The 123,529-nt window shown below is 38.9% G+C and overlaps 15 protein-coding genes and 1 pseudogene across 25 annotated transcripts; 11 read left to right on the top strand and 5 right to left on the bottom strand.

Annotated features, from left to right (window-relative positions):
- The first annotated feature begins 16,577 nt into the window (after positions 1 to 16,577).
- LOC133740273 (ABC transporter I family member 19-like) lies at positions 16,578 to 19,081 on the top strand. Its single transcript, XM_062168199.1, has 6 exons — positions 16,578 to 16,786; positions 16,873 to 17,033; positions 17,221 to 17,272; positions 17,478 to 17,614; positions 17,939 to 18,025; positions 18,245 to 19,081. The coding sequence occupies exons 1-6, from the start codon at positions 16,639 to 16,641 to the stop codon at positions 18,509 to 18,511; spliced, it is 852 nt and encodes a 283-aa protein (XP_062024183.1). The 5' UTR covers positions 16,578 to 16,638; the 3' UTR covers positions 18,512 to 19,081.
- A 1,959-nt stretch (positions 19,082 to 21,040) lies between these two features.
- Positions 21,041 to 26,552, top strand: LOC133738222 (uncharacterized). Its single transcript, XM_062165686.1, has 13 exons — positions 21,041 to 21,672; positions 21,765 to 21,939; positions 22,023 to 22,106; positions 22,198 to 22,439; positions 22,547 to 22,760; positions 22,900 to 22,979; positions 23,267 to 23,351; positions 23,814 to 23,945; positions 24,041 to 24,154; positions 24,252 to 24,299; positions 25,222 to 25,306; positions 25,757 to 25,813; positions 25,983 to 26,552. Exons 1-13 carry the CDS (start codon positions 21,458 to 21,460, stop codon positions 26,105 to 26,107), a joined length of 1,656 nt encoding a protein of 551 aa, XP_062021670.1. The 5' UTR covers positions 21,041 to 21,457; the 3' UTR covers positions 26,108 to 26,552.
- A 4,288-nt stretch (positions 26,553 to 30,840) lies between these two features.
- On the top strand, positions 30,841 to 33,985 carry LOC133735570 (protein SCARECROW-like). Its single transcript, XM_062162967.1, has 2 exons — positions 30,841 to 31,740; positions 32,102 to 33,985. The coding sequence occupies exons 1-2, from the start codon at positions 30,988 to 30,990 to the stop codon at positions 32,855 to 32,857; spliced, it is 1,509 nt and encodes a 502-aa protein (XP_062018951.1). The 5' UTR covers positions 30,841 to 30,987; the 3' UTR covers positions 32,858 to 33,985.
- On the bottom strand, positions 33,600 to 36,325 carry LOC133737746 (F-box protein At5g07670-like; annotated as a pseudogene).
- A 2,840-nt stretch (positions 36,326 to 39,165) lies between these two features.
- Positions 39,166 to 44,594, top strand: LOC133736431 (casein kinase 1-like protein 7). The gene is made up of 14 exons (XM_062163916.1): positions 39,166 to 39,972; positions 40,094 to 40,134; positions 40,760 to 40,829; positions 40,920 to 41,068; positions 41,156 to 41,251; positions 41,454 to 41,524; positions 41,743 to 41,804; positions 41,911 to 41,974; positions 42,096 to 42,180; positions 42,309 to 42,435; positions 42,556 to 42,629; positions 42,707 to 42,770; positions 43,118 to 43,254; positions 43,955 to 44,594. Exons 1-14 carry the CDS (start codon positions 39,897 to 39,899, stop codon positions 44,207 to 44,209), a joined length of 1,371 nt encoding a protein of 456 aa, XP_062019900.1. The 5' UTR covers positions 39,166 to 39,896; the 3' UTR covers positions 44,210 to 44,594.
- Positions 44,595 to 45,065: 471 nt separating this feature from the next.
- LOC133738077 (vacuolar protein sorting-associated protein 2 homolog 3) lies at positions 45,066 to 48,195 on the bottom strand. The gene is made up of 11 exons (XM_062165518.1): positions 48,036 to 48,195; positions 47,887 to 47,931; positions 47,274 to 47,308; positions 47,130 to 47,180; positions 46,903 to 47,007; positions 46,730 to 46,801; positions 46,376 to 46,447; positions 46,215 to 46,295; positions 45,788 to 45,823; positions 45,639 to 45,694; positions 45,066 to 45,333 (listed from the first exon to the last, which is right to left on the bottom strand). The coding sequence occupies exons 1-11, from the start codon at positions 48,067 to 48,069 to the stop codon at positions 45,282 to 45,284; spliced, it is 639 nt and encodes a 212-aa protein (XP_062021502.1). The 5' UTR covers positions 48,070 to 48,195; the 3' UTR covers positions 45,066 to 45,281.
- A 988-nt stretch (positions 48,196 to 49,183) lies between these two features.
- Positions 49,184 to 55,504, top strand: LOC133740432 (probable serine/threonine protein phosphatase 2A regulatory subunit B''epsilon). Of its 2 annotated transcripts, none has more exons than XM_062168387.1 (13): positions 49,184 to 49,919; positions 50,183 to 50,392; positions 50,552 to 50,657; positions 50,796 to 50,895; positions 51,401 to 51,506; positions 51,666 to 51,756; positions 52,257 to 52,398; positions 52,710 to 52,857; positions 52,970 to 53,079; positions 53,780 to 53,936; positions 54,045 to 54,170; positions 54,264 to 54,414; positions 54,967 to 55,504. In XM_062168387.1, exons 1-12 carry the CDS (start codon positions 49,764 to 49,766, stop codon positions 54,402 to 54,404), a joined length of 1,593 nt encoding a protein of 530 aa, XP_062024371.1. In that variant the 5' UTR covers positions 49,184 to 49,763; the 3' UTR covers positions 54,405 to 54,414; positions 54,967 to 55,504. The 2 variants fall into 2 exon arrangements, with proteins under 2 accessions (XP_062024371.1, XP_062024370.1); XM_062168386.1 differs by having other exon boundaries at positions 49,185 to 49,919; positions 50,183 to 50,425.
- Positions 55,505 to 55,786: 282 nt separating this feature from the next.
- LOC133740435 (large ribosomal subunit protein eL14y-like) lies at positions 55,787 to 57,291 on the bottom strand. The gene is made up of 4 exons (XM_062168396.1): positions 57,095 to 57,291; positions 56,651 to 56,780; positions 56,446 to 56,558; positions 55,787 to 56,076 (listed from the first exon to the last, which is right to left on the bottom strand). Exons 1-4 carry the CDS (start codon positions 57,197 to 57,199, stop codon positions 56,020 to 56,022), a joined length of 405 nt encoding a protein of 134 aa, XP_062024380.1. The 5' UTR covers positions 57,200 to 57,291; the 3' UTR covers positions 55,787 to 56,019.
- A 137-nt stretch (positions 57,292 to 57,428) lies between these two features.
- On the top strand, positions 57,429 to 63,115 carry LOC133740434 (uncharacterized). 7 transcript variants are annotated; one of them, XM_062168391.1, is made up of 12 exons: positions 57,429 to 57,582; positions 57,929 to 58,091; positions 58,366 to 58,461; positions 58,727 to 58,830; positions 59,693 to 59,877; positions 60,394 to 60,516; positions 60,599 to 60,687; positions 61,799 to 61,904; positions 61,976 to 62,073; positions 62,207 to 62,452; positions 62,574 to 62,654; positions 62,822 to 63,115. In XM_062168391.1, exons 2-12 carry the CDS (start codon positions 57,987 to 57,989, stop codon positions 62,846 to 62,848), a joined length of 1,260 nt encoding a protein of 419 aa, XP_062024375.1. In that variant the 5' UTR covers positions 57,429 to 57,582; positions 57,929 to 57,986; the 3' UTR covers positions 62,849 to 63,115. The 7 variants fall into 7 exon arrangements, with proteins under 7 accessions (XP_062024375.1, XP_062024374.1, XP_062024372.1 ...); XM_062168390.1 differs by having other exon boundaries at positions 61,976 to 62,107; positions 62,196 to 62,452; positions 62,834 to 63,115; XM_062168388.1 differs by having other exon boundaries at positions 61,976 to 62,107; positions 62,196 to 62,452.
- Positions 63,116 to 64,646: 1,531 nt separating this feature from the next.
- On the bottom strand, positions 64,647 to 66,247 carry LOC133739778 (disease resistance protein RPP2B-like). The gene is made up of 2 exons (XM_062167583.1): positions 65,986 to 66,247; positions 64,647 to 65,887 (listed from the first exon to the last, which is right to left on the bottom strand). Exons 1-2 carry the CDS (start codon positions 66,070 to 66,072, stop codon positions 65,510 to 65,512), a joined length of 465 nt encoding a protein of 154 aa, XP_062023567.1. The 5' UTR covers positions 66,073 to 66,247; the 3' UTR covers positions 64,647 to 65,509.
- A 1,827-nt stretch (positions 66,248 to 68,074) lies between these two features.
- Positions 68,075 to 70,149, top strand: LOC133740612 (glycolipid transfer protein 1-like). The gene is made up of 7 exons (XM_062168557.1): positions 68,075 to 68,196; positions 68,478 to 68,609; positions 68,735 to 68,790; positions 68,904 to 69,034; positions 69,130 to 69,265; positions 69,709 to 69,840; positions 69,938 to 70,149. The coding sequence occupies exons 2-7, from the start codon at positions 68,492 to 68,494 to the stop codon at positions 69,968 to 69,970; spliced, it is 606 nt and encodes a 201-aa protein (XP_062024541.1). The 5' UTR covers positions 68,075 to 68,196; positions 68,478 to 68,491; the 3' UTR covers positions 69,971 to 70,149.
- A 1,261-nt stretch (positions 70,150 to 71,410) lies between these two features.
- On the top strand, positions 71,411 to 73,111 carry LOC133739777 (CRIB domain-containing protein RIC6-like). Of its 2 annotated transcripts, none has more exons than XM_062167582.1 (5): positions 71,411 to 71,672; positions 71,891 to 72,040; positions 72,138 to 72,223; positions 72,318 to 72,414; positions 72,567 to 73,111. In XM_062167582.1, exons 2-5 carry the CDS (start codon positions 71,968 to 71,970, stop codon positions 72,962 to 72,964), a joined length of 654 nt encoding a protein of 217 aa, XP_062023566.1. In that variant the 5' UTR covers positions 71,411 to 71,672; positions 71,891 to 71,967; the 3' UTR covers positions 72,965 to 73,111. The 2 variants fall into 2 exon arrangements, with proteins under 2 accessions (XP_062023566.1, XP_062023565.1); XM_062167581.1 differs by having other exon boundaries at positions 71,413 to 71,672; positions 72,138 to 72,244.
- Positions 73,112 to 73,680: 569 nt separating this feature from the next.
- On the bottom strand, positions 73,681 to 75,584 carry LOC133739175 (piriformospora indica-insensitive protein 2). Its single transcript, XM_062166908.1, has one exon. It carries the CDS (start codon positions 75,369 to 75,371, stop codon positions 73,899 to 73,901), a length of 1,473 nt encoding a protein of 490 aa, XP_062022892.1. The 5' UTR covers positions 75,372 to 75,584; the 3' UTR covers positions 73,681 to 73,898.
- Positions 75,585 to 90,266: 14,682 nt separating this feature from the next.
- On the top strand, positions 90,267 to 95,006 carry LOC133738220 (glutathione gamma-glutamylcysteinyltransferase 1-like). The gene is made up of 8 exons (XM_062165684.1): positions 90,267 to 90,519; positions 91,308 to 91,464; positions 91,904 to 92,142; positions 92,318 to 92,481; positions 92,876 to 92,927; positions 93,469 to 93,696; positions 93,815 to 94,324; positions 94,654 to 95,006. The coding sequence occupies exons 1-8, from the start codon at positions 90,445 to 90,447 to the stop codon at positions 94,738 to 94,740; spliced, it is 1,512 nt and encodes a 503-aa protein (XP_062021668.1). The 5' UTR covers positions 90,267 to 90,444; the 3' UTR covers positions 94,741 to 95,006.
- A 643-nt stretch (positions 95,007 to 95,649) lies between these two features.
- Positions 95,650 to 98,572, top strand: LOC133736638 (glutathione gamma-glutamylcysteinyltransferase 3-like). Of its 2 annotated transcripts, none has more exons than XM_062164209.1 (8): positions 95,650 to 95,807; positions 95,914 to 96,070; positions 96,159 to 96,397; positions 96,544 to 96,707; positions 96,859 to 96,910; positions 97,331 to 97,558; positions 97,680 to 98,192; positions 98,406 to 98,572. In XM_062164209.1, the coding sequence occupies exons 1-8, from the start codon at positions 95,733 to 95,735 to the stop codon at positions 98,448 to 98,450; spliced, it is 1,473 nt and encodes a 490-aa protein (XP_062020193.1). In that variant the 5' UTR covers positions 95,650 to 95,732; the 3' UTR covers positions 98,451 to 98,572. The 2 variants fall into 2 exon arrangements, with proteins under 2 accessions (XP_062020193.1, XP_062020192.1); XM_062164208.1 differs by having other exon boundaries at positions 97,680 to 98,236.
- Positions 98,573 to 101,882: 3,310 nt separating this feature from the next.
- Positions 101,883 to 108,705, top strand: LOC133736637 (TMV resistance protein N-like). Of its 2 annotated transcripts, none has more exons than XM_062164205.1 (6): positions 101,883 to 102,388; positions 103,379 to 103,885; positions 103,990 to 105,079; positions 105,199 to 105,507; positions 105,591 to 107,387; positions 107,661 to 108,705. In XM_062164205.1, the coding sequence occupies exons 2-6, from the start codon at positions 103,395 to 103,397 to the stop codon at positions 108,177 to 108,179; spliced, it is 4,206 nt and encodes a 1,401-aa protein (XP_062020189.1). In that variant the 5' UTR covers positions 101,883 to 102,388; positions 103,379 to 103,394; the 3' UTR covers positions 108,180 to 108,705. The 2 variants fall into 2 exon arrangements, with proteins under 2 accessions (XP_062020189.1, XP_062020190.1); XM_062164206.1 differs by having other exon boundaries at positions 103,374 to 103,885.
- Positions 108,706 to 123,529: the final 14,824 nt, after the last annotated feature.

The raw sequence follows: 123,529 nt of genomic DNA, 5'->3' as shown, positions 1-123,529 counted from the left end.
ATTACTTCCCCCCAATAAACACAAATTGTACGCCATAATTTAGACTAATACACAATGTTGCTTTCCAAAAAACAACATAATTCAATGTATTTGGTTTAGGCTACTTACCCCTGCGTCGACTGTGAGGAATCCCACTTGCGCATTTAGCTTTTCTGCATCAGACTTCAACAAGTCCATATAAACGCTGATCACCTGCAATTGGGTCATTGGATCTTTCATCAGAACATTAAAAGTGAACAAGAGTAAGGAAAATTGAGTGAAATACGCATTTTTCTGGGGGGCAGAAATCATTGTCCTGGGGGGCAGTAAATCATTAAATGGAATCTTTCATTGAAAGACTTACATCAGTTTCGATGTCCCCCTCTTGGATGATTACTCTTAAGTCGTGCTTGGTGATCCGGCGTAGAAGATCACTGCTGGTCCAGTACTCGGTCCTATTCAAACAAAAACATTTGATTCCAATGCAGATTTTATCAATATGATAAACAGAAATTGAATTGTTGTACCCATTTTAAACCAGGCTGTGTACTTACGTGTCTTTCACAGCAACGTTGAAGAAGTCTCTATAGTGCCTTGCCACTGCTGGGTCCAGTGTCCTCCATGTTGGCTTATCGCATTTCACACCCTTGATCTTGATATTGTTCAACATTTTTCTCTGGGCTTGCAGCATGATTCCTGCTTTCTTAGGTGCAGCTCTCTTCGTAATTTTTGCTTCTTCCGGAGTGTCGTACTCCCACTCCTCCTCTCTAGCCTTCTTGGCAGCCCTCCGGTATGTCTTCACGTTCTTCACTATAGAATGTATCTCCGGAGTTTTCTTCTGTGGTTCCTGTTTGGCTGGGGTCCCTTCCCTCTGTTTTTCCTTTCCCATTACTCCCATCACTTCCTTCTCAGCAATAATCCTTATGATGTTATCGAGCTGTTCATCTTCCTCTTCATTCCCATGTACTTGTTGCCCCGGTTGTAAACGGCTTTCATCTTGTTGTCCAAGTACTTCCTCTGCAATAGGAAACGTTGACGTCACCGTGTCCGTTGACTTTCCCACACTGGCTGCATAATGGGTCTCCTCTCCTACGCTTTGTCCAAAGTTTGGATTTTCATCCTCAACTTCATCTTGGGGGACCACTTTAGGCATGAAAGGAACTATCTCAAGTTGTTTTTGTGGTGGGGGGACCTCTCCTTTCTCCTTTTCAAGCCGGATGTACAACGCCCTGATGAGGTTATTTTTTGCCCTCTTTTCAATTTCCAGCTCTTTAATCCTCTCATCGGCAACCTTTAGTTTGACCCATAGATCCTTGTTCTGTGCATTCAGTTCCTCGTTTGCTTTGGCAAGCCTTCCTAGCTTTGCCTCCATTTCTTTGGTGGGCTTTGTCTCACCAATTGCTGCCTCCATCTCCCTGATTAGTTCCTTGATATTCCCCGTCAGCCTTTCATTTTGTTCCTCTTCTGTTTGGCTTGCCTGGGGCACCTGCCAAAATTTGAACCAAAACCTGTAAGTTATTGGTCCCCAATAATGTGTTTACTGGGGGCCAGTAATAATATTATTGCCCCCCAGTAGACTACCATAGAAGCTCATATTTCATTTTAAACAAGCCAATGTTTAAAAATTAACAAACAAACATCAGTTATTCACTTCATAGCATTAGTTTAAGGTATAACTGAACATGTGTCAACAGATTACTGGGTCCCAATAATGTGTCTATTCCAACCCAATTGCAAGCACAAGACAAGCTCAGTTGACCCACTCACCCAGTTGTCAAAGCTTGGTGTGTCCTGCACCTCATCACCCATCTCGAGGTCTTCCAGTCCAATTTTCGAATACCACGATCCAGCTTTTATCAGATCCTGTTACATTTAACAAGTCAGTACTGTGTAGTTTCTTTGAAAAGAACATAGATGTAATGTTTTTGTAATTTGCTTACCACGGCTAAGTTCTCGTTCCTGTACAGCTGCTCCAGGCTAAATATTTCCTTTATCGACCATCGGATGAATCGTGGAGTTTCATTCTGCTTTCCAGGTATCCAGGTCTTTGCCCTGGTCTTCTCAAGGAACCAATAATATATAAGAAGAAGGCATCCATTCAAAACAGATGGACTGTTCCTCCTATACTTTTGTAGCCCTTCCATCAAGAAGTTCAGAATTAATCTTGGCCAGTTGTACATGTTTATGTTCTCAATCCGTTCACATACGGCGACCATATCCCATGTGATCTGAGCACCGGTTCGGGTGAAAAAGAATGTGCTGAATAGATATGTGATTATTAGCACGACTATCTTCCTGGCATCTTTCTCTTTTGCCGGCTTTGTCAACTCAGTTACCAAATTCGATTCCACCTTTGTTCTGAGGACAGCATGCGTCTTTAAAGGGCTGCCAAAAATTGGAGAGTCTTCCATCTCTTCTCTCACCACCCTCCTGTTCACATTGAACACTTCTCCTTCAGCCGGGAGGTGAAATAAAGTCGTGATATCCTCCTCCGTTATTTCCATAACAACATCCCCAAACTTCCACTTGTTGTCTGTGCGGTCGAAGTGCCTCATGAGTATCTCCAGGTCCGCTTCATGCTTGTGGAGCTGGATCTCGGTTATCTTGTCCTGCCAGAACGGTTCCATCATTTCTCCAAAGTCTGTACCCTTCAAAATCTCCTTTGTCTTGTCTGGTATTCCATCCTTGTGTGCATTGACCATTCTCCAGAATGCACTGAGCGTGCACTTCTGTTGCTTCCACTCAATCTTTGCTTTTTGGGTCTCACTTTTCTGCTCTTCCTTCTTGATTTCCGCTTTCTTTTTCTTCTTGGCTTTCTTCCTCTTTGTTTTTTCTTCTTCTGAATCCTCTTCCTCTTGAACAGGTTTCCTTTTTGGTTGTTGTCTTGTTTTGATTACGAACCTCTTCGTTGTCTGTTCACCTTCTGATTCAGATTCTTCTTCTGATTGTCGTCCTGAATCTTCATTCACTTCTTCTTCAGCAGATTCTTGATCAGAATGATGTTCTGCCTGTTGTCGCTTCCTCTTTCTGATTTCGTCAAAATTTTTTTGCAGGGTTTGGTTAAACGTTGTATCAGTGCAGTTATCTGAACTCTCTGAACTCCTGTCATCTTCTTCTGAGTCACTCATTATGGTGAATCTTGGTCTACCCATTCTACACCAAAACAAAACCAACATGATCATTCTAAAATAGTAAAGAAAAGGGTTCTGACCCCGTATGAAGACATTATTGGGGAGTAGTAATGTGTCTACTGCCCCCCACTAAACCATCAGAAATTGCACCAGATTCAAGGATTCACAGTGTATTGCACATTATCACAAAGAAAAACACAATGATCATTCTATAATCAACAAGAGATGATGACTGTCTTCTGAGGAAGACATTATTGGAGGGAAGTAATGTGTCTACTGCCCCCCACTAAACCATCAGAAATTGCACCAGATTCAAGTATTCACAGTGTATTGCACATTATCACAAAGAAACACAATATTTGTTTTAGAATCAACAAGAGATGATGACTGTCTTCTGAGGAAGACAGAATTGGGGGGAAGTAATGTGTCTACTGCCCCCCACTAAACCATCAGAAATTGCACCAGATTCAAGTATTCACATACTGCCCCCCAATATCTGTCTACTGCCCCCCACTAGACTGACACAAACCTCACACTTTGCATCAAACATTACACCGGTTCCTATATTTCGCTGTTTATAGAATTTATTCACACTCAAAGCAACAGTTAATGTCTAAAAACCCACATTATGATGGTCAATAATATCTCTACTGCCCCCCAGTAGACTGACACAAACCACACAATTTGTTTCATTTATCGACTACTGCAGTTTAACACTACATTTACTTTGGAATATCAGTTTCGATCAGTCCGTCAATAAATAAAGCAGTCATCGTTGGCCCCCAATACAAAGTCTACTGGGGGGCACTAATGTTACGACTTTTATGGTTATGACCCCAGAATAGGCGTTCAATAACACCTCATTTTCTCTAAATTAACTGTTTAGAATCGACAAGCAACATTCGTATCAGATTTTCTCAGTGAGGATACCAGACACCCTATATTTTCACCGATTTTGGAACTTGCAAAGTCGTTCGAGAAATTTCACAGAAATGTAACCAAAATGAAACTTCAAATTACTTTAAACGTAAGATTTTGTAATAGGTTCTTCAGAAAACATGAAAAAACTGGAAAACGGAGTCGGAAATTGAGTTTTTACCTGTTTTGATATCTTCGAAGCCGAAAAAGGGAAAAAAATTGCCGGACCTTGAAGCGTCGTCGCCGTAGAACGGTCAGAATCCAGGTGAGAGAGAGAGAGAGAGGGAGAGAGAGAGAGGGAGAGATAGTGAAAGAGGGAGTGAGGCAGAGAGAGAAAACGAATCGGTTACGGAGGGAGGAAGAGATTTGACCCAGATTGACGCTTGATAGAGATGGGTAACTGACGAGTCGTGCGGTTTTAGTGTAGTGGCACTACCGTAATAACAATTTTATCCGGAGCCTAGATGAGTCATGACACTGTAGAATTGGGTAAGTGGGCACAAACAGTTAAAGGTGGAGTGATTGGGCAAATATTGGGTTAAAAATGGGTAACTGGTCACAGCCCCTAATTTGTTTATTAATATTTATATAATGTGAGGGCATATATGGTACTTCAACAATTTAATCATTCCTTCAAAAATTGGCTTAATTATATAAGATGTGTTGTAGAGAAACTGAAATTGAGAGAAATTCGCTGTGTGTTCTCATTGATAATAGGGGCCTCTTTATATAGAGGATTACAATGCATAGAGTCTGAATCATACAAGGAAAGATAATCTCTAGATTCTTCTAATTAAATCCTATTACCACTAGGTCAAGTAACCTAGAGTTTGGGCCAAACACAAATTAGGGTTTACTTGAACACTCCCCCTTGTGTTGCCCAAACGCGGTGCTTCTCTCGTTGCCTCGTTAAAAACCTTGTCGAGTAACAAAAACCCAGTGGGACAAAAATAACCTCGGTCGAAGGGGAAAAAGAGCACAACACACCATTCACGTTTCGAGACGAACATGTAAACATCTCCCCCTGATGTCTGCGCCTCCCCCTGATGACTACGTTCATGGGAGTTCAGATAATTTCCGCAAGCCAATCCTTGCCACATGTTTCTCGAACGTGGATTTGGCAATGACTTAGTAAACAAGTCTGCCACATTGTCCTCAGATCGAACCTGGTTCACTTTGATCTTGAGGAGCTTCTGTTGTTGCTGATTGTAGAAGAATTTAGGCGATATATGCTTGGTATTGTCGCCTTTGATGTAGCCTTGCTTCATTTGTTCAATGCAAGCAGCATTATCCTCATAAATGCTTGTTGGCTCATCTGTGGTAGACTTTAAACCACAATTGCTTCGAACATGCGTGACTATGGATCGAAGCCATATACATTCACGAACTGCTTCGTGAAGAGCAATAATCTCTGCATGATTCGAAGAGGTAGTGACTAAGGTCTGCTTTGTAGACCTCCAAGATATCGCGGTCTTTCCCATGGTGAAAACGTAACCAGTTTGGGAGCGACCTTTGTGTGGGTCAGAGAGGTACCCAGCATCAGCAAAACCTTCCAAAACACTTATATCGTTTTGGGATGGGGAGAGGGAACGCAATCCACCATGTGTGGCGTCCCTGGCACTAGATGGGTCCGAACCCATCTTCTCTCTGTAGGGATAGAACAAGCCCATATCGATCGTACCACTTAGGTATCGAAAGATATCTTTAACACCAGTCCAATGGCGTCGTGTTGGCGCAGAGCTATATCTAGCTAACAAGTTCACAGCGAATGAGATGTCCGGTCTTGTGCATTGTGCTAAGTACAATAATGCGCCTATTGCACTTAGGTAGGGCACTTCTGCCTCTAGCACTTCTTCATCGTCATCTTTTGGACGAAATTGATCCTTCCTTGGATCAAGACTACGGACGACCATTGGGGTGCTTGAAGGCTTAATCTTGTCAGTGTTGAAACGCCTAAGCATCTTTTGGGTATAAGCTGATTGATGAATCAGGATACCATCTCTACGGTGCTCAAGTTCTAAACCGAGGCAAAACCGTGTTTTCCCAAGATCTTTCATCTCAAACTCGGATTTCAAGTGTTCAACGGTTTCCCTTAACTCTTTAAGGGTGCCAATTATGTTCATGTCATCGACATAAACCGCTACTATTGCAAATCCGGAACTTGTCCTTTTTATGAACACACATGGGCATAGTTCATTGTTGACATATCCCTTTCCAATCAAGTAGTCACTTAGACGGTTATACCACATCCGTCCGGATTGTTTCAATCCATATAGTGAGCGTTTCAATCTAATCGCAAACGCGCTCCGTGGTTTAGAGCCACTTGATTTGGGTAACTGAATTCCGTCTAGAATCTTCATGTATATCTCTGTATCTAGATCCCCATATAGATACGCAGTAACCACATCCATAAGCTGCATGTTCAGTTTTTCGGAAACTACCAAACTGACAAGGTAGCGGAACGTTATGACTTCCATTACGGGAGAATAGGTTTCCTCGTAATCGATTCCAGGGCGTTGTGAGAAACCTAGCGCCACAAGGCGAGCTTTGTACCTTACAATCTCGTTTTTCTCATTACGCTTTCTAAAGAATACCCATTTGTGACCAACTGGTTTGGTGTTGGGCGGTATTGGCACAACTGGTCCGAATACCTTTCTTTTCGCTAGAGAATCAAGTTCTGCCTGGATCGCATCTTTCCACTTTGGCCAATCAGCTCTACGTTGGCATTCATCAACGGAGCGTGGTTCGATGTCATCGGTCTCAATAATCTCACGCGCCACTAAATACGCGAATACATCATCAATGATGATGGAGTTTCTTTCCCACGTCCCACGTACACTAGTGTAATTAACAGAGATCTCTACGTTCTCAGGGATAGGTTCTGACATTGAGGCGTCCCCCAATGATGTCTCTTGGACATAACCATAATCCGGAACATTCTCATGGGACGGATTTTGAGTATCGATGATCAAAGGATTTGTTTGTGCCTCATTCGCTCTCTTTCTAGGGCGAGTATCCTTCGAACCAATCGGTCTACCGCGCTTTCTTGCGGGACCTGCGGCCATAGATGCCACATCATTGCCATGTTGGGCAATGGCGCCATCTCCTGGTGTCACAGGAGTGGCGTGATGTCCAGTATTTGGGACATCGATCCTTGCAGGCACGTTTGCAGCAGGTATGTGTGATCTCGTCACTTTGGCAACATCAGAAAATGCATCAGGCAGAGTGTCTACTATGTTCTGGAGCTCGATTATTCTTCTCACTTCAAGTTCGGACTGTGCGGTACGGGGATTGAGATGAGACATAGTGGGGACAGACCACGACAATTCTTGTCGTTCCTGTTGAACATATGTGTTCTTATCTCCCCCTAACGATGGGAAGACTGTCTCATCAAAGTGACAATCCGCAAATCTAGCGGTAAAGAGATCGTCTGTCAAGGGTTCAAGGTAGCGGACGATCGTTGGAGATTCATATCCAACATAAATGCCCATTCGTCGCTATGGACCCATCTTAGTACGCTGTGGTGGCGTAATAGGCACATAAATGGCACACCCAAAAATGCGTAAGTGCGAGATATCAGGCTCGTACCCAGTCACTAGCTGTAACGCAGAGTAAGATTGGGTTGCAGTGGGTCGTAGACGAATTAGCGTCGCTGCATGCAATATTGCATATCCCCAAGAAGAAACAGGGAGATTGGTGCGCATAACCAATGTCCGGGCTATCATCTGTAGTCGTTTGATAGCGGCTTCTGCGAGACCATTTTGGGTATGAACATGGGGAACTGGATGCTCTACATCAATCACCAGTGACATGCAATAGTCATCGAATGTTTTCGATGTAAACTCCCCAGCATTATCAAGTCGAATTGACTTAATAGGATGGTCAGGGTAGTGAGCCCGTAGACGGATAATCTGGGCGAGGAGTTTAGCATAAGCAGCATTTCGAGTGGACAATAGTGCGACATGTGACCAGCGTGTCGACGCATCAACCAATACCATAAAGTATTTAAAAGGTCCGCATGATGGTTGAATTGGTCCACAGATATCCCCTTGGATTCTCTGTAAGAACGGAATGAGTATTTTGGGATCCTTTGCGTAGGACGGTCTTGGTCCTAGTTTCCCGAATGAACAGGCTTTGCAGAAAGAGCGAGGGGCCTTAGAAGCAACCAAGGAGGATTTTGGTTGGGCCTGAGCATCTGTAGCGCTATTAGAAGCAAAATGTGTGACTACATCTCCCATCATGGCATTCGAGCCATGGGAATTTCTGTTTATGGCGTCATGGCCATTGGGAGGAACAACCATGGCGTCATGCTCATGGTTGGCGCCATTGATGGCGTCATCACATGGGACTTGGGCGGCCCTATGGCGCCCCAAGACGGCTGCAGCGCCAGATGCTGCAATTGTTGCGGTCTTGCTAAGTCCTGGAATCAATTTTCGATTCTTGCTTCTTCTCACTCTGAAGAATGGATGTCAGTGTGAAGTCTTTAGTATACGGAGCATCATATCACGACCAGGATGTCCTAGTTGGTCATGCCAAAGCCAATATGTGTCTGAATCCAAGAGATCTTCTCTTATGACATTATTGGATTCAATAGGTCGAATTGTAGTGACATAAAGTCCACTAGATTGACACATAAGCTTCTCTATGATGCGCTTTCTTCCGCAATCATTAGAGGTAATGCAAAGGAATTCTATTCCGTTCTCACTATGCGTTTCCGCATGGAATCCGTTGGCTCTAATATCTTTAAAGCTCAATAAGGTTCGATTTGCCTTAGAAGCGTAGAGAGCTTCAGTGACTTTAATCAAGGTGCCATTAGGCAAAAGGAATTGGGCCATTCCATGTCCTTGAACTAAACCTGATGGCCCAGCCATCGTAGTCACAGATGAATATGTAGGCAACATCTCCAAGAATAATTGCCTATGTCGTAGAATAGTGTGCATAGTCGCACTATCCGCAAGACATTGAAGTTCATCCATTCCTAAAAGAAAAGCTCGTAATTAAAAAAAAGGAGTCATAAAGAAAAGAACTCAACTTTTATTAATAAGCCAAACGGAATTACATCATCGTTTCTTTAACCAAAGGAAATCTAATCCAATAAACTAGTTAATGCAAAACAATGGTAGTCGTCTAACTCCTTTCGGTACTTCCAATGTAAATGTGACTAGGTGAGTAGAGAGATGTCGGTGGAGCGAGGCTCACTTAAGTACCACTTATCTCAAAACCTTCCTAGACATCACACTCACATTGAGTACGCCTACTTTGAAGAAAGACTAATAGCATTGGCATCTACTACAAAAATAATATGGCAATTGCCTACATCTCTTGGAAATAAAAAGACTTAATCAAAATCGCCAGTTTCTGGGTCTTGATCCTTGTAGTCTTCCACCCTTAGATCGAGATCTCCATCTTGATCTTCTTGTTCCATGTAATTTGCCTCCCTTTCTTCACGATACATCTTGTATGCGTTTGCAACGTTCTGGGATGCAGTACACTTCTTTGCCCAATGTCCACTTGATCCACATCTGAGACAAGCATCATTATGGTCAGGTTCCCTTGATCGAGGCGTTCTGGGAGCATTTTGAAGACGGTTATTGCCTTTGGTGGCGTTACCACCATAACCGGAGGCTTGGCCTCTCTCTATCTTCACACGTTTACCTCCAGGGTTCCGTGCACGCCTATCTTGGCGATTTCCTTTCTCTTTAGGGCGAGAATATGGACCAGAACGTCCAAAATTATCCCTACTCTTAGGGTTTCGCTCCTTGCGTCCTCCCTTGGAGGCGCGACTATAATTAGACTCCGGATTTGACTTGGTTCCCACGGGTCTGGAGTTATAGTTCTTCACAAGTATGTTGTCGTGCTTTTCAGCTACGTTCAAGGCACCAATTAGCTCATGAAATCTTGTGATGCGTCTAGCATTGACATCAATCCGATAGTTTTTTGCTATCATCAATGCAGAGACGGGGAAGGTGGAGAGAGTCTTCTCGATCAACATCGTATCAGTGATGTTCTGTCCACAGAATTCCATCATAGACTTGATACGAAGTGCTTCTGAATTGTAGTCAAATACAGACTTGAAATCACAGAAGCGGAGGCTATGCCATCTCACTTCTAAGTCTGGAAGCATGGAATCACGGACGGTTCCAAAACGCTGCTCGAGTTCTACCCATAGTCTTCTTGGGTCTTCCTCATTGAGGTACTCATTTTGGAGCGCGTCATTCATGTGCCTTGTCATGAGAATGATGGCTTTAGCTTCATTCGCCTCTCTCGTAGCTCTATTTGCTTCAAAAGCAGCAGCTTGTTGAGGAGTACGCACGTCCTGACTTGGCTCTTGGATCGTACTCAGGATCCCATCAGCCTTAAGATGCTGGCGCACATCACGGACCCACTTGTAGTATCCTGCGCCTGTTGTCTCTAGTGGAGCGAAGCTCAACTTGTTCAGGTTACTCATCCTGAAAAAACAACAAGAAAATAGGGTTAGTTTCAGAGCGAAGAAGGCTACCACGAAAAACTATAAAATTTCTGAGCGTAGTCGCTTCCAAGAAATTAGAGATTTTCTGAGCGTAGTCGCTTCCAAGAAAATCTGATTCCAAGAGGGGTTTTGGATTAGATCGAAACGACGATGTATGTGGTCGATCGTTTTCTTCTCAACAAACTCTAAGTTTAGAGGACTCTACAAACTCCAAGCTTGGAGTGAGCACGAACCCCCACAGTTCGGCTATTGGTCTCCCCTATGAAGAAGAAAGGGGGGTAGAAGAATGGATGTTGGAAGTCCCCGAGAAAAGAAGAAGAAATTGAAAAACTTCAAAAACGGGAACTTTTAGAAAAGTTTACCTTGAAAAATAGCCGGAATCTTGACCGGAAAAGTCGTTGAAGATTGCCAGAAAAAGGTCGCCGGAGGTCACCGGAAAAGTGGCTGGAAGTTGATGGCCGGAGGTGGTGGCCGGAGCTAGGCAGGGTGGTGCAGGGCTGCTGCAGGGCTTGTGCGGGGCTGCTGTAGGGGGCTTGCAGGGGCTGTGCAGAAGCTATGCGGAGGCTGTCGGCAGGTCTCGGCAGGGGCAGGCACACGGGTGCGCAGGGCTCAACAGATGCGCGCGGGGCTTCTCGGCAGATGTCGGCAGCACTCGGCAGAGGCAGGCACACAGGTGCGCAGGGCTCGGCAGATGCGCGCGGGGCTCGACAGATCTCGGCAGGAGGCATGCAGGGCTGTCAGCAGGTGCAGGCACAGGGGTGCGCAGGGCTCGGCAGCGACTCGGCAGGCTCAGGGTAGGCACAGGGCAGGCACAAGGGAGGGGCCGGTCCGATTTTTTCGATGGCCGGTTCAGGGGTTTTCCGGCCGGTTCCGGTGGTTCCGCCGCCGGTTCTGGACTCCTTGGGATTAGGGCTTCAATATGTGGGGCGGTGGTTGCAGGATTTTGAAGGTTACGAAATTAGGTTTCAGGGTTAGGGTTTCGTGCTGATAACGTGTTGTAGAGAAACTGAAATTGAGAGAAATTCGCCGTGTGTTCTCATTGATAATAGGGGCCTCTTTATATAGAGGATTACAATGCATAGAGTCTGAATCATACAAGGAAAGATAATCTCTAGATTCTTCTAATTAAATCCTATTACCACTAGGTCAAGTAACCTAGAGTTTGGGCCAAACACAAATTAGGGTTTACTTGAACAAGATGTAAATTTAAGAGTAGAAAAAAATATTTTTAATTTGAATTATTTTGTTTTTCACCGTTAAATTTACATTCAATAATTTTTTTTGAGTAAAATGAGGTCAGCCCTTTATTGAAATTGAGATATTACAACGATACCATGCCAAAAGGCATAAAAAAGAAAATAAACAATGCGAAAGGAAAAGATGCAAAAATTGCATCTGAAAAACAAATAATTAAAAACGCAAGAGCAGCAGCGTCGAAACGTAGCGCTGATTTTACACTACGGATTGCAGCCGTGTAGTGAATTGAGTAGTCGGTGGTTTGACTACCCATCAAACTCCAACGCACAATTTGACAAAAATCAACTTGCCGCCGGAATGAAGGCACTCTCCCACCTAAAGATCGAAGCCGGCCAAGGGTGTCAGAACATGGCCATGTTGGCAGACGACATTTCACGAACAAATACCATAGAATTGGGTCCTGGATCCAATACCAGTAAAGCACAGGTGTGATGCCCCGGAAATTAGTGTTTATTTTCCGAGGATTTTCCGGAATCTAATTTATGGTTATTGGACGGTTTCGTGGCTCGTGGATGGAGCGGAAGTGTTTCGGATGAATTTTTATTCGAAAAGTATGACTTTAGGGGGGTTGCTAAGGTTGACTTTTGATACGTTGAGATTCTCCGAAAACTTCCTTCACGAAAGTCGTAGAGCGCGTCGATACGAGTTCGTGGACATGTGGAACGCGAGAATCGGAGTTTGTATGAGAAAGTTATGAGCGTTTGAATTTTTGGGAAAGTTCTATAAATAGGAGTTTCCATTTTCGGAAACTTACTATTTCCATTTTCACATTTCCATTTCTGGAAACTTTCTTTCTCTCTCTCTTCTCTCTCGGCTGCACCTTCAGAATCGAAGTAATCCGACTGACCCGACCCGGACCCGGCCGACCAGACCCGGCTTTTCCGGTGAACTGCGGCGGTCTCCGGAGACGAAACTTTCCAGATGGGATCGTCTCCTCCGTCTGGTCGTCCCTCTGGTGTCCTCTAGGGCCGATTCTCCTCCACAGCGGCGCTGCAAGGCGGTGCAGTTTGAGGATTTCGGACCCGGTCGGAAATCCTTGTTCTGACGTCGGCGGGGCTTCTAGCTGGGCTTGGGGAACTCAGAGCAGCCTCCTTGATCGATCCTTGGTGGTTGTTTGGATCAATTCACGTAAAACTTGGTTCAACTCAGCTTGGATTACTGTTCACGTCTTGTGAGGTAGTTTTCGACCTTTTATGCTTGTTTTCTGACTTCGAGCTGTTCTTGAAGATTCACAAGCATGCTTAGATGAAACTTTTTCATGTTGGGAGTTTTGTGAAATAATGAGTTTTGGCCGGCGGCGGTGCGCCACCTCCTGTGGCGGCGTTCCGGCGGTGTTCCGGCCATGTAGGGAGCTATTTCTGGTATTATATATGTTCTACTCGTTGATACGAGCGTTTCGATATATAATACGCAAATTTTGGAGTTCGTATGGAATTGTTATGATTTTCACCATTTCATTTCGGTGAATTTATTCAATCCGTGAGGATTTGAGCAATCGGATCGATTTCTGGTTTGGACACATCGATCATAGAAGTGTTCCGGAGACTTTGGGAGATCTCGGAAGTGGTTTCACCTCAAATTGGCATTACTTTGAGATTTTGGTTCAATTTGGGGATTCGAACTTTATTAAATTGTGATTCGTTGGCTGAATCAGAGCTGTTATTCCTTAGGTACGTGACGAGGTATTCTTTGGACGGATATTTTGGGTGGTTTGGCTGCTTTGTTCTATATTGAAGACGCAGCGGGAGTTTCGAGGTAAGTAATCTCACAAGGTTAAATTACGAACGGAATACCTTTATTTTGAGAGTTATTTAGTAACTGCAAACTATAGTTGGTATTAGTAGGCATTCCTGAGCGGATGACTACGTATATATATATTTACGTGAAATATATATGTTTTGGTGGTTTGTGGATTGTGGAAAACAATAGGCATGTATGATGCGTTTTATTGTTTTGGATTGTGGCTTTTGGAAAACAAATGATTTAGAATTGTTGATTTGATTTGTTTTGAAAAGCGTTGAGATTTGTGTATGAAAACAATATGCATGAAATGATGCTTTTTATTGTTTTGTGGCTTTTCGGAAAACAATGATTATGGAAATGTTGATTTCGATTGTTTTCAAAAGCGTTGAGATTTGTATAATGATTTGCTCCAAGGGACTGTGCGGCCTGAGGAACGAAGGTCTATGACCTTGGGCAGAATATCAGGTAATCACGTCTTTGGCCGGACGAGTGGTTATGTTTCAGTTAGAGCTCTAGTCTGTCTGCCATATAGGTAATTCATGGGGTAACGGGAATTGGTGATTAATAACTCATGACATTACGTGTTTTTAGGGAACAAAGTGTGAGTTGCTTCCTTATTAACGGTTTTTAAGGGGACAATGTGCAAGTTGTTTTCCTTATTAACGACTTGGTACGATTTGGTACGTTATGGTACGTTTTGGTACGATTGATAGAATTCAAGTATGAGTTGTTTTTCTATGGTACGTTTTGGTACGATTGATAGAAATCAAGGTGTGAGTTGCTTTCTATGTTATTTTGATAGAATTCAAGTGTGAGTTGTTTTCTATGGTACGATTTGGTACGATTGATAGAAATCAAGGTGTGAGTTGCTTTCTATGTTATTTTGATAGAATTCAAGTGTGAGTTGTTTTCTATGGTACGATTTGGTACGATTGATAGAAATCAAGGTGTGAGTTGCTTTCTATGTTATTTTGATAGAATTCAAGTGTGAGTTGTTTTCTATGGTACGATTTGGTACGATTGATAGAAATCAAGGTGTGAGTTGCTTTCTATGTTTCGTTTTAAAAGAAACCAAGGTGTAAGTTGTTTTCTTTTATTTCGATTTGAATGGATGACTATGTGTGTACATATATATATTATGGGATATATATATATACATATGTATTCATGTATTAGTGGTACTTCTGAAGGGATGACTATGTGGGTACATATATATATTATGGGATATATATATATATACATATGTATTCATGTATTAGTGGCTTCGTGGTAAATCTTTGTTTATTGATTTAAACGTGATTTGTGTGAGTTGTTTCCTCGATCGAAACGTGCGGGCTTTTATCCCGTAGTTTTGTGCGAGTTGTTTTGAGTTACTCATACGGGCTTGCAAAAGCTTACCGGGTTTGTTGTGTGACAACCCGGTGCACCATTCCAACGGTGTAGGGGTTAATCCTGCATGGTAGGATAATCGGGGCTGAAGCCGAGGTAGCTTGTTGGCAGCAGAACATGTAGGAAGCAAATTTGATTGGCTTTGCCATTGTTATGACTTCCGCTATGTAGTAAACTCTGAGAAGCTTTTGCATTTTATCTTGTTGTTGACAATTTAATTCGTAAGCTTATGTAATATATGACTCTGTGGGCGGGTCAATATTGACATAATGGGTTCAGGGCATCAATATGTATGTTGTATAAAGGGAAAAAGTTTTCCAGGTATTTAGTATTGATGGCTGAACGTTCACGCATGTATAATTATGGGGTTATATATCGATTTTTAAATGTGTTAAAAATCAGGGGCGTGACAACAGGAGCCCCAATCCATTCTAGCAAATCATAAAAAGCCCAACAAAGATTGTGGGTCGCAGGCCAAAACCAAACTCCACCCGGATCCCAGATCCGGCTCCATTTGCCAAGCCCACCTGGATCCCAGATCCGGATCCTAGTGTCAGCGATCTGGACAGCAACACCGTTGGACGCGGCCCTATGACCTGCAATGGAGGAGATTGCCAAACTGCGATAGCCATCGCCGACGAACAAAAGGCCGCCATCGAAGTCCCAACAAGCCGACACCACCGCTCGGCCATCACCATTAGAACCCAATCCCCTCGTCTCGCACCAGAATCCGACGTTCTTCAGCCCCGTCTCGGTAGCGTCGTAATCCCACGCAGATGAAGATCCAAACCCACCGGCAGAAGAAGAAACCGAGTTCCCACCGCCCTTATCCTTCAACCATCGATCCGACCAAGCACCCATCACCACCGTATCTGCAGCGAGACCTCGCCCCAAAACCCTGAGATCACCGGTACTGCTTCTCGGATCCCACTCCTCCCAGTAATCACAGCATCCCTCCGATGGTGTACCAACAACAAATTGGCCCACTGACACAGCCCCAGCAGCGCCCAAACTCCGCACAACAGACGCACTGCCTCCGAAGACAAGGAAGACGAAGATGAAGAGGCAAAAGCCTGAAATTTCCTCCATGAATGGAGTAGGTATAGGTCACGATAGCCAAGAAGGGCCGCCGCACCACAAACCCTAGCAGAGCGTTCTGCTAGGTCACACGAAGCTATGAAACTATCAATTTACATTCAATAATGATTGAGCATAATTTATTTGATTAGTTACTGACCAAGTGAACACCACTGAACATAATTGTGGACAAAATATGTTATGCATTTTTCTTTTTAATTCTTCCTTTAAAATATATTATTCATTCACGAGCCGAGTTTCAACGAATCAAAATCGAGTCGAATTTACAAACTCAAACTATATCGAGTCTATTTATCACCCTAAAAATAAGATTAAAATTTTTAATCGAAAAGAAGAAGAAAAAGATTTTCGATTACCTACTCACTACTTCCATGTTCTCTGAACTCTGATGACCTGATATACGGCCACGTCTGAAAAAGTTGGTGAGGTAGACTTTCCAACAACTTATTGACCAACATCGGTTGGCCCATTACTCCAAGACTCGTGGCCGCTTCTACACCAGATCTCCACCCCAGGGAACAATCTTACGTGGCCTCCTAGTTATCCACCACGTCACCATCCGCACCCTATATATCCTTATCCAACTCGGACTCATAAATTGACCGACGAAATCACCATCGTATCCGTACTACCGGACACTTTTGCAGAGCAACCATGGCGGAACAAGAAGCAGAGACCTCGAGCGGTATCAGAGTCAGTGGCATGCAATTCGCATACGACGCGCAACCGCCGCTCTTCTACGACTTCAGCCTCAACATTGCTCCCGGATCGCGGTGCCTTCTCGTCGGCGCCAACGGATCCGGTAACCGAAAACCCTAACCTAATTCATCGACCTAACATTCCTTTTATTTCCGAAGCTAATTGAAAGAGTATTGAGTGATTTTGCAGGGAAGACTACTCTGCTGAAGATTTTGGCGGGGAAGCAAATGGTGGGAGGGAGGGATGTGGTGCGGGTGTTGAATGGTTCGGCTTTTCATGACACTCATTTGGTTTGTAGCGGCGACTTGGCCTATTTGGGAGGCTCCTGGAGCAAAACTGTTGGCTGTGCTGTGAGTATTCTGCTCCTAATATTATGAAAATCATCTAATTTGTAATTTTTATGGTTTAGGCTCATGGATTTAGCATTTTAGGCCTTGTGGCTAGTTGATTGCACAATGCAAACTAAGATAGTCGTAATGCAATCCAGGTGCTATGAACCAAATGAATTTGAATAGGCTTGTGTTTGAAAACTTTCAGGGAGAGCTACCGCTCCAAGGAGACTTCTCTGCTGAACACATGATATTTGGAGGTTGGTTATTTTATCTAGCATGCTACATTATCCCAGTTTTATCAGGAAGAAAAGTAAAGTCAGAGCATACTGTATTTAATAATATTTACTATGCGATTTTTGGAGTGTTTATTCGTCTTGCTACCTTTTTGTCATGTTTGTTTCATTGAATAGGATATATTAGATCTTTCTCATCACAAATATTGTTGAAATTAAATTGTGGCAGTGGAAGGAACTGATCCGGTTAGGAGAGAAAAGTTGATTGAGCTGCTTGATATAGATCTGAAGTGGAGAATGCATAAAGTATCTGATGGGCAGCGACGCCGAGTGCAAATCTGCATGGGACTTCTTCATCCTTTCAAGGTATCATAGGATCTCATATATGGGTTCGTAAAAAAAAAACAAGAAAAAAAAAGAAAGAAAGAAAGAAACGGCTGTGTACTCTTAAGAAGATCCTAAGATGATTTTAAATTTTAACTTCATTTTACATCTTTCTAATGATAATTGTGTATGATATTCAGTTATATGAGTGCTCCATGTTTCATCCCATGCGTGGATTACATCCTGTACATTATAGAGTCTCCACCTAATGATGCTATAATTTTGTATTTGGACTCTGGTAGGCTAAAATGTGGTAGATTTTCTTTTGCCATTTTAAAAAGTGGAAGCATTCTCATTATCTTTCAGGTTCTCTTGCTTGATGAGGTAACAGTCGACTTGGATGTTGTTGCTAGGATGGACTTATTGGATTTCTTCAAGGAAGAATGTGAGCAGGTATGGCGCTGTATCATTTATCTCTTTTTGTTGAAGTTATAATATTCACATGCTTATACACACTCCAGATCTGAGGTCTGGAAGAGCTTTGAATGGGGGAAATGACACATATGTCATTTGATAACAGAAACTTTTGTTTTCTTTTTAAATAGCTTGACCCATATCTATCTCGCTTAATTGAACTCGTCTTAATTATGATTCATCCTGTGTTTCATATAGAGAGGAGCTACAATTGTATACGCAACTCATATCTTTGATGGCTTGGAAACATGGGCAACCCATTTAGCTTACATCCAAGATGGCGAGCTAAAGAGGGCTCAGAAGTTATTGGAGGTTGAAGAGTTGAAGAGTTCAGTCAATCTGCTTTCTGTTGTGGAGTCCTGGCTTCGTGCTGAAACCAAGCAGGTGAAAAAGAAACCCAAAAATCCTGCCCAAACGTCATCTCCTTTTGGTATGTCGTCAAGACACATGGCGTATTACCGCTGATCTCTTGATGACGTTAAGATAAAATCCAAATTCAAGGCAAATTCTTAAATTCATTTTTCACCAATCCTTGGTTTACCCACACATGGAGTGTTTCCCTTCTTAGACTGTAGAAATAAGGATGGCATTAAAATGGGATCCCCTAGGTCGAGCATTTGTGTTGTTGGCTATACGGTGAAGCAGCTCCGATGGCCTTTTGTAGGCCAATATGTTTTACTGACATTGGTCATATAAGAAAACTTGCAACTAGGTAGTGTGCAATTCCCTTTCCTGGTGGGGGTTATACCATGAAGCACGCCTATGGCTTTTTATAGGATGATAGACTTGGTTATCTAAGAAGTCTTGAAACAAGAGTAGTCTGCAATCTCTTTCCCACTGTGGCTTTGTTTGATTATATAGAAAAGAAGATTCTTGTGATGAGGGGACCATATGATAGGAGCATCAAACATGTGAATAGCACATGATTTTACATGGCTTGGTCGAGTACATTGAATGAAACAGATTGGAAAAACTTGTAACAGCGAATGTGATGTACAATCCTATATTTTACAGTAACAGAGATAAATTTTCATATGAGCTAGTCTCAGTTCGACTCTGTTTTGGTGCTTGTTTCTGCCTTATGTCTGGAACATCATGATCTTGTGCTTTCAAATGGCCTGGAATTATGTACTCTTTTAGGTTTTCCAGATTGCAAAAATAGTCTGCAGAAAATGTTGCCTGTTGCTTCAGTAGTTTCATCTTCTTTTTACGAAAAGATAATGTTGGAGTGTTGGACCATCTCACGCATTTGTTGCCATTTGAATCAAGACTCTTATAGGCTAGGTTTTCATTATGGTTGATATGTTGTTACTTGCAGCATAGAGTTACTGTCTTAAGTTGGTAGAGATGTCTCCTTTTCATTTGAATTTAGTAGGATTAAGGCACACAATTTTCTTTCTTCCTCTTCACTCCAAGGAAACAGTGCAAGGTTGCAATCACTTTCTGATGGCAATGCTTCTCCAAACTGTCTTCCTCGGACCAAAGCAACAGTTTCACTTTAACCAAGTCTGGTTTTGGCTTCATCCGCGGAGAGGCTGTAGGATAAAGGAACATTGTCTTAGCTTTTGGAATCTGCTCTTCTTTCTGGTTGATGTATTCTCAAAGGGACTGGGGAGTGGGGATCCATGGTCCCATGATTGCCCTAGACGCAAGAAATCTTCCCTTGTTGAACCTCAAGAGTTTATTGCTTTGTGCAAAAGAAATGATCCTAGGCGCAGAAAGATGCGCCCGCTATTCCCATTGATAAATAGCTTCTAGATTTATACAATTATACAACACTTACGATTACTCTTACACTAGGAACAAGAGTTTACCACTAAAAATAATTCACGAAGTCATGCAATTATTTAGTTTGCGCCCCTAAGAGCAAGTCCACCGGAGGTCATAGTCATAGTCATAGTCATAGTCAAGAAAAACCTGACTACATGACCTTGAGATGGATTTTGCATCTTCCACCGGTTGTTTTTTGACTGGGCAAAAGCCACTCTTTCTTGACTACAGCCAAGAAATAAGTCAATTCCATGACTTATTCCATGACCGATCAAAGCCCATATAGAGACAAGAAAACCAACTGAACGTGGCTGACATCATGAGCTTATCAGAAGTGGTCGACGCGCCTACACGGGGAGTGGAGCACCTTACATCGACGCGTGGCGCAGGCATGGACAGAAAGCTCAGCGCGCCAGAGGTGGGGACGGCATGCCACTTGGTCAAGCAATCCCTGCCCTTCATTTCAATCAAACTTTCAATCCTACGGCTGCCAACAGTGAAAGAGTGAACAGTAGTGTGAACAGTGAAAGAGTGAACAGTGTTGACCGGGCAAGAAAAACAACGGGTGCAAACCCATGTCTAGTGGCAGTGAATAGTAGCTTGACTGGTCGAATTCTTGACTTCTCGACTTTGACATTTCTTGACTACGGGTGCACTTGCTCTAAGTTTCATACAATCCAAGTTTATCACTAGACAGTGTCGCTGACGTGGATTCTATTTCTAGAGTCGACAAGTAAGAACAATAACCAAAAACATTAACAGTATCAACAATAAAGTCATTGTTAGTCTCACCAAAAATATGTCAAAAGAAACTGTCTTCAAAACTTGAAAGCAAAAATCTTTACTAATCCACCGATACAGTCTTGAAATCACAATCTTACTCCTCCATTGTAATGTGGAAGACTAGAAGATACATTGAACGAGAGAATCTTGCGTGGGGCAACCCTAAAGTCACGTGGTGGGGCGGACCAATCACTGCCCAATAAGGGGTGTTTTGGGTATTGCACTTTAGGGAACATGAGCAGTTTCTGAAAAGAGATAAAATAAAACACTTGCGGGCCAAGATCAGAACGTGGAGACCACCGCCCACCCGAATCTTCTCGGATCAATTTCTCGCGAGATCCAACGTACCAAGAAATAACAAATCTAACGGTCCTATTTTCTTATTTATTTTTTTCTTAGGAAAATTCGAAATATATAAAATATAAAAAAAATGGAGGGAGGGGGGTGGTGGGTGTGTGTCTCTCCGAGCTGCATAGAAGGATAGCGAACAAAGCGGATAACACAAAGAAAAGAGGAGTCGTGAGTCGTCGGAGTTTGTAACGGAGCTCCGGACCCGAAGCCCAGGCCCAATTCCCCACCGATAATGGCGGACTTTGGTTAAGGGGTATTTTCACGGATCAAATTTTGCGCGGTAATCCGAAATCCTAGGCCCCCCGCTCTCATCTTCCTAAACTTGTTTCCCCCACCAATGTTGTTTCTGTCTTCTTCTTCCGACTGTCCTTTTGATTCCGCAATTGCTTGATTTGCACGCAACCCGATCGATTGTGATTCTGTATATTTTGATATAACAATTGCTGTTGAATACGGTGCGTTTTGGGGGGCATGGTTTGGGGTGCCACACTGGGGGGGTAGGAGGAAATGGATTCGGCAAGGCAATGGTTCCAGAAGCTTCAGCCGCGCGATAAAGTGAGGAGCTACGGCAGGAAGAAGGACACCGCCGGCGGCGACGACGGCTCCAATACCGACGATGAAGCGCTTTCTAGTGTCACCAAGCAGAAGGCCGCCGCGGCCAAGCAGTACATTGAGAACCATTACAAGGAGCAGATGAAGAATCTCCATGAGAGGAGAGAAAGGTAAGAATAAGATATATCAACTTTGGTGGGTTCCTTAATGAAAAATTTGAATTGGGGTCTAATTTAGTATTGCATTGCTCCTGTGGCGGCAGACGAAATATGTTGGAGAAGAAGCTGGCTGATGCTGATGTGTCTGAGGAGGATCAGAACAACCTTCTTAAGTTCTTGGAGAAGAAAGAAACCGAATACATGCGGCTTCAGAGGCATAAAATGGGTGTCGATGATTTTGAGTTGCTGACTATGATTGGCAAGGGTGCATTTGGTGAGGTACGTATTTTTATACAACATTGTGTATGGAATCATGAAGATAATTATGAATTTCAGTTCAGTAAAATGGCTTCATGGTGCAGGTTCGTGTCTGCAGGGAAAAGACAACAGGTTCTGTATATGCCATGAAAAAGCTTAAGAAATCAGAAATGCTTCGTAGAGGCCAGGTATTTCAGTGAACTGGCCTGCTAGTTCGTATTACTGAGGTAGATGAAACTTGAAATGTATTTACTGTCAGTTGCCCTATATTCCTTTCAGGTTGAGCATGTAAAAGCTGAAAGGAATCTGCTTGCTGAGGTGGACAGCAATTGCATTGTCAAGCTCTATTGTTCTTTTCAAGACGATGACTATCTTTATCTTATAATGGAATACTTACCCGGAGGAGATATGATGACTTTACTTATGAGAAAGGATATTTTGACCGAAGATGAGGCTAGATTTTATGTCGCTGAAACAGTTTTGGCTATTGAGTCTATCCATAAACACAATTATATTCATAGGTTAGTGTTACAATTTCATCATTATCAAAGTTCTTTAAACCATATATTAAGTATGCACCTTTGTACTACAAAATAAGGGTTTAACTTGTTTGTTTTGCATAAGACAGGGATATTAAGCCTGATAATTTACTACTCGATAGATATGGACACTTGAGACTGTCAGATTTTGGATTATGCAAACCTTTAGACTGCAGTACAATTCATGAAGACTTTTCAATAAATAATGCCAATGATTCTGGACACAATGATGAACGTCCTGCAGCTCCAAAACGCACACAACAAGAGCAACTGCAACATTGGCAGAAGAATAGGAGAATGCTTGTGAGTTATATAATCTATTGTTAATAATCTCTCTATCTCTCTCATGCCATAACTTTGAAGGTAGATAAAAGAGGGACTGTTAGTTTGGTAGGATGGTGTCGTGTAGTGTTTCTCTAACTATTGATATATGGTATTGCAGGCTTATTCAACTGTTGGTACACCTGATTATATTGCTCCAGAAGTTCTAGTGAAAAAAGGCTATGGAATGGAATGTGATTGGTGAGTACTTATGCCTTTTAGTGATAGGTACTTGGGTCTGCAATTCAAATGAATAATTCCGCTGCTCTTTGGACATCAATTAAGATCCCTTTACCATAGACTCGGAGTTGAAACGAAAAATATGATCTTAAGTAATCATTATTTTTTGCACCTTTCATGTTGTAATGGAACCTTGTTTCAAGTACTAGGGGAATCTATGTGCCATAAACTGAAAAACTACCTTGTTTTGGCGAAGTTATGCTTTTATTTTTGGTCTAAGCAAAGTTATGATTTTGATTAATGCACAGGTGGTCACTTGGGGCAATTATGTATGAAATGCTAGTCGGTTACCCGCCCTTCTATTCTGATGATCCAATGTCAACATGCAGGAAGGTAAATTCTAGAACTACTTTAAATTTATTTAAGCATCTTTCTTGGAGGAAGTCTCGGGCGGTGCTGGGTCTCTCGTGGCATCTCATTTCAACATATAAAAGTACATATTTCTGAAAGCAAACCTATCTGCATCCTCCACTTGTAGATTCCACTGCATCAGTCTTTTTCTATTTTAACACTAAACTGGTTCCTGGATTGTTTCTACAGTTGATAATTTGTGATTAATTACTCTGACATAACAATTTAATCATTGTGATCAATATTACATGCATCCCACGTTGATGTCCAGTATGTTGATACATGATAATGTACAATCTATGCTCTCAGTTTAAGCTGAAACTTTGATCCTACCACTTGTTTAACTGCACCCAATCATAACTATCCCCAAACCCTCATTAGGGATGACAAGTTGTACTTATTGCTTGATAACATCGTTAATATGGCTTGTCTTGCTTGTTGCAGATAGTAAACTGGAAAACTCATTTGAAATTTCCAGAAGAAGCAAAGCTATCTCCAGAGGCAAAAGATCTTATTAGTAAACTCTTGTGTCATGTCAACCAAAGGTTGGGAACAAATGGCGCAAGTGAAATAAAGGTGTTGTATGGTGTGTCCTGTTCTAAATTGCTTGGATCTGTTAATGAACCCGTTGCATATAATGATAATTACCTTACTGATGATTCCTTTTTCAGGTTCATCCTTGGTTTGAAGGTACTGAATGGGAAAAGCTTTATCAAATGGATGCTGCATTTATTCCTGAGGTCAATGATGATCTGGATACTCAAAATTTTGAAAAGTTTGAAGAGGTATAGATGTTTCTCCATTTTTGTGGATTGCTTGAAGAAAATTTTGTTCAGGATAATGTTGTTCCTGAGTTTGTTTATGCTAATTTTTGGTCTGCAGGCTGACAACCAAGCTCAGTCTTCAGCCAAAACCGGTCCCTGGAGAAAGGTAAGCTTTGGAATTTAATTGCTACCAAACTATTTTCACTTATAAAGAAAATTGCTGTCTCCACTTCCAGATTTAAAATCAAAATGAATTGCTGTCTCTGCCATATGGTATAATAGCATTACAAGATATAGTCTGTTTCATTAACTCTATTCTTCTTAATAATATACAATCTTTTCTATGGATAAGCATCTAAGCATTCTTTCTTTGTACTATAAGAGTCTGTTTAATGTGTATTGAGCTGGTTTGGTATTTCAAAGAGTTACTAAGAATCCTCATTCTATATCAAAGAGTTTTTGAGAGCAAGTTTTCAGTTTCTTTCTCTTTGTATATCAAACGAGTGCTTGGCTGGGACGTTATTTTTGGCTTATATGTAGTCCTGGATTTTTTGGTTTTTGTTCTAGTACAAACTAGGGGAAACCTTGTTGATGGGCATTTAATTTTAATAAACTTTGTTGCATTAGTGTTCAAGGAACTTTTGAATTCTCAGACCTAATAGATCTTATTTTCTTTTGTGCATCTTTGGCATTGAGAGAAATTGGGGGCAACTTTGTAGCAATTACATACATGGCTTTTGAATGCAATAGAGCTCTTTCCAAGGCTTAATAATAAATTGTATACATTCAGGTTTAAAGCTCAAAATTCTGAAATTGAGGTATCTGTTGGTCATAGAAAAGTCTAAGTTCCAGGGTTTAGAACTGAGATTACGTTCCTAAACTTCCTGGAAGCTTAAGTTCATTTATTTTTTAGTAATTGGTTTAGTCAGAGAGTTTCTTTTCTTTTTCAATGCTTTTTAGGAATTAGTTTGAACTTGAAGTTTTACAAAATTAGAAAGAGAGATATCTAGTAGCTACCCTGCTCTACCCAGCAAATCTTTCCCAGTTTTCACTTATTTTTTCCTCATATTTTCCCTGTTCTTTTGCAGATGCTCTCCTCCAAGGACATCAATTTTGTGGGCTACACATATAAAAACTTTGAAATCGTTAATGATTATCAAGTACCTGGGATGGGTATCTCTCTCTCTCTCTCTCTCTCTCCCCCCCCCCCCCCCCCCTTCATGAACTTGCAGAGTTTTATCTTTTATTACGTATTGGTATTGGTTGAAAGTAGGTTTTATCTGCTCTCACACACACCATATGTACATATATAACTAATTTACGGTGAAATCTGAAAACTGTTGATGGTTGTCAGAATAGCGGGTACCATCCAAAGTTGTAGTTTTTCTTGTAGTTACCAGTACTGGTCAACTGGCCAAAGTATCTGGAATACAGAGCAAGTATCTACCAACTAGCTGATTTTGAATTGTTTGGGGGTTATATTATCCTGTTTAGTTTGTATGGATAGATCACCCATCCATTTTGATGTGTTGTTTGGAAGAATAATTGCTATCTTCTAGTGTCCTTTTTTTTTTTTTCCTATTGTTTTCTCTCTAACTGAGTTGGTATCTTCTCTCTGTGTAGCCTCGTTGAAGAAGAAGACTAACACATCAAAACGGCCATCCGTAAAAACTCTTTTTGGTAGGTTTTTATCTTTCTCTTAATCAATCTATTATGTGTCTTCAAACGTTTTTTGTTTTCTTATAATAGTACATATTGAATCTTTGTACACATATTGGTAATGTTTCACTATGGATATATAGAGGAGATGTCTTTTACTTCCTAACCTGTTTCTGTTTGCTCGAGACAGATGCTGAGTCAGAGTCATCGGAGTCATCTGACACACCTGGAAGTGAACAACCTGTGAAAGGCAGCTTTTTGAACATGTTGCCTCCCGAATTAGAAGTATCTGAACGCCGGAGTGACTCTACCTAACTTGGCCAATCCATCAGATGGACTTGGAACTTGTCCACCAACTGTATTTCGATTTTCAAGTAATTAGATGCAGGTCTTGATGCTGCCTTCTGTGCCTGTATTTTTTTTCATGGTTCTGTCAGCTGGAGAGCTTCGAGGTTTGATGAAAATCCAAGTCTCCAAGGTCTGAAGGAGGGTGGCGGATCTTGACGTACGAAGCAACCAATATTGTTGAGCCTTCTCGGATAAGCTAGCGGCCTGTAAGTTTCTCTGCTATCAACATGTTGAAGAGTAATACCAGTTCCTTTACAACCACTAATTTGTAATCTTCTTTCCTTCCTTTCTTGTTGTCCATTGTTGTCAAATACCAAATACTGTACAAAGACACACTCAAACTCATACATTGTATCCATGTTAATTCACTGTATTATTCAAAGCAATACAATTTGTTCACTCACCTTCTCAATCTCTTTCCAGTTTTTAGTTTTTTCTGTTCTTATTTCTTTGGCTACAAGCCAATCGATCAAATTCGTTTTAGTAAGTGATGATAGCTAAACATCATGCTTACGTGATTTTATATATATAATGCATTGATAATTCTAGATAATACATCATCAAGCACACTCAAATCACTAAAATACAAAATGTGTGACTGTGTCATGCATGTATTTTCTTTCTTTTATTTTCTCAGTTGAAAACAGAAGCGAACAAAGATTTTATAGGAATCTGATTGAAGCCAAAGAGACATACCGAATGATCCCAAAGATCGATATTCTCCGATCGATGTGGGTCTGTGTTTACCATAGAAGTGCCATATGGCATGAAATTTGGACAATATAGTCTCCATCGATCATTGAGAAACCATTTTCTGTGTGGAAATTTTCATGTTAGTTTAATATAAATTTGGTGATTACATTCTAAATTGACTGGAAAAAATGGCACATATGTTGAAGTATTCAGACAAACGAAGCCTTCTGAAGACGGCAAATAAAACTAAAGCTACTACAGTTATTCTTGTCTCCAATACTTCAGCAATTGGACATAAACACTCAACTGTGGACCAGTTAGTTCAAATTCTTTCAGACGTGTAATTTGTTGTGTAGTCAACATCGGACACGATAAGTGAAAAGCAAATCGTAAAACGAAAGTTCAGTTATTAATTGGTTCTTTCTCAACTAAAGTTTACCGGTGGTTTCTGAGCTTTGATTAGATTCTTAGTGCCGTAACTGCTTAACTAAGCATTCCTTGGACGTCTCCTCAAGTTTTTAATTTTTATCGTTATTGTGAGATATCAACTTCGTTGGTACTCTTTATAGAGATATATAGGAGCTTTTATGGATGAAACTTTGGTGGGATAACGGGAAAGATCGAGGGAAAGGTTCGGGGAGGGAAACTGCGGGTTGAAGTGGCTAGTTAGTAGCAAAATGAAATTATGAAAATGCTCATCAATTAAGAAGTTGACAAACTTGAAAACAAAGGAGGCATAGGCTAGGGGAGATATGAAAACTTCAAACTAAACATATAGTTCTACGGAACAATAGCAAGCTAGTCAAAGTTAAGCTGATTGTTAAACTTCAAGATAGTCTATGGTGCTTCATTGCACCAGTGCTTCTCACCCTATGTGCGGTCACAGTACGGTATAACAGCCAAAACTAAAATAATGCCAGTACTTCAGAGCACTAAAGAACTTTCGGATGAACTTTGAGTATGTTTTTTTTTTTTTTAACCCGGACTTGGACCCTGTTGACAAGTTTGTTTGATTTTGGGTCTTTCATCGTCCATTGTTAACGTTGTGTGTGGGGAAAGCAAGGTTGACTATTTGACATCAGAAACGAGGTTCTCCAAAACCTGTGGGTTGGCTGATCAGTTCTAATTCCAAATCTATGCCGCAAAAGCTGGCACCTGGAGGATTAAGTGATTAACTATGCTGGCCAAATTGCTCAAATTATTAAGGCCAGCAATTAATATTATGTTATCGTGACCTAATGGATTTGCTAGATCTTAACAAATCACAGGTATGCCTTCCAAAGCTGAGTCAAGTTATTAGAAATCGTCCAATTAAGCCACTCGGATTAATTAATTAGCATAGAGATGAATTGATTAGATCAGAAGCAAAGAGTTTGAACCATTCACATTTGGGGGAAGTATTTTATTTTGGTTTGTCGCCAAAAATGTCTTTTCTGATGGGTCAATGATAACAACAACAAACAAAATCTATCAAGCATAACTCCAAATTTCACAAACCTACATTATACATCATCATTATAATTTTTGTATACATAAGCATTTTTAGAAAATGAAATGAAAGCAGTTGATATTAATCTCAACTAATTTTTATTCAAAGCAGCCATGCATCACTATGATGTATTTAGTGGATTAGTTGTTCTTTTTCTCGTCTTCATGAATTGTATTTTCATCGATCCACTTCTTATCAATATATACATGGACGTACGTTCTAAGTTCAAAGGATGTGATTATATGTTGATTTCCAATTAATGAAGTTATTACAATACTTTGCCGATTTATTAGGCCACCCTAGGCTCAAAATCTTGAGGCAAATTATCGAAAATCTCAGTACGTAGAAATAAGAAAATAATTGATAAGAAATTTGAAAATCAAACTTAAAACGGTGTTGTTACCTGAAGAAAGAAACGACAGACCCTCTACTCTGATTGAAATGACTAGTTTAGGGTAAGTACTTCGAAAATGATCATAGAGCAAGCTGTTCCTCTTGGGATTTAGGGTTCTTGAGTCTGTTACGTACCTCATTAGGTACTTCTTAATTTTGTCCAGCCTTAGCTCACTTGCATTTTCCTTAAAGCATTGTAATTTCGTCTATGTTTGGATCATTCGGCCGGAGATCTTCCTTCTGATAATTTGATACGGGAAAATGATCATTTACCCAATTTTTGGGTTAATTAACCCCACTTACCCAAACACTCTAAAAGATTGCCCACTTGCCCAAACACTCTAAGAGATCATTTCCCTAATACCCAATTAAGTAATTTTTTAATTCATTTTTATTTATTGTTGGGACAATTTTGCCCTCTCCTTCTTTGTCACTTAGAGAGAGAAGTCATCGGAGATCTTGCCGGACTCCGGTGACCAATGGCCGGCCGCGGACTCCGTCACCGGTCACCGGAATCCGGAATCCGGCTACCGGACTGGTGACCGGATTCCGGCGTCTGAATTTATTGCCCCCTAATAATACCCAGTAACCATATTATTGCCCTCCAATAATCATAGTATTGCCTCCCAATAATCATATTATTGTCTCCCAATACTCTTTTTATTGCCTCCCAATAAACATATTATTGCCCCCCAATACTCTTTTTATTGCCTCCCAATAATCATATTATTGCCCACAAATAATCTAATTATTGCCCCAATAAACATTTTATTGCCCCTCAATAATCTTATTATTGCTCCCAATAAAATACCAACAAGACGATTAAAACAGTTAAACACTTAAAACATTAGTATAGGCAGTCACCAATCTACAAAATCTACTAAACAGATGCTATTCTAGTACATAACTGGAATGAAAACATATTTTCACATACTAGACAACCTGTGGCCTGTGTTCTGGCCCAAAAAAAAAAAAAAAAAGACAGCCTGTGTTGGGCTCGACGTCGTGGTCCTCCATACTAGCCACCAGATCCAGCATCTCAGCCGGAGAGGCTCCACTCATGAGATTGACCCTAAGGTAGTGATTATAAGAGCTCACATCGTACTTATTGGGCTTGCCGCTCTTGTCCAGCGACCTTATCCACAGCTCAAACAACTGCTTCATCTCCGTCCACCTCTGCGACGTCATCCAATTTGGCGAAGAGGTTGAGCAGTCCCGGCGAGTCTAGGTCTTGTGAGAGTGACTAGATTTGGAAGCTTGGGGATTGCTCGAGGAACTCTAGGAGGAGCAGAGACTGAGCCGCCGAGGCGGAGGCCGGCGAAGTGCGCCAGTTTTAGGGGTACGAGGTGGGGTTGGGATGGAGTAGGACCGAGGGGGCCAGGTGCTGAGTCGACTCGGCAGCGAGCTGGGGCTCCTGAGACAGAAATAAGAAGGTGGTGATGGTTTTGAAGAAGATAGGGTTTTCGTTTAGGTTTTAGCCCGAGATCAGGTCTCGAGAACGGAGGGGTTTATCTCGATCTCAAATAGCTCGTCGGATTGGGTCAATTGGGCTCGGTGGGCGGAGTTGGAGACGCTGAGTGAAGAATCGGGCCCGGTGCAGCCATAGGATAAGAAGCTCTTCCATACCTAGGGCGGAGCTGTTGTGTGTGGTTATGGTGGTTTTAGATCTGGATGTGAGAGAGAGAGAGAGAGAGAGAGAGAGAGAGAGAGAGAGAGAGAGAGAGAGAGAGAGAGAGAGAGAGTGTGTCTCTAAGAGGAGTCGAGATAGAGAGAGAGTTTGAGGGGTTTGTTAATTAAAATGAGGGTAACATTGTCATTCATGTTTAAATTGGGTAAAAGGGATTTTTATTAGTGGAGTAAGTGAGCAATTTTTAGGCTAAAATTGGGTAAGTAGTCACGGCCCCAATTTGATACTAGTTGTTGGTGTATGTTGATGAATTACAACTAAAAATGATTATATAGAGATGCATCCAAAAAAATCTCAAAAATTTGAATATATATTAACAATCGCAAAATATCCCTACCTTTCCGACGTGGTATCTTTGGCTTGTAGCATGTTAACTTCTTGTATATGTCCTGGATATGCCGGCCATCCTTCTCTTTAATATCTAAAAAATGCCAAAATTCTATGTCATTCCCTCACCTTTTCCTTAGACATCACTTACCTTTAAAAATGACCTCCACCAACAACTACCTCCCCTCTCCTCTCTCTCTCAACACCATCTGGTTCTATTCGATCTCTGTCTTAATTCATCTGTGATAATTTCAAATAATGAAAGCGGAATTTGAAATGGTTCATGGGACTGTGAATATGATCCAACCCCATGAAACTAATTGGATTAACAATTCGACCTCCGTTAATCCATTCCCAAAACCTGTAAGCGATCTCTCTCAGTGGGTAGAGCACATAACGAAGCAACTCATCGATGACTTGCCGGAAACAGCCACCACCACGGCAGACACTTTGCACACTGCAGCAACATCCGGGGATCAGTACTTCATCCCCTCGTCACATTCCGGAGAGTTTAGTCCGAGAAAAGCCCCCAGGAAAAACTACGGCGACGACACAAGTGCTGATCGTGCAGATTACGACTTGCAGTGGGGAAATGAGCTGCAACTCCATGCAGAAAACAACAGGAGAGCTAGAGGGTTGAGTAAGCTTGACCAGCATGGCTTAACACTAATTACTCTTCTGTTCGAATGTGCGGTTGCAATCTCCGTGGAGAACCCCGGCGAGGCACATCAGATGCTACTTGAGCTCACCCAGATGGCCTCGCCGTATGGGCCATCCTGCGCGGAGCGCGTGGTGGCATATTTTGCCAAGGCCATGTCGAGTAGGGTTTTGAACTCGTGGCTAGGCATTTGCTCTCCTTTGGTCAACTACAAAAGCATTCATGGTGCTTTTCAAGTCTTTAACACTATCTCGCCTTTCATCAAGTTCGCTCACTTCACTTCCAACCAGGCCATCCTCGAAGCCTTTCACCGCCGTGACAGAGTGCACATTATCGACCTCGATATCATGCAGGTATAGCCTAAAATTTCGATAGTATCGCAATATTCTCTGTCATTATTTTGAACTAGAGTTTCAAATTTCTAGATGTTAATTACAAGTATTTAATAGTATTGGATCGTTTTTGGCTCGTTGATATACACTTTCTCTGGCAATACATTGTTGTCACTTTCAATTTGCCATTTTGCATTTCAAATTTCATCTTTGTACTCACATGTGTACGTGTAAGATGATGATAAACTATTCTTTCAGTAATTTTGATATTCGCGTACGTATTTTTACTCTTGATAGTAATAATCGATCATTATTTTTGGTACCATTTTTAAATACCTGAAAATATTTCTGTTAACATCGATATTGAATTCCTTGCATGCAGGGTTTGCAATGGCCAGCTCTTTTTCACATCCTCGCCACACGCATGGAAGGGCCTCCACACGTACGAATGACCGGTTTCGGCGCCTCATCTGAGGTATTGCTTGAGACCGGAAAGCAACTTTCAAATTTTGCCAGGCGACTGGGCTTGTCATTTGAGTTTCATCCAATCACGAGGAAATTCGGTGACCACCTAGACACTTCAATGGTGCAAGTGCGGAGGGGAGAGACTGTAGCAGTGCATTGGCTACAGCACTCACTCTACGATGCAACAGGACCCGACTGGAGAACAATGAAACTCATCGAAGAACTATCCCCGAGAATCGTCACATTGGTGGAGCAAGACATGTCGCACAATGGGGGCTCGTTTTTGGACCGTTTTGTCGGGTCTTTGCACTACTATTCAACTATGTTTGATTCTCTTGAAGCCTATTTGCCCAGTGATAACCCTAACAGGCATTTAGTTGAACACAGCTTGATGTATAGGGAAATCAACAACATATTGGCAGTAGGCGGGCCAGCAAGGAGCGGAGAAGACAAGTTTAAGCATTGGAGGAGTGAGCTCGGGGCTAGCAATAGCTTCATGCAAGTAGGTATGAGTGGAAATTCGATGGCTCAAGCGCAGTTGATATTGAACATGTTTCCTCCTAGTAATGGTTATAACCTTGTGCAAGGAGATGGGACGATTAGGCTTGGGTGGAAGGAAACTAGTTTGTATGTTGCCTCAGCATGGACTTGTTCTCATGCTTCATCAAGATAAGGATCTGTTAATCCGTACACTAATTGTGTGCTTTCTTTTTGGGAGTGAATTGGTCATAGCTAATTGTATTAGTTAGGGCTTGAATGTTCTATATATAATCCAACCTTAATTTAGCTGTATATTAACGACGGTGATTAATAAGCAAGATAAAATATATAATTGTTGAGCCACATCTTTAGAGTCACTATATATATGTTCTATAATCAAGGTTCCAAGCTATTATGAGGGACAGTATTATGATGTGGTGGATCTTTCTTGCCGTGTTTCACTTGTTTGTGATATTGAAGACCCTAATCGAGCACAACTGAGGGTTATTGCTCCACAGATTAATCCAAGTGAACTTCTTGGTCCTATGATGCACATCAAAGAACCATAGCTTAGTGGATTGCGCAGGAGTTCCACCACTGGCTGTAGGGTTTTCAAGGTCTTATTTAATAAGGGCAAATCATGGATCGACTCCGAGTTACATAACTTGGGGAATAGAGCCATCTTCTTGAGTCGAAGTAGTATTTCGGATCTAAGGCCAATTGCATAAACTTCATGAAAAATAAGAGTCTCTCTACTACTGAACATTGATGCGGGTATTTTTGATACGGAGGATGAGGGAAAATTATAAAATAGTCCCGGATCTTAGTATAGGTAGTGGTCTATGGTGATATTATTGGTCTATGGTGATATTATTGGTTCATGTGACTCGTAGTAATTTCTAATTGGTCTCTTAAATTAATTTTTCTTTTATTTTTTAACACCTGCATGGTTCCCACCACATTCAAGTGCTATTATTGGTTGGGACCACCACATGGTGCGCAATGTCACGTGATACTTCAGGACCACATAATAATTCCTCGGAGGATGAGTCCGTACTCGATCGACAGAGACTTTGGCAAATCGTTCAATTATGATTTAAAATATAACAGCGGATCACATTTATGGATTCAGCCGAGTTTTTGAACACGCTCTGATGTTTCCTCCCTTTATCTTTGAACCACCATTTTCATTCTGTACAAGTATGTACAGGCCATAGTTACTGGCCTTGTGCTCTAACGCCGTAAGTTTATTCATCGATGGGCGCTATTATACATTTCTTTCTTGGTCTCCTATTATAATATATAGTCTTTGCTTGGTTTTTACATCTGTGTGTAAACTGGTATATATATACAAATTCGGGAAGAGAAAATTATTGGTCACTCCCTGTACTTTTAGGGAGTCAACAGTTAAGTCCCTACTATCTTAATTTCCACAAATTACTCCTCAGACATTCAAATCTCACACAATATGGTCTAAAATGACTATTTTACCTCTCAATTTTTTTTTCTCTCTCTTTTTATTATGTTTTCTGCTTCTTTCTCACTCTCTCTCTCCTCCCCCCACCCCCCATCATAGCTCCCTTCACACCCACAAAGCTCAAGCTTCACCAACCTCCTTCACCTCTGGGCCAAAATCGTCAACCCAATATCCGAAATCTGCGCACTGTAAAACCCATCCACTCACCCAATCAACTTCACAATCTGCAAGTTCCTAAACCCACTAATCCTCTTCAGCGCCAAGTCCCCACAGCAATGCAACTCCAACTCCTGCAGTGTCTGACACTCCTTTGCAACACTCAACAGCCCATCAACCCCGACATCTATCACCGCAATCCGCCGCAGATTCGGGTTTGCAATCAATCTTAGCCTATCATCCACCACACTCTGCTTCAACACATTTCTTCAATAAACCCACCCGAAGTGAACAGCGAGTCCACATGCACCGGCAAACCCCTCCTTGTCACAATAATCCTTGAACTCCTCGGCGCCCTAATGCAAGCATGAACAATGTCCACCTCAGCCAGATTTGGGAGCCGAGAGAAAAAAACTACCCGAGTCCAGAAACCCCCAATCCAACACCTTCAGCGACAGCACCAGCCTGCAGTGCAGGTACAGTCAGTGCCAACAAACGAGGGAGTTGAGAAGGTACTGCGATTCCGAGAGCTTGGCGAAGATCAACAGTAGGAGCTCGTCCGAGAGCAGTGAGGTGGAATCGGGTCTAGGGTGAGGGCCCGAAAAGCGGAGAGGTTCGGCTCGGAGAGAGGAGTAGTGGGTGCAGTGAAAGACGGAGAACGAGAGTCATTGTGAAGATGCATCTTGAAGATAACATGCTTGAGAACTTGGTCTAGGAGGCTCTGAGTTCTTGGCCTCTTCTTCTTCTTCTTCAAAGATGGCAACTTTGGGGAATAGGAGGACAGTCCCTCCGGGGTCAGTGCGGACAAGGAGAGAATGAGGAGATTGGGGGGGGGGGGGGAGAGAGAGAAGGAAGTGAGGGGAAAAATAGTTATTTTGGACCATATTATGTGAGATTTGAATGTCTGAGGAGTAATATGTTAAAATTATGTTAGTAGGGACTGAACTGTTGTCGCCCTAAAAGTATAGGAAGTGACTAGTAATTTTCCCTTCGAATAACAAGTTACGTATGAAAGCAAAAGTGTAAACTGGTGGCTGGCTCCTTGATTAATTAATAAAATTGGGCACATTGTTAGCTAGATGAGTTATTGTATATTCATCCTTTCACTTGAATTTGGTGTTTGTCAAGTATTGAAGGTTAAAGTCAGCCACTTTTGCTTCCTTTCCTCAAGACATTAACCATTTAACAATGTTTATTTTATTTTTGCTTCCTTTGCTTAAGACATTAACCATTTAACCAAGGACCCGCGGTGGCTCTGGATGTCCAGATTAGTCTGGGTGGCTGTGCAGGTGGGTTATCTTTGGACCCAAGATCGAACCCGGTTCTGGGTGGTGTCGATGGCAGGAGTTCTCTCCTCGTGGTGGATGTCTGATCGGCCAAAGTTGATGGCGGCGCCGTCGTCATGGTGGTCTCCAGCAGAGAAGTTACTTTTGGGCCTTAAGCCTGTTGGGCCTCCATCTGGGTTGGGTGCCCTAGTCAGTTTTGGACTTTTGTTGGGGTCTAGAATGTCTAGTGGGGCTTTTAGCCATGAGGGGTTGTTGTTTCAGCCTGGAGCATGGAAGATAGATTCTGGGCCTGACATTTTTAGGTCTAGAATGAATGGTGGGTTTTTATACCCACACTCTAGTTAGTTTTTCTTTTAAACTGGCCTATTACTATGCGTACTGTTTCATAGTTAATAGGCTCGCTTTGAATAAGTGAGCATGAAATGTCGAATGAATGGTCTTACCCAATGTATCAACGTGGTGTCTACTGCATCACAACTTCTTGTCTATTTTTATATGGTAGCAGAAGGATATGTAATGGTCATTCTGGCCTTACCCTATTAATGAAATCTATATGATTATTTGTCAAAAAAAAAAATAACCATTTAATAATGTTTATTTTATTATGTAGTAATTTTTTTCTTTAATAAATCATCACATGAATTTTCATTGATAAAAAGGTCATGTCAGAATAATCATTACATACCCTTTTGCAGCCATTTATAGACAGACAAGAAGTTGGTGTGATACCACTGTGGTACATAGGATAGGTATGATATGTCCATTCATTAGACCTGTCTTGCTTACTTATTTAAAGTAAGCCTATTTAACTATGAGCTAGACAATGCATAGTAATAGGATAAGTTGAAACAGAGACTAGCTAAAAATTCAGTGTAAAAAATCCAATAGTCCTTCTGAATGCAAGACAACAAGGCCCAAAAGGCAAAAGCTATCTTCAAGGCTCCATGGTCAGCTATCAGCCCATGTAAATATTAATACTTATAATTTTTTATTTTTAAGAAAGTTATAATGCTTGATCAGCGTATTTGCCTAGAGATAACCCTAACATGCATTTAATCGAACACTACTTGATGTATATAGGGAGATCAACAACTTATTGGCAATAGGCCGGCCGACGAGGAGTGGTCGGAGAAGACAAATTCAGGCATTGGAGCAGTGACTTTGGGACTTTGGTGTCAGAAGAGCTTCATGCAGGGTGAGTAATGAGTGGGAATTCAATGGTTCAGGGCTTCAAACCAGCGCAGTTGAGATAACCTTGTGTAACTATTTTGCATGGACTTGTTTCATCGAGATAACGAATTGATACACTGTGTTTTCTTTTTGGCGGTGAAGTAGCCGGGCGGTCGGCCGGCCATAATAAATTCCAATCGATCAGTGCTATATATATTATCTCTCATCAAATGAATGACTAGATATGGTAATGATGACCAAAATATCGATAGTTAAAAAAAAAAAATTGAAGGAAATATCAAATATCGATGGAAATTTTACCAAATTTTGAATAAAAGTTTTATCATCAGCTAAAAATATACTAAAAATAACATCAAAAAAATGTTAAAATTAATATCAATGCTTATAAAAAAGACAGAAATTTCGAGAAAATATCAAGAATATCTTAGATACTATATTTTAGTCCTGGGTAATGATCGATGGGGTCTCCGAAGTCATGGCTCGTGAGTCACGCGGTCTATTCTACTGTTGCTTGTCTGCTTAAGCACGGGGGACACAGTACGCACTGCTTAATTAAATAGATCTATAATATTTGACGTACTGCACAGGAAATAATCAACAAAAAGTTTTAGAATTCTAATCGTCTAATTGTAATGATTGAAAATATGAATTCTGTCTTGGATTTTGCGATGGGGATTGATATCAACAGTCCATCACTCCATCTAATGTTTTCCAGCATGCATGATCATGTCTTCTAAGGTTCTTTTCATTTTACTGTTCTTTTTAATCAGTGTAAGAATTCAGTATTTTTTGGATCACTTTGATCGTTAGTGTGGATGCCAAATTAAGGCACAAGTATGATTTTAAAGCAAGCCCTAGATCATATGCACTTTGTAAATCGAAATTGAAAAACTAACTATAAATGCACTGAGCTGTTGAAACTTAATAAAAACTCGAACTGATTTGTTAGTTAGTACTAGAAATTGAATTGAAATGATTCTTCAGTACAAGTTCTTGGTTAATTATTTCATATGATAAATCTGCAATCTAACCAAACCGTTTGACTTAAGTTTTACAATTTTTGTTTTTCAATTGGCCATCTTTTGTCGATCTTTTATTTTCTACCTTAAGTTCACACAAACTGATGATATCAATTAATTCTAAAATACCTTGTGTAAAACTTTTGAAAAAGTTCATTCTCAAAAAAAAAAAAAAAAAAAAAAAACTTTTGAAAAAGTTATATATATCTTGAATACATGACACACACAAATGCACAATATAATCAATTTCAACATTTTTCGTGCTTTATAAGCTAGGCAAGTCACTAATTTGGTGCATTGATCGATTCATTCATCTTAGCTTTGTATGTTGTTGAATGCTTCTGTTTATATACGCATATCATGGTGGTTACAAAGTTGGTTTACTAGTTAATGGGTTAGTTGCTATTACATATTTGTTGCTCTAGTATTTTGGAATTTTTATTTCATTATGGTACGTAGTATGTATCCGCAGAAAATGGTGATGATTTCTTCTCTTGGCCCTGTCATAAAGTTTTGGTAACTGGCATTCATGACAAGGATGAATATATAATTCTCTTAAATTCTTAATCTCTCGAACAAAGAACTAATCAAAATTTCATTGAATCAAAGCTAAGATGTCGATTTTTTTTAATTTATAGCCATTTGGAACTTTGAATAGAAAAGACTAAATCATTGATGCAGTTTATATTGAAAATCGAACAGATAACATTCAGACTGCTCTAATGACAAGACCACCATTAGAAAATACTCCTATCTAACATTTATAATTAGAAAATTCGGATCCTCTCTTAAGCTAAGTTATATGCTGAGCTACCTAAGCTTCGAATAAGATGGTGACACGTGTCATCAATGAGATTCATGCAAAAAAAAAAAAAAAAAAATTGAATTGATTGTCACCAACCCCTAACCATTTCCGTTTTAAGTTACTTAACAAACCCTCAAGGGCAGCCAGCCGACCTAAATCAAAAAATTCGTTGCACATGGACCATATGGGTAATTTGGGTCATTTTGCCAAGAACGTAGAAAAAGGAGCATCCAACATCCAACATCCAACATCCGAAATCGGGCCAAGTTTTCCTGACAATGATCAGTCCCTTTCTCGACAAGAACAACAATTGTACTACTAACTCTGACCAACAGTCTGTCCCACACCCTTCCCTAAACAATCGAGAACAAATAAGAGAGAATATCCATTACCAAGTAAAAGGTAATAACCCCCCATAATTAGCAAACAATTCCAATTTGAGAAAAGACAGCCAGAGAAGAGAATGGCATGCACGTTTTTTTTGTATGGAAATCTTTGCTTCCTTCCTTCCTTCTTTTCGTTACACACGTTTTTGTTAAATTAAAAATTTCTCTCTTTCTCTCACTCACAGCGAAGACAGCCCAAACGTGTTAGGCTGCAGCTCACAATTAGAGAAGGTATCGCTTCACCCCTCATAATAGTTTTTTCCCAAATCCTTATCTTAATTTTTCGATAAAGATTCAATCTTTTTTGGTTTATTTAGTTTTTATTACCAAACCAAACCATTTAAAAAAAAAAAAAAAAAAAACCATAATCCAACCTCCTTTTCCCTTCTTCTTTATCTCTCTCTTTCTCCACCATCATTTTTCCTCCGCCCAATTTCCCCTATTTTCTGAAGAAACGTTTCGTCGCTTTGTTTCTCTCCGATCCCAATACTGATCTTGGCCAAAGCTTCAATCTTTATCGGTTTCGGGGCTTGATTCGATGATGGTCAATGCGGGTCAATGATCTTCTGATTAGGGTTCCAGTTCGACGTCTGCGATCGCCGATTTGGGGTTCGTGGCATTGTTGAATATCTAGTCGGAGGAGGCGGGTCATTGATTTGGAGAATTGTGGGGTTATTATTGAGGAAAAAGTCGGATTCTTTTTCCAATTGGGGATTGATTTAATGCGTTGATTGTGACCTTTTGGGGGTGATTAGGCCGAGTTGTTGGGAGTAAACGTAAGATTTTTGGAGATTTGGGGGTTATTTGTTTGGTGGGTGTGAGGTTATGCACACAATAAAGGCTTGCATTGGGCAGAAATCTTGGCCATTTTGAGCTTCTGGGTTGAGCTGTGTGTTGGAAGATTGTTGAATCATGGAGCATGTGATTGCTGGAAAGTTTAAGCTGGGGAGGAAGATTGGGAGTGGCTCTTTCGGAGAACTCTATCTAGGTATGATAAACAGCCCTTGATTCTTTTTTTTTTTTTTTTCCTTTTTGATTACTAATGCATTGTGTTATTGTATTTTGTTTTTTTTTGGCTTTTAATGAAAATTCGTGTGCTGTGGTTGTAGGTGTCAATGTACAAACCGGAGAGGAGGTTGCTGTGAAACTGGTATGTGATTGGTCCTGAAAATGCTTGAATCAGTTTTGATGCGTGGTCTGTGGTCAAATGTTTTTAAGCTTTCTCTAGTTTTGTACCTAAACTGTAATTGGGTAGCTTCTTCTTTTGGTAATTATTTTTGGTTTGTTGGTCATAAGATTTTGGTGATTGGGTAGTTTTGGCTCTTGAAACCAAGTTTGAGAATATTATTGCGTGTCTGATGTTTTTGTATTCTATTCCAAGAGCTTCAGCTCAGGAGGTGTGGCAATCATAGGGATGATGATAAAGGTGTAGGTCTAGGTTCTAGGTACCATAAAAAGAGATGTAGAAGTTGGATCCTACGGTGATCAAGTCATTTTCGTACAAAATGTGTCAGAAGACACTGCTATCACTAGCGTAAATCAAAGGGAAAAATGAACACTAAGGCTCTTCTAAAATCCTTGTTAAAAGAGTAGGTTGAAGTCACAATTGATACTTCATCTTTTCCTTTTTGAGTTTGATTATGGATTGCATTCTGATCTCATAAAAACTTCTAGCCTGGTGCAACTTTTTTATTCCCTAGTTATAACAATTACATGCAACTCTTTAGCTTACAACCTGTATGAGTTATTGGCTAAATTGATTTCTAATATTCCAGGAACCTGTGAAGACCAAGCATCCCCAGCTTCACTATGAGTCCAAATTGTACATGCTTCTTCAGGGAGGAAGTAAGTCTCTTTATCCTTATCTGCATGCGAGTGTATGTGTCTCACCTTCTACCTCAATGAAAATGATTTTTTTCTTTTCTTTTAATGAAGCGGGAATCCCCCACCTGAAGTGGTTTGGAGTTGAGGGTGACTACAACGTCATGGTTATTGATCTTCTGGGACCAAGTTTGGAAGATTTGTTCAACTATTGTAATAGGAAGTTTACATTGAAAACAGTTTTGATGCTTGCAGATCAATTAGTAAGTACTTTTGGCTATCCTTTACCATATGTTGAAAATGGCCAGGATTATAATTGTTTTTCCTTCTTCCACATTTCATCTTTTCAGATTAACAGAGTCGAGTACATGCACTCAAGAGGTTTCCTTCATCGTGATATAAAACCTGACAACTTTTTAATGGGCCTAGGGCGTAAAGCCAATCAGGTATATTATTATTGTTTTGTTGTAGTTAGTGTTGGGAAAACACAGTATTTGTAGACATATGTTATTAGGGTTGTTGAAAATTCATCTCTCTATTTGAGATCTCAAATAATATTAGGGTTGTTGGTTTAGATATTACTTAATAAACCTACTGCTTTCTCTTTTATTTTGTTACTGTAATGTAGCTTTCAATTACTTGTCACAGGTATATGCTATTGATTATGGCCTTGCAAAGAAGTATAGGGATCTCCAGACTCACAAGCACATACCATACAGGTGAGTTGTTATGTAATGTATTATATATCTTTTGTGTTGTGGGCTAAATTTCTTCCATGCATGACATGTGTTATACAGTATGGACTTAAATCTTCTCTCTTCCTATTTCCTGCATACCAGTTTTTTTTTCTCTAGTTTTTGTGCTTTCAAATTCTGCTGGTAACAAGGTTGTTGTCAAAGCTCATCCTTTTCCCTTTTTTATTCTTTTCATTTATTAGGGAGAACAAGAACCTCACAGGCACCGCCCGCTATGCAAGTGTTAACACTCATCTTGGAATTGGTGAGAAATATTATCTATCATGATATGTTACTATCTAATGCTAGGTGCGCTTACATACCTGACATATCTGACTTTCTATATTCATTGCGTTTAATTGCACTTACAGAACAAAGCAGAAGGGATGATCTGGAATCACTTGGTTATGTGCTTATGTATTTCTTAAGAGGAAGGTAAAACATATTTTTCTTGCACTTGTGTTCATGTTTTTAGCTGTATTTTATGCCTGATATTAGGTATTTGATGCAGCCTTATCTCTTATGTTTAATATCTTTTTCTTTCTTTCTCAATCAGCCTTCCCTGGCAAGGATTGAAGGCTGGCACAAAAAAGCAAAAATATGACAAAATCAGTGAAAAGAAAATGTCAACTCCTATAGAGGTATCAACTTCTCTCATGCATTCTTATTACACTCACAACTTATGCAGCTGATATTGGCTTTCTTTTGGTGCTCTGAATTCTTTTTCTTGTTGCTACATGGATAACATAGCCACAGATATGTTTAACAGGTGCTTTGCAGATCACATCCATCTGAGTTTGTATCCTACTTTCACTACTGCCGATCATTGCGGTTTGAAGACAAGCCGGATTATTCATACCTGAAGAGGCTTTTTCGAGACTTATTTATTCGAGAAGGTAAGCCCAACTCTGGCCGTTTTTCATATAATTGTTTTCTTGTATTCAATTTTAATAGGTTCTGGCACTTACTTTTTACTTATTGGGGACTTGGGGTATTGACATTGTGATTACATATAGGTTATCAATTTGACTATGTATTTGACTGGACCGTACTGAAGTACCCTCAGATTGGTGGAAGCTCTAGAGGATGGGTAAGTCTTTGGAAAATCTTAGGTTCAAATTTCTTATTTTGCAAGATCATAATTTATTTTGTTCTTTTCTATTTCAGCATTCCAGTGGAAAAGCAGGTGCAAATGCGGGACCATCTGGGGAAAGACCTGAAAGAGTCTCAGGTACTGTTCTCTCTTGAAAAGACTTTTGAACTAAGGCGCCAGTGATTATTTGCCCTTGATAATTCAATTAAGTTTTGGATTTAGTGTATGCTTTTGACATCAAGGTCCTGTTAGATTCTTAAATCGTAAACTTAAAGCTTGATGGTTCTTAGCGTTGAGTTCTCGGCTAGGCGATTCCTTAATCCTTTATGTTTACGATCTATTTAGGATCGGATACCAGATTTTTGTTTCTTTAGTATGACTTCCCTTCATAAGCCTTTATTGAACTTTCCACTACCATTTTACAGTCAACATTTTTCTCTTTGGTTACACAATGCTTAATTCCTGCTATGCAATTTTTTATTCAGTTGGAAAAGAGATTCGAGAAAGATTCTCAGGTGCAGTTGAAGCATTTTCGAGGAGAAATACCACAGCTTCTAGTCCACGTCAAGATCACTACAAGCACAGGTCTTTTGAGGATGCAACTCCACCATCCCGAGACACGGTAAAGTTTAAATGATTGCAGTGTGTCTAGTATTTTGTTAAGTAGCCCCTTGTTTCTTTGGACCTGGACAGCTCTGTGTACTTCATGAACTTATTCTCTCTAAGATGCCTAGTAAAAGTCAGCTTTAGGCCTACCCATCTGAAATTTTATCATTATTCAATCTGAAGTCAACCAAGTGATTGCCCCCTGGGTTAATTTCCATATATAACTTAAAGTAGTTTTTGTTTGTTTTGGTAATTACAATGGCAGTACAGTTCTTTTGGTTCATTGTCATTGGGTGTAATTATTGCTTTTTCCTTTTGGTACGGTATTACTTATTTCTCTTCTTTGTTTTATCTTCTTCTCTATTTTTCCTGCAAACTCTTTGTTTTAAAATTTGCCTTGCCAGAGATCAACTTTGATAGGGCCTCAACTCAACAGACTCAAAATTGGAAATCAGGGGAAAATTCGAAAAATATTCAAAGAATAGAAGATTTGCAAACTAAGGATTTTAATACTCTATATTGATTCATAGTTAAATACTATTTGGGATCCTTGTTACTGCAAGTCCCTCTAAATATGTGTCTTCTTTTATCATCTCCTCACTGGCATTATATGCTTTTCACCTTTAATATTCCATCTTATTTACCACCATAGTCAAGTTTAAGTTGTGCATTGATTTCGTATAAACTCTTATGGAGTACTCTTGCTGCATTTTCAGCCCCATGATTCTGAAAGGGGACGCAATTCCTCCCGATATATTAGCACTTCAAGGAAGGCTGTGGCCAGCAGTAAGCCAAGTTCCTCAGGTGAGCCCAGTGAAGGTCGCACAAGCCGACTACTCTCAAACAGTAGCCGCCCATCTACTGGGCACCACCGAGTTCATTCTGGGCATGAATCCAAGCGCCCTGTTGCTACAAGAGGGACCCGTGATGATCCTCTCCGTAGCTTCGAGCTCCTCTCAATCAGGAAGTAATGGAGTTCAATATCTGCCTGGTCATGTAATGGATAATCACTCATCTATTTGATGAGCACCTGAGAAGAAACCACAAAACTCGCCTTTGTACATGGGATATTCCCGATGCTCCATCATTACGGATCTTCTTGCATGTCTTATGACAGCAATTCCCGACGCCTCCCACTTCTTGTCAAGAGTTTAAGGGCCGCTGTAACTGTGTATTAGAAGAAACATACATTCTTTGTCTCCTTAGCTGTAATAATTACTATTTCCTCACTATACACCTACTTTAAGTTTGAAACCGTTTCTTTGTTATTTGTATGCACCTCTCTATTTAAGAGTTTAATCAAGAGTGCTATAGCTTGAGCAGTTGAGCTTGGTCCGCTGGAAATTTCTATGTTCACCCCCTTGCAGTTGCTATATTTTTTATCAATAGCATGTTTCCATTCACATGAGCTTTAGGCTGACTAGCTCGACCATCTGTACTTGGAGATTTATAGGGACTGGTCTGAAGAATACTAGAAGTCTAGAACACGAGATTGGGCTCAGTAGTAGTTGGCTAGTTGCATTCAATTGATGAAATAGTGGATCTAGGTTTCAACTCTCATTTGTCGACTGAAGAGAAGCCTTCATTTATGATTGAACAAGATTACTTAGCACGGGTACTTGTTATGGCCTCGAAACCTTCAATCAAAAGAAAAACAGTACCTCCCACAACCTAGAAGCATTAAAACTTTCTTTGATTGGATGTTGAACTGAAATTAACCTACTTAGCTAAGCTGCTTTGCCGAGAAGAAAAAAAAAGGTTTGGCCAGAGTTGCTTTCTTTGTAGCCACTTGGGAATTAGCATTGGCAACTATGATCAGAAGGAGGATAGAAGGAAGAAGCAATTCATATGCATATTGAATTAGCTCACATATGTCCCCTCCTAAGTTAAGGAGGGTATATAAAAGCTTAGCTTCTCCGTATGTAGAGGCGCTAAGGAGAACAAGGGTAACAAAATATTTACAATGAACAATATTGCAAAAATCCGATATCAAATTCTGGGGAGAACAATAAAATAAAAAATCTTCTGCCCTTGAATCTTAACTCATGGATTTCTGAGAGCTGCCAATCTTTTCTCCAGCTCGTCAGTGCTAGAACTGTAAGAAGTTGAAACTCCATAGTTAAAAAAAAAATTAAGAAAAGGACAGGGAAACAACAAAAACTATTAGAAGTTCAAAAAGAGAAATTGCAATGAAGAAAGATATTGCAAATAGGATGCATTGATTCGTGTGAGGTGCTGCTAACTGCTAAGTGGACCATACAGTCACCACTGTAAACTGGCTATTATGTGGGTAGGTAATCACGAATTTCAATTTTACTATGAAATCTTCAGGCAGTTTAGTCCCATATGGTGAAGATGACATTTACTAGGAATCTATGTACAATGGATTGGAGGCCATACCTGCCAACACCCTGAGAGTTCTTTGCTGCAATTCTTCCTTTTGGAGCTGCTGACAACTGTCAATACATTAACACACAACACATCAGCTTAAAAACAAGGATTCCAGTTCATCCTAACAAATTAAGAAAGAAATGACTGTCGGTACCAACCTGTGAGGCAACATCGACACCAATTTCATCTAGCACCTGTTAAAAAGAAATTCAATCAAAGTTAATCTCGCCAATTCCTGGTTTCAAAGAACAATAGTCAACAACATCTATGAAGAATCAAAATCCTAATCTGCTTGTCGATCAATGCTATACAAGAAAGATCTGCAGCATCTAACTTAACCCCTTCTCAATCTTTCAGGTCCATTACCAGAAAACAACACAATTGCAGATAAGAACCAAACTTCAACTGATAACTTGTTCAGAAAGGTTTATGGATCCTTGGAAATTTAAAGAATTAATCTAATCACAGAGGAGTATCAGGCCTCGCTCAAACATAACATCTTTTCTTTGTTTTTTGGGTTATCTAAGTAAAAAGGTATTCATCTTAATATGAATGTAAGAAAAGATGCAAATAGTGGGGACGTACCTGGTTTGTCAGCTCCTCAGTTTCCTCTTCTGCCTCATCACTATCTATGGCATCATCTATAGTGTCAGACATCATTTCAGTCTGCATGAACGCGCTTTAAACTGTTATAATTCGCATAAAAACCAAAAGTAGATGAACATTATTTTGTGCAAAAATCTTACAGTCATATCCATCTGTGCAGACTGCTTCTGAAAGTCACGTATCACCTTTGCTTGCTTTGCAGGATCCATTTGCTGCAACAAGATATGAGCTTGTTACTCAATGAACTTAAATTTACTCCTTAGGACTATGGGAAGCAATATAGAAAAGAATATTCTCTTGGATTTTATTTACAAGGGAAAAGTAATTGTTTAACAAAAAGAAAAGAAAAAAAGATAACTGATGGCTTGGCTCAACATGAGTGATGAATGATGATGGGGCTTCTTTTAGACTAATGCTTCTAACTGGAGCCAGTTTTAACATCTTGCAACATATTGTTATGTAAAAGTTATAACAGCAAACTATACCAGTCTAACCTTATTCATAGCTGCCATTGCCTTACTAGCACCTTTCATGCCAACAGCAACTGATGACTGTGCGTGCATTGCCTGCAGGAGGATATAAATTTTACTAAGAGCACAACAACAGACCAGGATAAAAAGTTGAATCAGGATAAATCTCATATACAGATACAGAGTTGACAGTCGACCTGTGTATGAGTTGCTATTCCTCTCATTTGAGCCCTACTTCCTTGTAAGTTAGCTACCTGTTGCCTAAGCCTGATTAGCTGCCTGGCCAGTATTTTAGTTGCTGCCTGCAGAATTCAACGAAAAGGGCTTAACCATATACAAATCAACTACGTATGGCAAAATGCAATTTGCGGTCATTGAGTATTCCTGGACTGATGATAATAGTCAAACACAACACAGAACATACCTCATTTCCTGTTTTAGCAGTTCTCTTTATCTCAGCAACGAGCTTTTTTTCCTGAAAGAACAGGAAAATATATTCAATCTAAAGGCAATTAAACTAAAAAACTGTTAACTAAGTAAGAGTGTCAACTGCAAGTTCTTGACTTACTTCTAATTGCAATGCTCCAATTTCCTTCTCTATCCCTGTAGCAAAATGGGGAAAGGAAAAGTAAATAAGAGGATCAAAACGATGCCACTAAAAGCAGAATCATGGAAAAGCATCATAACAAGCTGATGCTATTCAATCCAGAATATCCATGTGTACACACACACACACACACACAAAAACTGGTGTAAACTACTAGTCAGCCGGACAAATTAATATGCTTTAAGTAACAGACCTAACCGCAAATCTAATCCATTCTATTCTAGCAAAATCATGGAAATGAGTCATAACAAGCCGACAACATTGAATCCAGACTAGCCATATGCATCTGTACGCACACCGGTCTAGCCGGAAAAAGTAAACTACTTCAAGAAATAAGAGTACTTTCATAGCTCAACCCACCTAGTCACAAAATCCAATCCAGTCTATTCAAGCATTGCAATCCCAAAACCAAACCCCAATTCCGCAATCACTCCAAAACCAACATAAATAAGTTCCCTTTACAATCCACTAATATAATTAACAAAAACACAATAAAGACATTACAATTTCCATGCTCTGAATTTAACCTTAAGGATCATGATCAACGATCACCGAAATCAACAAACTTTATTACCTCTAGTAGCATTAGTCATTTCTCTCTTGCTTTCCCGAAGCGCCTCTGCATCAAAAATCGAGAACCACACGCACAATTCAGATCCAATCAGCAAACAAAAAGCTTGAAATTCAGCTCAAATTCGAGAGAATTAGAACTAGGGCACTGACCTTTGGCGTTTGGCTTCTTGGAGAAGATGTTCATGGCGATCGTACCAGTTGGGATTGGACGCGGACTCAAGAGAGACTTGTTCAATAAAGCTTCAAACTTTGAAGAATGAGGAGACACAGAGGTTCAATCAAGGTTTGAGCTTTTCTCTGTTTTTTCCTTTTCCTATTTATTGTAATGGGTATAGGGACTTTTAGGTAAATATCATAATTGGTCCTCTGTGATTTCTCAAATTTCAATCGTGGCCCCTGATGAGAGAAGTGTGGGACTTTTCTTTCTTTAATCATTGGGAAACATTCTCACTCAATAATAAATGCTTTTTTCGATTTTTTCCCAGAGCCCTCATTTGCATTATCCTTTCTTTGCACTTGTGCTGTTGTGCATTAGAAATTTCCAAGTAAACGGCTAGTAGTAGAAGAATCTTGACATGATGATACCAAAGTAAGAATGATAATTAGTTAACGACTCCATCCCATTTGCTGGATTTTATAGTCATGACCCATGAAAAATCTAAATAAATATGTCAATTCTCCTCATCATCTTCACTACTCGTCTTATATTTGAAATAAGTTGACCTTCTTCTTATTTAATTCATGCTACAAGTCTTGGTTTCTCTCTGATTCATTATGAAAGACACAAGTCATTGCACTAACTAGTTTCTCCTCACTCATTCGTTCGTGTGTGTGTACAATACTAATAGTTCTTTTTTGCTATTCAAATTACATACCAATTCTATCTCATACATAGAGTAATGTTTTCTTAATTCAACCAAAGTCCAACCATCCGAAATTGTTCGATCGGTAAATATCATTTTTTGAATAAGTCTCATATTATATCTCGGATGAATTGCGCATCGCAGATGTTTGTTCTTAAATTGTTTATGACAAACACGTAGGGTCACGACACAAAGCGCACTGATTGCGAAGGAGGGCAACCGGGCAAATCTGAAGGCAAGTAAGGATAGAAGAGTCTCCAGTTTTCATCGCGCTAAACGCCAAACGAAATGAACAGTGAAATCGACCGCTCGTTTTATATTATAGTAGAATTTTCAACTTACCTATTGAAAAAAAAACAGAAAAAAAAGATACTCTCATTCACGTGACAGAGTAGACTTGAGTCACTTGACAGTGTGAATATTTCACAGGCGGTTTTAGATTTGATGACCCCAAAATTTAGTCTTCTCTTCTCCACTCTCGGCTCTTGGCCACCAAGTCTCCGTCTCCGGGCGGCAGTTTCCGTTACTCAATCCTACGTGGCTCTTTCTCTCCCCTCCTCCTTTTCTCTCTCTTCTATTTAACAAATCCCCCACACCACTTCTTCTCACCACCACCACCACCATCACCATCGTCATCATCATCCAATCTTTCTCTCTCTGCCCCAAAAACACCCTTCTCGCTCTTCTCTCTCTCTCTTCAGTCCAGGCACCGATTCTCGGCGCGTGGCTTCCACCCGCTCAGAACCGCAGGCCTACACCGACCTCCGACTTCAAAGATTTCAGCTTGCCGTTGATGCTGGATTGAAGCAGACTATTGGCGGATTGAAGAGAGCGGTATCGGAAAGTTAGAGACTTTTCTTTCTTTCTTCTTCTTCTTCTTCTTCTTCTTCGGTGTTTGTTTGGAGCCTAGGGTTTTCAGACGAGGAGGCGTTGAAAGCAAAGCTCAGTGGTTGCCAGGAGTTGAGAGATTAGCGATTGTGATGATTTTAGGGATTGACGGATTGAAGTTGCGACGATGGATATAGACGCAGTAGTAGGCGGCGATTTTGCTTCACTGGATCCTGAGCTTTTACAGCTCCCGGAATTGTCACCCTTTGCTCTCAAAGCCAGTCCCCAAATCGCCGACGACTTGTTTTCTCAGTGGCTCTCGCTTCCTCAGACTGGCCGCCTGGTAAAACTTCTACTTACTCTTTTCTTTCTGTGTAACTTTTTTGTTACCATGGTCGATCAAGCTTAGCTTAGCTCTGTATTTATTGTTTGGAAAAAGTACATGGCTTTTATTGTTGGTTCATTACTTCAATTACCGTAGAGCTGTCATTTCATTTTGCTAATAGTAGTTTTCGACTTTAAACGATGCTGGATGTGATTGCTGGAAGCAAGTGTATTGGAATAAGTTTGTTTTAGCTGATGGTCGATCACTGTTTGATTTGACAGGTGAAATCTTTGATAGATGATGCATCGTCAGGCATTTCTATCGGTGCCCAAGGGAACTCTCTTAGTGCAAATGCCGCTGGGATCAACTCACTGCCTTCCATGTTTCAGGCTGGTAGTACACCCCCACTTTCACCGCGAAGTTCCTCTGGCTCTCCACGCTCTTCAAAGCCGAAAACCAGCCCCTCTTCGCTGGGCTCTCCGCTAAAATTGGTTAGTGAACCAGTGAGAGAAGCCATTCCCCAGGTTGAACTCAATACTCCTGCAAAAACCTGAGATTTACTTGTGTAGCTTGAAAAATGGGGTATTGTTATGTTGTCACTTGTCAAGGTCCTTTGATAAATTCTCAAATTGTTGTACGTATGCTTGCAGTTCTATTTTCAAAATGGTCGCCCACCACCTAACGGACTTAAGGAACAATGTCTTTCCAGAATTGATGACCTTTTCAGCAGTCATATGGATGGATTGCAAGTGCAGGGTAAGATGTGTCTCTGATTTGCAGATAAAAGAAACAAACTCTCTCTTTCTATTCTTTGCCAATACACTTTCCAGATATTAAGGAATATAAGTTCATTTTTAGCAAGGGGTTTATTTTACTTTTTTTTTGCTTGTGCAGAGTTTAAGACGGTTACAAAGGAAGTGTGCAAGCTACCGACATTTTTATCTTCTGCTCTCTTTAGAAAGATAGATACCGGCTGCAGTGGGATAGTGACCAGGTATGCAGTTGATGTAATTTAGCATAGTAGATACAGGACCTAGTTATTGTGGTATCTGAACTCGTAAATCGAGAAAAAATAAATATCTATGAAATGATTGTTTTCATTTGTTTCATATGTGGCCATTACATACTGCAATCTCTCTCTCTCTTAATAATTGAACAAGGAAAATGATGTAAAGTGAAGTAATAGAGCCTCCTAAGAGACGAGAATAGAGAAACATTAGGTTCTGATATTTGCAGCTTACTTCCATTGTAAATATTTGGCGAATGAAAAGATGTTTACTCCGACCCCAGCTGCATATGTGCAATATTTATATCATTTGCAGTCCTTCTGCCTCTTGTTGTATTCCCTTTGTTCAATAACAGATGTAGCTTTGCTACTTACAGAGTCAGGACTCTCATAACACTCCTATATGTTTACAGTTAATCTATGTTTTTTATTCATGTCATCATACAATTTTGAACTAGTAACATGGTGCTGATTCACATTTTTTTTTTTTTAGGGATGCATTCATCAGATATTGGGTTGATGGCAATATGATGACAATGGATACGGCAACTCAAGTATTTAAAATTTTAAAGCAGTCTGATTGCAATTACCTTACTCAGGTTTGATTTGAACTACTTTATTTGTTCTGCCTCAGCTTGCGACTTAATTGATTCCCTTTGTGCTCTGAAGATAATCATATATCACTTATGTGTACATGGTTTTACCTTTCTTGGTCTACATGCCAATTTGCAATTGTTGATTTGCATTATGCAATGCAGGTAGACTTCAAACCTGTACTTCTAGAGCTTGTGGCAACCCATCCAGGACTGGAATTTTTACATGGAACTCCTGAATTTCAAGAAAGATATGGTATGCGTTTTTATACTGCCAAGTAAAAAAAAACAATGTTTATTGTTTTCTAATGTTTTTATCTTATGGAAGTTTATAATGCCATAGCCTAGCTATTTAGGCTAGTTAAAATGGTTTCATATCTAGGGAAGAATGCGAGTAATCGATTTTACCATATTCTTTATAGCTGGGTACAATCTGGATTTTGGATGATACACAGTTTTGATTGAATTCATTGTAGAAATGGCTGAACTTTATTCTTTGGTCATAATGGAAAGAAGTTATACTGAGTTTTTGAATGAATTAACAAACAATATTGTTACATGTTTAAATATTAGGTTTGGTACATAATGAACCAGTGAGGGAAGATAATGCTGCTATAGAAAATAATATATTGTTACACTATGCTCACTCTGTTTAATGATATTGAATATGATGTTTTCTTTTTCTTTCCTAACGCTAAACACCTTTTATTTGCCATAATTAAATTTGCTCACATAAACTTATTTTCAATGGACCAGCTGAAACTGTCATTTACAGAATATTTTACTACATCAGTAGATCGGGAACTGGCCGTCTTACCCTCAGGGAGCTGAAACGAGGAAATCTTATTGCTGCTATGCAACATGCAGATGAGGAAGAGGATATTAATAAAGTTCTGAGGTTTGCTTATGATTTTCAATGGCTCTTTGAGTACAATTAGAGTTGTTGCCTTATGCTTTCGTTGTATAAGCAGTCCAACCTTTACATATTTGTTTGTGTGTCTCTAGTGATTATACTGAAAACTCTGACTTTTAATTAAGGGTTCTAATAGTTCGACTATTAATTTACATGAAACAATATATTGAGATCATGGCATATTCACTTTGCTTAGAATGCTAATGAAGACAAGGAAGAAATCTGATTTTTCTTCCTTAAAGTATTTTGTTGAAGTCTGAAGTTCTGTTATTTATATTCTCTATGCCAAATTTCAGGTACTTCTCTTATGAACATTTTTATGTAATATACTGCAAGTTTTGGGAGCTGGATACAGACCATGACTTCTTCATTGACAAAGAGAACCTCATTAGATATGGTAACCATGCCCTTACCTACAGGATCGTTGATAGAATATTTTCACAGGTTGGTTTTTGTTTCATTAAAGGTTCTTCTAACTTCTGAAACAAATGAAGTTGACAAATTATTACCTAAATAGGGTTCCCACGTTGATTGTATCTGTTCGATTCCTTTTCAGGTTCCGAGGAAGTTTACTAGCAAGATCGAAGGGAAGATGGGTTATGAAGATTTTGTGTACTTCATGCTGTCAGAGGAGGATAAGTCATGTGAACCTAGCCTTGAGTATTGGTATATATATCTCTTTGTTTCTTTGTTCTTTCTACACTTTGACATTTGGTATTTTCATATGGTGTGGAATTTGTAGTATTTAAGAAGACGGATCAATCTTTTTATTTTTAAGCAGTAGTAGTCATGGTTATACATATCACCTAGCATAGAGTAAAACCTATAGTAACCCAAAACTTGGCAGTTGGTGTAATATTCTATCTAGAATTTCCTTTCATGCAACATAGGTAGTTAAAACTAATCAATGTCTAAAATAGGTACAAAAAATTGACTTCCCCACTGTCTGAACCTCCTTAAAAGTTATCAGATGTGTCTGAATTATAGGTTATGATTCCCTTTTTATAAGCAACTGTAAGACTCAATATGTGAGGAGCATTCTATTTCAATCTCACCCAAAGTGCCTGTTGGCATGCCAGTATTTAGAAATGAGATGTTTAGCTGAGATAAATCATGGCGTCTTCATTAATATCATGTATTGGCTACCCCGATTTGTGATTCATTTATGGGATGTATTTCTATTAGACAGAGACATTCATTAATAATCTATTTAATGCTAGAGATGTTTTTTCATATACTAGTGAGTAGTCACCATAAACGATGTTGCGATGACAAACCCGATTTTGATGCTATGCTACCCATGTGTAGTCATGTTTTACTGTTGGGGTTGTTTTCTAGTGTTACTTATTCAATATTATTTTGGTAGGTTCAAATGTATAGATTTGGATGGAAATGGAGTCCTTACACGGAATGAGTTGCAGTTCTTTTATGAGGAGCAGTTGCATCGTATGGAATGCATGGCCCAAGAACCTGTTCTATTTGAGGATATTTTATGCCAAATAGTAGACATGATTGGACCTGAGGTAAAACATCATCGTCTTTGTTATTCTTATTGTTATTGTTGTCTTACTGACGTGAGATCGTACTCGTGTACTCTTTTGAAATGACGAATTTTGATATCCTACTTGCAGAAGGAAGATTATTTCACACTAAAGGACTTGAAAGGTTGCAAACTTTCTGGAAATTTCTTTAACATCCTTTTCAACCTCAATAAGTTCATAGCGTTTGAAAGTCGTGATCCATTTCTTATTCGTCAGGTATTTTCCTATAAGCTGGTGTTTTAAGGTGTTGTGCATATTTTCAAATTGAAAAATGCATAATAACAGATGCGGAATATTTGGTGTAAGCAGGAACGCGAGGATCCAAGTTTGACAGAGTGGGATCGCTTTGCACACAGAGAGTATATAAGGCTTTCAATGGAAGAAGATGGTGAGAATGCCTCTAATGGAAGTGTAGAAGTTTGGGATGAATCACTGGAGGCTCCTTTTTAAGTAAAATGAGGTGAGTTTTACATTGAGCTCCACTGGAAAGTGAAAAGTTTTGGGAATACAGGTGTAAATTTCACTTCTATAATGATGTAATGAAATGTGTTTTCTTTCTAAAGCAAAACAAGGTTTTTAGCATTTCAATTGGAGTCCTTGCTCTATTATAAAGTGGAAAATCCAATACATGATGGTCCTCATTAGGGGGCTTAACTGACCCTTTTATATTGGTACTTCTAGTTTTTATTTCTAAGGAAAAAAAAAAAAAAACATGTTGTGAAGAGCCAAAGGAGAGGGAAGGTTAGACCTCAGCTTTGGATGTGGTGATAATGCTCACTGCCATCGGAGCTGCCGTATAATTTCTTTAATATCAGAGTGGAATGTGTACTGGTAGCAACGCTTGCTAAACCAAAACATGAAGTGACTGGTGTCTGTATAATCAACATTCTTTTTTTTTCTTTTCAAAAGGCTGCAATGATTACTTATTAAACTTACATAGATTTAGATTTTTCACAGCAGCAAAATCAAGTGTGCCTTAACTACATTATTTCATCTTTTTCTGTTTCTGCAGCTGCCTATGAAATAGCTTGAGATGTTTTGTTGAGGTTTTCTCATTCAATGAAGAAACATCTGCTAAATCAAGGAGCTTCATGGTTCATCAGTGACTATAGTCCTCTTTTAACATTGAATCTGAAGCTTGGTCATGCAGCCTTCATCAATGATACATTTCAAGCTTTATCATCTACCTTGGCACTCAAAGTTTACGCGATAGGCAATGTAGGTGTGCCTTTGATCAAATTCAAGGTCCACCCTGGAAAACTACTGTGAATCTCTCCTTTGCAATGGAAGATATATCACTCCACAGTCCCACATCTCGCTTCGCAGTCCGCATTGTTATCATGGGAGTTTGATAAGCTGCTTACTTCTTGTCTTGTGCTCCTTTGTGGTTAAGGTGACCACTGGCAAGTTATGTCTTATAAGTTGTGAACTTCAAATGGCTTGTAATATTGCAGAGTTGTCTTCTCTATCATTGTATCTTGTTTATAGGTTCGTTTATTGGATTTGTGATTAAAAGGTAATACGTATGTGGATGTCTATTTATTGTTTCACACACTAGCTAAATGGCATCCTCCCTCACTGTTCCATTCAATTGAACAAGATTGGACAAGGTCTCCTCTAACAATATTTATTCAAAACATTGTGCACTGTTTAAATCTGTAGACGTGGTAGTTTAACTACATCTATAGCCCTGACTCCTAAGCATTGACCAAGCTAACCAAATAAACCATATTTTAATACGCTCAATGTTCTATTATAGATCATTTAGTCGCCCATTGTTATGGCAAGACACATTTTAGATTGAAAATGTAACTAAAGTAAAGCATTCCAAATTAGCTCATAAAATGTAACAATAATATTATAAAAATAACTATCAACTCCTTAAAGAAAGTTCCTGGCTTCCATTTCAATTCAAACAAATTCATAAAATAGTGATAACCTGCCCATCATTTCAAAGAACTCTCACAGCTATGACCTAACCAAAATAACAAGATGGGCTACCACTATGAATCAAAACAGCAGCAACCCAATATCTTGTAACAAGATTGCAATACTTAAAACAGTTTCAGACTGCACTTGATTTCTTCAGCTTTGTTAGCTCCTGCCTGACAATTCCAGCTTTCTGCACAAACACAAATATAAAGCACATTAGCACTCAATTACATCAGCGAAAAGTAGAAACATGGATGCATACAAGTATACAACTGATCAGATTCTCAAAACTTTTATTCATCTCTACAAAAGCATCGGTCAGGAGGCTCTTTATTTTTGAATAAAGTATAACGAAATGCAAATCTAGTGTAAACCATGCTCAACTAACAGAGGTCAGCTGTCTTGTTTACTTGCAGTTGAAATTGAAGAAACAAATCTCCTGTAAAACAAATCGGAAGGCCAATCCCTACCTAGACTAGGGTCTAACACTCATGATATAGCATAGCTCTACCACCCAAAATAGTGTAGGAAATATAAGTACAAAAATCTAACAGCATACCTTGATCTTGGCCAACATGAGCTTGAACCTATCGAAATCATTAAGCGACGCTCTTCTCTTCTGCACTATCAGCTTCCTTCCCCATGAACTCTGTTCCCATTTGTTCTTAACATCTGCCACCATCAAACACAAAAAACCAAATCAGGTAACCATCAAATAAAGTTAAACAACAAAAGACAACTCAAATCAATAGCTTTACACTCACCACCAGCCTCCATGGCAGCAATCAGAGTCTTCTTCTTCGGAACCCTGGGGATCTCAATCTTGATATCAGTAAGCGATAGCCTCTTGAAGTTCATCTGGGTCCTCACCATATCAGGTGCATCAACCAGAGCCTGCCCCAACAGTAAAAAAACAAAACTCAGCCCCAAAATTTCAAACCATGATCTCACACAAAATGCAAAAACCCAGTATCACACAACACATTTAATCCATAATTACATACATACATGTATTAACTTAATAAAAAATTTCGCTTCCACCAACTACTTATTGCAAATTAGTCCACTTTTGCATCCCACAAATTCCATCAAATCATGAAACCCTAAAAATCTAATCTTTCAACCCACTTCAATTGTAAAGCATAAAAATTTGATAGCTAAATCGACTGGGAAGAGAGGCATTTACGTAAATAAACACAAAACAGTACCCGATTCTGGTCGATGACATCGACAATCACGACGAGCCTACCGTAGTCCGGCCCGTAGTTGACCAGAGCCACCCGTCCGATCTCCACGTACCTCTTGAACGGCATTTTTCCGGGATCTGAGAGCAGTCGGTCGTCAGAGACAAATGACTAGTGTGTGTGAGGCAGAAGAGGCAGCAGAGCAGAGCTAGGGTTTCAGAAAGTGAGGAAGATATAAGGGTTTTGTTAAACCTGAGGTCGGATCACCTGTAGTCGAGACTACCGTGAAGCTTCTATATTTTTGCTTCTATGCCCTTGAATATTATAGTTTTCACAATAAAAGGATTTTACTTTTACTTATTTCAATAAATGCCCCAACTGTTTTCGTTTTTACTGTCCTACAAACCGTTAAAGCAAAGAAGGCACGACCACTCGGTATGCGGTTTTTATGAAGAAAGCTGAAATGGGTTATAGCAATTACAATTCTTAGTTTGGATTTGCGGTAAATGAAGGTACATGTTTTTAATGTTTTGGATTGGATATGTTGTGTTAGAAACAATAGGGTGGGAGATTGGGATGATAGAAGAATCTGGACTTTGTTTGTTTTCTGGGTGTTGTGTCATTGTTATAATGCTTGTGCAATCTTGGGAATGTGAAATTTTTAATATTGTTTGATTCATGTAAGATTGATGTTGGTAATGAAATGTGAAGATTTGGATTTGGATACAGAGAGAAAGATTGAGATTTTGGGTGTGTGATGGGTTCCTTTTATGCCATTATTAAAGTAGATGTTGGATTCGTTTCTGGTTTGTTTTTGGTTAAGGGGTTCTGACTCTTTATTTTGTTGTGTGTCCCCAGCCAATGAAGGACCGAAAGTGGGTGAATTGATTGTTGGGGGCTTTGATTGCGAGGGAAAATGGAGTTTTTTATGAAGAAAGCTTCCACAGCTGAGTTGGATGCTTTCTATCCAGTTAGAGAGGAATGCCGAGTTGAAGTCCCCAAGACCCGATTTAGGCTGAGGGTGAGTGTAGCTCGCTTCTCACTTCATTTTTGTTACTTTATAGTTTTGTTTTATATAATTCATCACCACTTTATGGAAGACTTAGCTTACACAATAGTCTACTGTTGGTTGCTTATCCTTTTTCTGGAAGTACTTTGCAAGTTGAAAGTAAGAGACGTTTTGTCCATTGAATAGTTTTCAGTTATCCAGTACCGATGTTTTTCTGCAGCATTATTATTAGATATTGAATTCATGATACAAGCACATGATCTATGTTTATTATCAACTTTCACAGGCTGGGAAAACTCTTAGTGCAAGAAGATGGCATGCTGCCTTCTCTGAAGATGGTCATTTGGATATAGCATCAGTGCTTAGACGAATCCAACGAGGGGTAAGCTCTTCTTTTTGTAACTTCTTTTATTGGGATTTTGGGAGGTGCTGGTTGGCGTTTCTTTATGTGTGCTCGTGTGTGTAAAAGTATGTCATTTCCCTCCGCCCAAAGACAAAAGAACGCACTGCACTTTTTCTTACAAATGCATCGCCCTCTCCTTGGTGGTGTTGAGTACACCATAGATGTTGCTCCTTTGGTTTACTAAAGTTAGAACCATATGTGTACGATTTTAAACTTACATCTTTCACTTCATTTATTATGCTAGGGCATCCATCCTGCAATTAAAGGTGTAGTCTGGGAATTCTTGTTAGGTTGTTTTGATCCAAGTAGCACCTTTGATGAACGGAATGATCTCAGGCAGCAGCGAAGGTAATACATTTTGTTTAGTTGTGATTTAATCTGTAGAGTATGGCTTTAAATTTAAGCACCATGGAGAAGCAACAGGGTATCCATGAAAGTTTTCTCTTACTTCCTCCTCCTAATGCTATTATGAACCTAATTATAATTTTATGCTGCTGGAAACATGAAAAGAACCTGGCTCTTCAAGTTTTGAATTGCTCTGGAATAACATAATTTGGGGTCATAGATAAATATGAAAAGGGGTTTTGAATTCTTATTCTCTTTAGTGTTGTACCCGTAGTCTGTGCTGTAGTTGTGTTCGGAAGTTAAATAGGGGTGCGTCATGCATGTGAATCGTGGGGGTGGTGAGGCTCTGGAGGGCAAGTGCTTTATTTTATGTGGTATGACTGGGAAGGATAGATCCTTTCTAGTTAAGATGGTGCCTCATGGCTTTTATGATTATCCAGATATGTCTTGTGACTCTTGCCTTCATCTATCTCGAATCAGAAGCTAACTTTTCCTTGGATTATTGGGGCATTTTAGGTTCCTGTGTACTTGGGTTCGTGCTTTTTTCTTTCTTCAACTATATTTTATATAACAGAACTCGTCATGCCATCAAGGTGCATAAGATTAATTTAAGATTTTTTACTCTGTGACAACTGTGTTTGCTTAACTTATACATCTTATATCTTTTCTGTCTTGTTCCAGCCTAACCGTGTTTTCTGAACCATCTAATATCTGAGATGACATATTAACGCGTCATCATTTGTGCTATGTCTTTTCTTTTCAAATTCTAGTGGCATTTCTTTCATTTTGGCACGTTGTCCTTCATGCATTCCTTTATCTTTTAATTAAATATAGTGACTTCATGTAAAACATTTGACTATTATAGGGAGATGTATGTCAGATTGAAAGCTGAATGCAATAAGATGGTTCCAGTTATTGGTAGTGGAAAATTTATTACAACACCGCTGGTCACGGATGATGGCGATCCAATAGATGGAGCACCAAATGGAGCAAGGCATGATGTTTCAGACAAGAAAGTGATTCAGTGGAAGCTTTTCTTGCATCAAATTGGTATATTTCTGTTCCCCATGTGTTACAAAACTTATATTTTTTGGTTGAGTTGTGAAACTATGACACGAGACCATCTGCGGTTAATATAATTGCAATGGGTAGGCTTGTGGAAAAGGGAAGAAAGCCAAGGTTCTCTGGGGATGCAGTGTTCTCGCTGTCTTTTGGGTGCTGTGGTTGGAAAGAAACAGAAGAATTTTTAAAGACTACTCGGGACTGGTTTCTTTTTATGTAAACGATCAACATATGCCCTTTATCTCATAAAAGCAAGAAAAAACAAAAGACAAACAGTACCATTAATCGACACTTTTCTTTCTTTCTTTTCTGTAGGAACATAATCACACTTTTTTATTCATTGCATGAATATCCAACACAATTACTAAAATTGTTGTAACTTTTCTCTTAATAATCGTCGTAGTATGTATTTTAAACCATGTCTATTGAATATTTTATGGTAACTGTAACTGTAACTTGTATTAAATATTAGCAGTGGTTAACTCAGCTGGATTTGGCTTGTAGGTTTGGACGTTGTTCGCACTGATCGGACACTTGTATTTTATGAGAGTGAAACTAATCAGGCAAAACTTTGGGAAATTCTTTCAGTTTATGCTTGGATGGACAACGATATTGGTTATGTTCAAGGTGAATTGCTGTGAATTTGGTTAATGTTCTGAAAAAGTTAAACAGTGTTAAGTGACATTTATAATGGGCATTTTTTGAGCAGGAATGAATGATATATGCTCGCCAATTGTCATTCTCATTGAAAATCACGCAGATGCATTTTGGTGTTTCGAACGTGCGATGCGAAAGCTGGTATATATTATATCTTAGCTTTGTGATACTATTGTTGGATACTTGGATTGCTACTTCAATGGAGCTGTGTTGACTACCTGCTTTTTGTATTCTTGTGTATGAACCTTTTATGAGCCACATGTAGGGCCATACCTAATTGTTAGTTTATAATGATTAGTCTATACTGGAATAGTTATTTCCTAGTAGTACCATTATGAGCAATTGTGGCTGTCTTAATCCTTGGGTAATTTGTCAATACATGTTTTCCAATGTACAATGAATTCTTTATTTCACAAAGATGCAAAGTGACTACTCAAACTAGCCATGTAAACTAGAATGAACTCCTAACCACCAAAATGGAGAAGTGGATTAGTATTAGAAGGATTTAGGACTATAGAAAGGCCTGTAAGGAAAGACACAGTTACAGAGTCTTGCAAGGATTTAATAGAAAAAATTGCTGGAGATTGAAATGCAGAAATATTCATAATTTCAACCTTGCACCGTGGGAATTTTATCTCGGTGGGGGTCCTCTGAATCATACTTCAGATAGTGATAGTACACAATTTGGGCAGTTTAGAGAATGTATGCAGATGTTAAAAGGGAATGATCAGCAGTGTAGGAAGTATCTTTGAGAAGGATTCCTTAGTGATTTTAATAGTGCAGGTAGTCACTTGATAGATGCTAGAATGTGGGCGGAGATGAATCTGTCATGCTCTGTATTAGTAAGGCAATGACTCAAATTGGGGAACTAGATGAGGCTGAAAAGAAGCAAGGGTCTATGGTTATAGAGACTTGTAAGCCTATAGTCTAGTTATTTCTTTCAACATGTGGGATGACCTAAGACTGTAGATACTGAAAAAGGAGTTGATCAGAGTATGGTCTCCAGAATAGTTGGGTTGGAGTCCTACATTTATCAAGCAGCAACTCGATTGGCTTTATCAGTTTGGTGTTTTTAGTTGCAATCTGATGGAGAAGCTGTTAAGTCATTCTTCCTTTGGTGTTTTGAGTTCGTCTGGTTCAGTTTTTTCATTGCTTTTGCAAAACTTCTTAAAATAATTTGTTGCATGATTGGTGCTTGTGATATGCTTTTGTTAGGGTATAATTCAGATTCCTGCTTTTGTTTCAAAAACAGAGAGAAAATTTTAGGTGCACTTCTACTTCGATGGGGGTGCAATCTCAGCTGGCTACGCTCTCCCAAGTAATCAGAACTATTGATCCTAAACTTCATCAACACCTTGGTAGGATTCCTCTATGCATTCCAATAATGCAGCTCCTTATTACTCAGCTAACTCCATTTCCTAATTGACAGAGGAACTAGATGGTGGGGAGTATTTATTTGCATTCCGCATGCTGATGGTGCTGTTCCGAAGAGAGTTTTCCTTTGTGGATTCACTGTATCTTTGGGAGGTGAGGATGAAACTGGACTTATATTTCCATCCAGGTTCTTTTTGTTATTAATAGCTACTTAATCTATTGAACTTCCATTCTTTTCTTTTTTTTCGTAAGCTTGATTTAAGACAGTAATATAGATTGGTTTCAGCTGATGTGGGCCATGGAATACAACCCAAACATTTTCTCATCGTACGAAACATCAAGCGCTGGTACTACACCACCTAATGCAAGTGACAAAGAACTAAAGGCATTTGGCAAGTTTGAGAGAAATAATGTCAAAACTGGATACACAGAACAACATGGTGCACTTTCCGTATTTCTTGTTGCCAGTGTTCTTGAGACCAAAAACAAGCAACTTTTAAAAAATGCCAAGGGTCTGGACGATGTTGTCAATGTTGGTCTCTCTCTCTCTCTCTCTCTCTCTCTCTCTCTCTCTCTCTCTCTCTCTCTCTCTCTCTCTGCATGTTATTTATATATATGTCTCCATTTATCTCATAGTTCGACCTCGTCTCCAGATCTTAGGCGACATAACAGGGAATCTGGATGCTAGAAAGGCATGTAATGAGGCATTGAAGATTCACAAAAAGTACCTGAAGGTATCTATGCGCTTTGTCCTGTATTGCATTATGTCATACTTGTTTCTCAGCATATTCATTATGCATTGTCTCCAAAAGTATAATCTGCAGCATGGTTAGCATTTGTCTTATATGTTTTGAGCAATCTGTTATGGACATGGTTAGAAACTTAATGATTTATTGGTTAGTTGCACTTGCAGAATGTGAAGTCGTAAACTTTTCCTTGGACAGCAGCTCTGTTTACCCAAATTTTGCAGCCAGGGCCAGGTGATGAAGACTTCGGCAACATTCTGCTACATACTGTGTACTGCCATATTTTCTTTGTAGTTAGTTCTCTGACTTCTCTCTACCTCTCCTAAAAAAAAGAAAGAACAAAAGAACAGTAAAACAGTGTAATTTTTGGGCTACGGCCCCCATACTTGACGAAAACCACAGATGAAGCATGCGCCATTTTCTATGAAGTGATCAAGATTTTGAACAAATTGCTTCTGCAGCGTGATGAGCCATCATTTTATTCTTTTGCATTACACATTGCATACATAAAAACGAGCTTTTAGGCTTAATGTCTCCCCCCTGTATTTGATAGTTTCATTAATCAAGGTTTAAGAGTAGCCGCACCAGACTTTTTTTCAGAAAAAAAAAAAAAGAGCTTTTATTTCCCCAATTACTTGAAGCCATCAATTTTATTCAAATTAAGCTAGCATGACTTGCGAAACAAAATCCTTTCATTACTTCAGACATCAAGTTTGATGGGAGCAGCCTTGGGAGAGAACGGTAATCCTCCTGGTTGTGTCTCATCATCTGCTGGACAGCATTTTCCACAGACTGGCCTTGACCGAACCACAGTGCACAGGCAACATTTGGTTTGGCATGGACCAGGGTCGCATCCTGTACCCCAAATAATACCACCAGTTTCATGAACTAATAGGGATATCTTAATACATGCTGAACAAAAATTACTGTTATACTAACTTTACCCCAAGGTCCGTCGTCAACACTCGGTGAAGACTCAAAGGTTGCTTCTGTGTGCTGGAGACTGGTAGTGAGCAACACCAAGAACAAGCAAACAAGGATTCTTGAAGATGATGACATTTTGAAGTAGTAGGGGAGTCGTGACTGAGGTTTTTGTTTCCTCTGCCTTTTGGCTTTTGTCTGTGTGTGTTTTGACTTAGATTATGATCTTTATATAGGGAGGAGCCAGGAGGATTCAGGAAAATGGGCGTCATGGTTCTTCGACTGATATAATTAGTGGTAAATAGGATTAAATGTTTACATCACATAGCAGTAATTATCGGCAATGAATATGACTATTTTGAGGAATTTGGTATACAAATGAAGGGACTACATCCTGGTTTATAAGGAAGTATCATAACGGCTAGTTTTGTACTTTGACTTGTGTTTAGAAAAACAGAACTTTGAAATTGGCATAAGTTGCATGTTGTTTCTTATCATTTGATTGATTTTGAGTAGCATACTCTAATTTGGTATGACATCCAAAGGTTATCCTTTCTCTACATCAAACATAAATGTCGTTCACATCTTCTGCTCCAAACAGTGTTTTTACATTATTAAGCTTGTAATCAACCATTCCTTGACTCCTGGATTCTGGAGGTCATGTACCTTCATTGAAAGCCAATATATATTTTTTTCCTCCCTAAGGAACAAACCGGCAACTACTACGAAATAAATCCCTCGCAACACTGACAACAGCCGCTCCCATCAAAGTTAAACGCTAATCAAGTTGCTTTGCAATTATGCATAGGGAAAGTTCTCTCGCATGGTATTCTGTACATAATGAAAATCTCTTGCTAGCTAGCTTATAAGTTTCCTTCTTAAGATGCATAAGCTTGAGGTACTGCGGCATTCATTTATGCAAAAATTACTACAACAGTGGCAAAATCATCTTAAAAGAATGGTGTCATGGAGAAAACAATCTTTTTTAAAAGAACTGTCCAATGGTTCGTTACTAGTATTATGTTATCGGTCGATCAGATTCCAAGGAGATGACTCAAATTGAATTGGCAATTTCTAGTACGTCTTATTATTCTCTACATCTTCAAAATGACTGATACTTTGTATCCACAAATTAAAAGCTCTATTTAGAATATACAAACAGATTTGCTGACAGAATTTACCAATGGAACTTCTATATTTATAACTGCTTAGGTAAGGTCTTCAGCACAAAGTAATTTCCAAGAAGAGCAGAACATATTGCTCATGTTTGGGTACCAATTAATTGAGGTATCTTGAGCCGTGACAGCTCTTCGCATCTGATTCTTACCTGCTATTCCAATTTGTAGCTGTTGCAGCTTCACTGGATAATCTTTTCTTACCTTCCTAAAATTCATTTTTAGAGATTCGTTAGGCAGCTTGAACAACAATGAGCGTCCGACTGACTTGAATGAAAACATTGGAAACATTATAATAATCTCAATATCGGATCCATTAAGCAGACCATAATCTCATCAGGACCAATGATATGAAGAGATTACTACAGTAGCATCATTATAAGCTAACCCACACTCAAAATCTACATGACATTACCTTGTGCAGTCCAGGATGAATATTTCAAATGAGCTTTCCGAGATATTAAATAAAGGCATTTGACTATGAGCATCTCTTTTCACTACACTTTGCGAGAGACTTGGATGGCATGATCTTCCTTAAGAGCTAACAATTCCCACTGACTAGGTTTAGACGTCTCCTCACTGCATCTCAGTTTCAATGACATCTTCTTGCTTGTGATATCCCTAGCAACTTCATCAATGAAATCAAAGTCTGGGGAAGACAGCAGGCCAATCCCACACTTCTTCACAGTGGGTTGTTCCAACCAACCTAGAGGGTAGAACTCAAAGAAAGCCTCCGTGACATTGTAATTAAAAACTAGAGGACCATTTTGCTCCATCTCCTTTTAGGGGATTAAGATACCACATAATCACATGATGCGCATCGTCACTTCCAGATCTATGCTCACCGCAATCCCAATTATTCAAACAGCAATTAAACTCGATGGTTTCACCATTGTTAGTTTTGAAATAGGATTTACATCCAAACCCCAAGTCTGAGTAACCAGGATAACCATTATTTCTGTCGAATGCAACAACGGATAGAGTAAAACCCAAGAAGTTTGTATCAAACCAATCTGGAGGAAGCTTGATATTTATTGAAGATCCTTCAGTTTGATAGCAAAACCACTTTCGAATGTCATTTCCCGGAGATAAAATTGTAATTGAAGCTTTTGCATCACAACGTTCCTGTACCATGAATGCTTGTCGTGATTATTTAACTCATCAAGAAAAAATAGCAGTTGCTCTTAAAGCGTAATTTGTCAGAGAGAGAGAGAGAGACTTACATGACCGCAGTTATGACCAGTTTCTTGTTTAACCTTTGATGACGCGATTGCCATTAGAAAAATTCTGAGCTGTGCATCCAATCTCATCTCGTTCCATGCATTCTGATCCAGATTTAAGCTATTAGAGAACACATGATATTGATCCCAACCTTGTCTGAATGTAGTCGTCGAACTTGACACTGTTTCCCGTGCCACGCACCCATGGTCATCAAAATGTTGTAGAAGCAATGGGAGCTCGATCCGATAAAGATTGAAGACTCTTGCAATCTCTTAAGTTTAGATACTCCAGCCCCGAAATTTGCATGATGCTTGCAGGTAATCTCTCAACCATGTTTCCACTTAGATTTAGCATCCGCAATGATGATAAGCTAATGAGACCATCAGGGATTTCTAAAGCACCGCAATAACTGAGCTCTAGTCGATCTTTTCAAAGAGGGCAAACCGACTGAGAAGACAAGAAAGTTTTTAATTTTCGAACTGTTGAGAATATATATATCCCACATGGGAAAAATGAGACATTGCCTATAGTTTATAAGGGTTTGGGTCACTCCATCTATTGTCAATTGGTTTTGGATGTGAACTTCAGATTACTTTATCATGGTATCAGGGCTACACGGGCTCCACGTCACCCAATCTCATCACTGGTAGAGATTTCAACTTCTGGACGCTCCATAGTCTCCAAGACCAGAGACCACCAGAGAGAAGAAACTCCAGACCCATAGGCCTGAAACGCTCCAACTTAAAAAAACTGAATTTCCAACAACCATCGAGGACCACAGTTTTTAATTTGTAGATACTGCCAGGGACAAACCGGAGGTTTTTGCAGTTAAACAGCTCCAACTTTTTTAGCCCGACTAGATTTTCAGTTGACATGGGTAGCTCTTCAATCGCTGTTTTACTTAGAATTAAAAACTCCAGACGCTCCATAGGCTCCAAGATTTCTGGGAAGTCCTTGAATTTACAGCAACCAAAGAGAGAAAGTCTCTCGAGAGATTTCAACTTACAAATGCTGGTAGGCAGCGTCACAAACTTTTTGCAATATTCCAGTTGAATTGAAACGAGCCCAGAGACACACCCGATTGATGAGGGTACTTCTTCAATTGCTGTCCCAGTCAAACATAAATGTCTTATATTCCTGGGAAGTTCTGAAAATCTGCCAAGAGTTGAGCAGCCAAGTAGTCCAAGAATTTGGAGAGAATCCAGGTTGCAAGTGCTGCTCGGAAGATTCTTAAGGTCTTGACAGTACATCAGGTCTAGTGATACAAGCTTCTTGTGGGACCAAATTGATGCAGGCAACTCTTCTATTGCAGTTCCATGTAAATATAAGGTAGTTATATGTAGGGACTTGAGCAACGTGAAGATGACTGAGAAACACGTCGTGCTTTTCTCTATGGGGGATAACAGCAGTGGAAGAGGAAGAAGCCGCCATATATACACCCTGCAATCTGGACTGTCCATATTCAAAATCAGTAAGTTGCAGAGATATTAAAATATTACAAATGAGAGAAAAACGCACCTCAGAATCGATGCAAGAGATCTTTAGAGAAGCTGCAGTGGAGCCTTGATCTGCTGGCTTGGTAGCAAGAGAGAGGGTATGGCAGGGAAGTCAATCTGAGAGGTTCGGATATTCCAGATGATCAACCACTCCCGACCGACATGAGTTTGTTTCTTTTCCAATAACAAAATGATGCAGAAACGCGCTGAAGGGAAATCATTAGATATGACAAGGAAGTCACTCGAGCACTTTCGGCGAGCTAGTGGAGGGACTTGCAGAGAAGCAAACTAGAGAGTAGAGAAGACTTGGAAAGATGAATAGAAGTCTGAATCTGAACCCCAGGATAAAATGAGGGGCGCGCATGAGTCATGAGCATTGTCACATTATAAAATGAGTCGAATTGATGACGTCTCACTTAAAAAATAAAATATAAAATAAAAAACTAATGCACTAGACATACCAAATTATAGTGGGCTTACGTCACAAATTTGAGTACTTTTTCCATTTTAATTTTTCACAAGGTATGAGATCTTTATCGGTGAATTTAAGAAGTGAAAATGAGAGGACGTAAAAATCTTGAAACTTACGCTTAACTGTTTCAAGCCACACCGGAAAATAACTGCCTTTTCATCTTCCTCTTCTATTGTAACACAATTCGAATTACCAGATCCAAATTCGAACCTTCACGTCTGTTTTTGTGCATGTGGTTTTCCCCGGTTTGTGTCTTAACTTTGCGTGCTTCTCTTTCTGTGTCTTTTTCCTTATCATTTTTTCCATCATATATGTTTCGGATATCCCCATCATATTCACATTGATTCCATTTCTTCAGACTTCTAGTTCTACTTTCGTGTATCTTTCAATGTAATCCTATCTGATTTTTTCAACTTTTTCAATTAAGCTTGTTTTTTTCTTGCACGCAATATTGAATAGTGCAACTATTAATGTTATTGTGATTGGCAACTCTGGCTCTTGTGTGATATTCTATTTAATCATGCAGAGTATATCACAAGAATGGCGGGATCTGTTTTCACTTCTGCTTTGGAAGGAATGAAGCATGTTAAATCTGAAAATGGAGAGATGCTCACCAAGCATTTCTTGGATGTATGCAAACAGTTACTACCCGTTTTAGGTAATCATATCTCGATTTTTAAGTTACCCTATAAATCTTTTGAATTCGCTGCATTTCGATGAATCATGGATGCTCTTTCGGTTTTCACCTGGCTAATTAGCTCTAGCTTGTTTATATTATGCCAGATAAGTTTGGAGCAGCACTTTCACCCGTCAAATCTGATGTTGCTAACAATATATCGGTATGGCACTTTTTCTTAATGCAACTTTTTTCAGAAGTAACTTCGATCTTTTGCTTCCTTCTGTTTGTAAAGTTTGCAAGATTAAGTTTTCATGTTGTTGATCAAAATTGCAGAGGCTAGAAACCAAGTACTCTTCCAACCCATCAGAATTCAATCTATTGTACAGTCTAGTTCGGCCTGAGATTGAAGCCAAAACCGCTAAATCCTCATCCAGTTGCACAAATGCGCTACTCTGGCTAACTAGGCATGTTTGTGTCATTTTTTTTTTCCTTTGCAACGGATTAATTAATCCTTGTGTTTTTTCTGAGAATCCATGAATGTTTTTATGTGGTTGTTTAGGGGTATGGACTACTTGGTGGAGCTGTTTCGAAATCTACATGATAATCCAGACTGGCCACTGTCAAAAGCTTGCACAGAAGCCTACAACAAGACATTGAAAAAATGGCATAATTGGATAGCTAGCTCTGGTTTTAGTGTAAGGAATCACAATCTCTTTTAAACTATCATTTGATACTATTTAATTATAAGTAAAATAGCCAGTTTTTTTTAATTCCAAAGATTTCTCAAGCCAGAGTATAGGCATTGAATTTGAGGCAGATCAAAATAGAATTGAGTGGTTTCAGAGAAAGTTCTTAACTTGAGATGCAAGCTATCATGCCCTTAAACACAAACCCCAGAAAAGATTACTGATGGAAAAAGAAATGTGTTCATACTTCATATCACTACCCATATGTTCAATTGGGAAGACCATCGCTAATATCCAATTTTGAAAGACGAATAAGTGATCTTATGTGATCAGTAAATTTGATACATAGATCAGTAACTATGACACATGCATACTTGTTACCACATTTTTGGTTTCTCTGATGTACTAGGAAAAAGAAAATCACATTGTTCTAATCTTTGATTGACATGCAGGTTGGAATTAAGCTTGCTCCTGAGAGGAAGAAATTCATGGAGATAATAGGCGAAACGGCTGATTTGACTTCTGACATTCAGAAGTTCTGCACAAATTTCTCTCCACTTCTCGAAGAGAATCATAAGTTCCTTGTAAGTTTCTTCATCTATTCATGGTTTATGGTTTCGGTTCAATTTGTCACATGGTTCTGTTTCTAATCAAATTTTGTGTTTTATATTCCTGTTTCAGGACTCTGTGGGAATGGGCAATCTCAAAGCTTGATACCACTAAACCAGATTGTGGATATATAATTAGTTTGATCACTTTATGTTTCCAGTTTCCTTCCATATGTATTCTTTTGGGGGGAAAAGTGTAATTACATTGGTGATGTTGTAAGCATTGTATGATAATTTGCTACTACATATAGTGTCGTTAACTGATTTACTCATCCAATTCTTTCTTTTTCCTGCTTCCAATATAGTTTGTTATTAACTAATTCTGGCCTCCAGCTGCCTATTTTCATAAAGAGGCCAACAAAAAATGAATACAAGTTGTCTTAAAAGTTAATTAATTGGTTCTTTCATAAGAGCACTTATCACACACATTACAGTTAAGAGCCTTCCTAGTTCTACGATCACCAAATTTACATACCAAATAATGTAACACTACGTATGATTTATTGTATACGTCAAGTCTTGAGCGTCATATATAATTACCAAAAAAAGAGTTAGATCTTCCCGTTACTGATTAATCTAAGAAACCTATGCGAGTTGCATCTTTACTAATATGTCCATTTTTGTTTAGAATCATGCTTTATGACAACCTATTTTCATATCAACCTACTCTGTGTGCCTTGTCTGGCCTAGCGAGGCGGCGAGCTGTTTGTTTGGTCAAATGGACGCAACCTCCTAGTGGCAGGATGAAATTGAGTGCCGCCGGATTTATTTCCGTGCGGCAACATAGTGGAAAAGCTGTGCTATTTGTAATGATACTTCTTCGTTATAGAGTTATCTTTCCGGTATGTCACCGCTATGTCAAAGCAAATGGAGTTGCCATTCGTGCACTCTTTGCTAATTGGTGCTTGTTAGAATACATAGACTTTGTGGAGAATCTTGGTATTATTTCAGGATATTCTCTTTATGCTTCTTGTAATCTGGGGTTCAGGCTCTACGTCCCCCCCATGTATTCTGCAATTTCGTTAATCAAGGCTTGAAGGCAGCCGCACCAGCCCCATTTCAAAAAAAAAAAAAAAAAACTATAGTTTGAGGTGAATTTCACTTTGAACCCTGTTCTTTAATAATAATAAAAAATTTAAAAAAAAACGTAATAAAGACAGTAAAACCAAATTAAAATTGAGTTTAACACTTAACTTTGACTCAATAGACTCGCAAGGTGGACACATATTTTCTGTCAACAAGAGAATAGCCAACAAACCATTGAAACTCATATATATGCATCGACCAGTCATTACGGCCTGTAAAATGACCGTTACAGAACTTGCCATCTAAATTTAGCAAAGCCAAAGATCTTCACTGCCATTTCTTCCTATATTTTCACACCGGAAAGTTCGATCCACGTCTGGTGATCAACAATGTGGTTAGGGAAAAAACACAATGCATTACCATCGGATTGACGAGATAAACGATAGCTTTACTTTAATTAAGCATGATTTGTTTTATCAGTTCATCCCTTTTCTCATCACTCCCCCCCTCTCATACACATTTGTCAAAAGCTGTTAATAGTTTTTGAACACCTTTTTTTTTTTTTTTCTTTCCTTTTCTTCAAAAGTCTTCTTCCTCATCTTGCCAAAATTTATAGAAAAAAGAAAAAAGAAAAAAAAAGGGCTCATTGTATGTATTGTTTGCATGCCCTGTTGAATTTTCTGGGAATTTTTAATTAGTTTCTCAGAAGATATAGCTTGAATGCTGCGGCCTCTCATATGGGGTTGTAAATTATGGCCTAGCAGCAAGGTCTTCCTTCAAAGGTTAGCCAGAGTTCTTTCCATCTTAATTTGACAATCGTTATTCAAGAAAATTCTACCATGTTCATCACATATGTATTTATTTTCAATCTTTAGATCCACGAATTCTTCTTTTCTTTTAGGGTAATGGTCGTTTTTCACCATCAAATTTCATACTATTCGTTACAATAGAAGGGTTCGACCATTCATCACTAACTTTCTTCTTGTTATCATTGTGACAGAATTGGAGGGCAAATTTTGGTTTCCATATCTACTAGCTAGGGACTTCACAGGAATAGATTGTCATTAAGAATTACTAATGTCGAATAAAGAAAATAGCAGTAAGATGAAGGGCCTCTTAAAAGGCCTGAGATACATTTCTCAAATATTTGGTATGTTACATATTGAAAGCCAATGCTCTAATTGATGATATTTATTTACACACACACATATTAAGGCCTGAGGGAAATTGTCACACTCATTTGTCAGATGATGACAAAGAACAAGAAATTCAGATTGGGTTTCCTACAGATGTAAAGCATGTGGCTCATATAGGCTGGGATGGTCCATCAACGGCAAGTAGTTCTCCAAGCTGGGTACTTAATTAACTATAATTTTTTTTTTTTTTTTTTTTCAGTTTCTACTTGCTGAAGTTGTTGATCATTGCAGATGAATGAGTTTCAATCTCCACCAGGATTTGCATCAGCACCTTTAAGTCAGAATGGAGAGATGACCGACAAAAATATGGTCAAATGCGTCTCTGAAGGTAATGCCTCATTTTCATTTATATATAGCAACATGGAGTTGTTTTTTGCACTCTCAAAAAGTTATTAAGTAATAAGCGTCTCTTTCTCAAGTATTAGCAACATTTTGTTCGGAAATAGCTGATGATCAATGTTATATGTTATCTCAATGTAGATTCAAGCCGGAGAAGTTCAAGGAGTTCAATGTCTCCGACACATGACCCTGAATTGCCCAAGTCATCGAGAAGGCAATCATTACGGGGGCATGAAGGAGGTGGTGGTGGAACTGAATCCCCAAGGGAAAAATCAGATAAACCAAGGCAAACAAGAAGGCCTTCCAGGAGGGACTCATCGGAGGGTAATAGAGGCGGCCGTCAGGAAGCCACAGATACAAGTAGCGAATCCTCCCTACCGGATATCCCCAAGAAATCACGGCGGAAGAAATCAAAAGAATCGGCGATTGGGGGGTCCAAAAAAAAAAAAGATCCTGGCACCCCATCTACAGCAAAGTCCAATAGCATTGAGCTATCTCAGAATTCTTTTCAAGAGGGGGAAGACAAGGGGTTTACATGAAATTGTTCAAACAATTGATTACTATCAATGTTGTAGCAGCTAGAAGCATCTTCAATCAGGCTAGCTATATAAAATGTATCATCAGGGAAGTGATGCCAAACAACTGTAATATCAGTTTAATTATAAGGTTATTTCATTTTTGGAACACTTTCTCCTTTCCTATCCTTGTATAATTGCAAATACATTTCTGCTTTTTAGGTTTGCATAAAAGGGCTGGAGAAGCAGGTGCTTCTTCAAAAAGCACTTTTTACTGGGTATCATCCAGCTTTAAAAAAGCCTATCCCTGTCTAACTGTGCAAGGGTGATTTGCTTTTGTCTCTGTCTTCATGATTTGAGATCAATTTTGCTTCATATCACACAAGAAGCCAGAACATCCAAAGTTGCAAAGAGCTACCTTTCTGGGCAACTTTTTCAGATTCTATCCCCATAGTCCTAGACTATGCTAGTTACCATAAAAATGCTAAATTGCCAAGCTGGTTTCATCAAAAACCCCACTTCAGATACATTTCCCATTCTTTCACTATCAGACAGAATCTCTGTAAATTTTGGGTAAATGTGAAAAAGCTAAACCAAAGTACCAAACACAGAATCAGTAATGAACACAAGGCCCCTTAGAGACCGAAAGCACTGAAACACTGCAAATAACACAGCGCCAAAGAAATCAATTTCTTGTTTGAGACTCAATCCCCATAAGCAGGATAGTAAAAAATAAACTATTACCATAACCAAAAGATAATGCTATCATTTATATCCACTTTCCATTGACAAAAGTGCATAATTACATAGTTAATTTCCTTGTATCCACATCCACTTTCACTACACATCCCCAAATTCCCAAAACTCATTTCTAGTCAAGACTATAAACCTCTGTTCCTTTCTCTGTTTGAAGGCCTCCTAATCTTCCTAAACCTCAACCTCTAATGGCTCTCTAATCCTAATTAAGCATAAGCACAATCATACCCAAAAACCCACAAACCATAACCATGGATGGAACAACAACCTGCACTGCTGAAGAAGAAGAAGAATCCATTGTGAAATGGGCAGAATTGGGTTTCTGCTGTTTGCTGCACACCTTCAACTCCTCAAACCCTAAACCCTTTGCAAACCTTAAACCCTTATCATCAACACAGAGCTGTGGGTTCCCATACAACTTCATCTTGTGCCCAAATTTAGCTGAAGAAAATGAGACCCTTCCACTTAAGCTATTGTTCTCCAAATTAATCTCATTCACAGATTCCAAAAGACCAAACTCCTGAGGCACTGTCCCTTCCAGTTTGTTATTGTCAAGCCCAAGGTAGCTCACATTTCTCAAATACACCCCCATTGAAGCTGGGATTTTCCCAACCAGTCCCATCCCAGAAAGCCCAATTCCCAAAATGCCCCCGAGCTTGCTCCATATCTCCGGAATCTGCCCTCCCAGCATATTCCCACTCAGAGACACCGTTCTCAGCTGTGTCATCTCCGACAAGAACAGAGGCACGCCGGAGTTGTTGAACCGGTTGTAGCTCAGGTCTAACAGCTCCAGCCTCCGCAAGTTTTTGAGGCTCTCCCGGATTTCGCCGGAAAACCCATTGGAGCTCAGGTCAAGCTTCAACAGCTCCGACAGGCTCCCCACCGATTCCGGCACTTTTCCGGCGAAGGAGTTCCCGCCCAGGTCGAGAACCTTCAGCTTCTTCAGTTTTTCAAAACTCACCGGAATCTCTCCACCGAGTTGGTTTCCGGAGAGAGTCAGCTCTTCCAGGTTGACCATGTCGGCAACGGAATCCGGTACGTTGCCGTAAAACCCGTTCCCGGTCAGAACTGCCCTTCTTAAGCTGGTGAAATTACGGAGAATGCCACTGAGCGGGGAAACAAGAGAGGGGTTGTCTATAAAGACGAGCTCCTCCAGACCCGACCCGAAACTCGCCGGAATGCCAGGGACCGAAACGACTGTCGTTTCGTTGAAGCAGCGGTAGAAGAAGAGCTTGCGGAGGTAAGGGAAGGCGGAGAAGAGGAGCGGGCTGAGAACGGCGGTGGAGGAGCACGGCGGGTTGGGGGTGTAGTCGGAGACGTAGCCGAAGCTGAGCTCGGAGACGTGGACGGTTACGACGCTGGGATCAGTGTCGTTGGCGAAGAAGTCGCAGACGACGCCGTGGGGGCCGTAGGAGCAGAGGTCGTCGGGGAAGAGGGTGCGCCAGGGGACGTCGGGGTTGAGGGAGTCGAGGACGCGGTAGACGGAGGCCTGCTCGACGGGGCTGAGGAGGGGCTGGGAGTGGGAAATGACGAAAGAGGACAGGAGGGTGGTGAGGAAGAGGAGGGTGAATGTGGAAATTTGGTGGAGCTGAGCCATTGAGGTCTGTTTCTCTCTGTTCTGAAAGAGCAAGAGCAAGTGTACGTGGAGGTGAGAACTGTGGAGTGGTTGGGTCATGGGGTTTAAGTGGGAGGGAAGCACAGAGGTTGATGAATTACGAAAATGACCTTGATTTTTGGACTGGAGTTTTTACAGTGTGATCAGGAGTCTAAAGGGTGGGAGTGACAACTGGCCAAGACCAAGCAAGGGACCAAGTTGGATTATTATTGAGCTTAGGTCTATTTTTTTCTTTTCTTTGTACGTGCATTTAAATTATGTACATCCAATAATCTAAAGTCTAAAACATAATTGAGCTCGATCATTGCGATGTGGTCCGTTCGGGCTATCGAAACTGCGACGACCAGATGTGGTTTTGGTCCCCCCAATTTGTTTTGGTTCATGTGTTTACATTGTTAGATGTGTTTCTTATCTTGATGTTAATAAAGAACGTGAGTGTTTATATCTGACAATCATAGTTACAAAACTAGAATGACAATAATAGATCGTTGCGTGATAAATGTGCTAAACTCAAAACTTAATTGGCCGGAGAAAAGTTCAAAGTATTATTAGGCTGAAGTTTCTTTAGGGGTGGGCTCGGGCTGGTTTGAGCTTGATACCGCATCCGGACAGGAAAATTCGGTAAGCCCAAAATTCAAACCACAACCGATGTAAAATTCTTTTGACCGGATTTCTGGTGTCACCATAAGTGCGGGCAGGTGCGGTTTCGGCCCAAACCGCAATGGAAAACATGCAGTTGTTAAACAATAAACACAGACCTTTCCCAAAGTCTAAATTCACCAAATGCAGAAAAGAAAATAGTAGTTCATCTAACTGCAAATTAACCAAATCTAAAATAAATAAACAAACCAAATGCCAAACTGATCCATCTTCATTCTTTCGCCAAGCAAATGCTGGTCTGCTCACTCTGCTGCAAGCCATCACTTCATTCCTTAGAGTCACTAACAACAGTAGACCCTCCATCTATCAATCAAAGTCCCAACAAGTACAAAACATAAAAGGAGAAAAAAAAGTAAGCCAACAAAAATAAACAAGTTCAAAACCCTTACCAATTTCCAGGTTTTCCAACTCCTCATACAGCTGCAACTCATCTTTGGTTAGTTCCTTATATGCATCAAATCCCACTCCCCTTAGCCAATTACTCAAGCAAACCAATCCCTCAACCATCATAGGGGTTAGGGAAGCACTGAAAGGGTCCACCACCCTTTTTCCAAGACTGAATGCAGATTCGAATGCCATAATTAAGGCAGGTACAGCAAACATGTCTTTGGCGATTTGGGACATAATGGGGTATTTTGGAGCATTCTCCTTCCACCAAGCCAAAATTTCAAATTTGGGGTTCGAAGGGTATTTTGAAGCTTCCAATAGGTACTTGTCCTGCTCATTCTTGATCACCATGCCACAACATCTTTCTCCTGCCGCAAAAGCTTGAACTGATCCAGGTTTGCTACATGACTATCCTCCTCAACTCGATGATCATCTCTAGACTCGATCCTAGGCATTGTCACACTCCTAGAAACTGCTGCTGGAGCAGGATCTTCGTCTGCAACTCAAATAAAAACATAAAGTAGTGAAAAACGAAAACAAACGGATTCTGCGAAAAAGAAAAAAAATGAAAGTTGTGAAACTGATTACCTGCATAACAATCAAATAGTGAGCTCAAAGTTTTCTTTACTTCATCGGTCATCACTTGCACGCCTCCTTCTCCTTGGTCGGCTTGCACCTTTGGGAAGAAGAATTCAAGGTACAACAGCTTGTATCTTGGATCTAAAACGACATCAATAAGCAAAATTTGATTTAAATCTTCAAACTGCAGTCAATACTTGTCAAACTTCTTTTTCATCTAGGTGTCAATGCTAACAAGAAGAGGATCATCACTAGCCATGCACTTATCAAGCTCACCAATAATTGTGCACATCCAAAGTAGAGGCTCATTAGTAGTTACATGCTTAGTAACGCTAAACTTCAAGGTTGCTTCATAGAAAATCTTGAGAAATTTGACGAGTCTTGCTTGTTCCATCTTCATCTTCAAGAAGTGGTGGAAGTGGTGGTATTGGAGCAGAACTTTGAATAACTGCAGCTGTAGGACTTGGTGTGGGGGTCGTCCCCATGCTAAAATCTACAGTTCCAATTGGGGTAGAGGTCGGAGTTGAAGATATCCCTTCCATAATCTGCAAATAGCCAATTACAATTACAATTTCAAAACAATTAAACAAAATTCCCAACTGTGAGATCAGAAAGCTAATAAGTTGAGATCAAAAAGCCCTAAAGCTAAACTATGAAATCAGAAAGCCCCAAGTGGTTTTTGAAAACCCTAACTCAATTTTGAAAGAGAGAAGCCCCAAACCAACAAACTACCAGACATCTTCTTTAAACCAGAGTATTTCACAACCAGAACACCAATCAAAGATCAAACTATCACACCAATTTGGACTCCCATTAAATGATAATCTAAAATTCTAAATGATTTGAACACCCATCAAACGATAATCTAAAATTCTAAATGACTTGAACATCCATCAAAGATCAAAATACTAGATGTTTGCCTTCATAAACGATTCATCTTGATTTAAACTGGGAAAAAAAAAAGATAGAGCAGAGAGAACAAATTAATCGTACCGGTGATGAGAGTCTGGCCGACAACAGAAGAAGAGAGAAGCGAGAGAGAACGACGGCCGGCGGTGAGAGTTGTTATGGTAAATAGGAGAGAATGAGAGATCAGAGAGAGTGACGGTCTGAGACTGAGAGAGAGCGTGAAATGAGAAATGAGAGTTATGTGGCTGAGTTAGAACCCTCGAGCATTAGGGTTAGGTTTTTCTCCAATCAGAACTCGAGGAATAATATAAAAAATTAAGAAAATATTAAAAATAAATTATATATATATATATAAACAATGAATAGGGTCGGACGGTTTACTATAGGCGGTTCGTGACCCGAAACCGAGCCCACACCGGAGTGAACCGGGTTCGTGCTATGTGAACGCAAAACGACACCGTTTTTCTCTCAGTGCGGTTTCCGACCCATTTTATTCAGGTCGGTTCGGGCGGTACCCGATTTCTCCCTACATTATGCCCACTTCTAAATTTCTCAATGAATAGCTCGTTTTGAATTCTTAATAATGAATTTTGCACATTGAGTAAGAACAATTCCCATGCACAGCAACAATGGCAGACCCGGATTTTAATCTTGTGGGGCAAGGGTGTTTTTATTATTTTTTATTTTTTATTAAGGGATGTGAAAAACACCAAGCCAAAAAAAAACGTGTATGAAATTATGAATGCATATACAATATAAGCAGAGCTAGGACAAAAAGGACGGGATTGTAGTTAATATCTACAATGCATATAGAACATGATTGATGGATTGATTTTTCTTTTTGAACTTTTCCATATCATTCCCTAAACAAAAAACCATGAAAGGGACTGATTGATGGTTTGATGGTATCCAGTTCACAAGTAACAGGAGAAAACATGGTTTGGTCCAAAAGGTGAACAACTGACAGGGGTATTATCGACCTTTACAACGTGGCCCGTATTATCTTCACCAAAACTATGTAAACCGCAGGATGTCGGACTCGGAGATGTCAGAACACCTCTGTTACTTCTGGCTTTAGATTCCACTATATTTTCAAAGCCGTATAATCCGGTGATACCACATCTCTCTCCAAATATTTGTCCATGGTTGGATCTCAATTTTCCATAAATGCATTATTCTTTTTTTTCTTGCGGGGTTGTTTATAGTATTTCGAGATATTAAAATTTTTAAAGTTAAAACTGTTAGATTAGAACGTTGTAAATAATTTGCAGTCAGTTTTTAAATGTGGAGTTTTAGTACTCTGGGATACTGTAGAATTTGTAATTTTTTCTTTCTTTCTTTTCATTGATAAAACTCACCTCGTGTGTTATTACTTGAAAACATTAGTTGCAACCATTGAAAATGATATCGAGGGGTATTTAGAAGATTTTCAAAAAATAAATCATGTAATATCATGAATCGGTCAAAATGGTACCTCCGTCCATACTCCATATTTCGTGACAAGTGTATAAACTTTTCTCAAATAGAAACCTCAAATCGTAACCATGTGCAGCAGAATGTCTATGCTACCTCCGTCCATACTCCATATTTCGTGACAAGTGCATAAACTTTTCTCAAATCGTAACCGTGTGCATCAGAATGTCTATGCTTAACAAAACATGATCGAAAGTTCCAATGTGGGCCGCAGACGAAATCTTAAAGATGCAGATTTATCTCTAAATTTTGTTTAGGTACCGAATGGATCTATGGATTAACATAAGTAACCGTTCTAAAACAATGTGTACATAATTACTGTGTAAAGTTGATTCATAAGGCCAAATAATTCACCAAAAGCATCAAAATCCGTTGGAACTTTATGCGGCAAAAGCACTTCTACGCTCGGCTCGGGTAAGCAGAAAAAGAACGGTAGGCCAGGAACAGCGACGCGCCGTTTCCGCCGACTTGCTGTCTGTCGTCTCTTGACCCCATTGTGTCAGCCCATGTCGTACCACCCTAATCCCGAAATCGACGCCAAACTGATTCCCAGCGACGACCACCATCCACCGCCACGTGGAGACGCACAGAGCGAGCGAGCACGCGAGGACCATTCTCCGGCCCCGGTCCCGGAGGGCCCCATCCGGGGGTTCTGATTTTAACGTGCGCACCGAAAAAAGGAATCGTTCTGGTTTTTACATTTCACTCTTTGACGCTTTGTATGGTTCTTGGAGGAGGAGAAGCAAACAGAGAGAGAGAGGAGCCATTGGTACGTACTGTGTGTCCAGGGCCAGGCATTAAAAATTTGCAGAGGGAGAAGAGAGGAGGTGGGGATAACAAGTAAGATATATACTGGACCTGGTAAAGACAAGATATGGAGATGGTGACTGGCCATGATCTATTGATCTGGTACTACTGGTCATGAGGTCTTTTTATTTTTACATTTACTGCAGTACGTACTCTCCCCCTCATATGGGGCTTAAGCTAGAAATGGCACTACAATGGACGTCCAAGATTCAAAGCAACAGTCTGTAACCTCCATTTCCATACTACAATAGTACTCTCAGCTCCAATAATGAAAACAAAATCCAAAGCTTGTATATGAATTAATGTGGTAGATATGATGTGATACAACTCATGCAAGTCAACAAATTATACATATGAGGTTATGAAGAAGTCAGCCCAATTTTTTCACCTATTAATTCAAGATCTTACTGTCGTTCGGGACTAGAAACCATATAAACTCTATGAAAGATTTATGCATATAATTTTCGTAAGGGTAGATCGACTATCTTTTACTTTTGTTTGGAAATAGAAAAGCAAACCGAGGCGAAAAGAAAGACAAACCTAAGAGAATGAGCTAAAAGTGTTGCTTTTTGGAGTTGGTAGACTCTCATATATATAACAAGTATTTTTTTTTTTTTTTTCCAAAGTTACACTCACTAAGCTTCAAAATATTAGTGAGTGTAACTTTGGAAAAAAAAAAAAAAAAATACTTGTTATATATATGAGAGTCTACCAACTCCAAAAAGCAACACTTTGATCTTTGATTTTTTTTAGGACTGCAATAGCTTATGACATGTGGTGATCGCTAAGATTTTGATTATGAGATTACAAGCGGGTTTGAGATAGAAAAGAGAGACGATAAAAAATGTTGAACGAAGAAAGTTTTTAGCGTTCCTCTTCTACATTAACGCAACAATATCAACTAGGGGAAGATAGGTAAACTGTCTGGTGAGCTCCACATACATTATCTAGAGATGGCACTAAAATGGACATGATCAGATTTGACCATTTGAGGTTAAGAATCAGTAACCATAATTTCAACTGTTGATTAAAGAAGGGAAAACAAACATTATGAAATCGAGGCATCGTAAGAAATCTTATTCATATTCAATTGTGCAAGTTACTCGCCTAACTGAACTCAAATTTAATGGTTGTTAGGTGTGATAGTTAATTAATTGTATCTGCTTTTGTTGTTGTTTTTTTTTTTTTTCGATTGAATTAAGCAGATACTGGACAGATACTTGTTTCCTTTCTGCCTTTTTTGGAAACGCTCAAAGAGCTAGCAAACCGAGGTGGAAGGAAGTACCCAAAGCGAATGAGACCCAAAAGTGGGCGTTCGTGATTTATTTCCTTACTCGACGTGTATCATTTTCTTAAATAACCTTATCACATCTCAAATACGCAACATTTTCTTAAAATTATACTTATCACGTCTCAAATGCTAATGCTCAAAGAAAAGAGAAATTCACTAAACCGCAACTAATTAGTCTCATAATTCTTCGATCGACTAATATAAGTTTTACATCAATTCTTAATCATTTCTCACATTATTCAAAGAGCATATGTTAGTAGATTTAATCAAATATTAAATTTATTTGAATGAAAATTCAAAATTGAAAGTAACTGACCATCTTATCCAAAGGGTATGACCTTTGAAACTAAAAGCAACGTGGAAGTTGTTGTGCAGAAAGGTATGTCCTTTCAAATAGATGCAATAGACTCCTATATATAAAGAAGCAATCCCACCACTTTGGATTCAACTTTTGCATCAGAAAATTTATCTAGTGTTCAAATAGTTTCTGCATTCCATATTAGAGTTTAATAGATTGAGAGAGAAAAACACAATCTGTGTTCGTTAGCCCCCAAGATTGCAAGGAACACGGCAAAGCTAGAGTTTGTTCTCGACCTGCAAATCCACCGAAGAGCGAGGTTAGTATCAATTAAGATGAGTTGCGAGGCAGCGAAACTTGATGTTATGTGACTGATGATGAATTGTATGAGCTTATTGAGACTCAGTACCATTAAAACGCTTGCAATATGTGCAATCTATGATTATGTGGCTGATTCATTCTATTTTTTTTGTGATCTTCATAATTGACATGCTCTGTTGGAGGGGTAAAGCTATGGTATGTTAACATTTCTCATACATCAACTATTTTTACTCCTCTAAGGACTCATGTTATCACTTTGAGGACTAATATTACTATTTTCAGGACTCATATGGTAAACTAAGAAAATTTACCACTTTAAGGACTCATGTTACCACTTTGAGGACTAATATTACTATTTTGAGGACTCATGTGGTAACTAAGAAAATTTACCACTTTAAGGACTCATGTTACTACTTTGAGGACTAATATTACTATTTTGAGGACTCATTTTACCACTTTTAAGACAATTGTATGCATGTCATACGTTAACACATTGTAGAATTTTCCCCCTGTTGGAGAATGTTGTTGTAAGTCAGTATAGAATTGCTTAGATAGGTCTTAAAATGTTTGGATACATAATGGTGCCGAATTTTATCGAGTTTATGTTCCATAATGATTACTTTATTAACATGTCAAGATCATTCTTTGAGTGACATCTTTAAGTTTCTAATATGCAATGATGACATATGTGCCTTTCTGTATGTGATAGTTGATTTAAGAGGTTTGAGATTGTGAATGGTGTAACTAAAGTTAGAGAACCATGTGTATCGCTATTGAGGGTCAGTATGCTATTAAGTGTCAGTAACCCTATGTGTATTGCAACCTCATTTGATGTTTATTTACGAGGATCAATAGCTTTTAGCTTCATGAGTGCATTCACTTAATTGCATGAGGTATTCAACTCAAATTATCTATTATCGGTTTAGTAGAGCTTGCATTTTTAGAAAGATTTCTTAGCTTTACTTTTTGGGAAGGTCATTGCAGTTATGTCTACCTATAGGCTATGTGGATATTTGATCTTATCATTGCTGTTAGTATTGCTATGTGGATATTTTCTTAATCAAATTGAGGGTAAGTAAACTATTGAGAGTCAGTACACTACTGAGGGTCAGTAAACTACTGAGGATCAGTAAACTACTGAGGATCAGTAAACTACTGAGGATCAGTAAATTACTGAGGATCAGTACTCATATATTTGCATTTCTCATAATACACAGATTAATCGCAATGACAAAGAGGATGACTGCCGCAATAAACCAAGAAGATGTACTGATTGGAATAAAGAAGATATAGGGAAAGCTAAAGAAAATGCCATTTTGGGAATATTGAGCTTGTATAGGTTGACTATTGCTGATCATGATCAAATTTTGAGCTTGTATATCCCATTTTTCTATTTAATTCTAACATCAGTTTTCTCAGCTCAAGCTGGAAACACTTAATTACTTATGATCAATCTCTATTTCATGTCATAATGGGTGGGAAGAGATCGATTTATGGGATAGAGAAAATTGGGCTTATTGACACATTCAACAAATTGAATATATGTAGATGCAGAATGACTTATTAGCCAACAAATTGAACTCTAGAGAGAGATAATATAATCAAAGAAAAGAACAATAATATGAATGAAGTATCCTTCATAATGATATTGAAGGTCAGTAACGTTAAATCACGTTGACTGTCCAAAGCTCTTTGAATTTATTTAAAACTCTGAAAAGGTCAGTTCGGTAATTTACTCGTGAATAGAAATCAATTCAAAGATGAAAGGAGAAAGGCAGTAGTTTAGTTTTTGTATTTTTGGTTTTGGAAGTGGTGGAAGGAGAAAGGCAGAAGAATGGTATTACTGAATTTGAAAGGGAGTGAAGATGACATTTTGTGCAGATTCTTTTAGCGTCGGAACTTGCCGTTCATGAATGACTTTATGTTCCTGCGCTGGGAATTGCAGCAACTAAGTGTGTTGAGACTCCGGCCGTTCATGAACGACCATATATGTCTCAACGCAGGAGTAGATCACCATGAAGGTTGGCCGTTTATGAACGACCATGTATTTTTTGATAGCTTGAGAGAATCTCAACAAAAGAAAGAAGGTTGTTCATGAACAGCCTATCATTTGTTGACAGCAAGCATTTTGGACGGTTTATATCCCTATTAGAGAAGACGGGTATAGCAAGGATGTGTTGTATACCTGAGTTTCGTCTTTGAAGCTTGTTGTTGACGGATCTGCTTTTATCTCACCCTCTGTTTTGGTAGAGCCTTAGCTTTTGCTTGCTGAATATTTCGTTCTTCTCTCTTTGTGTATTTCTCTTCATCGTGGCCACCTTTATATAATAGTGGTTGGATAGCTGATGCCTTGTATTTGAATTTGAATAACAGCACTATCTTTATCACTTGTTATCTTCATGTATGTTTGAATTGGTCGAGATATTAATCAACACTTGAATAGTCAAAGGCTCAAAGCTAGCAGAACTTATCCTTGACTTCATTCAAAGCCAAAAGACTTTGAAAAAATATTTGAATAGCCCCCTTGCTTGCTGTTTGAACTTGGTCAAAGATATAACAAGCTTATCTCATGTGTGAAATTGAATGAATGTGTTTCTTTTTTTCCTTTTGTACGGCAGCCATAAATATGTAATTTTTTTTTTTTTTATATCTCAACAGACGGCCCAATTTTGCTGATGCAAATAAGGAGCTATTGGCGACGGCAACTTCCTGCTGACGCAAAGTAGTGAAAGCCATTGCAATTCTATTTTGTAGTGAAGGGACAACTAAATTGTGTGTGGCTTATAACACTGAGGAAATACTTCTCCTACTCACTCCTAAATCCGATGAGATAGTGTTGCTTGCATCATGGTAGGACATTTGTTTTAATGACTTCCACAACTCGGAAGCTTAGTAGAGTATAGCAAGATACTCTTCAAAAGGAAGTCACCTATATTAGTTTGAAATGGGACCGTTTCTATGAGAATTGTAAGGCTTGATTCTCTAAAGAACTAATGAATAACGGGAATTGTCCATGGCTGGAAGGACACAACCGTAGAACCAGATGTGTCTGGAAAGATATATTATGTGATTACTATTGTCTTGGTTTACATGAACGGCTGAATAGTTCAAGACAACACGTCACTATTTAGCTAGTAAACCCGATGGTACATCAATAGGGAAGGTTCAAAGCCAAAAGCTATCTATCCTGATGTAATACCTTACCAACCTTTCTCTCTCAAGTGTCTGCATTATCAATTTTCATTCATGTGGGGGATTGTTAGTAGATTTAATAGCTGACCATCTTATTCAAAAGTTCTGACCTTTCAAACTAAAAGCAACGTGGAAATTGTTGTGCAGAAAGGTATGTCATTTCGAATAGATGCATCAGATTCCTATATATACAGAAGCAATCCCACCACTTCGGATTCAACTTTTGCATCAGAAAATTTATCTAGTGTTCAAATAGTTTCTGCATTCCATATTAGAGTTTAATAGATTGAGAGAGAAAAACACAATCTGTGTTCATTAGTCCTCGAGATTGTAGTGCTTCTTCTAGAGGAAAGTTTGATCGTTGTACTCTTGGGAGACGTTTGCCGATAACCCTTCAAGCACCGACCACTACTAAAATAAGCCTCACAAGATACATATTTTTTTCCGTATCTTTTGCTTTAAAGGATATGAATAACCGTATCAAAAACTCATTAGATACGGTGTAGCCACGGAATGAAAAAGAGTATTCTCTATTGAGGGTTCTAGTAATCAAAGGATACAGATTTCATTTCCGTATCTCTCTAATAATATGGGTCCCATCATATTTATTTTTTATTCTTATTAATTCTTTTTTATAGGAATAATAATTCTGTTTTTTCTTGAAAATTAATATTAATTATTTTCTATTTTCAGAATATTTATTAATTAATTATTGTTATTTCTTTTGTTTTTTTCTTTTTTCTGTTTGTCATCTTATTATTTGTTCACCACCGTAATTATTTGTATTTGTAGTCTGAACCGTATTTTTTTAGAACTATACGTAGAATAGCAAATGGGAGATCCCAGATCTTGTTACCAATCTCGCTGCTGGTTCCGGCAACCAAATACTCCCCAAATCCCCACCACACATACCTTCTCTCTCTGTTTTCTCTTCATCTCTGTGCAAATCCAGATCGAGCAACCGAGTCGTGGAGGTGCCCTACCCTAAACCTAAAAGTGCCCTACCCATCGCTACTACGTAGAGAAATGTATAGATCAACTCAAAAATTACGAACCCTCCACCGCTTCACCGCCTTAAGAAAATGGTCAAATCCCAAAACATGCCGACCCACCGAGATGACGTTGACTGCCGGTTTGATATCCCTATAGACATAAATACCACCTGAAGTGAATAAGAATAAACATGTCAGAGATATATGATAGGAAGTGTGTCAAACATGTAAAACTAGGCCTCCTAACATAGATTGATTCTCTCTCCTTGTGAGAGCTCTCTACTGTTCATAGTAGATCCATGAGCTTCGTCTCAGTTCCCTGAGCTTTGTCTCAGTTTTCTAGCTTTTACTTCTCCATGTCTTCCTAGTTCTCACCTTGAGAGTCGGTGGCGCAAAACCCTGCCCACCATGGGCGCTTTTTCCCGGAGTTCGTCTCCGATCTGAGGCTCTTTGCCTTTTCTTTCCTTTTCTCGGCTTTTCCCTTCTGTTGCTTGTTTTCTTTTTTCTTCTCGGTCTGTTCCTCATGACCCAAAACCTCTTCTTTCCAGATCTGTTCTTCTCCCTCTCAAACCAGATGATGTCATCGTGGGTCGCTCTCTGTGGTGGCTCTTATCCCTTTCCTTCTGCCAAAACCTGTAAATATGCTCCTAGGAGCCTGGTTCAAAACGGGGTTGTCCCGTTAGTGCATCGGGGGATGCTACAAGGAACTGAGTACCCTTTGGGTGCCTGTCCCTTTGATCCATGTTTGGATCTCACCTCCCTCTCTCTTCAACTGGCTTTTCTGGTTGATTATTCGGCAGAAGAAGTTCTCCGTTTCGGAGATGGTTTGAGGCCTGGGTTTCATGCCTTTGAATCTGGATTGCAGTTGTTTGGGTGCTTGTTTGGAGCTTTTCTGGTGTCGGATCATCCAGGTGCAGCAAGCTTCACTCTTCCTCCTCTCCGGTTTAGGCCAGATTGCGAGTCTGGCTTTGTTCTCGACGGCGCCGCCGCTGTGAAGAATAGTCTTCAGCCTTCTGTTGGGCCTCTTGTTTGCTACTCTGTTGATGTATCCCTGGGCTTGCCTGGTTTAGGCCCTTTTGTTTTTGGCTTTAATTCTTGTTTCTTGGCCCAGCGTGTTGGGTCTGTTTGTTAGAATAGTCGTGTTGTACTTTGTTTTGTTGGTTTAATATATCTATCTCCTTGCCAAAAAAAAAAAAAAAACATGTAAAACTGAAATTTGAGTGCAATCGGTTTTAATACTAGTTTTTGAGGAGATTGCAGCCCAGATGTCACCTTGCCAAATCAGGTTAAAGAATGAAGCCATATCTTCATCATTTTTGTTTAGAGAGAACGAAGCCAGATCTGAAAGTGGTAGACGAAAAACAATTTTGATATTGGATGAAATCTATCCCAGCAAATGCAAGCCATCCTTATACGGTTATACAGCACTAGATGGCCACTATGATTTCCTGATTTTGTTTGTTTGTTAGCTTTTTATATGGCATATATATAAAGTGAATTTATTATCTTGTATGGCAGAAATAGTCATATCGATTTTGCTTTGCCTAGATACAGAAATCCATGGCTAGTGAACAATAAATACGGATAGCAGTGTGCACCAAATGGCAGTGTATTGAGTACGGATATATATAAATATGGCTAATGAACAATGAATACGGATACACGTAGTTAATTTTGCAAGTATGCATTGATAGGAAAAGCTTTAATAAAATTTTAAATAGAAAAGAAGTTAAAGAATATGTAGATTTGGATAAATTAATGTAAAAAAGTGGTTTGTTAATATTACTTCACCCTTTTAAGTTTTAACCATATATATATATAAGATGTTTATCTAGAATATTAAATGATAATACATTAATTTGGTTTTTTCTTTAACAATGAATACGGATTTTTGTGTTTATCTAAATATGTATTTTTGATAAAGTATTTTGTCCACTATATCTTTTATTTTGTCACAATTATCAGTATCCATAAAGCAAACAATACAAAAATTACAAAAGGGTGTCATTTATCAAATGACACGGTTAGTATAGTGTATCTAAAAGGGGGGGGGGGGGGGGGTGCCTATTGGCCATTTTTCTAGTAGTGGACGAGGAGGCAATTTCGTCTTAAGGGGATAGAACCAAGTTCTAGCCTCGATCACAATCTATTAAAGGTTTTTCTAAATTTTATGCTTTGTTCTCTTATATCATATTTGATTCGAATTGACAGTGATTTTTCATACATATATTGATTTTCAATATAGCAATTACCTATTTAATTTTCTAACAGTATATAATACCTCCAGCAATAATACTAGTAAGAATAACGAGAGCATGACGAAGCTAAATGTGCAATCTGGACTGAGAAAATAGATTTTGTGCTACTGCCAAACACTACGTTATATATTGACTTGCCTTTTGTCCGAAAAAAATAATAATATTGACGAGGCTAGTATCAAATCAAAGCTTTCTTATCCGAAAGCCCTGGTAGTCAGCCCTGAAAAGCCCTAAACCCCTTCACATTAGTAGTAATTTCAATTAAAATGCTGCCTTGAATTGAATGAGATTGTCAACTGCTGTCCTTAATTGAAATGCTGAAAGTGATTCAAACCAAGAAGAGCAATATTCCCCCCATTTTCTAGGGTTCATATGGGAAAATGGAAGCTTGCTGATGATAATAAAGGGTGAATCCTATCTTAATTAGCTATAATTTTTATGATTTAGATTTTTTTCTTTCCCGACAAGGAGACTAAATAAATCTAGGACTAAATAATCAATTTTTTCCTTCTTGGTTCAAAGAAGAACGAATCAAATATGGCAATTAAAGGTTTATTGTGTTGTTTTCCTTGACCTTAAATAGTATAAATGAGTTTGTTCAGCCAAATCTTCTTCATCGCTTTGTTCTGTCTCTGTTTCTTCCCTTCCATCTCGAGCAGTTTCTTCTAGTGAAAGCAAGGATTTCATCAGAGTTAAAGGTGATGGGAAAAGAGCAGAAGTACAGTCATGGGTTTTACAAACGATCTCTTCCTACTCCTCCGGCAGTCGAGTTTTCTTCTTCCGAGGGCAAGGTTAGTGATGATGACGTACAATCTTTTCTTTCATGTGCATGTGACCCGAATTTGTGACACATTGTAATGCATATACATAGGTTCATAGAACCGACATGTATGTATCATTAGATTAAACATCACAATCTATGATAACAGTATGAAATTGCTTTTAAAAAAGAAGTGTGTGTCGGTATGTTTAGTATGTTTTAGAAGATAAGAGATTCAGTGGCGTACCAATCTAGGCCTCAAGTAGGTCCGTCAATGGAGAAATATGAACTTAAAGAACCTCGTCTCTAATGAATTTATGTAATGTCATTTAGCAAAACTAGCATCATGGATTAGGAGATAAAGTTTCATATCAACTAGCTAGTGTGTGAACTATGAAGTAATGATTATGAAGATGCTCAAATCGTTACATGTGTTTGTGTAACTTTCTTTGTTGTTTACATTGTGTGGAGAGCATATGCGAAACCTCATATAACTATATTGCATATATTACTTATGTATCAAAGACACATTACTACGTTGATAGTTTTCCAATCATTTGTTAATTTCAATAGCTTATTGGTGTCCTTTAGTAAAATTGGCATAAAGGATTATATATGTTCTATTAGGGTTATTCAAGACTGACTAGAAAATTTGGAAAAATAGAGAGAAGCTAGATTCTTAGTTGACTAATTTTATTTGAAGTGAAAATGACATTACAGTTTAGGAGAAATTTGAGCACAATTTATTTATTTTTTAAAAATCTTTGATATTTAATACCTAAATCCGTTTTCCAATTTTTTTTTTCAATTTCAAAATAAAATAAAATCTTATTTTTTTTTTTTAATACAATAAAATCTTATTTCATATATTGCCCTCGTGTCAAGTCAGTATTATCAAATTTCTCCTTTTTCTTGCTGGCCCAAAAAAAATAAAAATAAAAATAAAATCTTCTTTTCATCAAAATGACAACTTCACCCCTGACGGAGACTTAAAACCCCGACTTTTTAAAACGGTAAATTTACGCGGGGTATCGGCGATCCAGTAAAACCCTAGCACACACAGAGATAGAAACCCATTATTTGAATTCTCTCAAATCCCACCAAATCCCACTTGCAAATGTTAATATTTTCAGTTCAATTTCAGTTCTTTGGTCGATTCTCGGTTTAATTTAAGCAAAAAAAGAAAAGAAAAAAGAGAATTGAAAAATGGCGATGGCTGGGCTGTACCGACGAGTCCTTCCTTCTCCTCCTGCAGTCGATTTTGCTTCTTTAGAGGGAAAGGTACAACCTTTAGTTGCTTCCTCACCCATTAACTTCCTTCTTTTTTTTTAATTTCTCTTTTTTAATTATTTTTTTTTTCAATTAAAAAGATGTTTGTGCTTACGATCCTCATGCTTCTGTGCTAAATTATGCTCTTTCTTTTGTAAAATTCCCTTTTCAAAAAGAATCCACATAGTTTTTCCTGATTTTCTGTGAATACCCATTTACTACATAATGTGAATTTCTTTTATATGTTCTCCATTGGTGTAAAGTTGATCAAATGTGTAATTTTTTTTTTTTGGCAAAGATCAAATGTGTAATTGGAAACTGAAAAGATCATCGTACTTTGTAATTTACAGTGGGTAAATGATAGATCTACAGATGAGGAAGGTGAATATTGAGCTAATGATTTGGTAAATGTTTATGAGTGCTATGTTGTCTAACCTAATTACATAAGTTTCGAGTGTTTTGGGTTGTTAACCTGCAGCAATAGAGGGGATCCTACCACATTTAGTGGGTTGTTACTTAAGCTGCTTCTTATGTGATTCTGTGAGCAAAATAACATGCGGTTGATGTTTCTTGCTAGCTTACTCTAGTTGAAGCATAGAAGAAACCAAGGATTACTCTATGGTGTTTCTTTTGTTACATTTGGTCCACTGACCGTCAATAAGTACTTGTCTATACAAGGATTTATCTGCTTTTGATTTTCTTTTATGCAGTCATTGATTTTTCTGCTTTTCATGTGTTGCTGTTCCAAATTTTTTTTTTTTTGGGTCCTGATTCCCTATTTAATGGTTTTGGAAATGCAGAAACTTTTTCTTGAAGCCATTCAGAAGGGAACTATGGAAAACTTCTACAGGCTAATTTCTTATTTCCAGACCCAATCAGAGCCTGCTTATTGTGGATTGGCGAGCCTTTCCATGGTCTTGAATGCTCTTGCTATTGATCCTGGAAGGAAATGGAAAGGTAAGATCTAACTTTTATCATTGAAAAGGTTTGAAATGTCATTCTGTTCCTGTAGTGATTGGCAATTTACAATTCATCACAAGTTGAGACTATAGCACTTTGCCCTTTTTGTTAATCACATCCATACTGTTATCTATAGCTTAAGACTGTAAATTTTCAGTGTTCTCTTTTTGATATTCATATTGTCTCAGCTGTTATGGGCAGTGTCATTGCCAATGTTAGTTTAAGGTTTAATGACCAATATCTGACCGCTATGCTGCTACTCATTATCATTTCGGGCCTTGCGGGTGTTTTGTTTCTGTTTGGAATTAAGTTCTTCATTTCTGACTCCATTTTAATTTGCAAATGCGTTGATTAAAACCTTCCTAGCTTACGGATTTTTATGCATTAAGATTCTTTCATGTTAATGCACTATGTACACTTCCATTTTTTTCCACAGGACCATGGAGATGGTTTGATGAGTCCATGTTAGACTGCTGCGAATCTTTGGAAACAGTCAAGTCTAAAGGCATCTCATTTGGGAAGCTAGTGAGCTTGGCTCACTGTGCTGGAGCAAAAGTTGAAGCTTTTCGTACTAATCATAGCAATATTGATGAGTTTCGTAAATATGTCATGAGATGTTCCAGTTCTGATGATTGTCACGTGATCTCATCATATGATAGATCAGTCCTCAAACAGGTTAAAACTAATATTTACATTTCCTTTGGCTGTATCTCTAATCAACTAATTTTGAGTTTGCTGTTAATGCGCTTAGAATTCACCTGCCTTACATGCTGCAAATTACTCTGAAGGATTGAGCATCAAATACAAATATCTAGTTGATCCTATAACTTTGAAGATATCTTTATTGCAGACTGGTACCGGTCACTTTTCACCCGTTGGTGGTTATCATGCTGAAAAGGACATGGCTCTAATTTTGGATGTTGCACGTTTTAAGTATCCTCCTCATTGGGTCCCCCTCAATATCCTTTGGGACGCCATGAGTAATGTTGATGAATCTACTGGACAACGCAGAGGGTAAGCTTGTATAATAGTGAATATTACTTCATAGTTCATAACCATGATATTGATATGCACATCTCAAGAAATTTCTGTTTCTTTTCCTGAAGAAATTGACTTAATAGTGCTGAAGCTCTAAATGATGACTAATATCCCAGAAAAGGATGGTCATTCTTTTGGACCAGTAAGGGTCACCAGTTGGGCATGCATTCATTGTGATTGTTTGTAGCATTTTTGTAATGCTCACTCTTACAGTCTCCTGGAAACTAATTGGTCAACAATGTATATCAAGCTAAAACTTCACTCGTAATTTCTTTTAACATCAGAATTTCATCTTCTTCTCTCTCTGCTGACTTATGCCCTGCATTTAATGTCAAATTACAGTCTGACTTAAGCTTCGTTTCATGCCCAGGTTTATGCTTATATCTAGGCCTCACAGGGAGCCAGGACAGCTTTATACCCTGGTATGATTGAATTTGCCAATTTAATGAGTTTAAAGTTAAAGTTTCCCATACATACAGTGTCTTCTGGTTTTCTAATTGTGCATGTCTCTCTCCCTCCCTCCGCTTCTTAGTAGCCAATCTACTACATCACAAGAATGGCTTCTACCTATCATATTGTGCAGAGCAATTTTTAATCTAATTTTGCTACTGGTATCTTTGAAGCAAGTTAGATATTTTAACTTCAGTATTTTCCTATTCTCAAGAGTATTGTTGCTCTTAACAATTTTGAAGGTGCCTTCCATTGCTGGAAGGCCATTTGCCAAAGTCAACAGCTTAGGAAAAAAGTTACTTGAGTGCCTCAATTTCTGATTTTGGATTTGCCAGACATTGATAGAAGTCTTTTTTTTTTTTTTTTGGAATTGTTATCGTTGAATGCTCTTTCTCTTAGGTTCTGTGTGTTTATGATCTTACAGATGTATTTAGCTGAATGTCAAAAATCTTGGATTTACATGATGTTACATGCTCGGTGAAGATATTTAGTTTTGTATCGGACTTCTTGCAGAGCTGTAAACATGAGAGTTGGGTTGGCGTTGCAAAATACTTGATGGATGATGTTCCTCTTCTCTTAAAGTCAGAGGATGTGAAAGACATTCAGGAAGTTTTGTCTGTTGTTTTCACGTCTCTCCCTTCCAATTTTGAGGATTTCATCAAGTGGGTTGCAGAAGTTCGGAGGCGAGAAGATATAGGCCAGACCTTAAGCATGGAGGAAAAAGCTAGGCTTGCTGTCAAGGTGTTTGAGTCTTTTGAACTTCGCAAAGAATCTTCCCTCATGTTACCTATATGAACTTCAATACCATCTTCCAGTTAATTGAGCCTAAAAGTCTGAGTGCTAATTTTTTCATATGCAGGAGGAGGTATTGAAACAGGTGCAGGAGACTGGTCTTTATAAACATGTGTCAGAATTATTATTATCTTCAAAAAATTCATGCTGCAGAAACTTAACTTCTGGTTGTGAAGAAGACTTGCCTAACATTGCTGCCAGTGTTTGCTGCCATGGGGCACAGATCTTATGGGGCAACTCTGCCTCCCCATTGGTATACTGCTGTCAAGAAGCATGTGTGAAATGCTTGAAGGCTAATGGTGACAAGCCAGTCACGGTGATATGTGGTACAGTGGTAAATGGTGGAAGTGAGGAGAAGGTGGACATGCTAGTTCCTTCATCCCAAATGAATTCGAGTTGCTGTTGTGCTGGCTCAATAAATCACATTGGGCTTCACCCAGCTAGTAATGATGTTCTAACAGCACTTCTACTAGCCTTGCCTCAAAAGACATGGTCTGGGATCAAAGATGTGAAGCTTTTGAAGGAAATTTACAGCCTTGTTTCCACTGCAAGTCTACCTACTTTGCTTCAAGAAGAGGTAATTTTCAAATCTTAGTATTTTTATCATTCTTTGGAACTTATCCCTTCAGTGTTACTTTTCATTTAGTTTTGCTAATTTGAGTGCATTGCTCAGATTAACTATTAATTCAAGTCTCTGAAAGCAGAATAGAGATTAAGATTCTTCACATATATATTTTTTCGAAATACTTTAATATAGCAGAAACTTAAGCACCATTGCAAACTTTGACTGTTATTGAACTTATGCTGATCATGAAACTGTCACACTCGTTTAGCTTTGATTGTTGCAGTAGATATTGGTCAATGTACAACTCGTTTTTCATAACATTAAATTACCGGCTTTGGCAGGTTTTGCACTTGCGACGTCAGCTCCACCTTCTCAAGAGATGCCAAGAAAATAGGATAGAAGAGGACCTTGGCGAGCCTCTCTCTTAGAACTCCCTTCCTGTTCCCCAATGTTTCTATATCTCCAAGCACAGTGGGGGCAATATTTATATTTACTCATCTGGGATGTACTTTTTAGGTTTATAGGAAAAGAGGGGTATTGAGGCTATATATCTAAAAGGCGGGACGGACGGATTAGTGGCATTTTTATTCCGACCGATGGGTTAAATGTTGAGCATGAGGCAATTTGTAAACTTGACATCTTATGTTTGCACCTTTTAGTAATATTTTTGATATCCAAATTTTTTCTTAGTATATCTTAATCTTAATATCTAGTATCCTCCTTGCAAATCAGATTATAACTTATAAGAGTAGTAATCCAACATTGGACTAACTAAGCCAGCTCAAACCATTGGGTAACTCTATTGCCTAGTTTGGCATAGTTTATGTTTTGCAAAAAGTTGCTAAATTTGTAAGTTATGATTTTGTAAAATTCTTATTTTAAAAGTTATAGAAGCTGATAAAAAGTAGCTTTCATAAACTAAAAGCTACAACTGCTTATGATTGAAGCTGAGTGATCTCAAACTGGACCTATAAGCAGCAACTTAATGACATAACTTTTAATATAAGCTGATTTATTAAATTTCATCAAACACTTTTTACTATTTAACTCATAAGCTATACTCAGACCAAACTTGGCACGACTGTGCCAGCTCAAACCATTGCGTTGACCACCAAATAGTTCCCACTTACTGTCGTTACAACCAACCCCCGAACGACATGCCGTTTGTTCTCATAGAAAACAAAAATTTGCTCCGCCGCGATAGGGCGGCGGTCGGCCCCTTGATATTTGAATTCAAAAAAGGCAAAAGGGCCCCAGTGACCGGGGAACATACCCGCCACAAATAAAAGGAAAAGAAAAAAAAAAAAAAAAAAAGCAATAGAAAAAAGAAGACGATTCTGATTCTTCTTGTTTATTGGAAATTTCAAAGCAAAGCCAAAGAGGTCTCACTCTCATTGACCCCCCCAAAACAAAACAAAAAATGGCGGTGGCTGGTCTTTACCGGAGAGAGCTTCCCTCTCCCCCTGCGATTGAGTTTGCTTCCCCGGAAGGCAAGGTAAAATTCCGGAAATACCCCTTTTTCTCAATCTCTGTTGAAGGTATTATATTTTGTGCATTTGGGTTTCTGATTCTGTGGGCTTTGGGGATCTGGGTTTTTGCAGAAACTGTTTGCTCAAGCTTTGGGAAATGGAACCATGGAAGGGTTTTTCAAGCTCATCTCTTACTACCAAACGCAATCGGAGCCGGCCTATTGTGGGTTGGCCACTCTTGCCGTGGTTCTCAATGCCCTTGCTATTGATCCCGGAAGAAAATGGAAAGGTAATTTCAATTTTGGGAAGTTAGTTTCAATTGGAAATGATTACTTAATTTCAATTTGGAATTTGGGGTTTGTTAAATTTAATAATAGGGCCATGGAGATGGTTTGATGACTCGATGCTTGATTGCTGTGAGCCTTTGGCGAAGATCAAAGCTGAAGGCATTACATTTGGGAAAGTTGCGTGCTTGGCGCATTGCAATGGAGCTGAAGTGGAAGCTTTTCGGACCCATGAGAGCTCGATTGATGATTTTCGGAAACGTGTGATTTCGTGTACTTCTTCGGAGGATTGTCATGTCATCACTTCATACCACAGAGGTGTCTTTAAGCAGGTTCTTTAGTGACTTATTGGCATTGTTCTGGTTCATGGTCTACTTTTATTGTACCAAATTTTCATTATGTGAATGTAGTAGCAGTAGGCTTTGATTATCCATTGGTATTTTAAAGAGGATGGAGATTCATGTTACTGTCGTTACAGACTGGAACTGGTCATTTTTCACCAATTGGGGGCTACCATGCTGCAAGAGATATGGTTCTCATTTTGGATGTTGCGAGATTTAAATATCCTCCCCATTGGGTTCCTCTTTCACTTCTTTGGGAGGCGATGGATACTGTTGATGAAGCAACTGGACATCGTCGCGGGTATGCCCTTCTTTGATTCTAGTTGTTAATGGAGTTAATGAGTCATTGGCTCTAGCCTACTCTTTTTTATAAATTCTACTCATAGACTTTTTATTTTGGATGGTAAATGCTTCAGTTGCAAACCCTTTATTCTGAAGTTTGGCTCTTTCAGGTACATGATTATTTCAAGGCTTAACAGAGCACCATCTATCCTATACACTGTGGTATGGCTCTTATTGGCTGGTGTGTTTTAAGTAACTTCATTCCTGTGCTACTTCCTGAAAAATTTCAGCATTACTCTTGAATCATTTAACTAACTAATTTTGTTTACTAAATCCTCCATTTTAAGTTGCATTCTGAAATTTTTTGTTTTTCGTTTATTTTTATTTTTTATTCTTGTGATTGAACATGGACCAAAAGAGTTGAAAATTAGGTCTTTAAACTGACTCTGGAATGTTAACCATTAAAACCCAGATTATTTTGATTCTATATGCATACAAGAAGTATATCCACGAATCTTGTACATTTGGAAAAGTCAGTAGGCTTTGTTTCCCCTACATAATCTGTATTAATGCTCAATTCCTCAGCGGTAGTCTATGGTAACAGTCTAACAATCTGAAGTGTAACTTTGAATTATCCCACAGAGTTGCAGACATGAAGGTTGGAACAGTGTTGCAAAGTACTTAATAGAAGATGTTCCTCTACTTATGAAGTTGGAAGGAATAAAAGATGTTCAGGAAGTAATCTCTGTTTTATTCAAATCACCACCTGCCAACTTGAGAGAGTTTGTCAAATGGGTTGCTGAAGTTCGGAGACAAGAGGATGGGCATTTGATCTTAAGCAAAGAGGAGAAAGGAAGGCTAGCCATTAAGGTTCCATGTGGTTTTTTCATGTTCCTGTTTTCATGCATGCATTCCTGCATTTACTTGAAATGAAAAAAAAAAAGTTGGATGGAGATTTGTGTTTTTGAATTTCTATAATTTGGGATTTCAGGAAGAGGTAATGAAACAAGTAAGAGAGACAGAACTCTACAAACATGTAACTCGATGGTTGGCTTCTGAAAGCTCACTTTGTAAAGAAACCACACCACCAGTTGGTAAAGATATGTTGCCTGAGATTGGTGCAAAGGTCTGCTGCCAAGGAGCAGAAATTTTGCGTGGGAAAGTTGGTTCATCAAATGGAACGTGCTGTACACCAACTGATGTTAAACTCTTGAAGTCCACAGGTGATAATCCTGCAACGGTGGTGTCAGGTATTGTAACAACTGATGGCACTGAACAAGGAGTTGATGTGCTGGTTCCCTCATGTCAAACGGATCCAACTAGCTTGTGTTCTTTCTATCAAGGTAGCTGCATAGGCATGCATCCATCTACAGGTGATGTTCTCACAGTACTTCTATTGGCGCTGCCTCCACTCACATGGTCAGGCATTAAAGAAGAGAAGCTACTGGCGGAGATTAATGGTCTTGTATCAACTGATTGCCTACCCACTTTGCTTCAAGGGGAGGTGAATTCTCTCTCTCTTTCTCTATCACTCCATTGTTTAATCAGGTTAGAACCTAAGACTTGATTCTGCCCACCCGATCACACTACTGCAACAAACACTGTTAGTTATGGAGAAGCCTGTAAATTTTTTAAATACTAAATTTGAGACACACACATGCACGCTATGGAGGACAGATTCTTATTCAATGACTTATGTGCTATGTCCCCATTGCAGGTTCTGTTCTTGCGACGGCAAATTCACTTTCTCATGACAGATTAGTGGAGTAGCTTGTCACTCGTAACTATACATTTACTTCTGCTTTTGTTCTTGAAGCATTTATTAACTAAGCATACCAAACAATGACAGTTTTGAAAGATTTGGTGAAATTTTTCAATTTATCATGCAACTGTACAACAAGATTAATTAGGAATTTTGCTTTGTAGTCTGTTTAAGTAAATGGTAAAAGAGTCATGGTGTAATTGTAACATTTTTACTAAATCATTGGCATTCAGTAGGAAAGAATAGCTGAATAGCATTGAGTATAAAAATTTTCACTAGTGATATCCAGAGCATACACCAACTTGAGAGACTGCAAAGTGAAAACCAAGCTATTCTAAACTAGAAAAGGAAAATCACTAACTGAAAGAATGAAAAATTTCATAAAATAATGTAATTTGCGTATTAGTCGAGCATTTTTTCATCCATTTATTTTCCTGATGTTCTAGTACTACTTGTGATGCTGCACAACCTGAGAAGTAATGTAGAAAGATTCAGGATAGAATAGGCAGCTAAAGAAGAAAAATTAGACAGAAGGATAGAATAGAAGAACAGAATCCGAAAACAGAAGAAAACCAGAAATCTAGCAGGAACCTGACATAACTAAATTAATAAACTAAAATCCAAACCTTGAAAACCCTAATCAACCCGAAGAGATAAACGTAAGATAGATTAAACTGTAACATAAAATGAGCACCACATTCGGTAGTGAATATGACAAGCTAGCCAGTCCTGCAACAATCCTTGTACCATGGGTAGAAGAATGACCAGGAAGTACCACAAAAGTTCCACCTTAATTTCCACAGACTGCCCAACGATGCCTCATAAAGCCCTATAGTCATATCATCATTAAGTTCATCACCATCATGAGTAAGTCTCTGTAAACCAAATGGGATTCCACAATCTAGTTCAATCTTCTCTTTTACATCCTTGAATTTGTAAGAAGGATTCACATGCACCTTGGTGGTTGCACCATTCGGCCCAGTAACATTTATCTGCACCACACTGTTTAAGCATAAAACAGAACCAGCTTCAATCTGAGGAAGCAATGTGCATGCCTCGAGTAAAATACCATCGAGGAAGAAACCTGGCTGCCCATGGATTCTTTCCTGCACCTTTTGTGGAACCAAAACATCTTCAAGGGTTTCGTCTGCACGGTCAACTGCAGAAACAATCTCTTTATTGGCCCCCACACTAGAACTAGAACTGGGTGTCTCAAAGTGTATTGTTAATGGAGCAGGGACACTGGACCACTTTGTAATGTCGTCGTCCACTGTTTCCCAATCTTCCAGAATTTGATCATCCCAGTATAGCTTTTGGGTACAAATTCGAATGCTGTTTAGGCTCTCGATTGCTGCCTTGACATCGAAAATCGTGCAAGATGATCTCAACTTGATTTCGAAAGAAGAGACTAAATCTGATGATTCACTATCAGAATCGCTGCTTTCACCTGATTCACTGTTCTCATCTGATTCGCTCTTATAAACCACCTTGTATTCAATCAAACCCTTTTCATTGTTGTCTCTCTCAAATATTAAGCTTATATCTTCTATTTCGTCGTCTTGGTCATCATCGCCAGCCCCGAAAGTCACATAAATAACACTATTCTCAGCTTCCAGCTGGTTGTTGAATGTTTCTAGGGATGCTGCTTCATCATCAAGCAACCGCCCTTTACGAAAAAGCTTCTGACTGCTACATGGAATCCCCATCTTCTTACATATAATCCTTAATATCCTTTATGGTACCGACCTTATCGTAGCTAAGCACGAATTTATCTCCCACCTGTGGCATCTTGATGGTCAATTTCCAAGATCTACCAAGTACCCAAATCGTAGCTTTCTCTTTTACATCATAAAAGAGAAGAGTTTTCTCATCATCATCGAGACAAACCATCTTATCATCGCCACCATTGCCATGACAAAGCATCAGGTTTTCAGGTTTCACCTCGGCAAAATCTTCAACCATCTTCTTTACATCTAGGACAGTATGTGATTCACTCACCATAATCACCTCTTCCCAACCACAGCCTCGTGCAGTAATCTGAAACTTTGACAGTAAATAAATCGGGGGCTGGTCCTCATTATTGATCATGTTGCTGCTGCCTTCAGTGCTTAATACGCGACTCGAATCCTCTATGAGCTTCCCCCAATGGCTGAGGACATGATCGCCCAAGGAAATCTCCGCCATGCTCTCCATGATCGCCTTTATTTCTTGGCCGGTATACCAGGGTTTCACTTCCATCCTCAAGGCATCAGACGCTACTTTCACAGCCATGTCTACCCCACCCACATTGGGATTGCTAATTTCTTCTGGACAGAAAATAGCATGGATAATGGACCACCTTTTGACCCTGCATGCTGCTAGGGTTTCGTGGTTTTCAAGCACTCTGCCTCTGTAAACTAGGGTTTGGCGCTTTCTTGGGACGCCATGCTCGGTTTTGATCATGGTCTTGAGGCGGGAGATGGTATCTGAACTCTTTAGTTTGAAAAAGTTCCTCTCCTCTTTGCTGGACGAAAACTTCACCAAGATCGTCACTGTGGACGCAGCCGTTTCAGTTTCGATCGAGTTTTCTTCTGAGGAGTCTGATTCATCATCATCAGAAGAGTCTTGACAAGATTCTGAGGAGTTATATTCTTCTTCACTAGAGTCGCAAGGTTCTGAGAAGTCATATTCCTCGTCATCAGATTCGCGAACTTCTGGCTTCTTCATGATTTTTGAGACTGGCTGTGGGTTCCCGAAGGGTTTAAGGGTGGATGGCATATATATGTATAGAATATACGTGGGTCAAAGTTGGGTCAACTATGATTCAGACTCAAACTTGTCTTTGTTGAAGGATATTCCATTTATGTGTGCCTTATCAAACTAGGATTACTTTCTATAGTTGTAATAGGAGATAACATGGATGTACTTCGTAACGAATCGCTTTGTCCGATGCTTCTATTGCGAGATAACATGGACAGATGCTAGTGGATCTAGATTCGGCAGCAACAACTTGAGCCACTCATAGGAGTATTAGGGACGTAAAGAAGCCTAAAATGGCAAAATCCCTAAGAATGCAAATTACATTTTTCATCTGAATCGTGTATCGGCTAGTTAATATTGTGAGATAGTGATTACAGTGACACAATATTGGAGAGGATTCTAATGGCCTCACCCCAACACATCACATCCATAGGAGTAAGCTTTGCTCCAACCACCAACAATGTGATTAATACATAATGTTTGACATATGACATAAGTGTCCATGTACATAATTAAATTCTTATAACTTGTAGCCATTGAGATGCAGAACGTGTTATTGGGACAACACATCACATCACATCCATAGGAGTAAGCTTTGCTCCAACCACCAACAATGTGATTAATACATAATGTTTGACATATGACATAAGTGTCCATGTACATAATTAAATTCTTATAACTTGTGGCCATTGAGATGCAGAACGTGTTATTGGGACAACCATGACTCAAAATAGCATTTAGGAGAGTGAGACATCAAATGCAATGTCATGATATATTCAATCCAGATCAAATTTCGGTCTATTGACATGGTCTAATATTCCGTCTCCTGAAATTGTCACTCTTTCACATAATCGTGACTCATGCATTCCCCATCATAATTTATCCTGGGTGCAGATTCGGACTTCGATCTATTCATCTTTCCAAGTCTTCTCTAGTTTGCTTCTCTGCAAGTCCTCCACTAGTTCGCGGAAAGTGCTCGAGTAACTTCCTCGTCATATCTAATGATTTCCCTTCGGCGCGTTTCTGCATCATTTGTTATTGGAAAAGAAACATACTCATGTCGGTCGGGAGTGGTTGATCATCTGGAATATCCGAACCTCTCAGATTGACTGCCCTGCCATACCTTCTCTCCTGCTACCAAGCCAGCAGATCAAGGCTCCACTGCAACTTCTCTAAAGATCTCTTGCATCGATTCTAAGGTGTGTTTTTCTCTCATTTGCAATATCTCTGTTGAGACAGTAATGCACGTTGATACTTTCTAAACTATTCTCTAGTTATCTAGATTAATCTAGAACTTGTACAAATCTAGCTAGATTAATGTTATCTAGTAAGTTCTAGTGTAGCGTATAATTGTGTGGTTAACAATTAACCACATAAGCTAGTGTTGGTGACCATGTAATTAAGAAAATTTGTATCTAGAAGTATCAAGAGGAAGGTCGGTGGAACAAGTGACATGAGGAAGGTCGGTGGAACAAGACGGTGGACTTGTTCTATATATATGTATGAAGAGATATCCATGTAATGAACTAACCATCAATTATCAAAAGGACAATTCACAATTCTTAGGTTCGAATGAGCATATTCATCATTTATTGTAATTATGTATTTTAACTTTATAATTTTCTAATCTAACCATTCATGTTGCATAACATCATACAAAGATTAGCTCTGTAAAAAATCAATCAAATTGAAAATCTTTTAGTTATTCATTTCTATAAAATACATGGACGATTCATCATATGTTAGAACCATCCATTTGTTTAATTCAATTAGATAATTAAACGATTTCTTATTCGATTGATTTTTCACAAAAATGATCTTTAAAGGCTAATCTAAGATATGGACCGTTGGATGATAAATTTATTAAGTAAAAGTATGTTAATCGATAATAGAGGTGAATATGTTCGTTTACCCAAGGAATGAATCTAAGAATTGTCCATTACTTATCAAAAACTCCTCTTTTCTAATACAAAACACCTCCTCTGTTTTAACTACTCAACCATCTCCTCTTTTTCAAAGTGTCCTACTAAACTCCTCCTCCCAAACTCTTGCTCCTAAAACTGAAGTCCTAAACACATTGTCCTAGCCTACTACTTCTAAAGCTTCCGCACCAAATTCCAACAGTGGTATCAAATCCACAAATACTAACAATCTCTGCAACTTACTACTTTTGAATATGGATAGTCCAGATTGCAGGGAGTATATATGGCGGCTTCTTCCTCTTCCACTGCTGTTATCCCCCATAGAGAAAAGCACGACGTGTTTCTCAGTTTCCGAGGCGAGGACACCCGCGACGGTTTCACCAGTCATCTTCATGCTGCATTACGCCGGAGTAAAATTGAAACCTACATAGATAACAGACTCGAGAGAGGAGATGAAATCGGACCCGCTCTTCTCAAAGCAATAGAGGAATCAGAGCTCTCGGTAATCATTTTCTCGGAGAATTATGCCTCTTCTACATGGTGCTTGGATGAGCTTGTGCATATACTCGAATGCAAGAAGAAATATGGATGCTCTGTTATACCTGTTTTCTACGACGTAAATCCATCACATGTGCGGAGACAGGAGGGGAGTTATGCAGCTGCGTTTGCTCAACTTCAACAACGTTTCGAGGATAGGGGGGAGATGGTGCGCCAGTGGAGGGATGCTTTGACAAGTGCTGCAAATCTATCTGGGTTTGATTCTCACAAAATAAGGTACGTCACTGACTCTTTGTTTCTTGTATTGATTTCTAATACTTGGAGCTCATTTAGGTATACTTATTTGAATAATGTTTGTCTTTCTTCTATATATATGCCAGGCCTGAGTCCAAGTTAGTTGAGGATATTGTTAAAGCTATTTTAGTGAAATTGAATGGTGGATCATCTAGTGTTTTGAAGGGCCTGGTAGGGATGAAAAGCCGCGTTCGAGAAGTTGAAAGGTTGTTGTGTTTGGACTCTCTAGATGTCAGGACTGTAGGCATATGGGGTATGGGTGGTGTAGGTAAGACCACCCTTGCTCGTGCTGTATTTGACCATCTCTCTTCGGAATTTGAAGCTTGTTGCTTTATTGGAGATATTAAGGAAGCATCAGAGACTAGTCATGGACTAAATCAGTTGCAAAAGGAGCTTCTTCGTGTTTTGTTAGACCAAGAAAATCTGAATATGGGCACTATATCTGTAAGTTCAACTCTTGATAGAAGGAGGCTCCGCCGTAAGAAGGTCCTCATTGTTCTTGATGATGTGAATGATCCAAGGCAACTAGATGTTTTAGTTGGAGAGGATGTTCAGTTTGGTCCTGGAAGTAGAATCCTTATAACAACTAGATATATGCAACTACTTAAGACTGGAGGAGCAGATAAGATATATGAAGTTAAGCAATTAAATGAAGATGAAGCCCTTCAGCTTTTTCGTTTAAATGCTTTCAAAAATATGTGTCCTACAGCTGAATATACAGAATTGTCAAGAATGGTGGTAAGTTATGCTGAAGGCATTCCGTTGGCTCTTAAGGTTTTGGGTTCCCTATTGCACTGCAAGAGAAAAAGAGAATGGGAAAGTGAATTGATTAAACTGAAAAAGATTCCCAACAAAAGAATTCAGGATGTGTTGAGAGTAAGTTATGATGGATTAGACGAGGAACAGAAAGAGATATTTCTTGAGATTGCATGCTTTTATAAAGGGGAGAAGATAGATTATGCAAAAAGAATGTTGGATACTTGTGACTTCTGTGCTGATGCGGGAATTGCAGTTCTGACTGATATGTCTCTCATATCAATCAAAAACAACTACCTGTGGATGCATGATTTGATACAAGAAATGGGTCGTGCAATTGTCCGTGAACCTAAGGAGCATGGAAAACGCAGTAGGTTGTGGATTGCTGAGGATATCTGTCAAGTATTTAAACATAATACAGTAAGAGACAAATTCTTCACTTTCTTAAAGAAAGGCCACATAGGAGTTTTTCCTGGTAAGTTTTTTGTATTACTACTTGTATATACCATGCTTATGTATACTCTGCTATTCATTTGTAGGGAACCGGAACAATTGAAGCCATATTCCTTGATATGTCTAAGATTACAAAGCTACATGTGAGAGGTGCAGCCTTCAAAGACATGCATAATCTAAGATTGCTCAAAATATATAACTCTGGTGATGAGTTTCCCGAGACGCACTGCAAAATGTACCTTCCCGAAGGCCTTTCGTCTCTTCCTGATGCCCTTAGATATCTGTACTGGGACGGATACCCTTTGAAATCATTGCCATCAGATTTTTCTCCAGACTATCTTGTTGAGCTTCATATGCCCAATTGCCAAGTTGAGCAACTTTGGACTGAAGACCAGGTACACTATATAGTTGTGTTTTAAATGCAGTGAAAAAGTAGATAAGCTAATGTTGACATCTCTCTTTGATTATCTTGTGGCAGAATCTTGGGAAGTTGAGAAAGATAAATCTTAGTCATTCGAAGAACCTAACTAAAGTTCCAGATCTCTCCCGGAGTCCGATTGAGAATATAGAACTTCAGAACTGTACAAGTTTAGTTCGAGTCCCTACATATTTTCAAAATCTTGACAAGCTTACCTCTCTGAATCTTAGTGGCTGCTCAAGTCTTAAACATCTTCCAGATATGCCGGTGAATATGACTACCTTATATTTACGTGGAACTGCAATAGAAGAGTTGCCTGCATCAATTTGGTCCCACAAGAAGCTTGTATCATTAGACCTGATGTACTGTCAAGACCTTAAGAATCTTCCAAGCAGCACTTGCAACCTGGATTCTCTCCAAATTCTTGGTCTACTTGGCTGCTCAACTCTTGGCAGATTTTCAGAACTTCCGAGGAATATAAGACATTTATGTTTGACTGGGGCAGCAATTGAAGAAATACCCTCATCAATCGGGTGTGTCTCTGGCCTCGTTTCAATTCAACTGGAAAATTGCAAAAAGTTTGTGAGGCTCCCTACCAGCATTTGTAAGTTGAAATCTCTCTCGAGACTCTCTCTCTTTGGTTGCTGTAAATTCAAGGACTTCCCAGAAATCTTGGAGCCTATGGAAGGTCTGGAGTTTTTAAATTTAAGTAAAACAGCGATTGAAGAGCTACCCATGTCGACTGAAAATCTAGTCCGGCTAAAAAAGTTGGAGCTGTTTAACTGCAAAAACCTTCGGTTTGTCCCAAGCAGCATCTACAAAATTAAATCTGTGGTCTTCGATGGTTGTAGGGAACTCCATTTTTTAGAGTCAGCGCTGCCATCGCCTTCCTCAGTAGCTGATCTGGTACTGGAGCTAGACTTTAGTAACTTCAAATTTTTTACAGAGCTAAACCTCGTTGCTCTTATTAACCTGTCATTGTTAAAAACCGTGAATGTTTCCTTTCAAAAAAAAAAAAAAAAAACGGTGAATGTCAAAGGGTGCAGACACCTTGTGTCCTCCAAATTCAAAGTCACAAACTACTGGGCCGAAACATTTGCAATTAGCTACAATCGCAATTTAGAAGATTTAGACCCACTTCTTCTAGAAGGTTTCGCAACCTTATTCAGATTCTTCCCCAAAATCCTGGAGCCTGTGCTATGGTTTCGTCATCTTCATTTATATCAAGCAGCCATTCAGGAGCTACCCTGGTCGATTGAAAATCTGATTGGACTTGAAACATTGGAGCTCTGTATGTGTGAAAACCTTGAGCTTGTCCCAAGCAGCATCTACAATTTAAATCGTCTTAAAAGTCTCATCATTTTTGGATGTTCGAAAATTAGAAACTTGCCTGCCTTCTCAGTCGGTTTGCCCTCTTTGAAAAGACTAGAGCTCAGTTATTGCAGTGTTTTAGAAATCCCTGATGATCTCATTAGCTTATCATCATTGCGGAGGCTAAATTTAAGTGGAAGCATGGTTGAGAGATTACCTGCAAGCATTGTGCACGTTTCGGGGCTGGAGTATCTAAACTTAAGAGATTGCAACAGTCTTCAATCTTTACCGGAGCTCCCATTGCTTCTAGAACATTTTGATGCCTATGACTTCCGGGGACGAAAGACAGCGTTAAGTTCGAGGACTACAGTCAGACAAGGTTGGGATCAATATCAGGTTTCTGATGACAAACATGTGTTCTCTAGTTGCTTAAGACTGGATCAGAATGCATGGAGCGGCATGGGATTGGATGCACAGCTTAGAATTTTTCTAATGGCAATCGCGTCATCAAAGTTTAAACAAAAAACTGGTCATCTCTACGGTCATGTATGTATCTCTCTCTCTCTCTCTCTCTCTCTCTCTAACACACACACACACACACACGACACGACTCACTGTTATTCTCTTACAATTTACGCTTTAAGAGCAAATGCTATTTTTTCTTGATGAGTCTGGTCATCTCTGCGGTCATGTATATGTCTCTGTCTCTCTAACACACACACAAAGTCACTCCCTCTGCTTTCTTACAAATTACGCTTTAAGAGCAACTGCTATTTTTCTTGATGAGTTAAATAATCATGACATGCATTCATGGTACAGGAACGTTGGGATGCAAAAGCTTCAATTACAATTTTATGTCCGGGAAATGAAATTCCAAAGTGGTTTGGCTATCAAACTAAAGGATCTTCAATAAAAATCAAGCTTCCTCCTAATTGGTTTGATACGAACTTCTTAGGTTTTACTCTATCCGTTGCCGCATTCGACAGACATAATGATTTTCCTCTTTACTTACACTTTGGATTTGGATGTAAATCCTATTTCAAAACCAACAATGGTGAAACCATCGAGTTTAATTGCTGTTTGGATAATTGGAATTTCGTTGAGCATAGAGCTGGAAGTGCCAATGCCCATTATGTGGTTATGTGGTATCTTACTCCCCTAAAAGGAGATGGAGCAAAATGGCCCTCTAGTTTTTACAATGTTACGGAGGCTTTCTTTGAGTTCTACCCTCTAGACTGGTCCAAACGACCCACTGTGAAGAAGTGTGGGATTGGCCTGCTGTCTTCCCCAGAATTTGATTTCTTCGATGAAGTTGTTAGGGATATCACGCGCATATGAAGCTGAGATGCCGTGAGGAGTCGTCTAGACCTAGTCAGTTGGAATTGTTAATTAGCTCTTAGGAAGATCATGCCATCCAAGTCTCTCGCAAAGTGTAGTGAAAAGAGATGCTCATAGTCAAATGCCTTTATTTAATAGGGATAATTAAATTAAAGTCCAAAAACTAGACTCCATATTGGTTGTAGTCCGCATCAATTTTTCTTGTTAATTGCGGTCCAATGACTCAGCTGCCACCTCAAATTTATTTCCTTTTCCATCGTGCTGACTCAATCGTTATTGATTTTTCTTTTTTACATGACTAATATGTCCTTATTGAATGTCTTTGCACATAAAAAGCAAGAATTAATAGGATTAAAATTAGCAATCTGATTAGTAATTTAATATCATATTTGATGCATATCTTTCTTAAATTATTCTTATTGATTTGGTATAAAATTATGGAATTGATATGAAATTGAATAAGATATTTAATGTAAATCATTCCTAAAATTGTTCTAACTTAAAAGATGTCTTCTATAAGTTAAGAATCTTTCTAAAGCAATATTTTGATAATGTTTTTCTTCAACACCAAAGGTTCTATGGTCGTGGCTCTTATATGTAATGTCAAGTATTTTATGAATGTGGTTCTCCTTCTTTAGCTCTATGGTCAAGGTATTTTCTTGTCGGCCCTAAACGATTGTGGTCCTTTTGGTGTAAATCATTCCATCGATGGTAGCTATTCTTCTTCTTCTTCATTTTTTTTTTTTTTTCACATTTCCTTCTTAACTTACCTTTAACCTGGAAAAGAACATGCGTGTGTGTGCGTATATTGTTGGTTGACAAACCACTATTGAATCTTATTCTAAGGTAAACATTACGTAATTTTTGTAGTATATGTATTAAGAGCTCAAAATTTCAGTATATTAACCTATTAGGTATCTGCATATTAGCCTATTAGGTATAGTACGTGGCTAAACTTTTACCTTTGTTTTAGACATATATAGTGAAAAACATACCTCTTTATGAGGTGAAAATAATTATACCTCTATATGAGGTCTAGATTTGCATATTATTTTTTAGGGCTAAAGTCTGTTTAGTCCCTGTACTATGCCTCTCTCATCGTTTCAGTCCCTGACATTCCAATTTAATCTGAAAAGTCCCTGAGGTCTCAATTTCCGTCTAATAGGTCCTTTCCGGGGGAAATTATGAATTGGTCTTGGGTGAAATGTCCAATATACCCCTCAGTTATTTCTTTTTTCTTTTTCCTTTTTAATTTTTTTTCCTTTTTTTCTTTTTCCTTTTTAATTTCTTTTTTTTCTTTTTTCTTTTTCCTTTTTTTATTTTTATTTTTTTTCCTTTTTCCATTTTAATTTCTTTCTTTTTTTCTTTTTTCATTTTTTTCTTTTTCCTTTTTAATTTCTTTTTTTTCTTTTTTTCCTTTTTCCTTTTTAATTTCTTTTTTTTCTTGTTTCTTTTTTTCTTTTTCCTATTTAATTTCTTTTTTTTCTTGTTCCTTTTATTTTTGTTTTTTTCCTTTTTCCATTTTAATTTCTTTTTTCTTTTTTCTTTTTAATTTCTTTTTTCCTTTTTTTTTTCTTTTTCTTTTTTAATGACCATCGTATTCTGCTGCATCAGTAGCGCCACGTCGGCGAACCAATCCAGATCGACCCGAAACCCCAATTCTTGTTCTTCACGCCAACGGTCATTTTTTCTTTTCCATCACTATTCTTCTTCTTCACTTCTGGTTTTTGTCAACTTGGCCATCAAAACCCACCATTTCAACCAAACCCAAAATCCAAATCACCATTTTGAGCAAGATCCAAAAACCTCTGAGTTTGAAAAAATGGTAGTTTTCAGTGAAAAGTTAAAAAATGGTAATTTTCAGTGAAAAGTTTCCAAATTGAGGCTTGATGCGGAGAGAGAGTGGGATTTGAGTGGGAGAGAGAGAAGTAGGCTGTGAAAACAAGAGGGGAGTGGTTTAGCGGCGAATTTCCGAGCTGATTGGGAAACAGATGGGTTGTGGAGTTTGATCGGAATAGGATTGGTGGGTTGAGGAAGTAGAAAGTAGGCAAAACGAAAAAGAAAAAAGAACTTAAAAAGGAAAAAAAATTTAAAAAGGAACAAGAAAAAAAAAAGAAATAGCAAAAAAGAAATTAAAAAGGAAAAATAAAAAAGGAAAAAAAGAAATTAAAAAGCAAAAAAGAAATGAAAAAGAAAAAAGAAAAAAGGAAAAAAAGAAATTAAAAAGGAAAAAAAAAGAAATTAAAAAGGAAAACGAAAAAAAAGAAAAAAAGAAATTAAAAAGGAAAAAGAAAAAAGAAAAAAAATAAAATAAAATGGAAAAAGGAAAAAAATAAAAATAAAAAAAGGAAAAATGAAATTAAAAAGGAAAAATAAAAAAGAAAAAAAAGAAATTAAAAAGGAAAAAGAAAAAAAGGAAAAAAATAAATTAAAAAGGAAAAAAAAGAAAAAAGAAATAACTGAGGGGTATATTGGACATTTCACCCAAGGCCAATTCATAATTTCCCCCGAAAAGGACCTATTAGACGGAAATTGAGACCTCAGGGACTTTTCAGATTAAATTGGAATGTCAGGGACTGAAACGATGAGAGAGGCATAGTACAGGGACTAAACAGACTTTAGCCCTATTTTTTATGTTGATTTCGTGTTCTATAATTATATGTTCCTTATAGGTAGGTTTATTTAATGTTCTTCACTTTCCACCTTTTAGTTAGGTTTATACTAGAATACCATATTTTCTCTTTGCGAGGTAAAAATATATGCCTTTCTATGAGGTAAAACACTCATGCTTGCATACTTTTTGGTTAAATTGATTTCAAGTTCTTTAATTATACCTCGTAGTTAGGTTGACTTGATGTTTTAAGTTTTATATTGTTTAGTTATGTTCATTTTATATTTATTCATGATTTTTGGAATGATTATGTATAATTAATAATTTCAATTTCAATCTTTGAAAAATTAAAAATAATAATAATGAAAATTTCGCAAAATCAGGTAATTTAAATTTGTTTCCTTTCTTGACTTGAAGGGGCAAATTGGACAGAACAAATAGTTAATGGACCGCAATTAACAAAGAAAAAGTGACCGGACTGCATCCACTATTGAACTACGAAATTGGACCTTGATTTAAATATCTCTATTTAATATCTCGGAAAGCTCATTTCATGTTGTAGGAAAATATGATTTGAGAGAATGATGAGAGAAATTGTGTGTTCTATTATTGATAATAGGAGCCCTTTATATACAAGGTAATAGAATCTGAATACAATAAGGAAATCTAGAACCTTCTCCTATTATAACTCTAGAACTAAACCCTAGTTTGAAGAGGCACACTAGAATACAGCATCCTTCAACACTCCCCCTTGTGCCGTTCAAACTTGGTGATGACGCTTTGATCGTTGCCTCACTAAAAACCTTGCCAGGTAACAAAAACCCAGTGGGACAAAAATAACCCCGGTCGAAGGACAAAAAAAGCACAACACTTCCTTCACTCTTCAAGATCGAACATGTAGACATCATCCTCCCCCTGATTGCTACAATCATGGGAGTTCGGATAACTTTCTCAATCCGATGCTCTTCATATGTTTCTCGAAGGTGGATTTAGGTAACGACTTAGTAAATAAGTCCGCTACATTATCCTCTGATCATATTTGATTTACTTCAATCTTTAGAAGTGATTGTTGTTGCTGATTGTAAAAGAACTTAGGCGATATATGCTTGGTGTTGTCGCACTTTATGAAACTTAATTTCATTTGCTCAATACAAGCTACATTATCCTCATAAATGCATGTAGGTTCATCTGTGGTAGACTTCAAACCACAAGTTCCTCAGATGTGTCTAATTACAGACCTTAACCATATGCATTCACGCACAACTTCATGTAGAGCAATAATCTCCGCATGATTCGAGGAAGTAGCAACAAGGGTCTGTTTTGTAGACCTCCAAGATATCGCAGTGCTTCCCATGGTAAAGACATAACCCGTTTGGGAGCAACCTTTGTGAGGGTCAGAGAGATACCCTGTATCAGCAAATCCCATCAAAACATCACTATCATTTTGATGGAAGGGAGGAGGATGACGTCGGCCACCCTTGGCGGCGGCGGCATTGCCGGTCACAATGTTTTGGACAGCGCCTAGGGCTAATGAGATCCGTTCTCATTCTTCCGTCATTCTTTTCTCTCTGCAGGGATAGAACAAGCCCATATCTATCGTACATTTTAAGTAACGAAAGATTGTCTTTATACCAGTCCAATGACGTTGCATTGGCGCGGGGCTATATCTAGCCAACAAGTTTGTAACAATTGAGGTGTCCGGTCTTGTATTGTAATAAGTACAATAATGCGCCTATTGTACTCAGGTAAACACTTTTGCCATTAACACATTTTCGTCATCATCCCTGGGACGAAACGGATCCCTCTTAGGGCCAAGACTACAGACGACCATGGGAGTGCATCTTTGACTTTATAAAAATGCCTAAGCATCTATTGACACGGTATACAAGTTCTGAATCTAGACAAAACCGTGTTCTCCCAAGGTCCTTCCTCTCAAAGTTGGATTTGAGGTGTTCAGCAGTTTCCCTTAACTTTCATGGGTTCCAATTATGTTTATCAACATAAACCGCGACAATTGTAAATCCAGAACTTGTCATGGAAATGCGTGGGCATAGTTCATCATATCCCTTCCCAATCAAGTAGTCACTTTAGTGCTCCGTGGTCTAGAGCCACTTGACTTGGGTAAATGAAGTTCACAAGAACCTTCATTATATTCCGTATCTAGATCCCCATAAAGATACGTAGTGACCACATTCGTAAGCTGCATGTTCAGTTATTCGGAAACTACCAAACTGACAAGGTAGTGGAGTGCAATGACATCTATTACGAGAGAATATGTATTCTCGTAGTCGATTCCAGGGCGTTTTGTGAGAAGCCTTGCGCCATAAGGCGAGATTACCATCTATTTTTCTCATCACGCTACTAACGAAGACCTATTAATGTCAACAAGTTTTATGTTAGGAGGTGTTGACATCTCAGGCTCGAAATCCTTCCTCTTCATTAGTGAATCCAATTCAACCTGGATCACATCTTTCCATTTAGGCCAATTTTCTCTATGTTGGCATTCTTCAATGGAGCAAGGTTCGATGTCATTGGTCTCAAAAATCTCACGTCCTCATGTACACTAGTGTAATTTGTAGAGATCTCTATATTCTCAGGAGTTGGTTCTAACGTTGAGGCGTCCCCCAACGATGTCTCTTGGACATAACCACAATCCAGAATATTCTCATTAGACAAATTTTGAGTATCAATGATCAATGGATCAAGTTGTGCCAAAAACTCGCTCTCTTCCTAGGGCGAGAATCCATCGAACCTATGGGTCTCCTACTACAAAAAAAAATTCAATTGGCCACGGCGCAAAACCGTCGCCAAAAGCCAAATTGCCGTCGCAAAAGACCAATGGCGACGGCTAGGCGACGGCAAAATTGCCGATGTCGTTGGTGGCGTCGCCATTGCTATTTGCGACGGCAATTACGCCGTCGCATGAATTTTGGCGACGGTATTTACGCCGTCGCATGATTTTTGGCGACGGCATAATGATGACGCCATTAGCAATTTTGCCGTCGCCAAAGGTCATTGGCGACAGCAACATTGCCGTCGCAAAAGTGCATATTTTTGATTAAAAAAAAAACCTAGCATGCAATTTTGCATACCAGATTTTCTTTTTTTGAGCAAAAGAAGCCATATAAATCATAAATTTCATATGTTTTTTCACATTATTTCTATACATTTCATACAACTTAATTCACCAATCTTGAAAAATACAAAAAATTCAAAAATTGAAATACAGAATACTAACGCCCGATAGGCTAAGTATCATGACCTACATACTCTGAGCTATTGAGGTGATTGAAAAGCTTCTTTGCCTTGATGAGCCATATTCAATTGCTAACTCATAAACCTTGGATGTTGCAGCTGCCGATACTTGATAGGACTCATTGTTTTGACAAATTCCCTTGATTAATGCATCTTGTCCCAGAACATATCCCTTGACAACCATTGTTTTGACAACTTCCGCAGCAACAATTACTGCCAGAGCTAGAAATGAACTGACTTGTGTGAATAGCCTGCAATTTTATGTAAATCATGTCAAGCTATAGAACATTGTACCACTAGGCAATAATCAGAATTCAAGCTAGATGATTGAATGTTCTTTCATGTTAAAGTTAATATAAGACAAACAGAAGAAAGCTTTAACACCTATCAGCGGTAACCATGGTTTGTATGTGATCCCCAAGCTCCCTTCAACTCATACGTCCTTCATAGACCATAAAATATTCCTGCACATTCTTGAAGAACCAAAACAAAGTCAGCCAAGCAAAGCCAAATTACTCTCTTTAAGCTCACTTTACACCAAACATAATATCTAGAAAGAATAATTAAGTAAATAGCAGAGCTACACTATTATGAAATACACTGGACAAAGTAAAGAGTTATAAGAAACTTTTTAAAGAATCTGACCACAAGTCTTAAGAGTAACTATTGGATCATAAAATGAAACAGAATTGAGCAGACAAACCAATCCTTTATGCCACAAATATATAACTAATTACAGAAGCCCTAATAAATAACCTAGTGGTTTATGATGGCCAATGATCATTGAAATCAAGGCACGAAGCAAAATTAAGGTAACACTTTGAAGTTGTAGTAATGTCCTTGTGATTCAGGATTATCATGAATCTCTATTGTTCAATATAGACAGTGAATCAATCAGTGTTCATAGCTTTGGAATCGTAGATATTATTTCTATCAATAATAGTTTTATATAGGTTTCATTCAACTCTTTTGACTAGATAGTCCAATTACACAATTCACAGAAAGAAATTCCAATGATAGCTTTTGGATTTGATCACACACATAACACTCTTGGTGGCATAGTTATGAAGCCATATAGCAAACTAATGCTAACATTTAGCGGACTCCAAACACATATCTTCAGATTTCATTATTACTTCTAACTGTAAAGTAACAAAAATTAAATCATCACAAAGTATTAACAGCAATAAGCATTACATTAGCTAAGTATTTAGAAGGCTAAGTAATATCTTCTCTTTTAGCGGACTCCAAACACATATCTTCAAATTTCATTATTACTTCTAACTGTAAAGTAACAAAAATTAAATCATCACAAAGTATTAACAGCAATAAGCATTACATTAGCAACCATGAAAAAAGTTGGGTCCAGGTTTCCAGCATTATACTAACTTTAAGACTATCATAATTCCAGACCAAGAAACTCTTAACACTGAACATAACATTAATTCATATGTGGATAAATACTTATTGAAAAGACTAGAGATGGAAAGTAACATTTGAAACACTTCGGGTACAAGTTAGATGAAAACACTGATATATAACTGCACATAGAGACAGTCCTAAAAGCTTGCAAAATGAATCGACTTCGGTTAAATTGTCACTTGATGTTTCTCTTAAACTACAAGTTCTCTCAAAGGTTAAGTAAATTAAAGAAATGAAGCATGTCCAAGCAAAGCTGTGCCTCTAAAAAAAGCTGAGAAAGGAGGGACATTTTACAGTTAACCAAGTTCAATGATGCAAAAAAGAATTATATCGGTTAAGTAAGTGCATGCAAGTATTAGTTAAAATGACTGAAATCCAGACCTCTTCATCGATGTATAATAGGTAATACTTTAGCAGTCCTTTCCATTTTTTATTTACCTTGGCAGTAGCTTGGACCAATTCACCTAAGGAAATAACTAAGCATCATTTTTCATACATGAGAAGAAACAACACAGATTTAGTGAATAGAAGCAACATCCACATTTTCAAATAGCCGACAGACAAAAATAAAAGAATATAATTGTAAATTAAGACTTGTAAAACAAACTTATGAAACCTTGGACACTTCATGGATGCAATAGCTTGAATACCAGAATCAAAAACCAAGTTCCAAAAAATAAAAAAAACAAATATCAAAAACAGCAAGTAATTACGAATGCATTGCCTGCATCCCCAAGTAGTGACCTTGCAGCTTCATCATAAGAAAAAATGTTTGAAATTGTAAGGAAAGTACTGAAGTGAGCATTGCTCTTCAATTAACCAAGTAATCTACATACCAAGGTAGCTTAGTAATGGTTTTACTTCACTCACGTTCATATATATAAGCCTTGTATATCTTATAATACACCTGCCCATCAGTTGTCACTACATGTTCCTGGTAATAAAATCAATACACTTAGTTGGTGTTTTGAGCTACTAGTCAATATCAAGAAAGAAGCATCGGAAGATACTTACACCAACTTTCTACCTTATAATAGGTCTCACTTCTTATTATTGCAGGGGCATAGGGTTGATTATGTGCAATGTATAACTAGAACTCAAGTTAACTAATATTACATGTAATGTCACGTTGAAATCAGTTTCACTCAGCTGCACAACTCGTCAGATAACCATAAGGTAAAAACTGCACATTTGGCAGAGGTTTTGAGCTCCATATTGAGTTGCAAATCGGGGTATGAGGTGGAGGAGTTATCTTCAATGTCAGAGTTTTTGGAACGAGTTCTTTTAGTACTTTCCAGACCAGATTAAAGATTGTGAGACCAGATACATATAAGCCAATTCAAGCTACATCATGCTAATTTAATGAAACAAGCAGATATCATATAAGCTAACAATTCTTTTGATACCCAAAACAAATATCAATATATGACAACTATTGAAGCAATTAGTTCACCAAAAAGACACAGGAACAGTAAAAGGAAAAACTGAAGTTATGATTCATACTTGAGACAAGTAGATGGAGAGTGGGGAAACAAGGAGCTCTTCACATACGCCTACACACATAGAGTATTAATAGATAACTGTTAGACAAAGGATTACAATAGCTACGCATCAAAAAGATAAAAAGGATTACAATAGGAGAACAGAATTTGAAATATAATATTAGCATGCAGAAGGGGTATATCCTTACATTTAATCTTATGGATTCCTCATTAAAAAAATGAACTATAGTATAATAGAAAATAACATAACTACTAAATTCAGTGGAATAAAACCAAATCTACGTCACAAAGACACAACAGTTCAGCAGGAATGAGTAGGAGAGAATATATAATAAGGCATGATAACAAAATGACGAAGTATCATTCATACAATTATATGTCTCTATAATTCCTATAGATTTCCTAGGAAGATTGGAAGAATGAATTACCAATTCAATGATGACCGTAGCAATTGTTAATGCATAATACAGAACTCAAATTGCTGCTGATCAAGTGCTTTTTCCTTTATGTCATCCAGCTCTAATTAGCTCACAAGCACCTGGAGGATAATACTTTTCATAAAGGAAATTTGGTTCCCAAATATATAGAAACGAATTAACTAGTCTATTTAAGAGAAATCAAACAAGGAGACAACACATTAGCAAACAATTTCTTATACAGATGGTACATAGCTATCCACAGGAACATATATAAGGCAAAACGTACATAATTTCGTTTTCCTTTGAAAGAGTCGCTAAAACAAGGGAGAGCTCTTGAACATGCATGCTATATCTGGGATATATCTTCTGTTCAACCTGCAGTAGGGATTCTTAATCCTCAAAGTCTCAAGTTTCATAAATAAGAATGGTAGACCACCTAGTTCAAAATAAATTTCTGACAGAAGGAAGCTAGCATGATCAAAATTGTACAGATAGGTAAGTTAACCTGTAGGTACTTATAAGATATGGTAAGAACTTCAGTATCATTTTACATACACAATAAAAGATCCAAATCAATATTTTTGAAATCAAACTTCTCAGAATTACAACATAGTTTTTGAGTTGTGCTTCAAGGATAGTGAGATAGGCGTCCCAATAAATCGAACAGAAACATTCCAATATAATCTCAAAGTTCTAAACTTGCAACACTAATTAGACAATAGGTCAATGAAAAAGATTGAATCTTGCTTATTAACTCACCCATGAGAATGCCAATGACCCTTTTCACCTCAGCTTCTGAGATCTGCTGTTAAGAGCCTTTCTCACATCTTTTTCATAAACGCCACCCAAGCCCTTGGCTTCAATTAGACATGCCAAGTCAAAATCAATGAATCATACCTCTATTTAAGAATAAGAAACAGGATTCATAAAGCCTTTAAATCAAATTTGGAATATAAAGAGCTAAACTCAAACCATTATCATACAACCCTGAATCAAAAAGAACCTAAACAGAAAGAAAAAAAGAAACTAAATCTGGAACATGGATTAGAAACCCTAGATTAGATAGAGACCATAGATTAGCGAGGTAGATTCGCGGGTAGCTGAGAGGCTGGTCAAATGCCCATTGAATTGAGTATGAGATCTTTCTTCACGAGGTTCCGGTCGAAATGATGGATGTGGAATTTCATATACAGGAAACCGGTAAATGAAGGTGTGGCAGAGGTCGTCCCGGCGATGGTGCGTGGCAATGGAGTGAACAGTAAAGACACTGACGGTGGATTCCAAGGTCATGGTGATATGGATGATGGAAGGGTTATGGCAATCAAAGGAGAGAGAAGACGGAAAAAGATAGAGGAAGTGAGAGGGAGTGAAGTTTTTTACATTTTTGTTGGTCAGAGTTTCGTAGAAGAAAGATAAAACTTTGCGACTGTCTCCCGTCTCATGCCCTTATGCGACGGCAATTGGTTGCAGTAGCAGGTTTTGCCACCCTTATTGCGACGGCACATCAACTGTGTAGCATAATTCTTATATTCTTGCGACGGCGAAGTTTTGCCGAAGTTAAATCATAAGCAATGGCGACGGCAAATTCTCGCCGATGCAAACTGGTGAAGCCAATTCAATTCTTTTTTGTAGTATACGCTCTCTAGCGGAACCCATAGCCTATGACGCCATTATACCACATTGTGGCGTCACTATACCATCATCCATGGTGGTGGTGCCTTGCCTATCTCTTCTGGGTAGCGCCATGTCCTCTTGAGGGGACATCTATCCTTACAGACATGTTTGCAGCAAGTATATGTGATCTCGTCACTTTTAGGGGATCGAGATGAGACAAAGTGGGGATAGACCACGACAATTCCTGTTGTTTCTATTAAACGTTGACGTTCAAATCTCCCCCTAACAATGGGAAGACTGTCTCATCAAAGTGACAGTCCGCAAATCTAGTGGTAAAGAGATCGCATGTCAAGGGTTCTACATAGCGGACGGATAGTTGGAGATTTATATCCAACATAAATATATATATATATATATATATATATATATATATATATGCATTCATTGCAATGACCCATTTTGATGCGCTGTGGTGGCGCAATTGGCACATAAACCGCACACTTAAACATGCATAAGTACGAGATATTTAGACTCGCACCCAGTCACTAGCTGTAACGCAAATAAAAGTTGAGTGGCTATGAGTCGTAGACGAATTAGCATAGCTGCATGCGATATTGCATAACCCCAAGCGGAAATATTGGTGCGCATTACCAATGTCCGGGCTACCATCATAGTCGTTTAATGGTGGCTTTTCCGTGAGACCATGGGGGTGTGTTCATGAGAATATGATGCCTAATATCAATCCCCAATGATAAGCAATAGTCATCGAAAATTGTTTCGATGTAAACTCTCTAGCATTATCAAGTCGAATTGACTGAATGAGATGATTCGGGTAGTGAGCCCGTAGCCATATGATCTGGGCCAGGAGTTTATCATAAGCAGCATTACGAGTGGGCGATAGCACGTGACCAGCGTGTCCGCACATCAACCAACATCTAAACAGTCCGTACGTTGGTTGAATTGGTCCACTGAATCCCCTTGGATTCTTTGTAAGAATGGAAATATTTCCTTTGGGTCTTTTGCATAGGATGGTCTCGATCCTAATTTTGCTAAAGAGCAGGCTTTGAAAAACGAACGATAGGCCTTAGAAGCAACCAAGGAAGAATTTGGTTGAGCCACGAAGTCATAATGGACTTTAGAAGTAGAAAAATAGGCCAAGGAGGTATTGGTGGCGTCAAAGCCATCTTTGGGCAGCAGGGGATAGGCGGCGCCGGCCATTGATGGCCAGTTGTGCATAGGGACGGCTCCGTGTGGCGCATGTGCCCTTCCTTGGACTGAATTTAGGTTTTTACTTCTTTTTGTTTTGAAAAATGGATGTCCGTGTGAAGTCTTTAGTATACGGATCATCATATCATGACCTGGGTGTCTCCAACGGTCGTGCCAAAGCCTATATGTGTCAGAATCCCATAAGCCATCTCTCATGACATGGTTGGGTTCAGTGATGCGAATAGTGGTTGCATACAACCCACTAGAGCGACACATAAGTTTCTCTAATACTCGTTTATGTCCGTAGTAATTAGAGGTGATGCAAAGGAACTCTTGTCCATTCTCACAATGTGTTTCCACATGAAAATCATTGGCTCTTATATCTTTGAAATAATAAAGTTCGAATTAAAGTATGTCCAAGACATGAAATAAAAGAATCGACACTTTATTAATAGCCAATGATTACATCAAAGTTTCGTAACCAAAAATCTAATCCAAAATTTACATAATTCTTGGAAAATAAAATACTATAAAAATCTGTGGCATTTTATCTTCATCGCCAGATTTGAAGTCTTCTTTGACTCAATGTCTTGATCACCATGAGGTGGCTACCTTCTTAGGTACATTGCAAACTCAGGTCTATTGATCAGACGTTCCACATCAGAAATAGACACCATGAAGAGGATTCTCCCTTGATTGAGGCGCATTAGGGCAATGTGCATTGTCCCTAGGACCTGAGGCGTTGGAAAATTATGACCATGGCCAACGTTGGCTTCATGGTTTCCAACCCTTCGTCCCTCAAAGTCACGGCTCCTACGGTCGCGTGATCGTTGCCTTTGGCGATTACCTTTATGAGCATTTCGATCATATGGATCATGACGTCTATGGCGACTTTCTCTAGCCATGGAACGATGCTTTTGGTGGCCATCTCGAAGCCTATCAATTTCTCTTCTCACAAGCTCGTTGCCATGTCTTTCAGCAGTGGCCATAGCTTCAATAAGCTGTTGAAAACTTGTGATCCATCTTGCGTTTACATGAGTCCGGAATAAATTAGAGGACCTCATAGCATAGACAGGGAAGGTATTGAGGGTTTTCTCAATCAATTGGTCTTCTGTGATCGTCTTGCCACAGATGCGCATCATTGCTTTGATGCGGCGAGCTTCCGAATAAAATTGCATGACTGTATCAAAGTCAGAGAAGCAAAAATCATTCCATTCTGCTTCTAAATTCGGAAGGATGGAGTCACGAACGTTACCATAACGTTCCTGAAGCGCTTACCGTAGCTTTATAGCGCTATCCTCATTCATGAACTCAAACTGGAGGTCTCTATCCATATGATGCATCATTAGGGCAAGTGCCCTGGAATTGTCAATCTCAGTTTGAGGGTCTGGAGCAGTTCCTTCAGAACAAAGCTCTTGGATTGTGTGCAATAGATCACGGGAAATAAGATGGAGCTCAACGTCCTGAGCCCACAATAGGTATCTTTTGCCTGCATAATCCAATGGAACAAAATTGAGTCCGTTCGAGTTCGACATCCTGAAAAGTGAAACAAGAACGAATTACTTTCGGAGTCAATGCTTCCACAAAAATTAATATTAATAAGATTTCCGAGCTATGCTACCAAGAAATCGATCTCCAAGTTTATTTGGATTAGACCAAAACAATGATGTTTAATATGGTCAAAGATCGATGCTTGAGGACGCTCTTAGTCCTACGATCACGAACACTCTTTGTTCGTATATAGTGTGAATCTCCACTATTCCGCTTATTTAAATAATCGAACTCACGTTCGTATATTGCAAATCCTGCAGAAAATAATGAAATTTAAAGGACAAGAAAGAAGGAACTTTAATCATAAAGACTTACTTGTTGCAATTCGGAGCAGATTCGCTTCTGAACAGCTCCCACTTGGATTGGTGTATAGGTCTCAAAAAAAACTCCAATAGGGCTGAAATTTGGAGGTCAGATAAAAGAGACAGAGGTGAACAACTTTGATGAAGAAAGAATTTTGATCAGAGATCCCGAACTAGACGTTTCAGAGCATGCAAGCAGACTAATATGCACAGGAACGAGAGGAAAGGTGAGAGGAGGAGGATGCAACGGGCATGCGGCAGTGCTGCAGGGGCATCAGGCGGCACACGGGTGTGCAGGGACTGCAGGGGCAGCGCACGGTATGGCTAGGAGCTTGCGGCAGTTGGTATTGGCCGAAACAAGAAAAACTGGGCAAAAAGTCATTTCTGCCGGTTTTTCTGCAGGAGGATCAGTTGGTGTGATGGCCGGTTCAGGGGCTTCTGGACCGATTCTTGGAGTATTGCTTCCGGTTCCTGAATCCTAACACAGAGACGGTGCTGTTGACAAAATTTGGTGCCAATTGGGTGTCCGGAAGGTGGTGAACCAGTGGAGAGATCACAGCGGATGGTTTGGGGCTTCTGGCGGCCGGTTAGGTAAGTTTCCAGCCGGTTTTGGTTGTGTTGCTGCCGGTTCCGGACTCCTTGGGTCGAGGGCTACTAGTTGGGAGGCAGAGGCAATTAGGGTTTGATGGTTTCGACTTGTTTTAGGGTTTTAGTTATTTGTTTCAGGGTTAGGGCTCGTGCTGATAACGTGTTGTAGGAAAATATGATTTGAGAGAAGGATGAGAGAAATTGTGTGTTCTATTATTGATAATAGGAGCCCTTTATATAGGGATTTACAGAGTACATACAAGGTAATAGAATCTGAATACAATAAGGAAATCTAGAACCTTCTCCTATTATAACTCTAGAACTAATCCCTAGTTTGAAGAGACACACTAGAATACAACATCCTTCAACATTTCAAATATTCATCCTGGACTGCACAAGGTAATGGCATGTAGATTTTGAGTATGTGGTTTAGTTTATAATGATACAACTCTAGTAATCTCTTCATATCATTGGTCCTGATGAGATTATGGTCTGCTGTGAATCCAATATTGAGATGACTATAATGTTTCCAATGTTTTCATTCAAGCAAGTCGGATGCCCATTGTTGTTCAATCTGCCTAACGAATCTCGAAAAATGAATTGTAGGAAGGTAAGAAAAGATTATCCAGTGAAGCTGCAGCAGCTACAAATTGGAATGGCAAGTAAGAATCAGATGCGAAGAGCTGTCACGGCTTGAGATACCTCAATTAATTGGTGCCCAAACATGAGCAAATGTTTTGCTCTTCTTAGAAATTACTTTATGTTGAAGACCTTACCTAAGCACCTTATAAATATAGAAGTTCCCTTGGTAAATTCTGTCATCATATCTGTTTGTATATTCTAAATAGAGCTTTTAATTTGGGGATACAAACTATCAAAA

This window comes from Rosa rugosa, chromosome 3, assembly GCF_958449725.1.
Source record: "Rosa rugosa chromosome 3, drRosRugo1.1, whole genome shotgun sequence".
Lineage (NCBI taxonomy): Eukaryota > Viridiplantae > Streptophyta > Magnoliopsida > Rosales > Rosaceae > Rosa > Rosa rugosa.
The sequence above is the reverse complement of the archived record's forward strand: the minus strand, read 5'-3'. Positions and strand labels throughout refer to the sequence as shown.

Coding starts and splice junctions, on each gene's coding strand:
- LOC133740273 (XM_062168199.1), top strand. CDS start 16,639: ATGGCGGAACAAGAAGCAGAGACCTCGAGCGGTATCAGAGTCAGTGGC. Junction 16,787..16,872: donor CGTCGGCGCCAACGGATCCG/GTAACCGAAAAC, acceptor GTGATTTTGCAG/GGAAGACTACTCTGCTGAAG. Junction 18,026..18,244: donor TCAAGGAAGAATGTGAGCAG/GTATGGCGCTGT, acceptor TGTTTCATATAG/AGAGGAGCTACAATTGTATA.
- LOC133738222 (XM_062165686.1), top strand. CDS start 21,458: ATGGATTCGGCAAGGCAATGGTTCCAGAAGCTTCAGCCGCGCGATAAA. Junction 23,352..23,813: donor CAATGTCAACATGCAGGAAG/GTAAATTCTAGA, acceptor TGCTTGTTGCAG/ATAGTAAACTGGAAAACTCA. Junction 23,946..24,040: donor ATGGCGCAAGTGAAATAAAG/GTGTTGTATGGT, acceptor TTCCTTTTTCAG/GTTCATCCTTGGTTTGAAGG.
- LOC133735570 (XM_062162967.1), top strand. CDS start 30,988: ATGAAAGCGGAATTTGAAATGGTTCATGGGACTGTGAATATGATCCAA. Junction 31,741..32,101: donor TCGACCTCGATATCATGCAG/GTATAGCCTAAA, acceptor CCTTGCATGCAG/GGTTTGCAATGGCCAGCTCT.
- LOC133736431 (XM_062163916.1), top strand. CDS start 39,897: ATGGAGCATGTGATTGCTGGAAAGTTTAAGCTGGGGAGGAAGATTGGG. Junction 40,135..40,759: donor AGGAGGTTGCTGTGAAACTG/GTATGTGATTGG, acceptor CTAATATTCCAG/GAACCTGTGAAGACCAAGCA. Junction 42,181..42,308: donor AAATGTCAACTCCTATAGAG/GTATCAACTTCT, acceptor TATGTTTAACAG/GTGCTTTGCAGATCACATCC.
- LOC133738077 (XM_062165518.1), bottom strand. CDS start 48,069: ATGAACATCTTCTCCAAGAAGCCAAACGCCAAAG. Junction 47,932..48,035: donor CAAGAAGCCAAACGCCAAAG/GTCAGTGCCCTA, acceptor TTTTTGATGCAG/AGGCGCTTCGGGAAAGCAAG. Junction 45,334..45,638: donor AACTCTCAGGGTGTTGGCAG/GTATGGCCTCCA, acceptor AACTTCTTACAG/TTCTAGCACTGACGAGCTGG.
- LOC133740432 (XM_062168386.1), top strand. CDS start 49,764: ATGGATATAGACGCAGTAGTAGGCGGCGATTTTGCTTCACTGGATCCT. Junction 50,658..50,795: donor GGATGGATTGCAAGTGCAGG/GTAAGATGTGTC, acceptor TTGCTTGTGCAG/AGTTTAAGACGGTTACAAAG. Junction 52,399..52,709: donor GATATTAATAAAGTTCTGAG/GTTTGCTTATGA, acceptor GCCAAATTTCAG/GTACTTCTCTTATGAACATT.
- LOC133740435 (XM_062168396.1), bottom strand. CDS start 57,199: ATGCCGTTCAAGAGGTACGTGGAGATCGGACGGGTGGCTCTGGTCAAC. Junction 56,781..57,094: donor ATGTCATCGACCAGAATCGG/GTACTGTTTTGT, acceptor CTGTTGGGGCAG/GCTCTGGTTGATGCACCTGA. Junction 56,077..56,445: donor TCATGTTGGCCAAGATCAAG/GTATGCTGTTAG, acceptor GTGTTTGTGCAG/AAAGCTGGAATTGTCAGGCA.
- LOC133740434 (XM_062168388.1), top strand. CDS start 57,987: ATGGAGTTTTTTATGAAGAAAGCTTCCACAGCTGAGTTGGATGCTTTC. Junction 58,462..58,726: donor TTAGACGAATCCAACGAGGG/GTAAGCTCTTCT, acceptor TTATTATGCTAG/GGCATCCATCCTGCAATTAA. Junction 59,878..60,393: donor GCTTTTCTTGCATCAAATTG/GTATATTTCTGT, acceptor TTTGGCTTGTAG/GTTTGGACGTTGTTCGCACT.
- LOC133739778 (XM_062167583.1), bottom strand. CDS start 66,072: ATGAGATTGGATGCACAGCTCAGAATTTTTCTAATGGCAATCGCGTCA. Junction 65,888..65,985: donor CTGGTCATAACTGCGGTCAT/GTAAGTCTCTCT, acceptor TTCATGGTACAG/GAACGTTGTGATGCAAAAGC.
- LOC133740612 (XM_062168557.1), top strand. CDS start 68,492: ATGGCGGGATCTGTTTTCACTTCTGCTTTGGAAGGAATGAAGCATGTT. Junction 68,610..68,734: donor ACAGTTACTACCCGTTTTAG/GTAATCATATCT, acceptor ATATTATGCCAG/ATAAGTTTGGAGCAGCACTT. Junction 69,035..69,129: donor GCGCTACTCTGGCTAACTAG/GCATGTTTGTGT, acceptor GTGGTTGTTTAG/GGGTATGGACTACTTGGTGG.
- LOC133739777 (XM_062167581.1), top strand. CDS start 71,968: ATGTCGAATAAAGAAAATAGCAGTAAGATGAAGGGCCTCTTAAAAGGC. Junction 72,245..72,317: donor CAAGTAGTTCTCCAAGCTGG/GTACTTAATTAA, acceptor TGATCATTGCAG/ATGAATGAGTTTCAATCTCC. Junction 72,415..72,566: donor GGTCAAATGCGTCTCTGAAG/GTAATGCCTCAT, acceptor ATCTCAATGTAG/ATTCAAGCCGGAGAAGTTCA.
- LOC133739175 (XM_062166908.1), bottom strand. CDS start 75,371: ATGACCCAACCACTCCACAGTTCTCACCTCCACGTACACTTGCTCTTG.
- LOC133738220 (XM_062165684.1), top strand. CDS start 90,445: ATGGCGATGGCTGGGCTGTACCGACGAGTCCTTCCTTCTCCTCCTGCA. Junction 91,465..91,903: donor TCCTGGAAGGAAATGGAAAG/GTAAGATCTAAC, acceptor TTTTTTCCACAG/GACCATGGAGATGGTTTGAT. Junction 92,482..92,875: donor TCTACTGGACAACGCAGAGG/GTAAGCTTGTAT, acceptor TTTCATGCCCAG/GTTTATGCTTATATCTAGGC.
- LOC133736638 (XM_062164208.1), top strand. CDS start 95,733: ATGGCGGTGGCTGGTCTTTACCGGAGAGAGCTTCCCTCTCCCCCTGCG. Junction 96,398..96,543: donor ACAGAGGTGTCTTTAAGCAG/GTTCTTTAGTGA, acceptor CTGTCGTTACAG/ACTGGAACTGGTCATTTTTC. Junction 97,559..97,679: donor AAGGAAGGCTAGCCATTAAG/GTTCCATGTGGT, acceptor TTGGGATTTCAG/GAAGAGGTAATGAAACAAGT.
- LOC133736637 (XM_062164205.1), top strand. CDS start 103,395: ATGGCGGCTTCTTCCTCTTCCACTGCTGTTATCCCCCATAGAGAAAAG. Junction 103,886..103,989: donor TTTGATTCTCACAAAATAAG/GTACGTCACTGA, acceptor TATATATGCCAG/GCCTGAGTCCAAGTTAGTTG. Junction 107,388..107,660: donor CTGGTCATCTCTACGGTCAT/GTATGTATCTCT, acceptor TTCATGGTACAG/GAACGTTGGGATGCAAAAGC.